Below are 121289 nucleotides of genomic sequence, written 5' to 3'. Positions count from 1 at the left end.
GTGCCCCTAAGTCCTTGCTGGATATTTCCCAAAGACAGGCGATGTTCTCTCTCCTTCCCCATTCCCCCCTCCCCAAGAGAAGCGTACTTGATTGGTGTAGAGCCCGTGCTGACAGAGGCTGCTGTGTGGCTTTACTGCACCCTCTGACTTGGCTGGGCACATCCTTTCCCAGCTAATGGTGCTCCCATTTTAGGGGACATTTGGGGGTCCCGTCCCCATAGGTTGCCTGGGTCCACCTGAATGTGGGAAGAAGCGGGGGGGGAGTGACGGCTTGTAGCTGCTACTGCAAAGTTCCCAGTTAATGAACTTACTCTTTTCTAGCTGATGCTAATATCTGTGTCGGTATGAGTGTGTGGAGACCCTTACTGTAAATTTTAAGGCAGTCTTACATTTTGATTCACCTCTTCAGTTGAGCTTTATATCAATATTTTGAATCCACAACATTAACAACACATTGGTGGTGGGCTCCAAAAGCTCATTTATTACAGAAGGGCTGTGAAAGCCATCACAGTCATTGCTTTGGTTCAGCAAGGACTAGCTACAGAGCTCTGCAAAAATCCTTTTTTTTCAAGGCATTAGAAGCTGCCTTCTGCTTTAGAGGCAGAGGATAAAGACGGGGACTTGGGAGGAAGGAAACAGCAGTGAATGCTTTTCCCAGCCTCTGACAAAAGTGTCAGCTAAGGCTAAGGACTGAGAAAATATTGGTTAATGACAGTCACGCTCCTTTGCTCCTGGGTGATGTTGACACGGCTGTGACAGTCCTGCTGTACAAGAAACGCCTGCTGGAGCTCTGAGAGGGCTGCTGGCAAGGAAGCAGCGCAGGACCTTGCCGCAGCGAGCGCACGGCTAAGCAGAGCTGTAGGGAGGGCATGGGGCAAAGGGAGGTCTGCGGCACCGGCTCCTCTGCCCCTCCGCTGCTGGGCTGCGGTCTCACGGGGGGGTTACGGCACTGGGGACGGAGAGACGCCGGGCACAACTCTCCCGTGTCCTCCTCCTCTTCCCCATCACTGTCCCCCAGATGCCCGTGGCCAGAGGCAGCACGGCTGCGGTGGCAGTGGAAGCAGCGTGCCCAACGGCCGCTTTGGGCAGAAGAGATGGAGCCGGCAGACAGCGGGACGAAGGGAGCGGTTTGACGGACACTGCGGATCTCCTGGCCTCCTCCCGGGCAGCGGCAGGGACCAGTCGAGGTTGGGTAGGGTTGCTCCCTTATGGGAAATCACCCTCCTGAGCAGGGCTCTTTCGTGCAGCCTCCCCCCAACTTGCCTAGCAATAAATCCCCATTGCCGCACGCTGCTCATCGCTGATGAGCTTTCAACAAGGTTGAAATACGCTGTGTTGGGCCAGGAGGCATTAGCTGGGCAAGGCAGCCTTGGGCAATTTGACAGGAAAGGGGACACGGGTTTTCTGGAGCATTATATGCCTGGAGTTATCAAGGAACGAGCCTGGGCTGGTTCCCAGAGATTCAAGAGAAAGAATTTTTAAAAATAATTCTGATGATTTCTTCCAAGCTGGTACGGTAAAGACCACTCCATCAAACAGTGAGCTTGGGAACACACTCTGAAGCACAGCGAGACCTGCAGTCTGTGACCTGTTATTAGGAACTGGAACTCATCTCTTATATTTTCTCATAACCCTGTCTTTCTGCCAAATTTGTTGAATGAGTACATCTACGCTACAAAGAGCCACTCGGGCAATCTGAGCGATCTCCTAGCACTTTAATACATTATTTAGTGAAGAAGCACATTCAAATAGGGTGCCAACTGATTAACTGGCTAATAGGCAGCTGATGCATACAACATATAGAGGAAATAAACAAACATATACATTTGAAGGAAAAAGAAGGAAAACTTCCATAAGGATTCATATTTTTATTGTCTCCCTTGTGCTACGTGACTGTTTCGATCACAAGATGTATGGGTGGTCATGACCATTTATTAGTCCACTGAGGCCACTGCAGCAAATGAAGTTTTATAGCAAATTCTTAAAATCTCATATTAATGAGCAAGGACCTGCAAGCTGTTGCTATAATTCCAGTGCTCTTTATACTACAAGCCACTAATTTTTTTCACCTTCGTATTTAAGAAATGATTTTGCAGATCTTGGAGACCATTTAAAATCTATATGGAGTTTTATTATGGACTATTAATCCAAATGAATCTATCTTTGAGCCATGATAAGTCAGTAATACTTTGTTAAGATATTCACACCTTTGCTATCACATGCAATTATCTTTAACAGGTGTCATATTGCAGATAGCATGCAGAAATTCTGTTTGTATACACTATGTTCCTAAAAGGTTACCAAAAAAGGATGGATTTGTGGAGTGTGTAAAATAGTATTTCACATTTGCAATGAACAGTTTAATTTTATCACTGCTTGTTCTTTTTCTGACCTTTCCTGATGGACATCCTTAGCAAATGTTGTTGCATCATCATGAAATAGGAGCAAAAGAAGTTCTGTTGTTTTACAAGTGTATATAGTAGACAAGAATTTGAGAGGTCTCATCTACAAAAATAGTTTTCAGAAGTTCCTCTGTATATGCAGCTCTACTAATGATCACTGCTAATGGTGTATTTCGCATTCAAGTTCTCTTGATGTGCGTTGGACACATATAAAGCACACAGAGACAAAAACGTTTTAGCACTGTGTAACTAGACAGGTTTCTGCTAATATCATCCATGGATGTTTAACAAGACAGCACAGTGCAACAGATGGTAGAAATCCATCAAATACAAGTAATTTCATTTATTTGTGCTTCCTGCTCCTCTTTCCTCTTGATTTTTGTGCCCGTTTATACTGGAAGATTTCTGGGAGAGACACTAATTCATACTGTGTGTTAGTGAAGCTTCAAGCAAACATGTCAGTATCTGTAACGACAAAGCATAACGCCGATATCCAAAGAAATGCCATAATAACCAGGCTAAAATGTGGTCTGAACAACATGAAAGAATTTTCTTATTGAAAAGATGTGCATAATTAAAGTGTTGGGAAGAGGGCAGTATTGAAGCTGCTGTCAGATTTTCTCAAATGAGAATATATTGGGTTTTACTTTATTTTTCTACTTACTGTCACTTGCTGCTGGAATTCCTATCTTAAACAAATAAGTAAATTAACATAAAATGTCCTCTTCCCATAGAATGAATGTGTAGAGAGCTGCTGTGATATCTTATAGTCTCTTTCATGAGAGAAATTGCAATAATTCAATGTTAATCTAGTGGGAGAGATACCACCGTACTTAGCATCACTCAGTGTGGGTTGTGGAAATATACTTTAAAGGAGGTTCTTTTATCTCTGGAAGTCACATGGTAGAATACTTCAGAGGATTACAAATGAATTTATCTGCAGGATAAAGCCTGCTGCCCCGACAGATTAATTCTCTGAGTACTGTAAAACTGTATTCAGAAACACTTTGCTTTGCAACTTCCTTGTAATGAAATAAACATCATTTGTTATGCGGTACTGCTGAGTTTGGTATTAGATATATTATTATTACTGTGACTGTTATCAACCTCAACAATCCTTTTATTGCCGGAAGGCACAGACACACAAAAGCAAACCGATGTCACGGCACAGGACTTGTCAGATGGAAGATGGGAGCAACAAAGCAACTAGGAATAGGGTGTCCAGGAACTGGGCTCAAAAGCCAGCACCTGGATTGACTGGGGGAGCTTCCTCTTGACTTAAGACCTACTCTCCAAAGTGCTACTTATCTTGTTCGTCTGAAACGGGCTGGGTGGGTTAGTTAATAGATGCTAACGTAGCTTCAGCTTAAGTGAAAGCTAAATGGTCAAAAGGGCAATTGCAGGAGAGGTGCTTGATTTTGCTCTATGGACTGGCTCTTCTGCAGTCGGTGTCATTCTGCTTCGCAAGATGACCAGGGCTTGCACAATGTCAAGCATTCGATATTAAATAATTTCCTTGCCTAAAAATGCAGCTGACTGCACAGCCATTTGCATAATCATTCTTTTGTACATGCAGGATGCTGCAAATCTGTAATTTCTTTTCTTTTTTAATGAAGAAGTTATGTTAACAGAATTTTGTATTTGTGTGAACATTGAAGTATATTGATTGTTGATAAACAGTCCATGCTTCATACTGTATATTAACGTCTCCTGCACTTCTTAGGGAGTTAGATTTGAGAAAGAGGGATCTTTTCTCACATCGGAATGTTTCTTTTATAAGAATGCCAAAAGTGTTTATTTGTATTTGAGTTAATAATGCATCTTTGTTTGTACAACAGGCATGTTTGTGCTTTCAGTCAAGATTTTTGAGGTATCACTGGAAGCATCATAAACTCATGTTCTTTATGGCTTAAGGGGCTAGGTTTTCAGTGAGTGGTGTTACATCTCTGAGAGTAGCAAATGATAACTCTTGTTCCCTGCATGGAAATATAATAATAACAAGAACAATAACAACAATGATAATAACAACAATAACAATAACGCATAACAATGGACAACACACATAACAGTACAACTGAAGCACTCTGTTTCTCCCATTTAATAATTAATGAGGACAGCTTTGCTTATTCTTTGAAGAAATTCTCTGTACGAATGTATTTTGATTTGTGTATAAGAAAAACCACCTGTAAGAATGGTGATCCAGATTAGTGCACGACTTTAAGAGAATAACACTGTGCGGTAATGACTGATGCAAAGCTGTGGTGCAATTTACCTTATGCAACACTCTTAGAGGCGTGATTAAACCATGCTGCAACTGGTGGGAGAAACGATACCCTTCATTATCTGCATTCAAATTAAAGGGGGCCTCAAACCAAAATGTAGAGCCATGTTACCACCAAATGCAACTGGGACTGTAAGGATGAAGGATTTTCTTGAGCTGTGTCTTGGGCAGAGAGATTTGTGGGAGTATCTGCTTGTATGAGAGAGAAAGGGAAAGATGAGACAGAAGAGATTTGAAGAACGAGATGGAGACTAAGAACAGACAGAAAAGCATTTGCAGGGAAAAGTGTTTAGAAAAGGCAAGTTCTTTTGAGTTAGGTATTGTCTGGAAAGGACTAGGAATGGTTGTTGTTGCTGTATTTGTGAGTATAGGATTACTGGTATTCGTGCGTAAAAAAGGGTTACATTGGGATGGCTGACCACCATCAATTTCTTTTTGTAAAGGGAACAACTCACATGAGTTCTTTTTCTTATTTAGCTAGTTTTAGTGCAAAAAACCTTAGTAATACTTACTGCTATTAAAAATGGTATGTGATACACACATGAAAAGGATAAAACTGAGGACTTTACTCCGTGACCCAGGAGTTCCTGCCAGTCCTGTATTAAAGCTAGCTCTGGCTTTCCTCCCTTGCATACTTCAATGCTAAACTTTTCCCTCAGAACTTCATTTGTTCACTTTGCAGATATTGATTAAGAGGGAAAAAAAATGAGTATGAAAAGAGAAAGTAGCATCCGGGAAAAAGAATAGTGAGTTTAGTGAACCAACAGAGAGAAACAACTAGCCTTTCCTTTTTCTATGGACAACAAGCCCAATCATTTCCACCTAAACTGCAACAAACCCTCTCATTCTCTGCTTCCTGCAACTTTTCACTTAGAAAATAATGCCTAAACAGCTTGGGTTTTGCAAAATACACACTACGCTGTGTTTGTTTACCTTGCTTCAAAATCGAAAGTCTCATTGCTCCCCCAGGCACGAGGGTTTAGTCTGTGAGCCAAGAGCAGGTGAAACAAACCCTACGCTCATTGTGTCGCTGCTAAGCCAGTACATGGCCCAGAACACACATGGGCATCGAATGGTGCTAGCCAGGGAATTTATCCTTCACACTCCTCTGGTAAATCCATGCTTTGACTGTTTTAGCAAGGTGACGGAAAACTTTTCCTGCCATAGTGAGTGTGGGCACATTTCCAATCAAGGTAACGCAGATGTAAATGCTAGTGGAGACGAGACTCCTTGGGGGGCTGGCAGTTTTAAGGTCACTTTGGGAGGTGTAACAGAGTAATCCTTCTCTTTTGTGGAACTGGAACTGCTCTGGTTTTGACACTAGTTCAGCATTTTTTACCATCTGTGTAACTGAGTAAAAGATTTGGATTACTTTTTAGAAATGCCTCTCTGCTGAACTTGCAGAGCATTGCCACCATGAGTGTGCCAAGCTGGAGAAGACAGAAGGAGATGAGGAGAATAAAAGGCCACTCTAAACTGGGAGGCATTCCTATGGCCAGTGGAGTGACGTCCATACCAACTAGGTAATGCGGGACAGAAGATGAATAAAACAATATTTCTATCACATAAGAAAATCGTTGGTACCTGCAAAAACATTTCTGTAAGACCAGCTTCACCTTGCAGAGCAGAACGTAGCAATAACTGGTAGCCTTGATTGAAGTCTGGTTTTGAATCTCTGTGTCATTGAGCAAAAATAAAGAAAAATCAGCCCACTAAAGCCACCTCTTCCATTTTTATAGTAACTTCGGTCTGAAAGAATGAAGACTTTTGAAAAATTCATTATTTAAACTTCATCACGTGACCACATGTTATGGGGAAGGAGGAAGAAGTCTCATGAATTTTAGTTTAGAGATGGATAAATTAAGGCACAGGGAGGGTACCCAGGTCCAAAGCAGAATTTTGAATAAAACATAGGATTCCTGAATCCTCACCCTATGCTTTTCACTGTTATTATTTGGAGTATTTGGTGGAGCTATTTTTGAAGTCTCATCAGGTAAAAGGATTCCTGAGTTTTAACTGTAGGTTTGTCAGGGCTACAAAGTTTGCTTGGCTTTTGCGGGGGGTTAATTTTCAGGTAAAAATATATTTTGTATTTTTATTTTCTGATTTCTGAGTTCAGGTTTGGAATCTCTGTCACCTTCCAACTAGGGATGAACGTGTTGTACTATTTTTAATAGCACTCTGGATCCGTCCCTGGCTTGCTTCTAAAGATAAACGAAACCACATGTCAGTCCTTACATAAGTTGGTAAGGATATTTCAGGTTTTTTGTTTCTTCCGCTTAGTATTAAGTTACATTTATAAGCACCTTCAAAAAACCTAGAAGCATTATTTATTTTATATGCAACAGCAGAATCTGCCTAGTGGGGCAGCTTGTTTGCAGAATCAGTCTTACAGTCAAAGTAGACAATTGTAAACTAATGTGCTCGAAGGGGAAATTTCTTTTTAATCCTTGTCACTTAATAGTTGTCATTTAATAGTTAATAGAGAATTTATGTTCTTTATTCTTTGACATCTTCCATGATTAGGCTATGTTCTGTGTAGTCATATAAAGGTTGTTTGGTTTTTTTTTTAACACGGTAAACAATTTGCCATTCTTATTAAGTTGTGTCAATGAGTTCTGCAGGTTGTGTACAGATCTATGCTGTGTATAAAAGGAATTTATTCCCCAAATTTGTATCTTTTGGTATTCAAGACTTGACTTTTAATTAGGGAATACAGGGCTTTAATGAGCATTCACTTTTTAGGCATCATTTTAAGCTCTTACTTCTGACACTGATTTAGTTTGTTGACAAGTCTAACAGAGGCCTATGAAGTGGTTTGTGGTTTTGATGCTGCAACAGATTTGTTGCGTGATTTGAGCACATCATTTGAGTCATTCCGAGACAAATAGGAGAGAATCAATATATGTGATATAGATAGATCTTTGTAAGGCTTTTGAAATTCCCTCCTATGACATCTCATAAAAAAGGAAGGGACACACAGTCTAGCATAAACTACTGCAAAGACAATACAAGACTGATATGAAAACCATGCTCAAACTCTGGTTTTGGATGGCTAATTGTTCAAGAGGATCATTCTGGTTCTGGTAACGTGCAATACTTTAATTAGTGCCTTGGCTGATGGAATGGGGAGTACACTTGTCAAATTTGCAAGATATGAAGTGCCATAAACATTTTTTTCAGAACAAGATTAGAATTCTGTAAGAATCAATGGACATAAAAGAAAGCTCACAAGTGATGAAGTCACAGACAAGTTGGAGAAAGACTGGTTAAGCAGCATTCTGCTGGCATAAGAAAAAAAGCAAGGGATCTTTGCTGGGATGTATAGGCAGGTGTGTGATATATTAAAGCCAGTGCTGTTCAGACCTCAGCTGGAGCGCCGTGCCCAAACTTGAGCACTGGCCTTCTACACAGATGAGGACCCACAGGAAGAAGCCCAGAGGGAATAATAAAAACAACTGGAGGTCTAAAAACCATCACCTATGAGGAAAGATTAAAATAACTGTGTTTATTCTTTGAGAAAATGGAGGGGATAGACGATGCCATCAAATACCCTGAAGACTGTTGCTTCCTGCATCCACTGAGATAAGCTCATTACCTCTTGTCCTACATTGCAGCAAAGGAGATTAGGTTAGACTTTGGAAAATTTTTCTAACTCCAAGGTTAGTTTGGCACTGGAACGCGCTTGTGCTGTCTTCCACCACTGGAAGTTTTGAGACAGAGCTTCAGGAGCAGTTAACATCAATCCTGCTTATTTGCTATTAATTTGGGGTTTTTTTAGTGGGTAGACTTGAAGAAAAACACAGACCTCACTGGTTTTAATGTTATCTCAGTTGAATCAGGGAAAGCAGCAAAAAGATAAGAGCTGTAGTTTTAGGACTCCCACAAGCTGGATGCTTATTTATGCCAATATACCAATTAGATTTGCCTTCCAAATGCTTAGCTAAACATTGAAGAAATATGCCTGACTGGGGAATTCTTGTCTATACCATGGTTCCCAGAACTGCTAGCACTGGTTTAGCTGAGCTAGTAGAAGCGGGGAAAAAAAGAATCTCTAAAATAGATAAGATTTATAGTCTCTGTAAATTTTTTGTACATAGTAGACCTTTCTTTGTTTCTTTTCACTGTGCTATGGGGTTGCAATGCATGGGTGACTTCTATTAATAGATTCATCCTTTGGTTTCCTCGACTTTATTGTTTTATAACATCGTCATTGAAAGGGAGGTAATAATTACAGTTTAGTCAATATTAAAAAAAAAACAATAAAAGAAACAAGTACCACAGGCAAGTAGAAAATAAGATTTCAAAGTTTATCTGCTTTATTTATCCGTGAAATTGTTGAGACATCCTCCCCCACCACACACTTGAACATCTTCTATAAAGAAAACAACCATCTCATTCTTTTATTCTTCCTAACCTGTAGGAGGAAAAATTTGATTAGCTGGCATTCATGTTTGTGCGTATAGATGAGAAACTTCAATTAATTCAGACCAAAGAAAAATGATGCACTTGGTTTCTTTAAAGTCCTGCAGCCATTCTTGCCTTCAACAGAGAAGCCTGCTGTGGGTCTGGGGCTACCTTCTGTGAAACACATTTGTCTCTTGTGCTTTTTCCTCCCTGAAACAGTCTTCTTAGGTCCAGTGGATTGTAACTATTGGTGAAGGAAACAGCCACATTTGAAGACACAGTCTCTCAGATGGATGGTTCAAATGCAACAGAAGACCTGGACAGAGAGAGATGCAGAGGGGGACTCTGTGCAGCGTGGGAACTGTTTTCAATGACATTTTCCACATTTTGCACCAGTGTGACTGGAGAGAAGCTACACAAGTGAGACTGTCAGTTGTTAGTACAGAGATTGCTGTGGCCAAGTCTGTGCCAAGATACCTATCCAGCTTTCTATCTAGCTGGAGAATGGGAATTTCTGATTTGGGGCATTTAACCACACTGAGGAGTTCAAAAGGAACAGATGAACTGATTTAACAAGCCGAGTGAATAGACTTGATGGGAGCAGCAAATACTAGTGTTCATTAGAAACAACGCGGTTTCAGCAAAGATTTTGTACATTGTGCAGTTTTGTTGAAAGGTCCTGTCAGATTACATCTATTTAAGCGGAGACGGCAACCATGGCCTATGTTATTCCACCAAAGCTGCAAACTGTACCTCACTTTCCACTGGCAACAGTGGACTTTGCTCATTTAGAACAATAGCGATGCATGGTTTTGTTTCTAAAAGGATTTCCAGTTTTCCTGATTGCCACGGACCCAAGGGCACTAGAATTCCTTAATAGCCCTGCTCAGCCTCATCTGGGGCCCCTGCTCAGCCACCTTCTTCCCATAGTGGGCAGGGACTCCAGGGTTTCATTTAAGCTCAGGCTCAGGCCACCAGGATTTGTCTGTGCTTTGTCTCGGGTGAGCCTGTCTTGGTTGCTCCCTCCTTGGATGAGCCTCAGACCTACATTATGTGTGTAGGTCTACTTATAGGTCTCTAGTTCTGTCTCTTGTTCTTCCTGATGAGACTTCCTGGATGGATCCTGGACGTGATTTGACATCTCACCTTGTGTGGTGGTCACTGGGTGTATGACAAAGCCTCTTGTCACCGTCGTAGCCCCGCTCTTGACTGTGCCCTCACTGGTGGGGTTACCCTTGGCTCCCAGCTCATGATGCCTTCAGGAATAGCCCTGCTCTGACACTGATGTGCAGCTCAGGAAAGAACCAAGGGCTGGATAAAAGTAATCTTTTAAAATAGATTTTTTTTTTTTAAAAAAAGCTTCCTTCTCTTATTTATGTCTCTGGATTTAATCCAAATTGTTTCAACTTTTAGTTTTAACCATGTAAGTTATATTTTCTGCGGTTTGTTGCTGCCTGACTTTTTAAAGTACTACATACAGCAAAATACAGGAGTACTTTGACAAAATAAATCTGTTGGTGATTAATTTTAGCACGCCTAAATGTCTTTGGGACTGTATTGCTTTTATTTCTTGAAATGCAAGATGTCTAATCTGGTTAAGATAGCAGATTGTCATGCCAAGTACAGTCGTTTTACAGGATTAAGAACTATAGGATTATAGATCCTAATTATAGACTCTTGTCAGTTTACTATGTCTTAATACATTGTTTTCAACTTCTGATTCCACTTGTCATGTCTCTTTTGCAATCATGTTTTTAATGAACTTTCTGATGCATTTTCTAATTTGGCAAACCTGTATTCTGATAGCACTGCCTGGGTTGTATTGCATGTCAATATTAGCAAATTAAATAATTTGAAAGGTCGGAGCTCTTCAAACCGAACATCTCTGCTCTATGAGGCTTTTCACAACAAACTTCAAATTATACTGCTATTTGAATATTCCACTTTTTGCACTGCTTTGTTTCTTGGTTTCCAGATTGCTTCCAGAAAAGCTGTAGATGGTGATTTTCTATAGCCATTTTTGCTGCCTGAGCCCCCTTGTAGTCAGTGTAAATTTACATACTGAAAAGAGATTTAGAAGATATTACTATTTGTTGGTAATATGTTTACTTTATGATGAATGGCATTGATACATCTGTCTTTTGACATCCTCTTTGTCATAGTATTTTGCCCTCAATGAACTTCTTGCTTCGTGGATGCTGCGGTGAATGTGCCACAGAGAACATTATTTGTCTGTGGCTATGTCCTGCAGGACTGGCCAAACATGATTCTTTCACATTCAGTGGAAAGCTGTCAAGCTAATTAACATTTCAATTATTGACTGGAATGTGGCCTAGATTCCTTAACTGATGAATGGGACAAGATCTTGTTTATTTTAGTTTTTTTGCTGCAGTTCCTCACCATTGCAGCACATGGTTCAGTTCAGCCCCACTAACAACAAGGGAAGTACATCGTCCGGCCAATGCTGCTGTCGTTTGAAGCATATTTTTTGGCACTGTAATCAGACCAGTGGTAAAATGGAGTTTTGTTTATAGCAGCTTTCCAACATTTTGCCTACTGCTTTTAAAGATATAGGAAACACAAAACAGTACAGAGCAGGACTTCAAAAGGAAAAAAGTGAAGGCTGCATGTTAACCTCTGAAAAGCTGGAAAATTGCCCTAACTACTGTGCTTGTTTCAGGGTGGCAGTAATGATGGCTTAAGGAGATAGGCAAGCCAAGATGAGAGGTAGTAGTAATATCTCTTTATCGGACAAACTAGTAGAGCTGGAAAAACACATCTTTTTAGCAGGCGAGCCCTATTTTCGCTCTGTATGTGGCCTTATTTCACAAGTCTCGTGCATATAAATTACAGTTCAGTCTTTAATTATTACATACGTTAGGCAGGCTCAGAACCTGATTTGGAGCAGTGCATGCCCCGCAAATGAAAATCACCGGATAATGATCTGGCGTATGTATCATTTTCTCATTTTTAATTGTGTAATCCTATGCCTTTGTTACTGCACACCATTAAATACAGAATTATTAACTTCCTTGTGTTTTTCACGGTAACAAACCATTCGGACTTTAATAGCCCTGTCCTCGCCTGCCCTTGAACAGAACCAATATTTTAACCCTCTCTTCCAGGCGACGAGCGCAGAAACGTCGGCCGATCCCTCCTGAAGAGTTTGCAGCCTCCCTTCTCGTCAAACGTGGCGCCTGACAGCACTCGTGCCCACCGCTGTGTCAGCCCCGAGTCCTGGTCCCTTCCCAGCCAGGCCCTGAGGAAACGCTCTACCAGCATTCCGTGGTGAGAGCGTTCGCCACGGGCCTCCCCGGCACCGCTCGTAGCGGAGGGACGGAGGCTGCTCCCGGCCGGCCGTGCCACTTGTCCAATTTCCCTCAGCCTCAGGTCTCCTCTTGGCCCCCCGAAACCCCGACCGCCCGTTGACAGCGTGGCGGTCGACGAGGAGCGTGAAGGAAAACCCGCCCCGAGCCTGTCCCTCAGAAGTACTTTGGGTCACCGGCGGGTGAAGGGCAGACGGTGAGGCCCAGGCCCCCACCACTGACAGGAAGCCTCTCCGGCCGGCCTTCCACCTCACCTCCTGGGGTGGGACCCTGCCTCCAGAGCCCCACAGCCCGCTCCCCAGCCCGGGGGAACGACACCGGCCTCCGCCCGCCTCCGCCCGCCGCCCCTCACGTCCCGCGGGGCCGGCGCCCCCGGGGCGGTGACGGTTACCCCACACCGCCGCTAGGGGGCGGCAGCGCGGGGGGCCCCACACCTGCCTCCACCCCCCAACCTCCCTGCGGGCGGTGCGACCGCGGGGCGCATGCGCGGCGGCTGCCCGGCGCCCCGCCTCCTTCCCCCCCCCCCCCCCCCCCCCCCCCCCCCGCCCCAGGTTGGCTGAGGGGACGCGGTGCGGCGGTCGGCGGCGGCCGGTCTGGCTGGGCTCGGTAGGTACGTGGCGGTGGAGGTGCGCGGCCCCGGTGGCGGGAGGGAAGACGGGAGGATGAGGGTCCCCGGTAACGCCGTCGTACCTACCCGGCGCCGCGTTCCCGGGAGCCTGTGCCCGCCCGGGCGGGCGGAGCCGGCGCCGCCGGAGAGGGCTGCCCCTTGTCGGGGTGAGGTGACCGGGCGCGGGCGGGATTCTCCGTGGCGGGACTCGCCGGCCCGCTGTGGCCGCCTCGGCTGCGGGGGCTGGGGTTGGGGGTTTGTCCCCCGCCACGGAAGAACGCGGAGGGGGGGGGGGGCAGGTGGCGGCCCGGGCCGTGGCGCGGTGGCCGTCTGCGGCGGGAAGGAGCCGCTGGCCCGGTCGCTGCCGGCTCCGTCGGGGTTTGCGTGGGTGCGGAGAGAGCAGCCGGCGGCAGGGATGCGCTTGGTCCCCAAAATCCAAGGGGCAAAACTGGGCAAAAGTAGTTCTCGGGGATCACCCCGGTAAAGCGCCGGTCGCACCTGCCCCGGGAGAGAGCCGGCGGCGGACAAAGAAGCCGTCGCACGCCCGGAGCCGGCGGCTGGGAGCAGCCGTTCGCCCCTCCGCGTTTGCCGGGGAGGGGAAGGGCGTCCGGGCAGGAATGGCTTAAAATGAGGAGGGGGGAGTTGCGAGGAGAGGCTAAGCCGGCGCTGAAGTCTTCTCCTCCGCTCGCAGACCCCTCGGCCGGGGGCAAAGGGGGGGCCAGGGCCGCTGGGTGGGTTCACAAACTTCGTCCCTCTCCGCCGGAGGCTGGGGCGGCTGGAGACGGGAGGGGAGGTCTGCTCTGTGGGACCGGGGAGCTGCGCTCGCCTCTAGCGTTTCTGGTTGCTTTAAGGTCTTCGAGCGATATCGAGGTTAATACCTGGTCGCCGGTAAGTAGTCTTGTAAGCTCTAGTAGTTAAGCAGCAGGGTTTTCCAGTTAACCTTAATTTCGTAATGCTGTTAGGTTAGAGAGTAGGGCTCAGAAAGGAAATTCTGGTTACAAGTTGATTGTGAGTGATGAGCTGTGCAGAAATTTGTGCTGCCTAAGTGGTGATGCTCCACTAGTTGCCCGAGAGTCGCAGGGTTCTGGAAGCAGGAGAACCCCGAGTCGCCAAAGCCTTGACGCTACCCTCCATGCTCCTCTTGCTGACAAAAAGCAACAGGGTTTTCAGCGGTTTGAGAGTGTTGTCCGTTTTGTTTGCAGACAGCGTGCTAAGCTTTATATTGCTTGATTCGTTCACCGTGTTCATTTGTGAGCATGTTCTTAGGAAGTCTCAAAACCAGTGATCTAGATAGCTAAAATAATTAATCTTCCACAGACTTGCTGTAACTGTGAAATTATCAGCTTCTCTTTTGAAGCAGATGTAAGGTTATTCAGTATAGAAGTGTGTATTGGCAGCTACCATCTGTTCAAATATTTGTATTCCTCAGTAAAATACAGGGCAAAACCTGAGGTCTTGTTGCTTTAATATTTTTATTGTTGTTTTTATTATAGATCTGTTTAATGAGTTCTGGGAAGGGTTAAAGTCAGGCCTTCTGTATTTGTCTTGGCAGTCATTCATCTGCTGTGCTAGGTTAACGTTACCTAGTGAGCAAAGAAGAATAAATAATTTACCATTCTCATTATGCTTTTAATAAATAACAAATGGGAGTGCACCTCACAGCTGCGACTGAAATGTCCGTCTTGTTACACTATATTTAAAAGGGGAATTTTTTTCCTGTAGGAGAACAGTCACAATAAGCCTTTTGATTATAGACTGCAGCTATCTTCATAGCTTCTATTGACTTGATTTAAAATTCATGTAAAATGCCAGATGAGCTGGTCTCTCAGTGTTCCACTTACGTTTATGGATTTTTCCCAGAAAAGAAATGTGTACTTTGGATTTTTATTTTTAAGACCCTTTTTAATATGGCATTTAAAATCTTGTCTTACTGTAACTTGACTAACGCTTGTATTAGACACTTTAATTATGCTCAGTAATATGCTAACCATTTTTTTCAGAAGTTAAGAAAATGTTTCTTTACATGCATTTGCTGATACATTTAGAAAGCTTTACATATCATGAAAATTGTGATCATTTTTACTTAAGTTTACTAATTGAGTATTTTCAGTGTTAACTGAAAATGAGAGGGTCTTTGGGTCCAAGTCTTGGCAAGAAAGACACTGTAGTCACAGTCACTGTGGTCAGACTTAAACCTGAGGTGGAATTGTGAAGTTGTTTCCAAGATAAGGCAGAACAACGCTCTGCCTTAAAAAGAACAGTGTCTGCAAAGAGAATCATATTTGCAGTTAAATTAACTTGGTGTAAAGAGTCTTTGTGAACCGACAGCATTCTTTGAATGTTTGTTTACAATAAAAGTTTGCAGTATTCTATCTTGCAAAGCACTGATTTTTCTCTTTAGTAAGAGGTGTACTATCTACCAGACTCTAAACCATGTTTATTTATAGGTTTCACAAGCACTTCATAAATATAGGTCCTTGAATCTTGTGTGCTGCTTGTTTCTGTAAGAGACGCTTGCTGTCTGCACCTGTATTTTTCTAGTTGAAGATATCCCTATAATAAAGTTTTCAAAAGAGATTTTTTTTAATCATCAGTTCAGCAAAACAAAAATTCTTTTAACTTTATAAAATCTCGCTATCAAATAGACTACATGTCTCTTTTCAAACAGTGTGAAATAGTGTTTTGAATGCCTAACATGAGAGTAAAGAAGATAGAAGTCCCACATCATAGCATTATATGACAACACTAGTGGGAATGCAATAAAAAAATATTCTCACGTTGAACCAAGTGTGGTTTTGCTAGCTCTTGAATTCTGTAGACTTGCCTAACTTACAATTTACCTTCTATTTACCATCTTGGCTAATTTACCATCTGTTGGTAAATATGTAGTGTAAGGTCATTTGCAAATAAAAGTAGAATATGTAAAGACCGGAGTAGTACAATGCTTTCTTTTCTCTTGTATCTTACTGGCTCAAAAAAACCATTTGTTGCGTGTTTGGGCTCCTGAAGCAGAAATTTCTATCGTAATTGCAAAATTGTAAAGGTGGGAATTGTTTTTTGTAAGCCCTAAGGGAATTCCTCTGCCAAATCTTGAATTGTGTTTGTGCAATGAACTGGCATTGATAACAATGTTTGAACTTGCTTGAATTCTGTGGGTAAGCTTAAATACAAAACAGATTAGGAAAAAAAAAAAAAATCCACCAAACCTCTTTGTCCCCTGCCAATATCTGATGAATATCTCACACTGGGTACTTTAAATTGGTGTCTGCGTATGCTGTACAAGAATTTTACTTTTTAAACTGCCTGCTTGCACCTGATAGGTCTAGGTATGGAGTAGCAGTACTTAATTGAACTTCTTTAAAAGCTATTTATTAGTCCAGTACTCTAATTCCCTACATAGTTCTTTAGAGCTTAAAACATATTATATTCCAGACTGTATAATGCCAAATACTTCAAAACTTTTTTTTTTAAGCCCACTCAGAAGAATGCAGGCCTAGTGGTGGGCTAATGCCAGTCCTTTTGAGGAACTGCTGCAAAAAATCCACTTTCCTATCCCCTGCCAAATTAACTGAAGCAGACGTTGGAGTCTAATAAATGAAGTCTTTGAGACTTTATTACATTTTGAAAGGCCTGCTGTGTGAAGATTAAAACGCTATACCTAATAGGCACCTTTTTTGGTAAATGCTAACTACAATTTACTTTTCATCAAAATGTTTAGAAACAGTAACTTGTTTTTCCTTATGTGATTTTTTTCACTTGAGCAGGTAACCGTTCTGTTGTGATGGTGCTCTTTACTATTAAAGCTAAAACTGAGATTTTTGATGTGTGAAATGTTTGGTGCTGGCATTGCTTTTAAATGGGCTATAACAATTAGGAGATTGTTGAAGTTGTCATTTTCAACCTGTATTGTATTTAAAAGCAATCCGTGAAAGACTAACTCCAGAGTTTGTAGTAGGTGGTTTTTGCCAATACTTTTTTTTTTTTTCCAGAAGAAAACAAACCACAATAAATTACTACTTTTCGGGGAGCTTTTTAGTATTTAGTTATTGACTGCTTGATTCAGACAAGTAGCTGAACCCCTCTTAGAGTAATAACAAGAAAATAAGATTAAGCAGTTTGATTTGACTGCTGTTGAAAGTGTTCACAGTTCTTGATTGCTGTTAGAAGCTATAGAAACATGTTAAACTGCTGTTAAACTGATTTCTTCATAGTATGTTTTCATTTAATATTAGATAAAATAGCATCGTTTTGTCATGAAGTTATGTGGGTAGCCAGCAGTGCAAGTGTGGCAGTGGAGAGGTAATAAAAAGCTGCAACATTTTGACAGCTTCCACCAAATTTGCATTATTTCCAGATGAAAGTATAAGGAAACTAATTTATTTTGTTGTTTCATCCTGATTTATTACACTGCTTGAATTTTGTACATCATCCAAATTGCATACTATCAAGACAAAAATAATCATGTATTTGGTAGGCACTAATGCTACTCCAAGCTTTCACCATATATTAATGTGGTAGAAAAAGTATTAAGAAAATTCACGATTTTATTCTAATAAGCGTGCTGCCCTGAAATGTCAGAATATCAGCTTTTGTTCACAGTAGCAGTATTACTACTAAGGAGTGCTGTGTCAACACTGTGGTTTTTTACACACTGTCAGCTTGGCTCCTAGTAAAGCTATCTGCTTACCATGTGCTTCATGTTCCTTCACAGCAAGGCTGTTCATTGCTGCCTTAGTCAATAATACAAACCCCCTCGCAAGCCTTACCCAAGCCTGTAGTCTTTAATGACGCGGAAATTTAATGTGCTTTTTTCCCCTCCTTTTGTTTACCATTACTTTGAAGAGTTCTTTCCCAAAAGAGAGCTTTTATTTTTAGGACTGCCTAGCTTTTTGCATGTATGTTTGGTTTCATTAATGCAAAACGTGTGTTCAGCTGATGTCTTGGTAACAACGTAATGGTGTTGTGAATCTTGAAACGGAGATATTTAATATGAGCTGCTCTGTCTTGTATGGGTGGTGTACCCAGCTTCTGCCTGCTCACTGCTAAGTGAGAAGTAATGCTAGGAAGGAAAAAAGTTGTGAATGGAAAGTGTTTTACACAGATGGTATGCTTACGAGTGCCCATTTGACAGGCTATGGGAAAAGTTTAGCTGAGGGACTTTATTTTCAGCTCTTCCAGGAATAACTTGTATAACTTTTTTACCTACTGTATCAGAAAGAGCTTGTTTTTTGATAACTGAAGTTATGCATGGATTTATTTACTCATAAATCTCTGTTGTTTAGGCTGAGATTGATATTTAAAGTATAAGCAGAGTGATAGTCTTGTAAATAAAATTCCATAATCTTTTGGGATTTGTTTTTTCTTTTTTTCTGACTATTAAAAACACTGCAAGATATAGGCAGGTTAGGTAGAAAAGCTGTGGGAAAGGAGTTAAATGGAACATTTCTCATAGGAGTAGGAACATGTAGGTAGGATAGATTTTTTTTTTTTTTTTTTTTTTTTTTTTACAAACATACCACTTTGCTTGGTGTAGATTGATGTGATGGTCCTGAGCTAGAAATGCATTTGAACATTTGGAAGACATTAAGCAGGCTTCTAATCATTTTTCTCTGTGTGAGTCAGTGTGACTTTCTGCACTTCATAACGTAGCTGAATTTGTGTAAATTATCATAAGGATATGGAGTGGCGCATCTTTGAGCCTATCGCTTACTTGATGTACTTAAAGTTTTTGCTCCAAACAGATAGCCCTGAGATTTGTGCAGAAATAGTAAAATACATTAAAAACTGACAAATAAGTTTTTTCTGAGCCTTTTTTCCCTTGGAAATGGCTAAATAGTGTTTTTAAAAAATCAGTTTGGGGAAAAAAAGAAAACTTTCATAGCAAATTTCAGCCCAATGAGGTATGCAACTGAAAACGACCAGTGGTACTGGTGATGCGAAATACTGTGGTACCACTATTGAACATCCAGTCAGATTGTGAGTTTTCAGTGGAACTAGGAACATGTCTTTCAAACTAGTCGACAGAGAGGAAGATGTGGCAGAAGAGTTGTTCCCGTTTTGCTCTTAGCTAGGTTCTCAATCTTTGCTTCTCTTGGGTGGTTTTTGGTGCACTTTCCTAGGTGCTGTAGGCATAGAAAAGGAAAGGCATCCAGGCAGCCTTTCTACATCCCTGTTCAGAAGCCTGCATCTTCTGTTAATTGTGAAGACTGGAATCCAAAGAATCGGGAATGTAGAGACATCTTCATGGTGTTGCCAGTACAGTAGTATTGGGTATGGCTTGCTTGGTCATCAAAAAAGAGGAGAGTGGTGGGAGCAATGAAAGCGAATGTGTTTGTGTAGATGTGAACCTGAGTTTGAGACTGGCCAGATAGGTGTTTTTCAGCTGGGCTGATGAACCTTAAAGAACTGTTTCTGCAATTTTATTTTTTTCAAGATGGCAGTATTTTGGCTTATTAAATGTAAAACAATGACGTGTAATAGTTGCCCTGTAGAGCTGAAAACATTTTTGAAATTTAACCTTGAAGAAATGTCCTGTAGCTCTGGAAGTCCCTTCATTTTAATTTCTTGACTCAACAGCCTTTATCATCACTTAGAGCATGTAATTATAATGCTTGTAACAGTTAAGAAGAACTATAGGGAAAACAAACAAGAATATTTTTCAAACTTACTTAAACTCAAAAATAAGCTGTTCATCTCTGTGTTATGGCAGAAAAGCTCCAAAGCACAAAACTGTGACAGTGTTTTTCTGTGTAAATCATGTTTGTGCAACTGCTGTTAATAGTTCAAAATAAAACAAATTTCTGTGTAAAATTTTCTGCAGAAACCACCCTGCCTGCACCCCCCCCCCCCCCCGCAAAGTCCTTTTTATTCTTGTGAGGTACTTTTTGTCCCTTAAGTCTGGGTAGTTTCTTAGGGGTGTTTGATTTTGTTTTTTTTGTGGGAGCAATTAACAGAGACAGAGAAAAATTAGTAACATACCCTTTCATACCCTTTCTGTCTGAACAAATGAATTTGACATGCACCTGATAATGTGGAAAAGCAGCTTATTTAACATGGATGTATACACAGTACAATACTTGAGGCAAAACAGTTTTGAACAGTGTTCTCTGAGTTTAAGATGAGCAAAAAGTACTGATGTAAATAAAACATTACTGCATATGCTAATTTGGGGATTCCATTCTTTGTGTTTTCCTGTGTGCTTTATGAAGTAGCTAATGAACTGGACGTACGTGTAAGTAGATGGCATCATCTCTTCGTGGGCCATCATCTTTCTAGATCTTCTCTCTGCCTTGTCTTTTCAGTTGTAAGATCCAAGCAGATTTCTCTGTAAAATGCAATGTATTCTCTCATTTAGATGCTATGGTTCGTTTTTTGCATGTTAAGTACCTTTGTGAAGCCTTAATTTTCTCTATATTTATATAACATGGAAAATGTTTTTTGCAGTGAATAATCACTGCTAAGTAATTCCTTCACAAATTTCTCCATACTACTTTCAATTTTTAGTTTTGAATCATGCAAAGATTTTTGTGATCTCTGATAAGCTGCTGGAAAATAGCTTTCTGTTGGGGCTTGTAAAATTCATGTGTTGTACTTGGTTTGTGTTGATCTTCTGAAAAACATATGGAATTAAAAAAAAAAAAAACGAAACCCAAACTAAAAGATATTGTCAGTTGAATTGCCTGTTCATAGTACTCTTTTACCTGTAATATATTTTTTGTATGATACTTAGTCACAATTGTTGTTATCACTTAATCATGTGATGTATTAAATACACATCATCATACCTCATGAGAAGTCTTATTGGCTAGTTCTGCCATTTCAGTGAAATGTTACAAGATCAGATGTGTAATTTAACCAAAATCACTATGGACTATAATTTATTTAAAGGTTCACTGATTTCTGTCTCTAGATCATTTGCTTCGTTGAGATTAAAAGTCAAAGCTTTAGGTTTTTAAGTACTTGGTTTTTTTACCGGTTCCTAGGGCTCCCCCTCTTTTATGAATGTAATATATTTGTGTTTTGATACAAAACAGCTCTAGGCTATATTAAAGATGACTTTGTTTTATGATATAGAGCATGTTCTTCATTTCATCATCTCATTTAGATGCGAAGTCTGCTATTAGATCTTCTGCACTCAGCAGTCCAATGTGTGGAAAAAATTGGTGGTTGAAGTTCATACTTTTGCAAGATAAGTCCAGAGTTTCCATTATATGATGAAGTATTCTGAACATATTTGTCTGAGTGGTTTTTTTAAGTCAAATAGTTGTCAGGTATAATTAAATATTTCCTGTTTGCGTTCTGATAATGTGATTATTTAATTCAGGGTTTCATATGATGAGGCTTTTATTATGGCCAGTGACCCCTTGGAAGGCTTTCATGAAGTGAACCTCGCTTCGCCTACTACACCAGATCTTCTTGGAGTAAATGAGCCAGGGACTCAGGAACAAACTACCTCACCCGGTGTTATCTACCGACCGCATCCTTCAGTTGTGTCCTCCACACCAATCCAACCCAATGCATTAAATGTTTCTGACCTTCCCACACAACCTGTTTATTCATCTCCCAGACAACTGAATTGTGGTGAAGTATCAGGTGTCAGGTAAGTTCTCTGTGTCTTTTTATTTAAATTGCTGATGTTTGTTGCATATAAACTGTTTGCTTTACTAAAGATAGTATTTTAATATTACTTACAATGTTGTAATATTAAATTGTGTCCATAATGGTACATTCAACACCACTACTGCCATTTCTAAAATATTTCTTCTTAATGTATTATATAAATAAAAAATATATCACTCTCTTTACAGCATCAATGTTACCGACGCAGTACTTTGTTCTACCTCTGGACCCCAGGGTGGGTCATTCAATCACAATAATTCCAGAAAGGAGAGCAATAACGTAGAGAGAGAGTTTTTGCAGGGTGCTACAGTAGCAGATGTTGCTGAAGGAAATGAAGATATTTTTGGGTTGAGTACAGACAGTTTATCTCACTTACGGAGCCCATCTGTACTGGAAGTAAGAGAAAAGGGCTATGAACGATTGAAAGAAGAACTTGCAAAAGCTCAGAGGGTAAGGCTCGTTGTCTTGTCTCCTCCTGCTTTTTCTCTCTTCAAAGTGGTTCTAATATTGCAGAATGATAGATGGGCCAGAAGGTGCAGTCTGAGTCTGCTCATTTCTTATAGAGTTATTAGGATGTAACTGTTTTATGTAAAGTTTTCTGAATGTGTGCAGTGCTAATGTCTTAGAATTATTCCTTGATAATGTTTTTTTCTAGTGCTGCTGCTACTTAACCATGGAAAGCTTTTGCTGCAATATCTGGTTAAAAATGCTTTTTCTTTGAAATGTAGACCATTCCTTCATTCTGACATTTGAGAATAGGAGTAATTTTCTGTCATTCCATTGTTACCGTATAAGTATTTATAGATGCTGATTATATACCTCTTGAGTCTTCTTTCTCCTAGAGTATAAAAGTGTAGCATGTGTCATGGAATATGCTTTAGAACAAGGGTGCTTGTGATGTTTCATAGGGGAATGCCTGCATAGGAAAGAAGCAATAAAGGTGTTGCTGGTCTTTAGAGTACTGTTACACCACACTTCAAATTGAATATGGATACCTTTGAAGACACTGTGGCTCAATTCATTAATATTTGTAAAGCGCTTTGTCTTGTTTGGATGGATGGTGCTATATAAATGCAAAGCCATTATTTATCATTTTAACATCCCTCTGTGCTTAAACTTTCGAGTAGATTTTGTGCTATTTGTATCTGTGTCCTTTCCTCTGCTCTACATGATTCTATTCTTTAGATTTAAGCTCATCTTATCTTCTGTTTGAACTTGTTTTCCTGTTTGTTACCTCATCTTGTTGAACGTAGTCATCGTTTTTGTCATAGTTGCATTTGCCCTTGTTAATGTGAATCTTAAATATGGATTCTGACACCACTTCTTCTGTTGATTGTTTTATTGCTGACTAGTTGCTTCCTTTGCTAATGTGTTCGTTTTACTTGGCATTTGACCACTGAAAGGAAACATTAACCCGGGTTAAGTTTGAGGACCTTGTATGTGAATATATAACCCTAGCAGTTAAACTTGGAACCTTAGAAAGTAAGAACAAATTAAAGTTTAAACTTTAGAAGAGCTCTTCAAGCTCCTGACAGTATACCAAAATACAGCTAACGTACTTGAAAACGACAACTCAGATCTGCTGCTGTTACTTTGGGATTACCTGAAAAATCTTAACTCCAGTGTATACTGCTTTGTCTCTTAACGATTGAAGTGTTTCCTATTTCACTCCGAAATTTGTTAAGGTCATTTTTAAGGAAATGGCATTAAGGCTGCTAGGACATACTAACTGCATGTTCTGTATTTTCACACCCTTTGGGTCTTCTTAACAAAAGCAATTCAGCACTAACTTGAGACTGTTGACGTCAAAGTTCTTGCTAATTCTCAACCCATCAGGTTGATTCTTACCAGTGATGGATAACTTCTTTGCTTGTCTTCCTAAACTTGCACTGTTTCAGAATTGCTCAGTAACACAGGAGTCACAGCAGGAGTCTTTACAGACTGTACAACAATAAACCCTATTCCTTCTGTAATATCTACTTTCTTCTACTTCCTGCATGAGGACTAGTTTTTTCTATCCCTAATTCGTCTCTGATAGCTTTTTTCCAAAGGTCATGGCTGTTCACATAGGGCTGTGCTCACTCTGCAGTATTCAGTATGTCACGCAGTCTTTAAACTTTTGTTTCCAAGTATATTCACTTTTGTCAATGCGTACTTGTTTAAAAATCTGTAGATACAATTAACAGGTAGTGCCTGTGTATAGCTGGTTGTTTTTTGCATAATGTATTTAAATTCTCTGTAAGTCTCTGTGCTGTTTATTAGGAACAGTGAGAAAAATGAGAATTACAATTTGCACTTGAATTTTGTGAGCTCATTGAGCCTGGAAACCTTACAGACTACAGACTTTCCAGGAGTGAATAAAGTAAACACAAATTTGATATCTTGCTTTTTTCATTTGTTTCAAATTTCTTACCCAAACTGTATGCTATTGTAATATGCATTCAAGATTGATTTGAATTTGTTGCAGTTGTGATCAGAAAGAGAACTAGAAAGGAAATAGAAATTTTGAAGCTTGGGGATCCACTATCTGTGTGGGTTTTTTTTGTTTTGTTTTTTTTTTTTTTGATGTCTCTGCTTGGAGTGCAACTTTCTTCTTAGTATGCTCTCATTTTTTTTTTATATTGGAGAATATATGTATGGCATGTAATTGCTAGTCATTTAAGTATGGTTCGTGAAGAAATTATTCAGGAACAGAATAAAGATTTCTTTTTTTTTTTTTTTTTTTTTCTCCTTTATGTATACCTTGTATTTCTTAAGACCTCAGACTTTACTTCTCAAAATGAACAGCATTGCTGGCAAAATTGTTAAAAAAAAGTCTTTCAAAAATTTGTTTCTTGTTAAGAGGAAATATGCTTTCTGCTTCAATCTAGTTTGGTTGCAGCACCAGATCATGTCTTAAGATTGGGAGAAGGGTTGGGTCAGAAGTAACAGCAGGGCAGCATTCTATACTAATGGAGCATGTAAGATTGGACATACTTTTGTCTTAAAATGCCCCCTTAATTAAAATGACATAGATTTTTCACTCTTTGTTGAGACCATTCAGGTAATTTTTGCTTACTTTTTTCACTGAAGATGTAATTTCTGGCTACATTCTGTAAAGTGGAGCTGAAGAGCCCTTGCTTCATATGATCTGAACCTCTCTCCTTGTGTTGCTACCCTTTTAAAGCAGCATCAGGAAAACAGAAGGTGTTAAAACGCTTAGTGATTCAGTGCCTGGGACCTTATCTCCTCATGTCTCTATGCATTTGCATTTTTTCTGCCATGTTTGGATTGAGCTGTGTCACCGTGGTTACTGAAGGTAGATTAACCAGATGTAGATAACATCTTAGAGAATAGTGATGGTATTTTGATATATGGTATTTCTTGATGTGCAAGTTTAGTGAAGTCCTTGCAAAGGAATACCTTCTGTTTTTCATCTTACTTAACCAGCATGTTGCATGTATTTTGGATAGCTTGCTTGTAGTTTCTGAGCTATGGCAGTTCGTAGTCATGTTTTCCTTGAATTTTTGTGTGATTTGGCCCTGAAATTACTTCCTCATCAATCGAACTGTCAATATAATGATGTCATCCATGACTGCAGAAGGAAAATTGGGGGTTTTTGTTGATGTGTTTTCTCTTGAAGCGTTGAAATTATGAGCTGTCACTGATGGTTAGCCCCCTTCTTTGATGAGGAAAGAGCAGTCTACCAGAGATGATGGTTGCAAATACTGTATTCAGTTTGAGAATAAATTCCATACTTCCCACGGGCTTTAGAGTAAGATCTGTAGGCTTGTTGGTAACAAGTAAAACCAGTTTGACTTTTTGTAGTAGAAATCTGAATTACTGATATTTCCCTAGTAGAGTGAAACTGAGGGTTTTTTCCATGCTGATACAGTGATTCTTGGGAAAGAGGTGACAGTACAGGATGTGGTATTGTAAACTTCAACATAGTTTAAGAACCGGATCCTCAGATCTAGATTTTTCTTTCAAAGGCTTCAATTTCTGTATGCATTCTTCATCTCAGAAACAACCTGAGTGTTACAGTTTGTTCTCTTGTCTTCAGATCTTGTGTGTTGATACAGGATTTAAAGTAGATTTTTTTTCCATTATTCTGCCTGTATCGTCAAAGCATCTAATGTAACAGAGGCTATTGCCATTATTATAGTGTTTCTGCGCAGGCTAATGCTGGCAGTTAAATCTATTTTTCCACAGTAAACATAACATTTTAAAACTCTGCATGGATTAATGAATACATTCACAATAACTACCCAGGAATTCCAGTAGTACCATACAGAACACTCAGCATTTTTAAATTTCTGTTGTCATTTGCTTAAAAGTTAACAAACAAAAAAAATGAGGATGCTCCAGAATAATATACTGTCTCACAACTCCACTGAAGAACATGCTTTCAAGCTTTTCTACAACAAAGTTGCAGTTGAATTGTAAGGCCACTGGCTTGTGATTGTTAAAGATGGGTTGGTTCCTGAAGGTGTTTCAGCAGTTCCTTGCTGTGCTTGAGTGATGACAGTTTTCAGTTTCCACACCTCTGACTGATGCTGTTGTATATCGTAGGCATAGAAAGTTTCTCAGGCAAGTGGAAGACTACATGCAAGCAAAATGGAAGTGTCTTCACCCACACCATAAGATGATAATTCAATAGTTTGTGAAATGCTCTTACCTCTGAAAAGACATTCTGGACCTTCTCTCACATTTAAACACCCTTGTAAATGTGGTTGCAATGGACTAATTTTCATGTAGCTTGTTTAACTTGGGTGCTGAGTGAAGACCAGTCATATAGAAATATATACTAATATAAATACAAACTTTTTTGACAACTTCAGAATTCAGCAATATCTCACAGTTCTGATTTTAGGTGATATCTGTAGAAAATCTTTGGTCTTTCTGTGGTCTTCCACATCTAGTTCTGACTGGGTTAAATTGCTGAACTAGATATGGGATGATTTTCTTTCTAGAATTTAAAATATGAATGGTTTTGAAGCAGTAATTTGCATTCCTTATCTCACTGGTTCTTTCTAAAGACCCACCTTGTAGTCTTGTCTGTGAAGATCAAAGTGAAATAAGCAAGAATACAACTCTCTGATACAGGATTTTTTTTTCTCCATTTTTAAGATTTTTTTTTTTTTTTTTTTTTTTTTTCCCCTGCAAGTTAAATTTTTCTTATTATCTACTTCGGTAACTGTGTGTTGTGCTTTACACTAGCTTATCTTCTTCATGTAGTTACTTTTTCAGAACAGTAATGTGGGAAGGACTGCAGCATGGATGGTTAGTCTAGCACACGCAGTTGTCTTTTCTGCCGCTATATTGTGAATGGCTGGGAAGTCTCCAGTAATGCCTTTAAGACACAGGCAGTAGTAATGTTTCTAATAACTGCTAAGCTTTTTGCTTTGGGCACTTTTTATTTCTACCCTGCTTAAAAAATCTGAGCTATTAAACTTGCTTGGCAAAATATTGTGTTATATTATGTTCCTCCTGAATCGTGTCATGGAAGCTTGCCCAGTGTTTGACAAATCTCGCTAAGCAGCCATGCATAGTAGACTGCCTGGTGTTGTCTCCTTTTTGTTTTCATTACGCAGCTTTACTTGTCTACCTGAATTTTAATCTAACCCCCCCCTAATCTTTCCAGTTGCAGGCAAAACTGTAACCATTTTACTTAAAATAGTGTATTGATAGTGGTAGCCCAAAAGTGAACCAAGGGGGTTCACCAAGCCCCAAAAGTGAAGAAGGGGTAGTTCTACCTTCATTGTGAGTTTGATGACTCTTGACCTGAATATTAATATAACATCCTTTTAAGATTTATTGATGTATATGTAGCATTTTCCTTGCAAATCAGTGAAGTAAACCAAAGGAAATGTATTGATGTATTCTCTGCATTTATAGGAACACATGAAACTTGAGCTTTAAGCATTTTGCATCAGAATCTTTCATTTCCTTATTAAGAACCATACTTTATATGGGAAGTACTTTAAACCAATACAAAATTAAAGTTTGTTTCCCTTTTCTTTTTTAACCCCTTATTTTTTCCAGTATTTTTTTTTTCTCTTTGGCTTTTTGTATTACTTTTTCCTTTTCTTTCTTCCATCTGTAGCTATTTTCATGCCTTTTTTTTTTTTTTTTTTTTTTTTTTTGAGAGAGATGCCACTGTGTGCAGAATAGTAGCTAGGAAGTAAGAGTTGAGTACTATTTGAGAAATACCATGTTTGGGGAAAAAACCCATCATTTAAGCAGTAGTTTTAAAAATAGTTAAAAGGTTGCATATGGAAAGCAAAAAAATAAAAAAAAAATCAAACAAACTGGACTAAAAATAAATCAAAATGTCTGAAGTTAAAACCATATAGAAGAAGGGACAAATAATGCCTTTGATACTGAAAGAGTTTAGAACAGCCTTAAACACTTGTGAAATTTAGGAGCTGAAGACAAACAGGACCCTTCACCTTAGAGGAGAATCTATTGCCAGTTTCACTGCAGAAATTGAGAGCAAGACCTAGTATCAGCATGCAGCAAGGCAAGATCATTTCCACGTCGTTGTGTACAACATTACTCAGTCATGTACACTTTGGGAGAAATACTAACCACCTCCCAGAAACACAAGGGAAGCTGCCATTTAGGCCTTTTTATGACTCTCCAGTGACTGGCCTCCCAGAGTTTTCTGAAGGCAGCTGTTTACTGGTTTCTGGAGGTTTTCAAAGCAAATCATTGCTAGATTGTATTTGGAGTCTTTAAATGTCAGTGGCAGGCTTGGGTCCCTCATTTCAGGAGCAATGATAGTGTAATAGCTAGCTTGGCAGGGGGAAAAGGAGAGGAGGAAGAACTAATGGGGGTGGAAGGGGAGTTATGGCCAAAAAAAAAAAAAATGCTTGAAAGGTCAGAACGGGCTGTCTGCTGCTTTCCTTTCCCTTATTTTTTTCTCTCCATCCTGTTTCTTGCAAGAGATTCCAGAGTTTAATGGTTGGGGAAGGGAAGAGGAGCTTTTTCAAATTCCTTGTTGAACTTTTTGTACTTCTCTGTAAATTACCCCACTTTTCCCTCAGACTTGGGACAGTACAGGTGAGATCAGGCATGAGTCAAATCTGTGAAAATCTTACTGTAAAAGTGGTATGGTCAGGCCTTCTTCACTCAAATTTTAGCGCTGTAGACAAATAACATTTTGAATTTCATTAAGTTGCTTTGATTTATATATCTGCATAAACAAGAGCAAGGATATAATTACTGTATGATTTTGGAATTGTGTTAGTTGTAAGGAGATCCGCAGGAGAATATTTGTAGTAAAATATGTTGTAAGATTCTTTTGGAATTGTGGATTGTCTTGAGACAAAGTATTTTTTGTTTGTTTGTTTTTAAAAAAGGATTATTTTCTTTAAATGTCTGTTAAGGAATGGGTAAACAGAACTGGTATTCTGTCTGTCCCAATAATTAATTTGATCTATATTTTAAGTGACTTTAGTCTTCTACACTTTCAGGAGAAAAGTTTTTTTTTCCCTCAGAGTATTTTGGAAATGCTGATGTCTAGCTTAGAGACATTTTAGATTGGCCTGGTATATTTCCGAATAGCAGGAAGAAATAGCTATGTATGTGCAGCATTAATTTAATTGCTTCTAGCGTTAAGGTTAATTTTTTGACAGGCTTTGTTTAGCAAAGGTTTTATGTTCCTCTGATTTTTTTTTTTTTTCTTTTTCTCCCTCCTCTCTGTGGTATTAGCTTAAAAAGGCCAAATTACTACTCTAAGTCAGAATAAATAACTTTCAATTTTCCATAGGAGCTGAAGTTAAAAGATGAAGAATGTGAAAGGCTTTCTAAAGTGCGAGATCAACTTGGACAGGAATTGGAAGAACTTACAGCTAGTCTGTTTGAGGTTTGTTGGAGTCTTCGATGTGATATACTTAAAGGAAGCTGAGCCAGATGTTTTATATAGAATCAGTATATTGTATGCTGAATTTTTCTGCAATAAGCTTATAAAGGGATTTCTGTCCTGAAGATCTGGGTGTGTTGAAGTAGAGGCTTAAGAGCAAGCAGTAGATTTTTCACTTAGATGAAAGAGACCTCGTTTAGTTTGTCAGTCTGCCTAGAGACTGAAAGAAGAAAATAAGGAAAATGTATCAGAAAGCTTAAAACTATTTAGGCTTATTTTTTGGCATAACTATTTTGAGACAGCTTCTCTGTCTGACAACAAGGCTATCTAGATAAGAGCTAAATTTGGGGTTGCCATGGTGACTAAATAAAAAAGTAACGTAGTTCCAGATCAATGGAGGTAGTAAGTACATAACTTAACCATACTTTCAGCTTCTGAATTTTGGGTCTGGCAGCATTCTACTCCCACAAACTTTAAAAGAAACATTGATACCGAGTGGTGCACCAGAGTGGAACCTGGTTAGCAAGTGAGAAGCCTGAACTTTAAGTGGGACCTTTTCATTTGAGAAAAAGGCAGTAGAGCCAGCAAAGATTGTGAGCTTGTATTACACAGAAAAAAATCTTAAATCCATTCTTGAAGCAGGATTAGTTCTCATTTTAATCATAGGAATATATATAGGAAAACCTAGAGGCTAAACTGTGATACCTATAACTGTCAGAAAAAATTTCATAATCCGGAGATGATTTGTATGTTTACCAAATCATAAGTATTGGTTTTCAGTATATGCATAAAGATACAACATTAGGTATGTTTTAGAAGCAGTATTTAAACCTGTGATGTTGTATTGGTATAAAAGTGCTATTAAAACCTTGAAAGTACTGACATTCAAAAATTAAATTACAAACTGCTCTGTGGGTTGGCAACGCATGTTATTTCATCATCCTGGCAGGGCAAAGTTACTTAAAATGTTAAGCAGTTCCTGTGTGTAGAGAATAAATGGGAGATGGGAAAGGTACTTTTTAGCATAAATACTTGTGTATGTTGGGGGCGGGGAGGAAAATGTTGGGCAGATATTTTAACTGTAGAGGAATAAAAATGATCAATGAAATTTTATATTAATGACACTTCATAACTTAGAACAATGTATCAATTTGTTAAAGCTATATTTGAAATACAGTGTATTAGTAATAATTGTTTGAGTTTTAATTTTTCAGAACTGTTGTGGGCATGTCATTTGAATTTTCTGTTGTGATTTGATTTCACTAAGAGGCCCTAACAAAACGGTGTTGAATTTCTTGATTTTTGTAGTGATTTCTACAGCCCTTGAATTCATGTTCTATTCTGAATCCCACTAATCTCAGTGACCATATAAGTGGATATGCTGAAGTTTGTATTAATGCATCCCAGTGGAGGATCGAGACTTGTTTTGCACAGCTGGGTGTATATATTACATTATTACACTGTAATAGCACTGTAACATGCTTTGCTTTCAGAGGTGCATCACTAAGCAGAAACTGCATGGTCAATGTTAAATGTATTTGTACACATTGTATAAATGTGTATGTTCCCATTCCTGCATGTGTCTGTTGTTACTTAAGAGAATTTTATAAACCCATATTATACAGCTGTGTTGTATGCTAGTGGGAGCCAGATCTTTTGGTATGATGATGTATGAACTTTTTTGTTTTATTTATATAGCGTCCAGATATGTGCTAGGCGCTTTACAGATATGAGAAGGATCCTATCCCAAGTAATTTAGTTGGTGGCCCTGATCTTTCAATCTTTGTTACCCTCAGTAAGTATCAAGTGAGAACTGTAATTTGATCACAGGCGCAAATTGCTGGATCAGAGCCTAAACAAATACATTATGCAGACAAAAGGCTTAGAGGTATGAGGTAAAAAGATGTTTAAAAAAATCCCCAGTCCTTTTGTGCTTTCTTCTTTATTGGCTTAGCCTTGTTTCTTTACTTGGATTGATCTTTAGTGCTTTTTCTGTTCTACTTACAAAGTGTTTATTAATCCACACACTATTTTTCAGCTGTTGTTTTGTTTTATTGATGGTAAGAATTTAGTCTTCATAGTTGTTTGACTGGTTCCTTCATGCAGAAATTTACAGTTGACTAAAACTGGTTATTCTGGCTAGAAGAAGGGAGAAGTTCTTTTGAATGTGCTACTGTGCCCATGTTGCTTTTGTTGCTACTGGTTGAGTCTTTCTCTTGGGGGTCAAGGAACTTGACTTGTCAGCAACCGAAGCGTGACTGGAGCCTGGAGTTCATGACAGGTATTGTTCCTGCTGGAGCGGGGTGGGTGGACTTGCTGAATTTCTGAATCTGGGCTCAGGAAAAGGAGAAGAAACTTGGTAGGCCAGTGATGAATCCAAATGATAGATTTGTAGGTATTTTTTGGTATGTAACTATTTAATTTCAGACTTGCATAACTTACTATTCACAAGTAGTTTTTGTGAAGCAAAAGTATGTCCTTAGTTGTTTTTTTTAAACTGGATATTGTAAATTTGTGTGAAGTATTTATACTAGCTAAACATTTTTTATAGGAGGCACACAAAATGGTTAAAGAAGCTAATGTCAAACAAGCTGCAGCAGAAAAACAGTTAAAAGAAGCACAAGGAAAGGTGAGTTTTTTCCAGCTTGCTTTGTCTTTTCACATGGTTATAAATCTAAAGTGTGAATCAAAGATGTAAATAGAGCATTATTTGTATACGTTATTAAAATACATACTAAGTTGTGTCGCCTTGACGTATTCTTAGCTAGCACCTATGGACACGGCTGGCGTTTTGGCATCGTATCAGGTAGCAAGCAAGGTGCGTAGGAAGCCAGTGTTACTACAGTATGCAATTGCACAGGCATCTGTGTGTTAGTACTGTTGGAAGGTGAAGTCTTGATTTGGACCAAGATAACTGGAAATTTTGTTAAATGATTTAACGTATTCATAGCCTAATACAATATTTTGTTTGTTAATGACTTTATTTCTCCCCACCCCCCAAGATTGACGTCCTCCAGGCTGAAGTAGCAGCATTGAAAACACTAGTACTGTCTACTTCACCAACATCTCCAACTAAGGAGTTTCAGTCTGGTGGAAAAACTCCTTTTAAGAAAGGCCATGCAAGAAACAAGAGTACAAGCAGTGCTATGGGCGGCAGTCATCAGGACCTTACCATGATGCAGCCAATTGTAAAAGACTGTAAAGAGGTAACAGTACAAGGATTGTCCTTTTTTTGCTGATAAGTTGGCTTTATTGTTTTGTTTTACTCACAGTAAATCTAGTATATATTAAATCTTCATGTAATACTATTTTACAGATATTTTTCATTAATGAAAGAAAATTTTTCTTACATATGAATAGGTGGTGATTTTTCCAAGTCTTGTTTACCTTTACATCATTAAGGGAAGGTGAGATAAGATTTGAAGATGGGAATTTAAAAAAAAAAAAAAAAAAAAAAAAAATACAGTATAACTGAATAAGTCCTGGTGGCTTTTTACAAGTCCATCACTGAAAGTTCATAAATGTTCATAAACATTTCATAAACTGTCATATAAAAGAGGAAGAGTCATTTTATAGATCAATAATGGGTGAAAGAGACTAGGGAAAAGACAGAATCAATGATGTATTAGAAAACAGGAGGAGAGTTACCACTGGAGTTCCAGAGGAGCCTGTGATTTTTTTTTTTTTTTTTTTTTTTTTTTTTTTTTAATCTACTCATGTAATTGAAAAATGGGGAAATAATGAAGAACAAGTTGGTGCTTGAGTCCTTGGAATGATAGTAGCAAAAAGTTACCAAAGAGTTGAGAAGGGTCTTACGATACTGAGTGGTTAGTAGAACAGCAGATGAAATTAAAAAACAATAAATGGGAAGTAAGGCATCTAGGGAAAAATTGCAACTCTAGCAGACATGCAGTTTTGGACTTAAAAATAGCTACATTGTCCTGGGGAAAAAAAAAGTAGTGTACTTGTGGATAATTCTCTGAAAACAGCATTTCAGTGTTCAGTGATGGTCTAAGACTGACAGAGCCTTAGGAGTTGTTAGGAAAGGAATAAATAGCAAAAGAAAAAGCATTATACTGCTGTGTAAACACATAGTAAATGTGTGTGTGCATGCAGCTATGATATCTTCATCTCAGAAAGGACATAATGAAAATGTCTCATATTTTGAAGTGTGACATTAGATGGTCAAACCTATGGAAGTATTTGTAGAGACAGACACCTGAGGTAGAACAAAAATCTATACAGTCACAGTGACATAGGGAAGATGAATGGTGAACAAATATTAATGATTTCTTGTCGTAAGAAAACTCTGGAAGCTAAAAGGAAAATAATTTTCAGTCAGTACATAATGAAACTTTACAACTCATTGTCACAAGGCAGCAAGATTAAAAATATGAATGTGTTCAAAATGTAGTCACGCAAAGTGACAGAAGAAAAGCCTGTCAAGGTATATAGAAGATAGATACGACATTTGGCTTAGGAAACTTCTTTAACTACAGATTGCTAGAAGTTGGGAGGCTGTAAAATGAAGATATGTCACTGTCTGTCTTCTTATACTGCTTTGCAGCCAGCTCTGTGACTGCTGGCCATTGTCAGAGGGGTAACAGGCTAACTGGATCTTTAATGTGATTCACAGTGGCCATTTTTGTACTTTGTTTTGCCAGTCATTATTAAGTGTATTTATAATATACATCTTTTTGCTATAAATCTAGAAAATAAAGGCATTTTCCAGTTTCTGTTTCATACTTAGGCTTCACAGACAAAAAAAAAAAAAAAAAGCTTTATATCCTGCCTGCCCACTTTCAGTGGCACCCAGGATGTTTTCCTTATAAAAACTGAATCCTTGCTGCCCTTCAGGAAAGGGGAGAGCCGGGATGGAATCCAGTTGCTTTGTAAGCATCACACTGAGGTCATGACTCAATGAAATTTTTCAGTGTCAGGCAAGAGTGAGGGGAAAAATCCATTTTGCCTCAATTTCTTGTGGAGAGGAAGTGGTGAATGTGAAGGACAGGCTGCAGAAGGTCCAGTCTGCCTGACATTTTTCTTTAGTTCATTCTCCTCCTTTTTGTTGGCTGCATAAGGAGACACTTTGAGGCTGATCGAGGCTGCTCAGAAATGGTGACTATTTCTTCCAGTGACAGCCCAGGGAATCAGTAAGAAACACACGGATTTTCTATTCACTGGGACTTGAGTCTTTCTATCTCTCTTCTGAGTAGGAGTATTTATTTAATGGAGGGCAACATGGGGTGAAGGAAGCAAGACTGCCTCTGGCATGGTAGTTAGACCATACTTTTAAGCAGGGGAGACATGCCTTCCCTACTGCTTTTGTTATCCAATGCTTTGTGGTTTTGTTTACTGCTTTTCTTTATTGTTGGTCTAAGGTAAATGTTTTTACATTTCTGGGAGCTGGGTCTGAAAACCTGCTTCTGCCCCCTTCTTAATAATTGTTCTTGCCGCTGAGTTAGGTTACCCTTTGCATGTTGTTCTTCTGATTTTGAGTGACTTGGCTTCAAAAGGGGGGCAGAGAGTACCCTTGCTCAGGGGTATGTAGTGGCCTTGTGGTGTGGGGAGCATAGCTTTGGACTCCTACGGAGAGTCTGCCACCCGGAGCTTTGCATTTTGAGATGTTGGATGGAGCTGGCTGTGAATACATGTCAACTCTCGGGTTTCTTTGTGGAATGTAGACGGAGTTAGAGTATCTGTCTGCCCTAAATGGCAGAAAGGTGCCAACATCCCAGAGAAATATTTCCTACCGTGTGGGAGTAATCTCTAGGATAAGTAGACGTGTCTAATTAATTTAGGTATTAACAGGGTTTAGCTGAATAGCTGCCTGGATCTTAGGCAGGCAGGTAGCATCCACTCAGCGTAAATGCTGATAAATGCATCAGTGTTGCTCAAAGAGCGGAAATGTTTCTCTGATGGTGTATTTTACTGTAAAATGAAAACATTAAAAAATAAACTAGAATTATTAATACAATTGGCTGTATATTTAATTGCAGGTAATCAAAACTTTGATCTAGTGAAAGTGCAAGTAAAGGCAGGGAGGAGATACACATGTAACAGTGTAGATTGGAAAGGAAGAGCATCAGGCTATATTCACTGAGCTGTTTTTTCACGGCAGCTTCTTTATAAATTGCAGATTTGAGGGAAATCGAGTTAAATCTAGAAAATAACCAAGTTAACAAGAAATGCATCTTAATTTTTAGAACAGTATAGTACAAATCAAAAATGGCTTTTTTCCTGCTGATATGTCTTGATTGTATTCGTTTTAAAGCCAGACCTGAGACGGGTTTTAAGGTATGGGAAATGTTTCTTTAGGGAGCAAGTTACACCTATTGAATTTCATTTGTACAATGAGGTTGGTGGCTTAGCAACCAGAACATTTATGGACTAGCTTAATTAAGATGGTTGTTCCTGATTGTACCTGAGTGTAAGGCAAGTAGCTCTAATGGAAAACAAATTTGCTAGTCTAATTTTTGTAGGTTCTTTTTCGCGAAAAACAAACAAACAAAACCAACACAACAAAAATGACAGAAGAACTCCCCAAAATATATATGTAAAAGAATGGCAAATGCTGGGAGCTCAGAGAAGGGGTAATGCATGGGGAAAGAACAAAAGACTGAAAGAGCTTGGTTCAAAGCAGTTGTCCTGGTTTAAGACCAGCTGTCGACAAAGCACCATGTGGCCACTCACTCGCTCACTCCCCCCAGTGGGATGGGGAGGAGAATCAGAAGAAAAAGGTAAAACCTTGTGGGTTGAGATAAGGACAGTTTAATAGGACAGCACAAGGAGAGAAGAAGTAATAATACCAATAATACCAATAAAAGAATGTATAAAGCGAGTGATGCACGATGCAATTGCTCACTACCTGGAACCCGATGCTCAGCCCATTCCTGAGCCGTGATCCATGCCGGCGCCTTCGATTATGTACTGAGCATGATGTCATATGGTATTGAATATCCCTTTGGCTAGTTTGGGTCAGCTATCCTGGCTGTGCCCCCTCCCAGCTTCTTGTGAAAACTAACTCTATCCCAGCCAAACCCAGGACAGCAGTGTACTGATCTTTGTAGTAGGATTAAAAATAAATTATTTTCCATTTTTGGCATACATTATTTTCCCTCTGTCATTATCTCATCTACATTATTTGTTTTTATTATTACAAAATTTTAAAATTACATCCTGGCTTATCTTTGGCCTGCAGTGTACATCCCTTTCTATAGCTTTAGGTTTGGATTTTAGGAGTATAGATCTGCTATAGTACAAGAAAGGGATTTAACCAGTTGGAGGGGAAAGGTGCTGAAGTCTGTGTCAGCAGAATGTCAGAACCAGTCTGAGGATGGTGTTGCATATCCCATTGGGGACTGGCATTAGTCTTTTACATTGGATTAGGAATATGCATCAGAAGCAGTCGTCCCCACTCTGCTTGGTTCACGTCTTGGAGCAGCGTTGGTGCCTGTGATCAGTAACCCTAAACCAAATGATGTGCTCTGGGAGTACCTCAGTGTGCTCCAGCTGTTGGTGGGTTGCCAGCCCATGGGACAGGCTGTCCCATAACGCAAACCTGGATTTTAATAGTGACCTAGTACCAGTCTCCTGAATGCCAGACTGGATAGGTGCCTTCCCACTGCTAACCTAATCTCAACATGGAGATGACAAAACAAGGTGTTTTCAAAGCAGATAAAACCATCTCTTCTTAACCCAGAGCATGCTTACTCTTAGTGTGATTTAATAGCGTGTTTTAGTATTTCTCCATTGATGAGAGGAGCTGTGGGGGAGCAGGCTCATAAATCATGCCCAGGGAGTATTCTTACCTTCCTGTTGTAGCATGGTGTAGGAGAGAGTTTGGGCACAAAGGTGAAAAATGAAGAATAAGAGTATAGTTTTAATTGTTTTGTATATTGAATTCCTGTTTTCCTGTGTTAATATATTAGTGTGTTAAATGTGTATGTTCTTTTAGCGTTTGGATAGCAGTATGTTATGTTCAGATGCAGGGTGAATGTATAAGATGTCTAGGATTGCAGTTGTTTTCTTTAGATTTCTCTGCTTCTCTGTAACTTACAGAAATGGAGATGGATGAAAATACTGTAATGAAGATACAGTAAGAAGAAAATCTATTTTTTGGCTTTTTTCTGTTAATCACTTAAGTTTTTCAAAGCTATCCTGGAAGCTTAGGAAATGGGGGAGAGGTAATTAGCTTGTCCCTGGTGTTGTGGTGACCAGTGAATGCATTACCTCTGTGTCTTGAAAATGATATATTTTGATTTGTTTATATTTACAGTCTTAGGAAAGTGGATTTAATAAGGTGTTCATAGCTGGGGCACAATAGCATTCTTTCATAGTGCAATGGAAAGCATTTAGTTTTAATGCTCATTATTTACTTGTGGATATTTGCAAATGATAGACACTAGTGTGATAATTGCAGTACTAAAATATGTGAATCTTTGTGTGTGTTCTAGGCTGACCTATCTTTGTACAATGAATTCAGATCTTGGAAGGATGAGCCTACTATGGACAGAACATGTCCTTTCTTGGACAAAATTTATCGGGAAGATATTTTTCCATGTTTAACCTTCTCAAAAAGTGAGGTAATGGAAATAGTCTAAATGTGGTCACTGATGCTTTTCCCTTAAATATGTTACATGAAGCCAATAGACTGTATTAAAAATGTTTTCATATGAAGTTTAACCATTTTTTGTTTCATTAGAGTGGGATGGTTTACAGGGAAGTGCTGAAGTTTAGTCTGGAATATTGAAATGACCATTTTTTCTTCACTATTTCATTTACGCTGTTCCAGATGTGGCCTTTTAAAGTCTATTCCTTCAGATGTTACTCCTATCTGGCAGAATCTGATGTTTGTAGGAATGGATGATGGTTTTTTTCCTGTTACTTCAAAGATACTGTTTTGTAGAAATAGTGCCCTGTCACTGTCTTGTGTTTATATAGGGGGCAGCAGAGACCAATATATTTGATTTTGTGGACCAGTTTTCTCTCGTATCAGTCAGAGCAGGCTGCAAGGACAGTCTGGGTGTTTTCTTGAAGAGAGGTTTGAGTTACAAGAATTAGACTTTGCTACTTGATATGATTCAACAGGGGCAGTTTGGGAATGTGGTTTTAGATGAAATGAATTATGACACTTTTTTTCCCTCGTGTTATTCCCACACACTCTCCTATACAGAGGAAAGACTGGAGTTTTACCCATCCTGGGAGTAAAGTGGAACTGATTCCAGCTCCAACTGCTTTACTTAGTTTTTGTTCTTAAGCAGCATTTACAGGCTGTAGTTGTGATATCAGTCTCTAGGGGAAAGTGACCATATTCTTAGATCTTTATTAAGAAAAGAATAACAAATTTTAAGGCCCTCAGACTTGATTTCTCCCCCCCCCCCCCCCCAATAAAATTAAACCCTTGCATGGAAAATGCTGTATTTTTTTCACAATGTTTATCTGTTGTTTTTATGTGGTGTTGTGTTCTTTCCCCATGCTTTTCATCTACTGTTACTTGCTGGCCATAAGCATGCACAGTCTTTTAGTTAATTGTATACCAGTTCATTATCGTTGTTGTACAGCATCGTATGAACCTCTCCCACTAAAAAGTTTACTTGGTTACTATGGGAATTAAATTGCTTCTGCAGTATGTGTAAGTAGGCCATCCTGTTGTCTTTCCCAGCAACTTCATTTTGTTCTTTTCTGCTTCAGTGGTGATATTATTACTGTAGATTTGTATTTCCTCTTAAGGAAAGAATGAGGCTTCTACCACTTGTCAGTTATATCAGTTATTGTTTCCAGATGCAGTGCATAGTGACCAACTTCTGTTTTCACTTGAATATCGATAAACTAATGTGCAGTTAAACCAAACAATAAACTACACATGTATTGTGTTTTTGAATAATTGGAAATGCAGTTATCTGAATGGTTGAAGTATTACATTTACTCTCAGTAGCCTCTCATGTTAAGTGTGTAGTGTTTTGCTTTTGGGAGATGGCAGAGTATTTCATATGAATGATTTTAGTAGTAACATTCTGTTTTTAAAACATTTGAAGTACAATAGAAAAATATCTTTATTACTCAGTAGAAAGGAACCTTGGCACAGCATTACTTCACTAATAACATAAAGTGCACCTTCTTTTAAATCAAGTAATGGGTATTACTTGTCCGTGCTTAAACAGTAGTCTTGGGCAAGTGTTGGGTCCAGTCAAGCAAAATGAGCATATTTCTAGTGTCTTATGATTGTGTGTTTAGAAAGAATTAACACAAAAAGCCTGAGCAAAGTTGCGCTTTGTTTCATGAAGATGATGTTTTAACTAGGCTAGTGTTTGAAAGTTGCAACTGGCTTTTATTTATATTATGTTGGCTTTTCTAGATATTGTTCAGTCTTACTTGTTTGAACACCTTTCTAAAGCTATCTTTGGCTGAAAAACAGTGACATGATATTTACTTGTTTTTTGCAAGATAAGGAAGCATGCTGCATCATTTTGTGTTTCCATAGAACACAATAAAATTGGACCAATTTTTTTAAATAAACAAAGTTTGTGCCATATCCAGTCTCTGACACAACACTGCATGTACAAATGTACGTGCTATTTGGGCTTATGAGGAATGACTGAAAATACAGTTAGCATTTCAAACATGCTTGACTACATTCCCAGCTGTAAAGGCAGTTATCTTGCCTCAGGGAGGGCAGGGTTATTCGGAGGGCAGAATTTAAACCGGAGCCTGCAAATGGGACCTCTTGCTCACGATGAAAGCAAAATCTCATTTGTAATTGAATTTCTGTTTGGTGAGTTGATTTTTTTCGGTGTTCTTAACTTTACAGAAGAAGAAATATGTCACTGCTTTGAGGCAATGGATAACACGGAGCTGTTTTTAAATGCTTTCTAAATTTCTCTTGCAGTTGGCCTCAGCTGTTCTGGAAGCTGTTGAAAACAACACTTTGAGCATTGAACCTGTTGGCTTGCAACCTGTTCGATTTGTGAAAGCTTCTGCAGTTGAATGTGGGGGACCAAAGTATGTTAAGCTAACAGACAGAGGGGGGGAATCTTGACTCATTTGAGATAGTAGTTTTCTAAATCCAAGAGTTATCAACTGATCACTTCAGTCAAATTAGTGTTTCTTAAACTTTATTTCTTAAAATCTAAGACTTCAGGATTGCTAGCTACAAAATTTTATGGGGAAAGTAAGCAACTAATAAAAAACTTTAAAAAAAGACTAATACAGAACAAACCTTTAAGACAAATTCCCTTTTTGGGAGAGCTGTTTACTTCACTTGTTACTTTTGTGGTCAATGCATCATATTTACTTCTTTGGAGAAGACCATCCCGATACTTAAACCAGATGCTTTTGAACTAGGGGCTCTCACCTGGAAAGCGTTGTGAAAGAAATAGGTACTGAAGTAGTACAGGTTGAATATCGGATATCTGGAGTATTTGTGGCATAAGAAATTTAGGACATGCATAGCACACTGACAAAGGTAGCTGAAAGATTTGAGAGGCGATATATAGAGTAAATCCTCTGAATTTGAGCAGGAGGAATGAAATGAAGCGGGAATGAAGGTGAGTTTGAACCTAAAGCAGGAAGTGTGCTTGGATGACAGGGAGGGGCTTGCCTGAGGCACTGGGGCTTTGATGGATGTGAAGGAGAAGGAAGAGATTTGTAGTGTGCTTTAGTGTATGTCAGGGTTAAGCAAAGAAGGTCAGTGTTAATCTGGAGCCTTCCAAGTCTTGAGAAAGCCTTGCCTTTTCTGCTTGAGATCTTTCGGACAAGTTGATGATTCTCCCTGTAATATTTGTTTTGACAGAGCTCAATTTTCTGATGGAAAATTTGCATCAAAATGCTTTCGTCTGGCCCTTGGGATTTTTTTTTTCTTTCTCATTGCTATTGTTTTTTAGTTCTTGTTTTTCCTCTGTTTTTGAGTAGAAGAGATAATAGGTTTAACGTATTTTAAAGTTTTTTTTTTCTCTTTAAAGAAGCTGTATAAAATGAAAATTGTGGTTTATGACTTAGTCTTTGATCCTTTCTAGCCTACAAAATTCAGGCATTCATGTATTCTTCAGCTTACTCCCGTCACTAGAAAGCACGCTCTTTGAGCTGTAACAGTCCCTCATCAGAAGGACCCACCACCAATAATGGAGCTACTCAAGGGGTGGTGATTTCAAGTCCAAGATACACCATTGTGAGCTGCCTTCCATGAGGGCAGTAGAGAATCTGGGCAGCCAGAAGCTATGACAATACACGTCATTAAAGAGCGATTGGCAAATTAGTTTAAAATCATTGTGGTTCAAGCTACTTCCCTATGTCTTGACATGATGAAATATTTACTCAAAAACAGGAGACTCAATTGCATCATTCAGAAGTTTAATGAGATTTTTAACCTATTTTCTCCAGTGTAAGATAAATTTTTAATTAGAACTCATGTAATCCTTAAATAGTTGGCTAGGTATAGATTAACGTTTTGAGATGACAATGCACAAATTGTAATTTAGTACTTTAGGTGTATCAAAAAGCCAGGTGTACTCCTTTCTCCCTTTTCCTGCTGTCAGGTAGCAACAAAAACTTTTGTGGTACTGCTTGTAGATAAGTAATAGGTAAGGAATATGCAGTATTTAAGTGTAATTTGGCAGCAAATGTGCTTTGTCTTTTATATGATTACTGGCACTGAAAGGGAAACAGGTGTTCCAGTTTTCACTGAATCAGAATAGCAGTTTCACATTTTTTATTTTTATGTGGTGTAAAGCACTATTTTTATTGAAACCATGTTCTTATATAGGTAGTGTAATATAGACAAACTGTAAATAAATAATAACAAAAAACTAGACTAATGTTTTTAAAGAAATTATTGTATTGTACAGTTGCCTGGGGGGTGGGGGAACAGATGCATCAAATAGTGGGTAGTAGCCCAACAGCAAAAGAAGGAGCGGAGGGCTGAGAGCTGTGACAACAGTGAAGAAAGGTTCTTGATATACAGAAGTTATTGAATGGTGCCTGTGATGGTGTGTAGTAAGCGCTGCCTTAACGAAAGACAGCTGGGTTTCCCCACAGGATTCAAATAATTGTCCCCATGGGGAACAAAGCGCTAAGCTGCATGTGTGCCGTACAGCGCAGAACTGAGTCATTAGTAGTAACTGTCATGCCAGCATTTAACCTGGTGTGATGGAATATAACATATAGAAGGTAATTCTATAGCCAGAAGGAAAAAAAGGGCTTTATTTTCCTAGCATTGAAAGTCTGTCTGTCTTCTCACAAAAGCTTGACTAAATTGCAATCAGCTTACTTCAGCTACTGTAGGATTTCTTGGATCAATGGACTGCTGTCAGTCCTCATAAACTGCTATGGAAAATCATATACACTCTTCCATTTTGTCCTGTCTTAACATGGTTCTGTGGACCAGCTGCAGGCTATTTAAAAGGGCCTTTGAGCCACTGTTTAGAACCACAGAAGCTTAGTAATTTTTGTTTCACTTTTGAAAGGCTGCTTGTTCTTACACTCCCTAATTTCATGAGGTAGAAATGGAAGGGAGAAGAGCCAGCAGCTTTTAAAATCAGTGAAACCATGGATGCCATGACAACCCAGTTCATCTGAGATGCTGCAATATAGAAATTCCAAGTAAATCAAATTCCCGTTTTATTTACATTTATTATGATTGTATTAATAGCAGTTTCTTCAAGAGATTCAAACCACCTTCTACTAAAGAATGTTGGAGGAAATTTTGAAAATTCTTTGCCTTTTCCTGAATTGTTTTTTGGGAAGAATTCATGGTGACTACTGACCTTTCCTTGGTCTTGAATACAACTTACTTGCAATACTCCAGAATAAGCAAATTTGATTATTTTACCATTGCTTTTTGTAGTAGTAATGGAAAGTATTGCCAAGCAGCCTCTTTTCCTTTGTCCCAAATTATTTTATACTCTGAATATATTGGGCATAAATGCAAAGCTGGTCTTAGAACGCATCTGTGAGGGGCTTCAGAGAATTGACTGCTATTCTGTAGGGCTGATACTTTTTTATGATAAAATGCAACATCAAGCAGAATTTTTAAAAAATCTGTTTAAATGTTGGCATCAACTGATAATTTAAGCAATGTTTATTTCACATGTGAAGAGTTAAAGAAATCCCACTGTTCCAGAGTTGTCAAGCCAACTTGAATTAGTGAATATGGAAGTACACAACCAGAGCTGAAGAAAGTTTTAAAAATCAGAAATGCATCACGATGCACCAGTATTGAAACAGAATTAGTCCTTGTGGAACTAAAATAATTGACAACATAATGTAATAATTGCAACTTGTGAAATGAAGGCAGAGACTTGGGTATCTGTGCCAATATGAAGCAATTACATTAACACCTTAAACACATGCAGGTGTTTAGATGTTAATGTCAGATTTGTTCATTAAATCATGCAAACTTTCTATTTTGTAGGAAATGTGCTCTCAGTGGACAAAGTAAGTCATGCAAGCATAGAATCAAATTAGGAGATTCAAGCAGCTATTACTACATTTCTCCTTTCTGTCGTTACAGGGTAAGTAGATTTACTGTGCTTTTATTTTGAGTAGTAGTTATTCAGTTGTTTTTTCCGTACCATTATACAAAATGATACTAACCACCATTATTTTTATATGGGTTCAGATCACTTCTGTGTGTAACTTCTTTACATATATTCGATACATCCAGCAAGGACTGTTGAAGCAGCAAGATGGTGAGTAGGGAATTGTATTTGGCATATATAAATAGAAATTTACTTAGTGCATGTACCTAAAATGTGCTATCTGTGCACAGTAGCAGTGATGTGACATTACAGAAAGGCTATCTATTGGTAGTCATTGTTGTAATTACGAGAATTTGGTGATATCCCACCCTCCAATAAAATTATTTTTTTTAACAAATTAAAAAGCAGTGATTTTTAGACATTTACGTTATTGAATAAGAAATGTTATGATAAAACTCTGTAATGAGAGGCCTTAGTCACAGTTTTGCCACACAGTATTCAAAAAAATCAAGTCTCTCTCACGGAATAGGGAGATATTTTAGACCAAAAAAACTTCAGTTTGGTTTGATCTGCACCGTTTTTTCTTCTTTCACTTGATGTTTTGGTGTGTCTTCACATTGAGAATTCAGACAGCTGTTCTCGTCAGACTGTCTTGCAGGGAGAAATGGCAAGGATGACAGTATTTGGGGTTAAATTGTAAAAAATAAACATGAAAGCACACTGTAGTCATTCATCTGAGTGCAACTGAGACATGAGGTCTGGGTCGTTGCTGTGGAATGGCAAAGACTCTCGATTAGGGCTCTAGTTATAAATGTAAGGCTTGATTACCTGCCACCCCAAAAGGGAAAATTTTTTTTTTTTTTTTTTTTACTACCATTGCTTCAGGCTGTGGGGTTTTTTTTTTTCCCCATCATTGTTACCTGGTCACTTTGTTCCTGTCAGCATATCCAACAACTGACCATTTAAACTCTGTCTGCACAGTAATTTGGAAGTTCGCTTAACTGTGCTATTCAGTTTCAATATGTCCATATAAAAGAAGATAGTTATGAAAATTTACACGCTGTACACCTAGTTACTTAATTGTGGTATTTAAAAATAGATTGCATGTTGGAGTTTTAGTTATTGGTCTTCATGTGCAGGACTATTTTACCTGTTTATCACTACAAAAGAAAATTATGATGATTTGATTGTGTTTAAACTGTATACAATTGGTTTAATTGTATTTCCTGTCCAGGTCAAAGAATATTGCCCAACAGCCTTCAGTCCAAGGTTTTGTGTTTTTTTTTTTTTTTTTTTTGAAACAGACTGTATCACTTAGGCTTCTGGATTTGCTAAGCACAGATAGTAGGAAAAAGTGTCACTAGCCCTGTGTCAATAGTTAATTAAAAAAATTGCTTTCACTTGTAAATTTTTTTTTTAATTCAGTTGTATTTTTGCAAGTAGAGTAAAACAGCATTGTAATGGTTGTGGATGTCTGTGCTTTTCATTCTTCCAGTCTTCAATTCTGTGGGGATTTGCTTCACCCAGAATTTGGCTAGAATTAACCCCACTTTGATCTACCTCACCTATAGTTATCTCTTCTGATGTTTCCTTATTTCAAGAGCTCAGTATTTTAGCTACACTCAAATCTTTTGTTTCCATTTCTAACCTGAAGTAATCCTGAGGTGATAGAGAGACTGTTCCTTACAAAAAATAATGCTGTTAACTTTCCTTGTCAAAGGGAATTATTTTCATGGAATTCACTTGAAATTCACTATTTTGTATATTAAATTATGCTTACTAAAACCTTGAGGTGTTGGTCACTTTACTCATTTACTAGCATTGCAGAAGATCTTGAAAATGTGTTATTTAAGTTTTAATTTGGTTTATAGTTAAAAGGCTTTTACTTTGACCAAAAGGACCTATATAGTTTCAACTAAAAATTGTTTACTTTGCTACTGAGATGAAGAAATTAAGTAAATATTTTTTCCATCAAATAATGAAATATTTTCAGCATTATTAGAATTGTTCATTCTTCACAAGAAGTTGTGAAAAAACTGGAGTTTGGTGTTCCAGCTCAATTGTCATCTTTACCATTAAAAACATAGAATTTGCATTTGTAACTTTATATAAATATTTCAACAATACCTTTACAAGAATGTAGGCACTCATGATAATTGTCTGCATAATGCGTTGCATGCATTTCTACTCATGCACCATCTAATTTTTGAGAGAGAGGTCACTTTTGCAAAAGTGTTTTTTTGAAATATGATAGGGAAGACCTTGTACTTGTTCCTCAGGTTAATAATCTTTATAGTCATTCTACGTCATGATATTGACTACATGGAAACTATTTTTGTCTTGAATAATTATATACTCAATAATTTTGATTTATATTGCTGTGGCATCTAGAAGCTTAAGGTATGCCCTAGGCTCATCAAGTTTAGCAAAATACAGATGAAATTAAAAAAAAAGGTCTTCTTCCTCCCCAATTTATTGTTGCTGGCAGATTACTGGTAGAAAAAAGAGGGGGGAGGAAAGATTACAAATGGAAAAATTATAACAAAATTACAGAGTCTGTGATGAAACAATTCATATCCAACAAGTTCTGCTTTTTTTCTTTTTGTAGTTCTTTAATTTTGCAGAAAATGAGTCAAGGGGCAGGTCAGTTAAAATGAGAAACTGCAATTAATTGAAACTGACGAGAAGTAGGGATGCATTTTTGTTCCCCAGTTTAAAAAGAAATCATTAAAATTTGGGGAATTTCTTAGAGGACCATCATTTAGAATTTTTAATCTAAATACTTTAACAAATTTTGTCACAAACCAGCACAAATAGCCCTCACATGTTAATTCTGGTTTTACTAGATGTTCCCCTAAACTGATGTACAGTGAAGCAGCCTGTATACATCAGTTGAAATAAAATATGAATTCAGTATGTTTAATGATATTTCTGTCTCTTTTAGTGGATCAGATGTTCTGGGAAGTTATGCAGCTGAGAAGAGAGATGTCACTAGCAAAACTTGGCTATTACAAGGAAGAGCTCTAAATCTTTTTACTCTTGCGCATGCATGAACTTCATTGAATATACATAACTAAAATGGCTGAATCTTTTTTTTTTTTTTTTTTTGGTCACTTGATATTTATTTCCACAAAGTGGGTCCAAGATCTTTCTCCTTTTGCAGATTGCACTAAGAAGTACTGTGATTGTTTTACACTGACCTATGCTGTATATGCGTACATATAATACTTAGTTGTACAAATGTGGTAAGCACTTGCAGGTGTATTAGTGATTGTAATTTACATTTAAAAACAAAACTTCTGATTAAAGTGTTAGTCTGAAGCAGTGTCTGTCTTCTGTTCTTTGTGATGCAGAATAATGTGAACCTCACTGATAGGTCATGCCAAAGCGTAAACCAGATGATTTTATGAAGAGGGAATAAATGCCCAACATTTTCTTCATTGTAGTGTTTAGATACTTGTATGTATCTCTATGCATGTATGCCAATACAGTTAACAGACAACTAGGAGAACTTGCAATTCTTTGAAGTGCTGCTTTTCTATATTCTTCATTTTTAAAATAATGTAAGAAGAGAAACATATATAGTGAAGAGTCAACAGCATAATAAATCTGGGTATTTTCCCTCTAAAGTAGGGTGCTTTTCAGACATCAAGGAACAATAAAATTACCTTGGTCACTCTTTGGTTAGAAATCTGTCCTGACCCCTATCTGACTGCTAAAAACTTTCTCTTCCTCTCTAATTTTCTTTCATGAGAATTTTTTCATTCCTTTAAATGATTTTTTTTTTTTTTCTTCCTGCTCTTTTGGGATTTCCAGTTTCCAGTGTCTTATACATCAATTTCCCCACAGCTGTCCTTGAATCTTGAAAATATCCATTATGTGGTTGCTTTAACATGCTGATGATAATTTCCATATAATGTTACCAGTTTCTTCACACACACTATTTGCTACAAAGAGAACCAAAAAAAGGATCATGGTTTCTTAAGGAAGATGCTTTTTCTGTTGAACTGCTACTTTGGCACTTCAGGTGGTCCTTTCTCCCTGGGACTAGTCTAATCTGAAAGCAGACAGTTGATTAGGTTACAAGGAACATAGTTGTGGGTGTACTAGACTTGGTATATAAAAGCCCTTTTGGAAAAACACTAGGTCTTGATCACAACAGCTGTTTATTAGTTACAGGTAAGATTAAAACATTGGCAGGTAAACTGACAAACAGAAGTAAAGGCAAGTTTATATAGTTGGTTCTTTAACAAGAAGCATCTCCGTGGATACAGACGTCTTTTGTTTGATGCCGAACAAACCCAACACTATTTGTCACTGTCTTACTGGAGTGTTCTCTGTTTTTACAAAAGTAAATAGAATGAGCAGTGAAATTTCATACCATACTTGCGTTCCTTGCATGTATGTGCCTGAAAACACTTAGCAAATGTTGGCTTTGACCGGGCATTTCAATGTTAAGATTAAAACAAACAATTAAACCTGAATATTTTACTAGTAATGAAGTATGTCCAGCCTGGGCTATTTCAGTACTGATGAAATATTTTTATCAATCACTACTTCCTGTTGTAGAAACCTGGAAGAATTCTACCTTAAATTGTTGAAAGTGTTGTTTGTTCTTTCAATAATGCTAAGGAGGTCTGGCTTTATTCACTCTTAGAAAACAAACTGTATTTGTTGGTGTGATGTTTTATGTTAGGCTCATAAATGCTTCCTAAGTGATTGTTAATCCTTAGTTTACATAATGAGATCAAACTGTTTCCAGGATTAGCTAACAGTAGGTAAATGATAGCTGGTAGCTGCTGCTATTCTGACTTAATAATCCTTTACAAGTGTTGCTCATTCAAGCAGAGAGAAGGGTCCTTTGTATACATGATAGTGTCAAGACATAAATGGTATCTAAAGTTTATTATGCTGAGGTGATTTTCTTGTACTAGGGACTACAACGATGTACCCAGTGTATCTCGGTGGTAATGACTGTTTGGCTCGATTACATCAACATCTTGTAAGTACTGATGGGCTTGCTTCTCTCTTCAAGTCCCTTCCCTGAAATTCTTTTCTATATTTTTAATATAAGCTGCCTATCATGAGAAACCTGTGTCACTGTGAGTGCCTGGGGCTTGTAAAAATTGCACAACAGTTACTTGTCTGGTGAATATAACTACTTCAGAAAATGGCCTTATTCCAGACTTCTTGACTTCATTGAGGCTTTTGTTCATAACCAGATGCCTCTGACAGATGCCTGCTCAAAACATCTGAATATTTTTTTCCTGTTTGCTGAGGGGTGACAGAACAGGGGCAATTTTCGTTGTACAAAGATCAAATTAAAGAAAGTGAAATAGGGTTTGTTGCTGGCCTTAAAAGACCTTTCTTCAATGTTCAGCTTTCCCGTATGTTTTTCAGTGTTACCTTAGACAAACAGGTTAATCTGTCATTTAGTTTTGTTAATAATAATGTGGAAGTTCTGCTTCCCTATAATCAAATTGCTGTGAGATACAGTTTTTTTTAGAGCAGTTGGATAGTCTGACGCTCAATTGTTTATGGTGAGACTGGTGATGGCTTTGCTCTTGCATTTTTGATTACTATTGCTTTCATCAGTAGTATTAATTACATCACCTGTCTGAAAGTACAGAGGCAAGATAAGTAATTTTTATTGCTGCATTTTTTGCGCATGTGTAATTATGGTTAGTACTGGGACCAAAGGTCCTTAAAACAAGAACATTAGACGTACTGAACAGAAGAATGCACATCACCTTCATCTTGCCTCAAAAGCCTTGTCAGATTCTCCTTTGTGTGTAGCAGAGTTTAAGTATAGCCCTGGCTCTAGTTATGGAGGAAAGAAATCAGCTGGGACAAAGTCACTGAAACCTCGGACAAAAGCACGGTGTGTTCCTCGGCACGCTCATAATCCTCTGGAAGAGAGAGCGTGCATTTTTCTCAGTGGTACTCTTCAAGCAGTAAGAAAGCAAAACACTTCTGGCTTTCCATGGATGTGGTGGGAGAAAATGAGGCCCTGCAGCAGTTCTTCGAAGGTAAGAGTCTAGTTGTAAGAGAGGGTCTCGGCGATTTTTGGTGGCAGCAAAAAATACAGTCATTGTTTGGGGTTAATTGAAGAAAGGAGGAAGAAAAAGAGCCCTGAAACCCAAAGCTCTATTTACACAAATCTATGGCGTAAGGCCATAGATGGTACAGATGTGCTGCAGTGCCTTTTTCCTTCTGCTTCGGCCGGCAGACCGAAGGGAGGGTGGACCCAGCAGAGCCTGCAGTACCGCCGCGGTAATTCCCGGGAAGAAAAAACGGGAAGTGGCTGAGGTCTCCTTGCAATCGATCGCTTCTGAAATCTTGGCGATTTTCACGAGGTTAGAGAGCTCCCTCCCTGCTCTGCTCTACCATGTCAGGTTAAAGAGGGTTTGCTTTCCACTGATGCCATTCTGAAACGGCCTGATTATAATTGGGAAAATGGTAATTGTGGCAGCATCCTCGGGCTCCTTCTGAGGAGTTAAACTCGGATTTTTGTGATTTTTGGCTGGGATCTGTCCTGCCTTTTTCCCAAAGACATTTTATATTCAAGCAGGTCCCTTTAGTCTCCTGCCTTTCTCTTACCACACAACTTACTTTCTTAAATAGATTGCATGATAAAACTGCATTTCTCAGGCCTTGTCATAACATGATTCAAAATGGCTGTTCAAAGGCTTATGTAGCTTTTTTATTTTTTCTAAGTCTTTTTTTTCCCTTCCTCCAGTTTACACTTGACTTTTTTTTTTTTTTTAATATATTAACCTTTCTATTCCAAGCTTCTCCCTCTGTATTTGTTTTCCTTCCATCACCTGTGCAGGTATTCACGTGATACTGATCTCAAGGTAACTTGGAAAACTACCTTTTCTGTTTTGGATAATGTGGACAACTTTTGTTTCCCTGCATTTAATTTCCATTGTGCTAAAGTGATTGATTTTTTTTTTTTTTTTTTTTTCCTGTTGACCTTGGTGAGAGGTGGCAACTCCCAACTTTTAATTTCAAGCTAGGAAATTAAAGAATCTCCAGCATCGATCAAGAAAATGTATTTAAGCAAAGACATTTAAATCAGTGAACAACAATCTAGGGCTGCTAGCCAGCAAATGTGTTGTTTATAGATGTTAGGAAATTCATACCATGTTTCTTAAGTTCACTTTAAGTCATGGGGATCAAAAGCTAACTTTCTTGGCTTTGCTTTCAGCAACATGTTTGTTTTTATCAAGCTATTTGTTCAAGTACTGCATTGCATAGGTGTTAAATACTCCAAATCGTGTTGGAGATGAATTATATAATAAAATCTCACAATCAGAAATTTTTTTAGGAACTGACTTGGAAAACGGGACTTTCCTAGGGGGCATGGGTTAGGTTCTGTTGGCTTTTGTGACAATGATACTTTGATGGTAGAAGGTATCTTGGAGATTTTACCTGTATGAGCTCTTTAGCTAGAATTAGTAATTGTAGTTCTAGAATTATTAATTTAACTCTTTTTAGAAGGTAGTTTGGCAGAACATCTGTCTGGGCCAGCGTGAGGGGGAGAAGCCCTGTCGATTCCATTTAATTGCAGGACAAATGAATCATCTTGGGAGGTTACGTCCCTTCGGTAACGTCGTGTGGTTCTGCTGCGCAGTGCCTGAATACGACAAAGGTCTGCGAACGCCGTGCAGCGTGCGGGGGTGCTGTGAGATGGCTGAATGTCATTATCTGGACGCTGAACAAGAGCTAATCATTATTTGACTCAGCATGCAGTAGCTAGGCTCCTCTTGCTGTTAAACTGTAGGTAAACCTGAAAAAGTGATTTAAAGGCAGGGTTTGCACTCTTTTCAAGCTGGGGTTAACTTCACTGAATGTAAGGCCAGCTTTAACGGATGGTCTCTCTCCAGCTTAGCGCTGCGGCTTGGGGGTTGGCTTTATAATGCCACCTCGTGAGGCAAGAGCAATAAACTGCTGGTGCTAACTTGGTGGCCTCTGAGATTAGTCATAGCAGCGTTAGAACATTGTCTTTCAAGGCTACAAAAAAAGCTGAGTCCTGCAGTATCAACTGGAGCCACTGAGAAAGTCTCTCCGCTTCCTCGGTGGTTCAGTTTTGGTTTCCAAATGCATCAGCTGGCAGCTGAGCACATTTGTAGATCTGTTTTGTAAGATTATTTGAAATTCATGAGCAAAAAGGATCTCATTTTCCACATTGCTTTAGTTCCTTACAGTGCAGATTTGTTTTGACGCTCATTAGTGAGATAAACTCACATTTGCAATATTGAGAGGGCACAGTCTGAAAAAGGAGGGTTTTTTCAAGGAAAATGAGATAATGTTTGTTTTCCTGCTGATCGCTCCTTTCAATAGTTAATAGACCTCTTAGATTAGATATGACTCTGACTGGGATTTGACCTTGGCTTTTTCTCATTCAAGTAAATGGCTTTATTCTTGTGTTGTGGCCATTCTGGGAAGTTCTTGTCTTTTTTTCTGTCTCATTTCACTCCCACTCTAGAGATTTCATCTCTGATGCAAGTTTTTTTCTATGATTTCTGTTGAAATTAGTATTTTTAATTAAAAGATTTGTATTTTAGGATCAGAAATGTCCTATTTGTCAAGGGAAGGTCAGAGCTCCTGATGTCCGTGTGTAGCAGAGCAGTCTATTCTTGCTGACGTTATCAGTGGGTTGAGAAACTTGAATGAAGGCCAACCTAGTTACAACGTTAAACTGAGTCCTGTCATTTTTCTTGTTGTTGTTGGAAGGTACACTCAGGTGTCTGAAATGTGTGTGTTTGGTCTCAGTGCTCTCTGTGATCTAAAGAAGCAGAATCACCACCTCTCTGTATGGTCATGCTCCTGCATGGATAACACGGGGTATAGTTTAGAGCTCTTGCTAAATAAATTAAGCCACAGAACAAACATGCCATTAAACGCAAAACGCTTAAAACCCAAAGCTGTCTCATACCATTTTAAGGATGAGAGATTGAAACAGGAATAAAAGATGAAATGGGAAATTCAAAATATTAATAGCAAGTTTCTCTGGCAAAAGTTACTTTGGGGAAAAACCATCTATCTTGACACAAGCTCACCCCTTACCGCTTGGAGTTACGGGTCTCCCTGACGTTGAATAACTTAGACTGTGATGTGTCCTGGCTGGGCGCAGTTCTGCCAGCCACAGCTGGTTTGTCCTTAACCCGTTCCTGTTTCTCGCTGCCCTGTGCCCGAGGTCCGTGGCCGTAGCTCTGCCAGCCCGGCAGCTTTTATCAACGACTCCAGGTCTGTTCCAGTCAAACTGAACTGGGCTGTCTTGAACACTTTGAATAGTGACCTGTACTTGGAGTCCTTTAGCATGAAAGAAGTTAAGGAACTCTATAAGCCACATAAGCAATACTTATCTTAGCGTGAGTCGATGAAGTTCAGCGGGACTTTCCACTGAGCCTGTATGGCGGAGCTTGTAAAGCGCTGAGGCCTGTTTTAGTGGTGAAGTATCTTGAGATGAAAATCAGTTAATAATTCTCAAGTAGAAACATTCCCCTGAAGTTGCAAGAGTTTGTAGCAAACATTATGAATTTGTCCTTTCAGCAAGCGGGAATTACCAAGTGCTGACCACGGTCCGTGTGCCATTTTTTTACACCTCAAGCTGTATTTAAGTATTGTTCCCTGTACAGAGCAGCTGATGTTTTAACATGAATCTTACTACAAATAGCTGGACTTGGCTGGGAACTTCCTGGCGTTCTCTTTTAATGTCAGGAAATTACCAGTTTAGCATTGATTTTTAGTCAACACTAGAAGTTTTGACAGAGTATTTTTTTTGATTGTGGACTGAATTTATGTTTGCAGAAAGAGCACCCTGATAGCCTGGTTATTTGGGTACTCCTTTGGAAAGCGATGGCTGTGGTTCAAGCCAAATTCAGAACAGCGTCTGACTCTCTGAAATGGCTGCGCTATTAAAGACATAAAACTTCCTGCAAGGAAATTTCTGGTTCTCTGTCCCCCCTCCTTCACTCTGCATTTAGATACTATTGGAAAGGGGGCAGCTGATTTAAATGCGGTCGTATGTAAGGCACCACATGGAAATGGTGGGAGAATTAACTGAGGCGGGTAAGTCGGGGATGGAGGCTGATGGCTGCGGGCGTACGAAGTGGAGCTGCGGAGGCAGGTGACGAGGCTCATGGCTGGAGGAAAGGCAGGGATGTCTGCCAGGGGGAGATGAAGCGAGCAGCTGTCGGATTAGGAGGCTGGAGTTTGGGCTCATCCCTGGGGACCCGGGGCTGGGAATAGGGACAGGCTGGGTGAGAACGGACAGGGAAACAGGGGCCAGTGGCAGGGCTGACAGGTTTTAGACTTCAGATTGAAGGAGAGAGAGCAACAGAATACCAAGCTTACAGAGAGATGGGAAAAATAACACCATATGCTGCCTGTGATGCAGTCTCCGTTCTGCCAACAGCCCCAGTCAGTCTTGGCCGTTCATCCTCATCGCCCTCCTGGGTAGCCGGCCGTCCTCCGCACAGCGGCCCTGAAGCCGAACGTGTCCCCCGGCGCGGACTCTTCCCGGAGATGTCCGGGCACGTCGCGGTGTGGAGCGTGGGCTGGGAGCGGAGACCCCCCAGCGCCAGCTGGAAATCGGGGCTGCCGACCCCCCCAGCCCCCCCCCGGCAGCTCTTGGCCAGGCGCGGGGCTCCGCGCGGGACGCGATGTGCTCGCGGGGGTCTCTGCTCTTGCAGCCACCCCACGTCCAGGCGAGCGGCTGGTGTGCGTGCTGCCCGTATCTGTTAAGTGCTTGCTGGGATCAAATGCCTGTGAAATGGATGCCACCGTTTTAAATAAATTTGCATGCGATCCAACAGCTCCTCCTCTGCTGACACAGGTGCCAGCGCGAGTGTGTGATGCCACCGGCCTGGAAAGTACATTCAGAAAGACAGAATAAAGTTCTACAGGGCAGCCCAATGCACTGGCTCTTCTCTGCACCTCTATTGCGAACTTTCATTTGTCTACCTTCTTCCCGGTGTGCTTCCTTCCTCTCCCAGCACAGAATCGCTTATTCCTTCCTTCTCCGCCTACCCATTTAACTGCTTATGCAAAGTGGAGAGATTAAGAGGGAATGATACATATTGCTGTTGTCATCACTTGGCAACAGAGCTCATCTCTGGACTGTGGGATGCCCCTATTAAGGCCATGTCCTTGTTTGATTCATAGCTGTACTTCAAAAGGGCTCGTCTCTGAACTTGGTCAAAATAAGGAATTCTTGGGTTTGTGGTACAAGAAAACACTTTGTATCTGACCTCTGGCCTCATGTTAATAACAAAATTACATCATTCTGCATGAGGGCTAGGCAATTTGAACAGGAGGGTAAAAGGAGGAGAAGGCGATGGAATTGTTTTCCTGTGGACTACGTTAGCAAAAGGGGAAGTGTTTGAGATCCAAGGGGGGATATCCTAAATTCAGACCTGAAGAACAGAAAGATGAGAATCCAGCAACCTCGAGAGAGATTGCTAAGGAAAGCCAGGCTCTCTTGTAGTCTCAAGGCGGTTTTACAAATTGTTTTGCTGCTACTTCAAGGCTTTCCATGTTACAATTTTGCTGAGGCAAGTAAATATGCTGCACCTATTGAATCTGTTCTTCTCTGATATGCGGAGGACAGGCTTGTGTACAACGTCAGGATCTTGGGATGCAAGGATGTATCGGTAGCACACCTGCGAGTTGCTGTCTCACGGTGAAAGGCAGCCAAAATTAAGTCAGCAGCAGCGATAAGCAAACGCTGCCTAGATTAACCTGTGATCACAAAGCAATTCGGGAGATGTTTCTTAGCAATGTGAATTTACGTATTGAGACAGACGCGTGGTGGTGGAAATGGATTTTTAGGGGAAACGGCGGGTGTCAGCTGCTCGGGGCTGAGCCACGCAGCTCTGGATGTATAGGCTCGTCCATTTTATCTTGTGTGGCAGTGCGACAGCCACACACGGCTCCTGCGCCTTGCTGGAGGGAGCAGGAACTTCAACGTCCTTATCTTGTTTGCTTTTGCCACACCTGTATTTATGGAAGGTGTGCTGGAGAGGTGGGGAGCCTACAGAGTAGTTCTGTTTGTTTGTGGTTGGGTTTTTTTTCTTTTTTTTTTTTTTTTTTTTTTTGAGAGAGTTCTGGATGACTTTCTACAAAAGTTGTCAGGAATTCTGGAGAATTTATAATCATAAAATCTGTTTATAGCCCTCAGTTACCAAGCAACAAAGGACAAAGTACTGAACCTTTCTATTCATTAATACATTTAACGTGTTAGTGGGCTGTTTTTTCAGGGAGGATAAAAGGAAGCCACCAGTCAAACATTTCTCAAGCTTTGTTTGTGCTTTCTTCAAGCTCAGGATGGTGGATTTTTAAACTGAGTCTTTCACAAACTCACTTGCAGTACTAATGCAGAAAGTGGATCTGTGTGAGACAATGTCTGAGCTTTGACCCAGTTGCCTCTTTTGATCCCAGTGTAAAACGGTGTGAAGTTATCTTCAAAACCCCTTTTTCCAGTTGCAGACTGGGGCCCTTCATCCTCGTGCTGTGGCAATTCAGTGAAGCCTTAATGCCGAGGATGAACTGGTGTTTGCCTGGTGCTGCTGTCGTCTTTGCCTTCCCCTGCACACCCTTGTTTATTCTGCATTTCCCATCATCTTTTCTGCCAGGGTGACTAAACCAGAAGCGTAACCCACCCGTTACACACAAGACAGGATGGATTTGGTTTTCCTTTGTGCAGGAGAGTGGGCAATGTTACTTAGCTGAAGTACTGACGATTCCCTCCCAATTCCACTCATAATTTCTGTCTTTCTGACGTTTTTAATTTTAGGGCAAGACGTCCATGGAGCCTTGGAGAATCCCATGGTGGATACAAGTATGTTGGAAGAATTCATCAGTAGTGACGCAGAGTTTGGAACTTTGTAAGTATCACCGTAACATGTACTTTCCCTCCTTAGCAACCAACATCTCTTACATTGTTTTCAGCAGTGCCATGATAAAATCGGAATGTAACAGTCAGACCTGAAATCTGAGTTTCAAGAGGATTGTGGCTCTCTTGATATTGTTACTTACTTGAAGCTGTATAAGATGATGTGGAAAAATGAATTACAGGCAGTAATGGAAATATAGTCATCTTGTTCAACAGAATGAATGATAATGAAGTCTGGGATAATTCACAACTGTTATGCTAATTGGGGCATTAAATGCAAAGCTGTTATTTTAACATTCCTGTAAGTGCTAGTTTAGTGTTTATGTACAGAATAAGTGATATAAGTGACACTAATGTATAGTAATTTGAGAGAATAACATAAACCTCCCAGTCTGAGGGAAGCAGGGCTACTGTTTTCATTCTAACACTTCATTCGGAACAGAGAGACTATCCATTAATCTCTTCTGAGACTAACTCTAAGAGATACAAAGGATGCATAATGCAAAGGGTCGTGGTCAAGGGTGGAAAGTTATGCAGCATAGATCTATCAAAGACTTCAAACCCAAATCTTTCATCTAGACAACTGTCAGATGACTGTTGTTCAATGCAAAATATTATTAATGGGCTGACACTTGCACTAGCCAAGAAGCAGAGCAAGAGGGGATGTCTTAAAAATAATTAAACATGGGATTTTTTCATTCCAGACACACTCAGCAGCACACATATTTACTTACGGTGGGCTAAATAGGCTTCTACCTGCTCTAAATAATGAATAATGAATTGATTCTCTCTCTGCCCACGCTATAAAAGTAAAGAAGAATGAAGAGGTGGTTATATATAAATATACATAACCTTTATTTTTTGAATAAGTAAACACATATCCGGTAAACAGATTATTGAACTCCTGTATGACAACTTTAAAATATTATTCTTTTGCTTTTATACACAAAACATAGCAGAAATATAAATGTGTATATGTATGGTATTATGTAGCTTAGGTATGTTAGATATTATAGTTGCAGTGCTACTAAGTATTTACATGCAAGGAAATAATACGTAGAACTACTACGGGTTTGCAGGCTCAGCAGGATTTTACACTGATACTACAGTAATACTTCATTAATTATGGGATTAAGAAGAACATTTACTGAATCATTAGATCTCTAAAAGTCAAATTATGAAGTATTTGTCTGTATTGCAGACCATTTGTGCATAAACAGAATAGAACCTCATAAAGGAACTTGCCAAAATGCATTAAAGGAGAAAAATATTAAAAGCCTCCACATATATATAAAATGCAGATCAGCATAATGGCATGTGCAATAGTGAATGCAGAATGCAATGGATAGGGTGCTGTTACCACCAAGGTCTTGGGTGCATCTGGAAGCGTCCATTAAAAGTTGTCTTGCTTCAGGCAGGCCATCGGTATTATATTTATTCTCCTCTTACACAGCACATGAAGCACCATGTGATTTCCTCATCTTTTCCTACAGTGATAGCTTACTCTTGAGCGGTGGAAGGAGAAAAAGGGTTGCATATCCTTTCCTAAGGAGGCATTTAATTGATTGATATGCTATGTCTGTAACACAGGATCACTTAAACTACAGAATATTTTTTCCTTAAAAAGCATAATACCAGTTTCAGTAAAGTTCTGACTTGGAGACATATCCCTACTACCTCTGTACTTCATGAATACTTTATTTGTCCTATAAAGTGTTTGTCTCTGTATTTTACTGAAATACTCTCACTTAAAGCAGAAATTGAGTACCCAAGACAGCATTTGAAACTAGGAACATGAACCAAATGTGTAGAAGGGAAGTTTTAGACTTTTATGGATGTATCTTTTTAAATTTTACAAGGCATATTTAGAATTCAGTAGCTATGGATTAAGTATCCCACAGAAAAAAAAAATATTCAAATGTTTACCTACTCTCTATTCAAAGTTGAAAACAATGTTTAGAGCAGTAGACACGATATTTAAAAGCATCAGAAAATTTGTTTTGAAGGAAATCAAAGATTATTCTGATGTGGAATTTTTAAATTTATTTTTTGAGAGTAATCACGTAGTTGAAGCTAAGCCAAAATGCAGGGTTGTGGATATGGCATATTAGAAAACCAATAGCAATACCATTATGAAATACACAAGAACATGTCAAAAGTAATAGGTCGTGACCAAAAATGAAACGCTTCTCTCTCATGGCATCCAAACTCAGAAATACAAAACCTGAAGGAGAAACAGTAGAATGAAAATCCGGTGATGGAAATTTTCCACTGATGCTTGAAAATATTTGCTGTGTATGTGGGAACACGTGTTTTCGGAGTATGAGGGTGTCCATTTAAGCAATTCTGTAGTATTCAACTTCTGCCAGAACACTGGGCCTTGGTCGAGGAGGTGTGCCCCACTAAATGTCTGTCATCCTTCCTCTGCTCTAGCATTTTTAGCCTGACGTGTCATAGAATCACAGAATTGTTTAGGTTGGAAAAGACCTTCAAGATCATCGAGCCCAACCATCATCCATGCCCACTAAACCATGTTCTGGAGTAAAACCATGTTCAGGTAGTGCTTCAGAGCAGTGTTTGAGGCTACAATTCACAGGAATACCTGAAAGGGTTGAGTCCATTTCTTGAACCTCCCTCTATTCCTAATGTAACAGGGGAACCCTCTGTAGGTCCTTTAAATGGCAGCAAGATGGCATAGGATTTTCTCTCCCTTAAGCTGCTTTGAAAGCGCCGTCACGAAGGACTGAAAAACCTGAAATAAAATAGGAGATGTGACAGACCTGTGCCCTCAGCTGACAGGAGACAGGCACAGCCTCTCCATAGCGGTCTGCCCTTGACTTGGGATGCTCCTGTTTTCAATGCAGAAGGAATGAAGCGGTTTTGCTACGTAGTGTGGGAACATCTGCTCGTTGCTGTGACCTACTCATGAAGGACTTGGCCTAGCTTAAACTATGGGTTAGTTCCAGGTCTCACTCTGAGTAATCCTTTACACGCTCTCTGATAGAAGCACTGTAAAAGCAAAGCACAGTATCACAGGGAGATATAGTACAATATAATGAAGCATAGGTACCAAAGAGTAAATAATCAAGAACCTTCTTTCAAACCTCAGGCATGTGAATGGGCTGAGCTGTTGGAGACAAGCAAAGCTCTTAGTCACCTGCACACAAGGAAATTCAATTCCTGCCTGAAGATTGGGAGAAAGCTGCACGGTAAAATATGGGCTGGCATGTTCTTGTACAGAGCAGCGTGCCTGAAGTTCTTTAGAAAGGAATCATAAGAGGTCGTGTTTTCCAAGATTTACCAGTTTCAGTAACAAAAAAGAGTGAACACTTAAAAATCACAGAGCACGCTTCAGTTATTTGGCTTTCCACCATGACCTCTCCAAGCAGGGGTGTTAAAGCATAAATCTTTCCTGCTTGGCTGTGGGGTTTGCCAAGGAGGTGGCTGTGGAGCACATGGACTATCTTGGTTCCCAGCCAGGATTCCTCTGTCCTGCCTCTAGTCCCTGGCTCTTGTCACGGCTGCGAGAGTGTAACTGCCTTTCCATCTTGTAGTCCCTGTGCCTCTGCACCTGCTCCCTGTGTCGTGGTTTAACCCCAGCCAGCAACTAACCTCCACACAGCCCCCATCACCAGTGGGATGGGGGAGAGAATTGGGAAAAAAAAAAAAGTAAAACTCGTGGGTTGAGGTAAGAACAGTTTAATAGAACAGAAAGGAAGAAACTAATAATAATAATAATAACAATAATAATAAAATGACAATAATAATAATAATAAAAAGGATTGGAATATACAAAACAAGTGATACACAATGCAATTGCTCACCACTCGCCGACCGATGCCCAGTTAGTTCCTGAGCAGCGATCTCCCCCCAGCCCAACTCCCCCAGTTTATATACTGGGCATGATGTCACATGGTATGGAATACCCCGTTGGCCAGTTGGGGTCAGCTGTCCTGGCTGTGTCCCCTCCCAACTCCTTGTGCCCCTCCAGCCTCCTTGCTGGCTGGGCATGAGAAGCTGAAAAACCCTTGACTTGGTATAAACACTACTGAGCAACAACTGAAAACATCAGTGTGTTATCGACATTCTTCTCATCCTAAACCCAAAACATAGCACTATACGAGCTACTAGAAAGAAAATTAACTCTATCCCAGCCAAAACCAGGACACCTGTGATGCTCCCGTGGGGGGGTTTGAAGGTGCTGTGCCGTGCTGGGACCTCCCCTCGCCCCAGGGTGCCGAGGGTGTTCCTCCTGTGCCCTGCTGATTGCCGACAGCCCCGAGCTGCTCTGGAGGTGGCTTTCCAATCCGTAGGATGTGAACTGGATGAGCCTCTTGCTTATGTATCTCCGCAGAGAGGAAAGCAGCCCAGCTCTGCCTGAATCTGGCGCGGCGCGGTGTTACTGGGCAGGCGTGTTGATGGCGGGTGACGTGGAAGGTGCTGGACGGCCGTACTGCGTGGGTCTGCGCTTCGTGAGCACCCCTTGTCGTGGGCAAGAGAGCCTAGACCCAAGAAATTTGTACTTTAATTTGTTACCAATTAACACAGACTTTTGATCACTGACTCGCGTATTGAGAAAAAGAGAACATAAACAATGAAATGCTTAGGGAAACATCCTTCTTCCCCCCCTGCCTTTTCAAGGCTCAGTTTAAACGGAGCGCTCAGGTGCTATAAATAATCAGTCAGCAATGGTGTTTGGGTTAAAACACGACTGAACGGCTTGTCTTCTGTGAGGAATGAGTGGTTGTTTTCTTTTTGAAGCTTTTCTTGGAGGAGGCTGTTGGGATGCACCTGTTGGTACTCTTTATTTTCAATTCTGTTGTGATTTAGATATAGAAGATACTAATTCTTGGTCCTCCACTGTGTTATTCCAAACGGAACTGTAAGATTGTGTAGGACAGAAAAGAGGGAAGGTAGCTCGCCACCCGTGGAAACCCCACGTTAAGCTTCTGGATCTTTTTGGTGAGCTTGTAAAAGCTCTTGTTTCAAACGGGGCAAACGCGCTTCCCAGCTGTGCGGCAGCGCCCGGTTCCCCCGCACTGGGGCTGCCTCTCGCGGTGGGCGAGGCGCTAACACGGGACCTGCTAGCATCTGCGGGAGACCGCGAGCGCCTTGGACACGCTCAGGTCTTGAGAAATCGGCCGGTGGAGGAAGACGCTACAGGTCTTTGACCCGCAGCCTCGAGGGAAGGGGTTTAGAGCCCTCGCGGGCTCCGTGCGCTCAGGGTCGCTGGGGTGCCCGGGGGCGATGGAAGAACGAACGGCTCGTGGGAAGGAAGGAGGACTGGAGTCAGCGGGTTGTGGGGGGACGTTTGGGCACGAGCTGGTAGGGATGGGGCCTCCCTGCACGGGGGGGAGGCGGAGAGCTGTAGGAGATGGGCTGGTGAAGCCTAAGTGACGTTGCTCCTGTGAGAAGGGGCAGCAACCGTGGTGGGCGATGTTTCCTGAAGACCCGTGTCGGTAGCCTGATGGTGCCCCTCCGGCTGCTTTCAACGTTGCCTTGTGGTGGTCCTCCATGCTTCCTCCCAGTAGAAATGAAAATTTCTTTTTCATCCCTAGGCAAAGCCAGTTGCCAGACTCCCCACCGGACTCTGGATCGGAACCGTGTTCTCCGCCACAGCTCCAGAGTAAGTCGCGTGAATTCGGCCTTTCCCAGGCCCGTAGGAAGGTCTCCAGCTCCTTTTCCTCGTCCTTACTTTCTTGCCTGGTTACTTCTTGCAGCCCTGTGGTGTGACGCTACGTGGCCCGGTGGACTGCAGCCTCCGCTCCCCTGCCCATCTGCTGGGGTACCCAGCAAGCTTCCCTGCAGGTTCATGGAGACTTATCCCGACCCCGGTGCCGGTGGGCATCCCTGCACCATCCCCCCGGGCTGCTGCCTGAAGACAGAAAGTGCTGTGACTCCTTGGAATAATTCTGCAGCCTCCAGCTGTTTGGGGTTTAATTATTCATCCTTTCAGCCAAATGCATCTCAGATTTCTGGGTAAATGATGAAGCGTTTACGCAAAGGGCAAGACAGCTACGAAAAAAAAGTTGAGCTGTTAGAAGACAGGGTTTAGGACCTGTGTCGAATCCGCGTGGCTGTAGGGTTTTCCACAGGATGGCAGTGTTTAGACATTTTTGAGACGCTTGTGGTTGAGGGTTCTTTAAACTTCTTGACTGAAGTTCAGATGGGAAGTAGGAATGGATTTCAATTTTGAAAATGTTACAAGGCTAAAGAGAGACCAACATAACTGCTCCATAACTGGATTATAAAAGCATTCAGGCGTTTTGCAAAACCTCTTGCAGGGATTTGTCCATAATGATCTTGTAAGTGTTCTGACAGGTGGCACGAGAGAAAAAAAAAAATTGTCATATCTATGTAAGGAACTGAAATGGTGTTCATACACCACCTGCCATATTCACCCACCAGCGTGTTGTGGATGCTTAATTATTTAAAATACACTGGGTAGTGCAAGTATCCAACCATGATACCTGGTAAGACTGAATTGACTGATGCATGCCAGAGGGGGAACTCTGGATTTCGGGAGAGAAACGTGAATTTGTCAGTGTGAGTCCTGGGCTTGCAGATGCTCCGTCCCCGTCTCCTCTTCTCTACAGAGCTCAATGGCGTGTTGGACGTGGGTGAAGGACGCTGGGCCTGGGTTTCTCAGTGGAGCTATTTGCGTTCTTTGTTTGTTTTCCAGTAGAAGGTGCCCCTTAGTCAAAGTCATACTGTTTTTTGAGTGAATGCTTTGTTATTGGAACTTAAGATACAAAATACTTCTTGACCAAATGTGGAACTTTTGAACAAACACAGGAAAAGAGTAACAGTTAATGTGATGAGCAGGCTTTTCTGCTACTCCTGCCTGCACCTTAGTTTGAGTGCCGACTGAACCTGACTGAGACCTGGAGTTTGGCTTGGGTTTTTTTCCCCCGTCCAGAAGGAGTGACCATCTGTCAGGATATTCTAGTTTACATTTTATAATATCAAAACTTTGGAATGAAGTTTTTTTCCCTTTGCACAAAGGAGCATTTTTTGAAATCTCACTTTCTGGGAAAGGGGGAAAATGTTACCCAACAGTTGCCCCTTGAGATCTCTTCATTAACACATTGGTTTAACTGCTACTGGTGTTTTCTATATAAGAAGGAAAGTGAGTTCACGCTTGGTGCAGCACACTTATTCAAGATAAAGCTGTGATTTTAATGCAAATGTCAGGAAACAATAAAACCCTGCCCCTTATGCACCATGTACGTTTTTAAGAAGAGATCAACTTCTCTATTCATATGAAATAAAAAAATAAACTGATCGATGTTTTGGAAGGAAAAATTGCATAATTCAGTTTTAAAAAGCCAACAACAATCACCTCCCCCTGGCAGATCAGAGTTTGGGTGACAGTGCAGGTAGAATGAGATACCTGGGTGTTCTCTTGTTATGATTCTGTAACACCTGTATTTAAACTTATTTATAAGTAATGCAGCGTGTGTTTTTAAAAAAGTATTTCTGCAGCATCAGGCAAAAAAAGGAAGCTCTCACAATTACTGGGTGATGCCCCTGATTCTCCATTCCAGTCTCAGGACTCCAGGCAAGGTAAGCAACTGTGTGAAAATGAAATTTAATGTTTCGTGCCATAGTCAAGTAAATTTTAAGAGCACAGCTCCTGCTGGCTCTGAAAATGCAGCAGTATTAACAGTCTGGGCTCCGCTACCAGGTTTGGAGGAATTTACCTTTTCAGTGTTTTTGAAAACTGGAATGTATTTGTATTTGGCGAAGAGAGAAGTGTTAGAAGCTCGTGTTTCCTGAGGACTCTCTGGACAAAATATTCTGCCCTTCTCCGTGTGTGAGCCTGCAGTACACAGATGATACCATACTCTGCTGACTTTGCTTGGCACTAGATTGACTGGGCAAAGAAACCTTCTTGGGTCAGCTTAACAGGGAATTAATGGGGTGGATGAGCAAACAGATTGCAGTTTCCCTTTATCATCTCAACTCCGTATTTTTTCTACGAAGTGTGTCCATGCGCAAGCTTGGTAAAAGCTGTGTGTTCTTCCCCACCCCTTCCCCAAATTAATTTGGTTCATTGTTTTATCAAGATAAAAATGCTAAGCTTATACCAATTGAATCAAAAAAGCTTATCAGGCTTGTACAGAAATGGATCAGCTTCTGTGAAGTGTGAGGCTCTCCATGAATGAACAGTTTGTAATGAACAGTTTATCTGAGGAGTTTCACCCTTGTCTGTTAGCAGAAAAATCTGAGAGTTGCTTGTTGTTTCTTCAGAATAAGTTATTTTTCAGCATTAAATGAATCTTTTAGAACACTTTTAATGAGTAGCAACTGGATTTAGTAGGTTACTTTTCCTTTGGTATCTTCTATTTGATCAGTGTTGCTTGATTGTGACTAGTCCTCTAAGTCTGCCACTGCTGGAAAGAGAGGATGCGTCTAAAATTGCTATTGCTGTTTTTAATACGTAAAGACACAGCTTTGAAATATGTTTTCCTTGGGGGTTGCTGTTAATAAAATTGCACTGACACACGTGCTATTGGAAAAAGAACACAGCCCTTGGTTAAAATGGTGTGGGGATCGTTTAGAAATGAGGTGTGAATTTCTTTACTGTGGGTTTTTTCTTATATTTTCGCTCTGCTGTATGTCACAAGTGGGGAACTGCAAATGAAGCTGGGGCCTGAAATGATTCTGTAGGCTCTGTCTTACTGTGCTGCCACTGGCTGTGGATGGATCTTAGCTGATATGCTCAACGACATATTTTCTCCTGTCCTTACTGTACTCCATTTATCTGTCTCTTATCACATTCTCCTCTGTCTTCATAAAATGTATAATATCTCAGAAAGCATTAACCAGTCAACCAGATGTAGCGATGAATGCGTTTGCTATTGGAAAACTGTGCCTCCTGCTCTGGAACAAAGTACCTGTTGCAGTGAGTTAGAGTATATTCAGTTTAAACCTGTAGTAGAGAGACTGGGAAACTTATGTAGATATTTTGCTTAATTGTTTCTTGGAGTGTTACAGATTTACAGTAAAATGGTTGGCTCAGCTTTCCTTTCCCCTGCCTGCCCTCAAAGGAAACTATCCATCCTTTTGGAGAGAATAAAAATAGGAAGTGCTACTTGTGTAATAATTTGCAAATAAGGAAAGCTGAAAAATTTATTTTCTAGGGCAAGGGAATATAACACCATCTTTTGGAATAACTGCAAAGGACAATCGGATTTAAATATATATGCAATGTGTTTGTGCTTTATATGTATGTATGTAGATATATTTATAAAAATGTTTATGCAGGATTTTTGGCTAGTCACAAAGGTAATAACTGAATTGTCACTATCTCTCTACAGCAACTGTTAAGGACTTTGCAGCTGAAGTGCAAGAATATGACAGTGATGGACAGAATGTAGCTTTGGAAAAATGCTGTCAAGCTCTAACATGGCAACCGTATCAAATTTCTCAGTGGAACAGCTTATTTAACTCTAATTATGAAAAACTGTAAGTACTGATGTTTGCACTTGGGAAAAGTGGTTTCCTGGGTCCTTTTTTTTTTTTTTTTTTTTTCTGGTACTGTAGTTCTATAGGAATAAATGATACATTTGGCACCCCTTGTTCTTACTGAAAATAAGACTGGAGAAGGAGGTATAGCAGGCATGATGGAATATGAATCTGCGGATGTATCAGAAGCAGAACTTTAAACACTGGTTGAAATTCATGCCAGGTTTTCTGATTTCCCTTCAGGGATTTAGGGGCAAAAGGAAAATGAGTTTAACTTAAAATACCTGTTCATTTTTGTTTCTTTTGTCAAGCACGTTGGGGCAAGTAATTACTGAGCATATGGCACCTTTCCCTCTAATGGCGTAAAACATTAAAGAAAAACGGAAATAGAAGATACCTGTATTACTTCTGGGCTCATATAACCGAAGTCTTAATAACTATAGACGTATATATATGACGTGCAACTGTTTAGTCAAAGGTTTGGAGTTCTCCTGTATGAATCAGAACTCTAAATAATTTTTTTGCCACTGGCAAAGGTCATTCCAAGTTCACTTTACATCCCTGATTTTCTCCATTCTAGTATTCAGTGAAAGATCCCTTTTAACAAAAGCCCTTCTACAGTGGCCGGTTTATTCCCCAGGACTGCTGCAAACATTTTGTCCCTGTCTCCACAGGACTTCAATAGCATAGTAAATTTTAATTTTCCTCGAGCCCAAACCCACTAAAAGCGCTCGTGGGAGTTTGGAGCGTATCAGTGTCGTTGCTGGACACTGAGGTTCCCTGTTGATGCCCAGCGTGATGGGTCAGCACGGACCGTGCCGTGTCCCACGCAGCCCTTCTCCCAAGGTACGGACGTGACGGGAGAGCAGACAGCTCGGTGTCCGCACCTTTCTGCTCCCCGGGAGCTGCGTGGGACGAGAAACCTCCTCCTGCGTTCGTCATGCGAACTGTCACTCTAGATGGAAGCGGCTTCCAACTCCTGCCGCGCTTTCAGCCAACGACTACGTGAGAGCTGCTGGTGGGAGATTGCTTTCCCACCGCTACCCAACTACTTGGTGGTTCCCATACGCTTAAAGTTGAAGTTCCAGGCTCACATTTCTTGGTGGCTTGTGTCAACAAAGACGATGTGATGCTGAGCATTAAAGCATCCAGATACACGTGCCGCTGCCGTTACCGTGGAAGGGGATTGAGATGTTATTTGCAGAGGAAGTCAGTGTTAATTTTAAGTGAGGTCAATGGCAGCGCCTTTTCTTCAAGGTGCACTGTAATTACAGCACGGATTTTCTGAGCAGTGATCCTGTATTCTGTTAGCCTCAAGAGTCATGTACTTGTCACTGCTCAGTGTAGGTGGATTGGTCCTGTACCTCGAAATTGCTGTGCCCGCTTTAGGGGCATTTCTCAGGTTAATGATTATTTTCCGTTTTATTCATCCAGTATTTTAACCTTTTGATTATTTCATTTTCACAACAAAATGCTGTTAACTGAGGTAGGCTAATTAGAAAAGGTTACTCTACCATTAATTATGCCCTGCATTGTGTCTGCTTGGCACTTTCTTAGCTGCTTGCCCCATTACTATTGTGATTGGTGGGACTCTGTTCCAAAGATGTTGTCTGAAGACTCAAATTCTGAATAGAAAGAAGAATTGGAAGTGTGTTTCTAGGAGGGATGCTTGTGTGACAGGGATATCCCTTGCTACCTGAAAGTTCTTCCGAGTTTTACTGTACTGCTTGGTGAGGCTGACCATTCTTTGTGAGATCAGATCAAAATATGTATTTGCTCTTAATTACTGTAAATGGCATACTCGGAAAATGTTAAACATGAAATTCCTCTTTGGGAGTCATTGTTCCAAACAATTCAACTTGGAGAAATGGAAATTTGTATTTCTCAATCTGCTTGCCTGCGTGTAAGCAAGAACTTTGAAATTGCTTTAAGAATATCAGCTAATGAACTTGCTTCACACTTGAATCTGAAAAATTACTCTTCTCCCTACTATGAAGTACACACATAAAAAGAATTACCTTTGTAGGAAGAAACTGAAGAAGTTTTGCTTCTTTAATAATGATGGTTTGAGGAGATGGTAGATACTTCATTATAATTTTTAATATTAATTAACATATGACTTAGTAGTTTTGGAGTAGTTACAAAGTAGTTTTCTCTTTATTCTCTGTCCTAGATAATCAGTGATTGTCTGAAAGGGGCCTTTTGTTCATAATTGATAAAAAGATAATAAAGTCTGTACATTTCCTGTGAAGTCTGTACATTTTGATTTTTTCCAACTAATAATGTGCAAACAAATGGATGAGTTCTGAAAAGCCATCTTCAGTAATTGTGTTAATGAGAGGTTCTCGGTAGCATCAGACGAGATCATCATTATCAAACTTTCATTAGCAAGAAAAGCCAACACCCATATAAGAGAACCTGTTATTTCAGAATTATGTAGCACTTAAATCAAAGGACTGGAAACATTGTTGGGATGGTGAGTTCACTGGCTCTTTTCGAAAGATCTTTTGATACCTTTCCTTGTTTGCTATGAATCATAAGGACAGAATACTCTTTGGGTGACAAATTAGCCCTCTGAATAGACAGAATAGGGTTTCCTTAGTTGGGGTAGGATGGACAACATTATAAAGGAGAGTTTTGTAGTCATCTGGCCAGAGGGTCGGTGTTGATAGCTTTTCTTCTAGCTTGAGGAAAGCCGTGTTTGAATCCCAGCAGCTTCTGCAGAAGCACTTGGTGTGGGAATTCAGGAGCAAACCAGGGAGTCTTGCTGGCTCATTAGCACGTTGTTGTCTGCAGCACTCATTCAGCTCTGTTTTTTTATAGCAACGTTATAATGAACGCTTGAACACACTAAAAGGTTTTATTGTGCTTTTAGGTGCACAGAGTCCCTTTGTACCAGATTTGTAAGTGAGGATTATGTAAGCTTCTCCACCTCTGGTTTCCAAACATTTCAAGTGTCAGACTAGAATTAGAGTGCATTTTATATGCATTTTCATTTTTACACCTCTGAGAGGCTGAGAAGAAAATACTGGTAGAACCGGTGATTGTAAAGATGTATTTCAGCTCTCATTTTGTCATTAAAAATCAGATGGATTTTCAGACCATGTAAAAAAATAGGAACTCAAGATGTCACTCAAATATGCCTCAAAGTTGCTATTCTTTCTTCTTGTTTTTGTAGACCTGCTGTAGGATATCACATTGTCACAGATAAAGGATTTAATTTTTCAACAACAGATGATGCCTTTGTGTGCCAGAAGAAGAATCACTTCCAAATCACAGTCCATATTAGAATCACTGGACATCCAAAATATGTCAAAACTCAGCTGGGGGGGAAACCAATAGAAAAGTTTTACTTGAAAGCTTTTGGAATAAAGGCAAGCATTTCTCCTCTTTGTGATTATTACTTTTAATAGGTTAGTATGTGATTATCCATAGAATAAGGTAAATAATTGAAATGAACTCTTTTCTTAGTCATTTTTGACCCAGACAAAAGAGAACACTTTTAAGTTACTAGTGACTTCTGTGTGGAACTCTTTTGCAAAAAAGTGATGTTTTGTGGATGCTTGGGCTGATACATGCCGAAAGATGACATGTATGCCTGTTTGCTGTCGTTTCACTGAATTCCCTCTCTTTGACTGAAATTTTGTTCCCTCTGTGGGCAGTGCAGGGGCGTCAGCTGGTGTGTAGGTGGCCAGTCTACCCATTGGTCAAAAAGAGTTCTCAAAAAAAACCAATTCACAAAGCAAAGAAAAAAATCAAATCTGGTTTTCCTGAACAGTTCACATGTAGAAAACCAACAAAATTTCCCCATTTCTTCTTGCCAGGGTTTCCATTTTCATTTTAAGAACCAAATTCTTCCCAGCCAATATGGGTCCACAAGCTTGCATATACAGAAGTAGTAAGAAATTTTAATCTTTCTGAAAGATTTTACCACATTTTTTTACTTACTACCAAAATTCAGTCATTTAAAAAAATCCATGTAGCTGTTTTACAAGGCAGCTACTACCAGATTTGCTTAATGCATTCTAATGCAGAAGAAATTAGTGAATATTACTGTCATCTGTTCCCATCTGAAGCAAAGTGCTGCTTGGTACCATTCCAGAAAGGTACAGAAGTTTAGATTAAAATAACTTACGGAACTACCTTGCACAGGTTCAGTTCTCACATTAAATATCTGCATTTATGCTTTGGGATAAAATGAGCCAAGAACAGTCTAGATTCAGAAAGCAATTTTTCTTTTGCAAATTAATGCATGACTTTTCTTTTTTTTTTTTTTTTTTTCCTTTTTTTTCTTTTTTTCTCTTTCAAATTATGTCCTCAGAATGATTTGGGGCTTCAGACTAGCTGTCAGGTGTCAATTGATCTGAAGTCAATTCCTGTGTTACTTTCTGTGTAGTTCCATGAGAAATGAGAGACATTTCACTCTTTCAGACAATTTGCCTGTTAACTTCTCTTTCAGTTTTTATGTGTTTGAAAATTTAATATTCCTGTCAGTTTTGAATTTTTTTTTTTCTTCATAGGTGGAAGCTCCAAATCAAACAATTGCTATTGAACAGTCTCAGTCGGATCGAAGCAAAAAAACTTTCCATCCTGTTAAGTAAGAATTTTGAGAAAATGATTCCATTTGATTTCAATATGTGATTGGTTTGAAATGTGAAGTAGTAGTTTCTTGGAAACTTACAGTAGTTCTAAGCCAGTTTTCTGATCTGTATCCAAATTCCATTCTGGGTGCGCACATAGAATCACCATAGTAATAAGTGCCTGGTCTCCCTTCATTAAGGAAAATTTTCAGCAGCTTTACAAGTGTGTGAAGAATGCCTGTCCAAAATACTTATATTCAGCTAGCAGCACTGCTGTGTGGTGTTCAGAGCTGTATGGCAGATGCATTTCCCATCGTAAAAAATGGCAGTAATGTTCCTGTTCTACACCGGCATGAGATGTATTTGCAGTGCTTTTCAGGGGAGTGCCTCTGCTGGAAACATCTGTGCGGCTTCTCCCCACAGCTCTCTGCCATTCTTCTGCGTCTTAAGTCACTGGCAGAATCAATGTTTGTTCTTCTGGCATGAGCGTCTTCTGTTGGAGCTGTTCTATTCTCTATAAATAATTAAATAAGCCTTAAAACAGAAAAAGATAAGACAGCATCAACTTCGAGAGGACAGTGCTGGGATAAAGGCTGCATGCAATATATAATTGCAAAAATGAACTTTGAGCTTGGGAGAAGAGCTCATTTTCACTAAATTATCTCTATCATGTCATTTTTCTTCCTTTTGGATACCAACAAATAGATTCTGGGTGTGTGTAAATTGTTTCATGGGTGACCGTTTGGTGGACTGGATTTTTTTCCATGCAAACCCTTTATTCGTGGTGTTTATCACTTACAGGAGCAATGCCACTATGTATTTGAGACACAGCTGTATATCTTATACTTTTAGACATACAAATCAGGTGCAGGTGATAAAAAGGACAAGCAGGAACATTTATTTATTTTAATGTGGAAATTCAGATCCAATAATAAGCAATGTCAACCTTGGCAAGCAACAAATACCCATCCCATAGGACACATGCGGTTTTATTATGTTCAAGACTGTACAAACAGACCAAGAAACACAAGACTCCTATTACTAAGAACAGTTTCTCACTGCTGGTGCTTTATCCTGTTTATCTCCTTGACGTAGTCACTGTCTTTTTAACGCATTTTTATAAACCAGGGTTACTGTGTTTTTGCTGGGGTCCCTCTGGTTTTTTTCATTTGTCAGTTTTTCTCAGAACTGCTTTAATGAGTTTGAGGAAATCTGGCTTGAGCTGGGTAGATCTCCAAATGCTTATTTCCCTGATCTTGTTTCCTTTTCTATTTTAGAGTTGATCTGCCAGGGGACCAGATAACTAAAGTAACACTGGGAAGGTTGCATTTCAGTGAAACAACAGCAAATAATATGAGAAAAAAGGGGAAACCTAATCCTGACCAGAGGTATTGCTGTAGCTAGTTGGCCTGCATGTATGAAGTAGAAAAGAGAAAGTCTACTTTAGAATGGAGCTGATGTTTGTGAAAAATCTCAGTGTTGCCAAATCTGTGATTTTATTTCAAATTCTGTGTTAGTTGGTATCTCCTTAAAGGCCTCTCTTCTAGAGTCACAGAATGATACGAGAATAAAAGAAAAGACCTCATCCTCATGGGTAGAGATAACTTCAGGAAATCATAGCCAGAATGATGGCTGATGAAATCAGGAAGCCAAAAACCCAAATCATGATAATTTCCTTCTGAGGAAGGAATGCTCTTCATCTTTGAGTCTTTCTTACTTAAATTTCTCAAAATTACTGTAATCTTTATTCATTTTCAGTGATTGTGGGGATTGAAAGAGCATGTTGCTTGAGAATGAAGGAAGTACTTTTTCTTTCATATTGTAACATAAATACATCTAAAATAATGTTCTGGCTATCTTTTGATGTATCATTAATAGCAGCTGTACTTAAAACATTTTATTTTTTTCTGTGAGAAGACATTAATTCAATTATTGTCTTGATTAAATCGATTTCAAATCAGATACTTCATGCTGGTAGTCGGACTGTATGCTGTCTCTCAGGACCAATTCTACTTGCTGTCTGCAAATATCTCTGAAAAGATCATTGTGAGGGTAGGTCGAAATTTATATTGCTTTCATGTTAAAAGTATTTACTGTTTTGATATTCACAGGAGACTGTGGGGAGGGTGATTCTTGGGCACACAAATTACCATTGACTCAAAAAGATTGCGAAAAAAATTACAGTTGCATATTGTATGAGTATGTTGTTATCTTTTAATTATCAGGATTTTAAAACATTAAAAGCAGAGCTATAGCAGAATTTAAAAAGAAAGCTTGTTGTGAATTCCAATACAAAATACGCTGATTTTTCCAGATTGTTTTTTCTTTGAGGTGAAACAATTTCCTGCACTTGCCAGGAATTTGGTAAATGCTTTCATTGGCTAGATGCTTCATTTTCAAAGGAGGATGAGAAGGCAAAAAAAATTCAAGGAAAGAAGGCCAAGCAGCTCTAGGAGGATTTAAGACCCATAGCTGCCCCTTTCCAGTGTGTTTCCAGAGTGTCCCAGCTCTTAATTTGGTGGATGTAATATAGGTTTCAAAAGAGAAAAAGGAAGAATTGGTGTCTCTTCCTCACGACCATTACTTTTCAGCCCCCTGATCGACATAAATTTTTCCTTTTAGTCCTCAGCTTTACCCTGCAGTGAGAGTTAGACTCGGAAGAGAGCTCTATCGGAAGAGGAGCTCGGGGGGCGAGGGTTAGGAGAGAGGGAAGGCGCAGAGCCCCAGCGTCAGCGGGGTTGCAGGGGGGCTGCCGAGAGTTTTCCTTCGGTCCTGGCCCCTTCTTCGTGTGACCGATAGCCGTTGGGTAACGTTTGAGCTGGGCATAGTCTCGGGTTATGGTTATTTCTAGGGTGAGGGTTATGGTTAGGGCTTAGGGAGATAGGGAATGGCTAGGTGCCGTGCGGTGGGGCTGCCGAGGATGGGGAGGGCCTCCGGGAGACGCGGTCGAGCGAACTTTCTCGCGTGGGACAATCGAGGAATTGCTTCTTGTTTGCCTGGGGTCTTTCTAGTCCTTGGCTTATGGTGAGGAGTAGGCTTCCGGCCAAAACGAAGTTAATTTTCTTTCTAGTAGCTGGCACAGTGTTATGTTTTGGGTTCAGTATGAGAAGAATGTTGATAACACTGATGTTTTAGTTGTTGCTCAGTAGTGTTTATACCAAGTCAAGGGTTTTTCAGCTTCTCATGCCCAGCCAGCAAGACGGCTGGAGGGGCACAAGGAGTTGGGAGGGGATACAGCCAGGACAGCTGACCCAAACTGGCCACAGGGGTATTCCATACCATGTGACGTCATGCCCAGTATATAAACTGAGGGGGAGTGGGTCTGGGGGGGGGATCGCTGCTCGGGAACTAACTGGGCATCGGTCGGCGAGTGGTGAGCAATTGCATTGTGCATCACTTGTTTTGTATATTTTTTTTTATTATTATTATTACTATTTTTCTTTTTTTTTCCTTCCTTTTCTGTCCTGTTAAACTGTCTTTATCTCAACCCACAAGTTTTACTTTTTTTTTTTTTTTTTTCCCCGAATTCTCTCCCCCATCCCACCAGGTGTGGGGGAGCAAGCGAGCATCTGCGTGGTCCTTAGTTGCCAGCTGGGGTTAAACCACGACAGTAGGCGATTGCTTGGGTCCTTTTCGGCAGCACGTCATCTGCCTAGGCTTATGATTACAGCCTGGCTTAGCATTTGGGTTTGGAGAGAGCAAAAGTGCAAGTCCCCAGTATGTGTGGTGTTGCACAGGGGTTTCCCAAGGAAGATGAGGACTTTCAGATGGTTTCAGCCCTGGCTCCTTTTTCATCCGGGCCATAACTTTGTGTCCTCTCGTGCCATAAGCCCTCTGCCCGCGGTTACGGTTAGGTTTTTGGAGGGCAGCGTGGCCGAGAGCTCCGTGCTGGGTGGAGCTGCGAAAGGGCTTTGAAAGCAATGTTTGGAGTTCAGTAGTTTTCTGCCCTGCTGAGAAGTTTTATCATCCTGGCTGTTGCTGTGGGTTCTTTTATTTCAGGACACTGAAGCATTATGTTTGTATCGTTCCTGCGTATTTAGTTCTTTTCCTTTTTTTGTCTGTTAATTTCCACAATACTGCTTTCATCTGAATTTCTCTTTCTGCGTCTAGCAGTGTTACAAATATCATGTCTTTACTAATTTGGGAAAGCTGTTGAATTTTCACATTTGACTCATCCTTGGGATCATTGTTACCTTATAAGATATGTATTTTTATGTATGATTTAGAGATTTACATTTTTCTACCATTTTTAAAGTTAGATTCTTTTGAAATTTCAACGTGGAGAGCTCCTTCAATGTGTCTGAGACAGTTTTTTAATAGGAATCCAAGGAATGAGATTTTGCAAACCTGGCCACTCTTCCAGACAAAGAAAAAAGAAGGCAGAAAAGCAGAAGGATCAAGAGGCTGTGATTTGAAGTGGTGAAAACATCAACAGGAAAGCTGAAAAGAAAAAAAAAAAAAAGTCATTTTCCAGATGTCTGAGAGGGCTTCAGTGGCAGGGTGTACAGTGAGCCAGCCACTGGTTACCTTAAAGTGGCAAAGCTTTCCAAATGTACTGTGAGAGAAAGCAGCTCATGTTCTGGCCCTTTATATGCTCAAACATAACCTAACCACTGCTCGGCTGGTAGTTTTGTTATCAGGCATATCAGATCATGCTCTAATTGTGACAAACAGTGGTAAGTGCAGAGCACCATGCCTTGTAGATGGCAAGGCCCTGTGAAAGCCTGGCTTCTTTAAATGCATGCGAACTTTTTATTGTCATCATACTTTTCATTCAGACTCAAATTTTAAAGCCTGAATTCAAAGTTTAAAAAAAAAAAATTAACAAAATTTATTATTGAAATCAAATGCCTTTTCTAACTATACACACTCCCTTGTTTTATTGGTGTTCTTTGAAAGATCCTGTTTCCTTGACATGAAATTTCTGATCTGAGTTAATTTAAAATATTACAGAGGATTTGGTGAACCACATGTGTTTAATCTCTACCTTGTTTGGTCTTTTCCAATTTCCAGCCTCAGCTAAAATTTGCTGGTAAATAAAGAATGGTTGTGTGGCATAACATTGAAGTTAGAATTTGGAAAGCTTTGGACATTGACAATTTAGCTTAAGGTGATAATAAAGTAGAATTCAAGTGAAAAAGCAATGAGGCCAATGCTGTGTAAGCAGAAACACTTGGAAGTGACTCCACTCTTTTTTTTTTTTCTTTTTTTTTTTCTTCTGTTGGTGTGTTAGAAAAGCTTTTGAATACAATTTAAAGATTAAGCCTTCCATTTTCCCTGGATTTCTAATGGAATAAGCAATAGTACATCTATGCTATGCTATACCTTTAAACGTAATTTTTTCTTCCAGGCATCTAACCCAGGGCAGTTTGAGAATGACAGTGATGTACTGTGGCAGCGAGGACATGTTCCAGAGACAATAGTCTATCATGGTCGAGTAGGAATTAACACAGATGCACCAGATGAAGCACTGGTTGTCTGCGGAAATGCAAAAGTTATGGGCAGAGTCATGCATCCATCTGACAGCCGAGCAAAACAGAATATCCGGGAGGTGAGGGCTGTGGAGTATTTAGGGCATTTATGTTTGCACCACAGCACACGTGTGGATCATTGTTCTGACACATGAAGCAGCTGCTTTATCCTGGGTGTGCGGAAAGGCTGGCCGAAAGAAACCAGATGCAGCACTGTGCTCTGCAAATCTCAAATATGGATTTTGGAAGAGGCTGGCCGTAGAAGCTGGGATATCTGTGTAAATGGGAGTTGTCAGACCGAAGGGTCGCTGGCAACGCAAATACAAATAGTGCTCTGCTGATGGGGAGCGGGAGGATCGTCCATATTTTTGGATGCGCGGATTGCCCCGGTGGCCGCGCCAGGCTTGTCGCTATCTCGGCGATGTCCTAGATGCCGTGACGTTCTTAGTGTTGCAACATGTGAATCTTGGTGTTTGTCCAACTAGGTTGATACGAATGAGCAGTTGAGAAGAATAACACAAATGAGGCTGGTGGAGTATGACTACAAGCCTGAATTTGCATCTGTTATGGGAATAAAAAATACCCATGAAACAGGTATTCGGTCAGCTCTGTTCCCATTTTTCATTAACTTCCACTGTTGTTCATTGTGCCATAGTGCCTTTTAACACCCTGCTGTTTCATCCTCGTTTCTTGGGATACTACAATTGCACGCTTTGCTGTCTATCTCCTGTGACAGAAAAATGCCAAAATTAAGTATTTCTGGTATTTTTCCAACTTCTGTTTCAATTTTTAAAGATAGGAGGTAGTTTTTCCAGAGGTTTAATGAGAATGAAGTACGTGATCACAAATAATTTTGTTTTTATTGCAGAGAAATGGGAATTCTAAACGTTTCTGTTTGTTTTCTGTGGGATGGAAAAAAAAAAAAAGTGAAATCCTGGATTTTCTTACCACAGAGAAATTCTAGATCATGTTTGGCCCTACCTGTAGCTTTTAGGATGATCAGCTCAATGCACACAACTATGACCAACGGTATGCCACTGTGTTTCCTGACTTCAGTTTGTTATTTTGTGAACAGGAATAATAGCCCAGGAAGTGAAGGAGCTTTTACCTCAAGCTGTTAGAGAAGTTGGAGATGTTGCCTGTAATGACGGAGAAAAAATAGAAAACTTCCTCATGGTTGACAAGGTATGGTCTTGAGAGAGAAAGGGCAAGTGTGTATCTAGATTGTTCCTTTTGTATGTGGAGCTGTAAGCACACGCTATGCTTTATAGAAAGGTGTAGACCTCCACGTGTATTTACAAAAACAGTGTTTGGCAAATCATTGAGGAAAAACTGAACCGCCAGATGTTGGTAAACGGCTGAATCCTTTAATGACAAAAAGTATTTACATTAAAATCTCATTATAATAACAAAGAAACATACAATAAAAGAGAGAAGGAAAAAACCTAACTTTGCTGAATGAAGGTGGGTAGCAATTTCACAGCATTGGTCCAACAAGTGGGACTCCAAAATATTCTTTTGGGTTTAAGTGTTTAAGTTAATTGTTCCAGAAGTGAATTAAGCACTGATGGCATTCTATTTGCTAAATAAAAACTTTCTTACTCTAATTCTTCATGCCAAATACAAGTGCTAGCTCCGTGTGCTCTGTGGGAAGGTTTCTTTGGCCATCTGAAATCCTTATTATAACTTTAAAATCACATACTACAAAATGTTTATGGCACACAAAGTAATTACCGTGCTCGCAGGTTGGAAACGATGCCTCAGTCTATTGTCCTGTGCTCTCTCCCGCTCCTGTCCCTGTAGGACCAGGACGGGAAGGGACTGTGGGTCACGCCTGACGGCAGGCAGCGCTCGGCCGGAGCATTGCTCGGAGCAGCCCCTCTGTTGTGCGCTGGTTCGCTGCAGGTCGAGGACCACTTCCCAGCTTCTTCCCACTTACAGCTGAGAGTGGGAAGAGGGAGGTCTTACAGATGGGTAACCTTGTCCTGTCTGGATGATGCCATGAACACGATCCTGTATTTGTTGTAACCATGCATTCTTTCATTATTCTATAGAAAACACAAAGTTTATACCACCAAACTCGGAGAAAATATCTATAAAAAATAATGCGTTTCACTTGTCATCTTTTGATAGGCTACAAATAAGTTAAATTCGTAGGTTAAATCTGCGAGGCTGTATTCCATATAAAGGAAGCACAAATGAGACACCTTGAATAAAGCTGCGGAAAGAGCCCTTTCTAGAGATACTGTTGAAAAGGAGACTTAGAAAATTTGCTGTATTTGGTCAGGGTTCCAGCCTGTAGCTGATCTCTAGGTGCTCACAGAAGAGCAGTGGTGTTAGATAGTGACACGAGGTTCGTTTTGTCCGCCAGCCCTTCCCGTTACGCTGTGTGACAGCTGCAGCATCCTTTGCATTTCTGAGCCCCCCCCCCCAAACTGCTTTGGGGTAACCAGTTTTTTTCTGACAAAACTTTTAGGTAGGACAATTGAACTTTTGACTTACCTCTTCCTTTGCTGAAATATCACACAAATTTGGGCCCGTAGTGTTCCCTTTCTCCTCTGTAGCTCGGGTCTCCGGTCAGCATTGCCAGGATGTTTTCCAGGGATGTGACCCGGCAAACGGAGAAAGCCTACAGCACCCGGTGGGGCCTGATTCTGCCGCCGACGTGGCCCGAGCAGGACTGAGTTGTTACAGCAATGGCTTTTTTGCTGCTTAGCGTTTTCTTGACTACTTGGCTAGGTCTGGCTTCGCAAACACTTTGACATCGTTTTAATGCGGTTAGGTAAATCCGCGCTTTCTCCTAACACCTGTGGCAGAGGATGTGCATGTCAGTTCTGTGACCTTTGGGGTGACAGGGGCAGGGGAGATCTGTGTCTAACAGTTTAAGATGTATATTGAATTCAGAGATTTGGAACATCTGATGTCCAGGTGGAACATCTGCTTTCAATGTCTGGAGCTCCCGAATCCAGAGCAGCCCTGCACCTTGAGCAGTAACCGGACAGTGCTTCATATCTTTGCGTTCAGTAGGGCAGGTGATGGGGCCCTGAACTTTGTTATCTCGCGTTCCACGTTTAGTTCCAGATCGGCAGGATATTGGCTGGTTTGGTTGTGTCTCTTTGTCAGTTACCTTTTTGGAGCTGTTGAACCCTGTAAAATTAATTGTTTGCATTACACGTTTGAACCAGGCTCTGCTACTTTCTAGAGAAATGTCTCAACTGTGTGGAAATTTGCTATTTTGGAACAAGAATCTTTCTGCTGTTCTCAGTCACACTGTGGTCAGTACTTTGTCATCAGTGGGGCAGTAAAACTCTAATCAGTCCTTTTTTTCTCAAAGAAAGCATTCCTTCATTTTGCCAGATGAGCCATTTTCTCAGCTAGTTGAAGTCACCTAGAAGAGATTCATGCATGATTTGAGGAGAATGGAAAGGGCAGCTGCTACATATCATTGATATGAGGAGAAGTGACCGTAGAAATGATTTCACAGTTCTAGACGCAGGAGGTTATTTTGAAGTCACTTTTTAGTTAAACAGGCTGTTGGTCTTCTGGCAGTAGAGAAGTTTGCAACTTGCCACCGATACCTGTGCTCAGGTTCTGTTTATACAAAATACTGTCTGTTTTTGTGGAATGCAGTCACCTTTAAAAGAAAGGTGTGCATGGCTTTTACAACGTGAAAGGCGAAACTCTGCTTTTGCCTTACTTCTGCATGACTTGCCTAGACTGGAACACTTAGCAACAATAACTGCAGTAATAGCTTCATCCAAGGTTTAATGGCATCAGTCTGGTTGTACCTTAGGATGAGAAAGCCGTTCTTTCAAACAGAGCGGAGAAAGTACGCTGTTACCATGCTCCTGCAGTGGATCAGTAACCATTTTTGGCTCAGAAATGGATAAAATACTACTTGGATGCTTGGCCTTCTCCGGCAGCAGATTGATACCTAGACGATAAGCAGGGGGTAGAAGAATAAAAGGCTTTTCCTGGGTAAAATAATCAGAAGGAGTAAATAGAGGGTGTCTGAACTGTGGTAGCTGCAGAGCTGATCACGGTATTGGAACTTATAGGACTCCCGTAAGAGGCTGGAGGGGTTGAAGGGGAGAACAAAATATTACACCGTCACAGCTTGACCTCTGGTTTGGATCTTTCCCTGTCTCAGGGACTCCTGTGTGATTCATGTTATGTGTACAACATGGATGGAAGCTCTAGCTTGTCTGAGCCAGGTTAGTCAATCCTGTAGGCAGATGGTTGGATGTACATTTTTGCTAAGGGATTCTGAAATCTATGTTCAGCTGCAGCACTACAAATCAAATAGTAGATGCCTGTTGTGACACTGTTAAGGTTTAAAATTCAATGCAATACGAAGGTAAAATATAGTTTAAATTCTTGGTCTACAAAGCCCTTTAGCTTCTTCAAATTTTTCTGCAAGTCCTCATTTTCAATTTACTGCAAATTAAACAAAAGCAATTTTTACAATCTAGCAAAAGGGTTTTAGAGTTGTAAGTGCGTCCCATTTACAGTGAGATAACTTGTGTTTGCATTTTAAATATTCAGTGTATCCTTATATAGGTGAATTCTGTACTCATTACTGCTTGTTACATCTGATTGATGAATATACTGTATCTCCTTTTGTCATTGTTTTGCTTCTCAGGATCAGATCTTTATGGAGAACGTTGGTGCTGTAAAGCAGCTTTGTAAACTGACCAACAATCTCGAAGTCAGAATAGAAGAATTGGAACAGTGGAACAGGAAACTGGCCAGGCTGAAACGGATGAGCAGTTTAAAGTCAACAGTCAGTGAAGAGAGCAAAGTCAGGTACCTCTGTCTGGGATGTTCTCTGATAGTTGTCACAGAAACTGGTAAAGCGGTCTCTGCGGTAGAAGTGAAAACCAATTTTGCTCGACAGTGGAGTTCAGCTCATTTCCAGCATTTAAGTTGTGCAAAAATTTCAAATTTCTCATAATTTTTAACTCACTGACAAAATTAATATTTGAAATGGCTGTTAAATTGCAGTCATTTTTGTAATTGCTTCAGTTGCATAAAGCAAGGGTAGATTATGTCCAGTTACAGCCCTGGAGCTTGGAAATTGCTGCTAAGAGAAATCTGCAGAGCTGCTTCTGCAAGAAAGAATCTTCATTAGTGCTTCAGTGGAAGCGATGAGTGTTTCCTATTTCTAAACCCTTTCCCCAAGTTTTCTTTGAAATCAAATGTAGCATTTAATAGCATTCACCTGAATGAGTAAATGGGAGGCCTTTGTTCTTGAAAATGAATCTGATGACACTTCTGCCTTTCTCTTTTTAAATGTTAAAATTGCAAAAGCAAGTGACATTAACACCCTATTGAAAATGTCTCTTTTTCATTTGTTAGTTGCCGAAGCATTTGAATGTTAAAGAGATCTTGTCTCTTACAGCAGGTATAGTCGAGCTACTAGTCTTTTGCCATCAAAAAAATCAGTCCCGCTGAAATCCAGCAAGGTGAGTGAAATTAAATATATGAAATGTGCCTATGAAGGGGTTTTTGTAAGTGCTGAGATATTGGTGAAAGCTTTCATGTTTCTAAATATAGAATCAAATTCCTTAGCCAGAATTATTTAGTGTCATGCTAGAAGCTTAAAAACTAACTGCACTGAGATAGAAAATATGTATGAGGCACTTCTACTTCTTGCCTATACATTGTGGGTGTGTGAGTAGATCCACGCTGTCTAATGGTGTGAAGGAGGAGACCAACAGGACAGAGTTGTTGAGCCCGTAGGTGTGCTCACGTGGTGCAGTGCAGCCTTACACAGAAATGCTCACTGCGGTTTGGAAGTCTGCACAGTGATAATTCTTCCTTGGCTTTCTTCCTTGGATGAGTCTTTCCACCGTGGTTTGCAGTTGGCATCTCCTGTTTTGTACTGGGTAGTGCTGTCTTTCAGGTGGTTAAGACCTGGGTAGGACATCGTTGCTATTGCTGAATGACTTCCTCTTGCCCATACCCTGGTATAGAAAGAGGAGACCCCTTTTCACAGGGATTGAATGAGTTAGGGAAATATATGTTGACCTTGTTCAAGACAGTCTTTCTAGGCTGCTAAGTCCTGTTCTTCAAGACGAACCAATGCTCATTTGCCTACCTTGCTTTTGCCAGTGCCAAAGAGCAAGAGAAAATAATAGGTCAGATGTTCTTATTCCATGATGACAATCAAATGCTCCATCATCTAAGACCATCCTGCTTGTTTGAAAAGTGCCTTTCTTCTGTATTTCCACCAGCCCTGGTTTAACATGGCCTGAGCATATACTGAAAGCGGCTCCTCTTTTAGTTCTGGCCACTGCTTACTGAGTTCTTAATTTGATTTTTACATACTTCAAGAGTATGAAAAATGGCAGGAAGAAAAGAGAAGGAGCTTTCTTCCTGTGTGATGTTTGTGTCCCCAGACTATCAACAGTGTGCAGTGCGCTCACAGTTTTAGGGAACCTTTCATTACTTAAGTTTTTCTCTTTAGATGTTGACCCCTATATAAGGATGACTTGTATGGTTCCTCTGAAAGAAACAAGGTTAACTTAAAGTCAGACTAGTATAGTATTTCTTAATCTACTAGTAGTAGCTTAGTTATGTGCCACTTAAATTAACCAAACATGTATTTTTTTTCTAGGTTTGTTTGTCAAAGACGAAAGAGTCTTGCTCCGTGAAGATGTTCCGGGTGACCATAATAACTTTGATTGCTATTATGGCACTATGGTAACAGTTAATTATCAACAAGTTGACTTGTTTCTCCCTTCCCCTTTCTACTCACCAGAAAGAAGATTGCAATTTTTTTCTCCTTCTCAACCTTCCTACTCAAAGAACACAATGTATTTAAATTAACAGTGAATATGCCTGGTAATATTGTAAAGTTGAAATCATTTTAGAAAAGTGAGATGCTGATGTGGTGCACGCACAGCTAATCTCTGTCCATGTCACAGTGTATGGTGCACCTTGAATGTATCTTGGTGGCTCGTGCTACAGGCGCAAAGCTGGACTCGTGAGACCCTGCATGTTTTGTGCAATCATTCTGTGCCGAAGTACAATTTCTGATGTGCAGAGTGATTCTGTTGGGTGAAATGAAGCTGGACTTGTTCCCAGTGTGGTGGGCAGTCCTGTGACTCTGAAAGTTTTACTTGTGACATTGGACTTGTGGAAAGGAAAGTATGCTCTGGACTTCTGAGATTGCCATTTTCTGTTTCCAGTCCAAAAACCCACGGATTACAATCTCTCTGTGAACTGAGTACTTTGAACTGGTGTTGTGATTCTATTTACAATGGAAAACTGACCATATTTTGTGTTGAATACAAGTATATGTGTATATACATATATACAAGTATACGAATACAATACTGTATACAAGTATCTGATCTAAACCCCATTAAATTCAGTTGGAATTTTTCCCACTAAAGGGAAAGTGATCAGATAATTAACTCTTACATTACTACATTTGGACAAGGTGCTGTCAAGGTGTTATTCATATTATGTTACATAAGAAGATGGATGTAAATCTACAGAATAATTCTCTTTCTACAGTGCTTTGACAATATCAACCCTATATTTACTTAGCATTCATGACAGACGTTTTGAAAATCATCCGATTTACAGGCAAGTAGTTAAATTTGTGTTAGTGAATTAGAATTAGTACTAGATTGTGGACCAAGCTGTTTTGGTCCTCAACTCTGATGTCCATTTCTTAATGAATTGTTTTTCTTCATCAGCAGTACCTCAAGTTCTGTTCTACTCTCTCCCTCTGCCACTACAGCAGGTACTGTATCTCTGTTGGTCTGCATACACGTAAGAGGCTTTCAATTTCTGTGCTATTATAAAATGCCAATAGACACATAGCACTAGTGAGAATTGTGTCTTTTGTTTTTTTTGCCTTTAGCATTGCAGGGGGAAAGCACAATTTCTCAGAGCACGCAACCCATCAGCAGGATCCCTGAAGTGAATTTCTGTGACATTTTGCCTTGTGACAAGGTCTATTGTTGTCCAATTCATCAACCAAAAGTCAGATCTCTAAGTTACGAGAAAACCAATGCAAAGGAGAAACGTAAGTTGAAGCATTAATTTCTATTATTTACCATTTAAGTAAAGACTATATGAAGAGTGTGGGGGAAGGGGCAAGAATCTTGAAAGGTAGTTAGCTTCCTACAAAAAAGCCTAGTCCAGAGGACTTAAAAAATCCTGATATAACTAATCATCGCTGCAGTCAATATGTTTTTGGAAAATCTGGCCTGGTTACCTTTAAGAATTTTGGGTCCTAAGATGTTTTGTCAGGTGTCACTGTTCTGCCTGGCCATTCATGGTAAATGATTTCATGTGAACCAGAAAGTCACTAATCCCTTTAATTAACCTTTGTCTGTAGTTGGACAGGAGTTGATTGTGGGAAGTGGAGGGTGAATTAACAGATGTAAAAAAAAAAAAAAAAAAAAAAGCCAAAGCACTTAATGGTGTCACAGGTGGTGATACTACATCTTTTCTGTGGGCAGAGACAGAAATTCAACTGCCACAAAACATAAAACTGAGAATTAAAACTCTGCTCACTCAGGCAGGGTTTTTGAGTAATGTTATTTGAAGGCAGAGCTCTGTGAAATAAATTACTTTTACTGGAATGAATTCTCTTTCAGCTATTGTCTGCCAGATGTTATGTGTGTAATATATGAGTAGGTGTATTGTTTACAACTTTTATAATATTTATAAGAAAGAGTTTAAATATAAAGGTATGCACAAGTTGTTGGAATCTGTATTCCTCTTTCCCAGACCTTAACATTGGCAATGTCGGGAAGCAAGCGTTAATATTACTAAACCCAGCAGTCGTACTCTTCCTTTCTTGGCCTTGGGAACAATTCTTGCACCAACCACAGTTAACAAGTTGAGGTGAAATTGGGGACGGATGCAGTTCAGCCTCTGAAACACAAATGTCTGCCAGGGCCGGCATTGCCGATCGCTGTGACACTCTTATCTATCACATCAGCTGTTCCAGTGGGATTCACCCACTGGCCATTCTTTATACTGGAAAGTGCTGTTGTCCCCAGACAAGCTGCGGGTAAGTGGTCCTTGCGATTCTTGTGATTAGTGCTGCAGTAAGCCCTGTGGCAGATACAGCTCAATACAGCGCTTTCAAGAGGTCGTACCTAAGTGATTTGTATTGCTCTGAAGCCTGAAAGAGTGTTGATTAATTAAAAAGATGTTAATCTCATTTACAAATGAGGGAGCTGTAGACGAATGAAAATGAAATATGAAAACCTTCTATCCCCAGCTGACTGCTTTTGATATTAGGTGGAAAGAGAAGATAAGAATAAACACAAAGCATTACCTTCTCAAGGTCTTATGCTCCAAATAGCATTAAATGTGGATCCAAGAGTGAAAAATCAGCACAGTACACAAGCTACTGAAAGATTTCAGATCTGCACAAGTTTAATGAAGCTGAATGTATCCCCAGATGGAAGGTAACAATGTCAATATGAAATCCAAACAGAAGGAAAACCAACAAGCTGCTTAATGTAGCTGTAGCCAAGATAAATGAGAAGGAAAATGTTTTCAGAACAAAAAGCTAAGAGTTAAATATGGGGAATAATTAAGATAAACAGTGAATATTTTAGAATCAGCTGACTAGCCTGATTCACAGAAAGATAAAACTATTTGAAATCACAGTTGAATTAAATGCTAATTTAGGAGTTCATCTTTAACAGACCTTTTACTGTTCCACTATGTGGTACCTGAATTCTGTGGGTGCAGGCTACTGCTGAGTGCATCCATTGTAACTCCTAATCCCTTGCACCTCAGATTTGTTGAGGAGATGGCTGTTAGGAGTGTTCAAGTAGAAAAAAAAACATTCATAAACAAGACAAAGTTTATTAAACAAAAGTTCAGCATGTCTTTATGTAGTCTAGTTTGATGTGGCCTTTTTTCCTCATACTTCATTTGTCTTAAGAACTCGTTTCTCTGAAGGATTTAGACTTTTAACTGAGCAGCGTGAATACCCTTCAGCATCTGGGCTTTTTCTTCTCTCTGCTTCCATGCCATTAGTGCTCATCGCTCGCCCCTTTGCGTTAAGCATCACTGATAACCAGGGACTGGTCTTACTTTCTCTGAGTGTTGTTTCTCACTGCTGGCTCTCCCCTCACAATAAAAGCTTGGTGAGGATTTTGGTCAAAGCTGCTGGATATTGGTCAACTTAATGCATTTGCGTTTATTGCCTTTGGATGGTAATTAACGGATTTGTAGCAAGGTACCACCACCACAAGAAATCATCAGCAGGTTTTTTCCACGCTGCTTATAGAATATTACGACTCATGTGAGTTAAAACCAGAAAGTGCTTGAGGGAAAAAAAAAAAAAGGATACCACATTTATTGGATGAGTTTATCTGAATCTTATCTGGAGATAATGGTTGTCCTCATTATATTCTGGTCATGCTCGTACTTTTATATTTGTTATTGCATTGGATCTTCACACCCCACACGGGCCTTTGAGAAAGCCCTCCGAGGTACTCTATGTGACTGAGTGGAAGTTTACCACAACGTATTGAAGGCTTCTACGGTGGTTTTGGGGGGTTCTTGGTGTTCCCAGTTGGCAACTTGAGCTCCAAATAAAAAAAACCATCAGGGTTCAGTTTTCTACATTTTGTTTGGATTGCATCACCTTAAAGGACAATGAAATAGTAATTTTATGACAAGTAAAAAAAAACAAGTAAAAATGAATTTCTGTACTGGTTACTGACTTAGTTTAAATAGTTGAAATCTTAGTGAAGTAAATCTGTCTTCATCCTAGTTTTTATACAAAATTCTGATAACCACTTAGTGCTTTCTTCCATCATCTGCAAAAGAATCACAGTATTGAATGTTTAGTAATTCAGAGTGTTTAATAAATATTCCTGCCAACACTTGCACGGCTGAACTATTTTATCTACAGGGAGAACATTTTTCTTTCAGTGAGCAATCTTTTACCTTTACCAGGGGATACAGATTTTCTTACAGAATAGTTCTCTGTTAATGAAAATGCAAAATGGCAGGGAACGTTTAATGCATTGCTAACATATCTAGACCATTAAGGGAAAACAGAAGAAAGTGGAAGGAAGATGTGACAACTAGTTTGTAAATTAAAAGGGAGTATGAGAGAACAAATAGGCTTTTTTTAGATCTGCCTCAAGACCTACTGTACATGTATAACCGATCGCATGGTTCAGTGGCCATTTGTCTAGGTGTGTGGAACAGTATAAAGAAATGGGACAGCAGATGACTACTAAGTGCAAGAGTTACTACCTGAGTTGGCAGAACTGGTAGATCTGTATGTTGAGCAATTAAATAGAAAATGGATTCAAGGAATAACTGGCAGCAGTATCACAAATTCGTAACAAAACACAAAAATGATGGAAGTCCCGAGGATGATTTTGCATTGCATTGCTTCTGGGCCCTTGGATTCTAGTTGTTCATGTTGTTCCATGCTCTCGATCACCTACTAGCGTGAGAAGAGTCTGGATTTTCTTATTTCCCAATACTGAAATGAAAACCAAAATCTGGAATGAATAAGGAAACAGTAAGGTCAATGCAGCTGTCTTGTTTCAATCTCAGCGAAATAATGCATTTTGATCCTTTCTTTTGTAAAATAAATTTTTATATAATGAAACAGTGACTTCTGTTCTAAACAGTCATTTTGAAATCAGAATGTTTCCTTTGGAAAACGCAGGAATGGAGCACCTTGGTATTCTAGAAATACGTGATTCTGGTGTTTTTTTTTTTTTTTTTTTTTTTTTTTCTTTCTCCACAGATTAAATGGTATTTGATGAAGCATGTTAGTTTAGGCAAGATCAACATTTCTCAGTGCCAGCTTATTGGTACCATGTCTCTGGACAGAGTCTTGGCTGGCAATTAGTGTAAAAGCACAGGAATAGCTTTAAACCATTTCCCCTGGGCTTGAAGGGCTTTCTGCCTCCCCCCAGGTTGTACTATGTGATGATTATTCAAAAGATCTTTTAAAGTTCATTTTTCTAGAGAAGTGCTATGAAAATTAATAGGATTAAAAAAATAAAAAAATCAGCTTATATTTCCCAGCCTAGTTCAATGTCTGACATTACAGAGGTGACAATCAGTGAACATGGCGATCATGTTGTTAGACCTGTGTATTACCCTCTTTAATTTGGTGACTCACCCTTCTCCCTGTGAAGTACCGCGTCTCACTTGGGGCCGTCCTCAGTGTCTTGCATCTCACATTCAAACAGCGAGGTTACTCCCCGGCCTAGGTTTGCGTGGCAGATGCTTATTCTTACTAAGACTATTTTCTCACTGATAAGAGAGATGTGGCTTTATGATCAGATTTGTGCTGAAGTGCCTGACTGGATCTTGACGTTCACTTTGGCTCTCTATTATAACAATTGGTGATATTCTGTGTGTGGGATGAAATCTTCTCTCTTAGGCTATTTTTTGATATGTTTTAGATATCCTGTAGAATTTCAAAAGCTTGTTTCTTGTTACCTACAAATTTCTTTTGACTGTATATATCTGCTTCTGAAAAGAGGTGCTTTGTATTTTAAAGGTTTCTCTTGTGGTTACGCATGCCTTTATCCAAGAGAGAATTAAGAAAACATCTTCTGGTATTGTATTCATATTTTGCTGTTACAAGTTTGCAAGGCTAACTTGGGGACCTTTGTACATACATCCTTTCACAGGAAACAGAAGTGACATGTTACCTGAACGAGATCCAGTCAAAAAATCTAATGGAAGACCTGATCTTGGAAATGACTGTAAGTCCCATATTTTTTTAAAATACTATTGGAATGTATACTTGTATAACTTCAAAGAGTTACTTTTAGGCTTGGAATTCTGCTGCTGGAATTTAGAGAAGTTTCATTTATAACTGGTCGTTATAGAGAATTAGCACTTAGGAATCTATTAAATACCTGTGATTTGCTATAATTTTCTTGTCATTCCAATTTATTCTTATGTCTTCATTAGGTTTTTATAGACATTCTGGCTGCCCTCTCTAGAGAGTTCTTAGACTTGGCTTCAGATGCAATAAAACGACAAGTGATATTTTTCTTGACAGGGACTAAAATCTTGTGAGGTGCTCAACACGGCAAACCCTTATACAGCAAAATACGTAAGGATATGAGTGTAGTATGAGTGTAGTATTTGTGTGCAGGCAATGCACGATACAGTGTTAAGGAAGAGTTTGGGGTTTGGCTCCGTTGACCTAGTGGATTAAAAACATCAGCTGCTGATGGGGGCCATCTCTACCTTAGGATGCTGACACTGCCTGCATCAGTGGAGATGAAATGAAGTTCTTCAACACAAGAGTTTTGGCTTGATTTCAGGCTGCCCTTTTAGTGACTGCGCACTGCTGTCAGAGCCAGTCTGGGCTGAAAATATTGATTCTTTCCCGTGAAGATGAGTATCTGCTGATTACATATGTTATAATGGCATGCTCTGGCATACGTTCAGTATGAGCAGGATTATGCCTTCTATTTTCTGTTTAAGCGGATGCTCTGTTTTAAGGTTTGGTTTTTTTATAAATATTTGATTAAAGATTAGGCAATATTTGGATGATAAAACACCTGTATGCTGGCACGCGCTTAGAGTAGTTTGCTACCCAGGGCCACGTGAGGAGTAGAACACAGGCTCTGCTTGTTGCCTGGGTATGCCCCAGTGGGATGATCTGGGAAAAATCATTCCCCTTTGGATTTTTTTTTTTTTTCCACATGGCTACACACCTCAGAAAAGGGCCTCTGTGGCATTACTATGACGCACGTTTTAACGAGATGCTGTGTCACAGGGAAATGTTCTTCTGTGCTAGTTCTTTGAGATGAGCATGCTCAATTTCCCTCTGCCACTTGAGCATATGTGTGGATATTTGCACGCTGAAAGTTAAGTATATCCTGCCAGACAGATGTTTTCTAATCAGAGCGCAGGTCAGCCTACAATCACGCAGTTTCTCTGCAAAGCAGGGAACTGCTGCTGTAGACCAGAAACACAAAACCAGCGTTCACAGCGCGATGCGAAGAGCAGGCTCAGGTCTCGGAACCGGGTCCTCCCGGTGCTTTCTGCACCGCGCTGCAACGCTTAAAATGTCGATGCTGTAGGCAACAGCCGGAGTCTGTCCATCTGCCGGTGGCCCACGCATCCCCTCCATGACCTGGGCCTTCCCCAAACCCTCGGCGGGTGAGCCGAGGTCCACTCCTGGGGATTAAACCTGTCCAGCCCCCTCTGTTTGCGGGTCCTCCACAGTTCAGACTGAAGTGGGCTGGTTTAGGGGTCCGAGGTGCTGCAGGTCCCAACTACGGACCTGCCGCTGATGGGATGCCCTAGAGGTATCCAGGAGAAATAAGCTTTTTGGCATGCGGTGGTTCCTAGGCCAGCTGTGAAAGCAGAAGCTGTGCTGCTGTGTTGGCACACCGGTTCTTGCCGCCTAACTCTCCGCGGGGTTAATCTGCCTCTGGGAAGAGCCACGCCATCGTGGCTATACTCTTCATCCTCTGTGTAGAATACTACAGAACTCTCGAGTTCCTGCAAGTTCAAGGCAACATTTTATGAAGAAATTGTAATATTCCTTAGAGTTAGGTAGTTCTCCCGCACACAGGATTAGAAACAATTTTTGCTGCATTCCAAATTATTTCTCTCAGCAAAGATAATGTTTTTCAAATTAACGTTTACTCGCATGAGCATGGCTTCTAGTATATTAAAATGAACATTGGCACATTTGTATTCTACCTGGACTGCCGTCAAAATAGCCTTCAATGTCTGCCCAAAAGAAAATGTTACAACGTTAGGTGCCCAGGATATTTGTCCTTGTAAATCAAACAAGGATCTTATTTCCCCTGTAATGGCAGAATGAAGGTAATCAACCAGAGGCTTTTTACTGAGCGCTAATTTAGACCTGCAGCAGCTCCTGTGATGGCAAGCAAGGGAGTAGATGCCACTGTATTAACTGCAATTTTATTATGCTCTTCTCTAAGATTTCTGACATAATCAAGAATAAAACAGTATTCTTCATATTTTTAGGGATTGATACAACAATCAGTTCTATACAGATTTTGGAAACTCAGCAAAGCATTGACAATCGCTATTGCAGTAAAAATCTACAGTGCAGGTAGGTAAATTGTTTCATTATGCTTTGTTATGGTGGAATAAAATACCATTGATTTGGCTGGCTCCTTCTCACAATCGTTTACTCTAGCTTGCAGAAGCTTTTTTCTACATTTTCGTAATTTTTTTCTTTTAAAATTTAAATGCAATTTCCATGTGTTTGCAAAGATACCGTCTATCTCGAAATCCTGTGTGTGTTAATGCTGCCTTTTTCAGGTCCGGAAATTACAGCTATATTATTCCTGTTAACAAATACACACCCATGGATGTAGAAATCTCACTGGAAATAAAGTAAGTACAATTAAAGATAATACATACATAATAACAGTGGTTCGTTTTTTGGATCATAATTTTTGCCTGATTTCTATTGTGACACAAATTTGTCCCTATTCAGAGGAGTGGGACAAATCTATGCACAACTAAGTTCTTAATGTAGACCTTTGGGTAGATCCTTTGCTGTAGTGTAGGCCCAATACTGCTTTCCGCCCAATAACGATTTCACCCATTGATTCAGATATTAAAATTCAGTAGTCTTAAGGTTCAGTCTAATAATCATTTGAGCAGACATTAGCAGGATTGTGGCCTTTGGCCTAGGGATTTGATTCTTTTTTTCTGTTTTTTGGTGTAGAGAAATATTGTTAGGAACATACATAAATAACTCCAGAGAACACCTTTTTTTGGTCTCTTGCGCCAAGCCCTGTAAAAGGATATTCTTGTACAGGAACCTCTGGTAGCGCATAAAATTGTGACTTGCAGCAGACTTACTCCTCTCAGCAGGTATTTTCTCCTCAAATAAAAGCCTAGCTCCACCGTGTTCTCCCAGAAATAACAACTCCTTTGTTTTGGGGTTCTTCCCGGAGAAAGTCCAATGATAGCCAGGAGAGCTGCCAAACACTCCGCTTGATGACACTTCATGACCCCAGTCTCTCCAAGAAAGGGCTTGGTGAAGTCTTTGGTCTTTGGGTCCAGTCTTTTGATCTTGAATGTTATCCTTGTAAACATCTGCCTTTTTCAGATAAGAGGAAATGTAACACTACTCCTGAAGTGCCTGCTTGTTTTCTACAGCCACTGCAAATTTGTCTTTTAGGTGTATGCCATTATAATCTAATAATACAGCCCCCCCATGTAGGGATTAATATATCATACTCAGAGTTTCACTGAAGCAGTTACTGAATTTATTTTGGATATTGGTTTGTGGTTTGGGGGGAGGGGGATTTTCAATATATCCCTTTTCTATATACTTTCACTAAACAAACCACAAAATTAAAAAAATCAAAATACTTAACAAAGCCCAAACAAATTTGTTTTACTGCTGTGTCCAAATACTGCAAGATACTGTAAATACTTCAAAAATTTGGAAAACCTTTATGCCTGCTGAATAAAATCAAATGAAACCAACACACATCACTAATAGCCTGTCTAGGACAGAGAATCTGCCACATATGAATTACATGCATTAAAATTGCTGTTTCTTAGAACACCTTGTTAATGTTGTGAAAACACATTTTGTTGGGGGGTGTTTCATTGTTCCCCACAGCATAAACTAGAAATGTTCGTGTCACCTTTTCCCCACCTTCTGCTTTCATTTTTTCTGCTAGCCATTGCCATATCCGAGTTCCTTTGGATCTCCAAGGCATTTTTGTTTGTTTATGCTCTTCTCAAAAAAGCCATCTGGTAGGCTGGGAAGTGCTGGAAACTCTCTCTAGGGATAGTTTGGAGAAGATATGACCACAATGTCCTTGCTGTTGAAGAGTTCTGAATGAAATTCTGTTTACCACTGCTTTCCAAGACACAGTCTGGGATATTTGTACTTCTTTTTAATGATATATTTGCACTTCTTTTTAATGATATATTTGCATGTGTACAGTGGCAAATGGGAGTTACTTATATAGGTCCCTGTTTTAAGGATTATTATGGGGTGGTATTCCATAAAACTGAGGTTGTGTTAGATGCCCCGGTACCCTCTGGCACAGGTATATTATGCCTAGGCTTGATGTAAGCCATGCAACTCAAGCATGTCGTGACCATCACTTCTTATACAAAGTCATATACAATAGCTTCTAATAAGAACATTCTTAAGGTTTGAGGAAGTATAGTGTACATTTCTAGATTTATCTTAACAACTGTAAAGATCACCCATATTTCCCAGTGCAAAACATCCTCCATTCATGGGAGAGAATGGGACCAGATCAGAGGTTGGTGGCTTAGGTTTATCTCCTTCGTATCAGCCAGTGAAGTAAGCTCCTCTGCTTTATTTCTCCACAATTCAATTCTTTGGATTTTTTCCCCCTATATGTATATTGTATTTATATATATGATTATTCTATTTAAGAGCAATGGGATAGATCCTTATTTTTCTCTGTTTCTTGAAGCACCACAGAACCAGTAATTATATTTCTCTGCAAAGTCACATTTGGAAATTATTGCTCCTATTATTCTTCAAGCCAAAACAGTAGGAAGGATTTCCTAGAAACCACACAGGTAAGATTTTTGCAGCAATACTCTGGCTTGTGGGGATCATTTTTATAAAATTAATGGCTGCAAAATTCTGATCTTGGTTATGGTAGTAGAAATCCAAACAGTACTTTGAGTCTGCCGGTCGTAGCTGGCTTTGGCATGACCATAATGAGATGCAACCCTTTTGTAGGAGTCAATTTTCTGCTGACTTTTATAAAAATCTAGTGACACTCCGCAAGGACAGTTTTTAGTCTGCTTCAGCCTAACTCACCACTGTAACTTGTATCTCCAGAGATACTTAAGAAATGGGGGTACTTCTCACCCAGGGCCTTAGGAGACAGAGTCCTCCAAACTCTCATCTACTCTACTGTTTCCATTATTGTCTTATGGGTAATGAATTCCAGTTTTTAAGTCTTGAATTCACTGGAAACAATGGTAGTATTCCCCTTTATTTCTGTGTGAACAGGAGTTTACCAATAAATCTCTCTCAGGAAAATTCTTCATTGTAAAAGCAAGAGGTGTTTACGTGTCATTCTCTGGATTGCCTCAGCGGGAATAAATGCTGCTAAAACATGTTAGCTTTTCCCAGTAAAAAAATATTTGGAGACTGGATCTTGCAAACTTTTGATTATCTCCAGTAAATTGATGAAGGCCTTAAACTCCCTTCAGATTCTCTGGAAATATAAGACTCTTTCAGGGCCTTGATTTGTCCACATTGCTTGAAAATGCTTATTCTGGCTGAAACGGTAGGAAAGGCAGAAGCAAGGATAGTAGCGATTTTAAACACATTGTAGGAGAAACCTCCCTGAATTTGGAAGTAATTTCAGAGTTGTCTTTAGATTTCTGATGTATGTTGCCATATGTGATATGTTCTTAATTGACTTGAAATTACTTTTTTTGGTGCTTTGTCAAATTCGAGCTGCCCCCACCCTTAAGCTGACTTTCTGATCAACTTTTCAAATGTCTTTGCAAAAAGTTACGGGCTTCTCTGCTACTGCTGTAAAACCATCAGAAAGCCAAAATTGTCCAAGTTTTGACCTGTCTACCATAATCCAACAGAATTGAAATTAAGAGAGTTTCACAATGCAGAAGTATCCTTGAAGCTTACTGCCAAAACTGGTCAAAGAGATTTCCTGCGTCAACCTGAAATCCACATCAAAAGGCTAAAGCTAACTAGCCTCCAGCAGCAGGGAGCATTCAGGTTTGATGTGACTTGGAATAGAAATGCTGCCTCGTTGAAGAGGGTTTTTTTCCCAAGAGGATTTTCCCAGGGACTGGAAGGCTTATTGCCTACCAAAGGGCAGGACAGCAATCATTTGGACTCAGCGGTCTCACATAAGTTGTATCACGTGAACGTATCATCTCCAATAGAGAGAATGTGTCAGAAAGCGAAGGGGGGAGGGAAAGATGGAGTTGAGACACTAGAAACTGATGAAATAAAAGTTACCATGGATCATCAGGCTAAAAAGAGGTGAAGATTGAATTTTATTTTATTCAATGTAGCATAAACATTTCAGATACAAAATATGTTAATTTTCTTTGTACATGGCGGGACACCGCAATCAAAAATAGCGTGAAATCTTGCCTGCATCTGTTTTTGAAATACTGAGTGGAGACGCTACCTCTATCTTTGGAATACAGAGAGGACCTTTCACTGCCTTCTGAGGACTACTGAAGTTGCTGTTTCAAAATCAGCAGAATTGCCATTTGCTACTATTTCACCTTAAAGCTCTTTGGCCACCTGGCACATCAGGAACAATCCCTCTTTGTTGTGGGATTTGCTTGGAAAACGAGAGAGGGAGTTCGGTTATCCAGAGCCAGCCGAGTGTCGGTGGGAGGCAGCTGTCTGTCAGTGCCCGAGCAGAGCTGATCAGAGCAAACCCGCGCTCGCAGGGTTTCAAGTCAGCACTTTGTCTTTAAATACCCTGACTATAGCTATCAAGTCTTGTTACCGTAATTACTTCGCACTGCATTTGCCAATGAAATGTTTCCAGAGCCTATCCTTCTCTCCAATTTAATGGGAAATAAGGTTATCTAATCTCTCCCTCTCATTTATCATCTAGGGACGTCAGCATATTTGGACTCTCCCCGTAGCTAACCTGTATGACAGCGCATACTATTTCCGTGTAGCTGCACCGGTAAGCCTCTTCAAATGGCAACACAGCAAAAGACAAATAGCGTTTGAACTGAGAGGAGATCCTATATGAATGTCCTTTATTTTTCTTCTGCAGGGTTTTGCAGGCTGCTCGACAGATCCTTATTTTGCTGGAATGTTTTTTACTGATTACTACTTCTATTTTTATCGGCAGTGTAACTAAAATGTCGCTGATCATTCTATTCTTTGGGGAAAAGACAAGGAAGCTCTTGATATGAAAAAGAGACTTGTGAATGGCCCTGGATATTTTTTTAAACCTCTTGCTGAGTTGTATGGCACCTTCTTTTTTGTTTCACTTTTAAATTAAAAAGAAAAGGAGAAAAATGAAGTGTTTGACAACAACCATAGCTCTGCATTTCCAGGAACTGTTTCTAAAAGGATGTGAGGCAATGGAGTATATGACGTGTAAATAAATAATCCCATTGATCATAGTGAAGTTATATGATATTGTACATATAGCAGACAAGAACAAACGGGTAGGAGCTCTGCTGAGCTGGGATACACTCCAGTCCTCAGAAGATGGTAAGATAATAAAATGTTATTTGCAGTCAGGAGACCTGCTTCTGTCCTACAGGCATATACCTCCTTTTAGTATCTGCTGCCCTTTATTTATATATAAATCTACTTTTTTTCCCCCTAACAAAACCAAAAGCAAACAAAACTTTGAGAGAGAAATGTGGCACTGTGCAAACGCCCTCTAAAATAAGTGCTGTAAATTAGGGAACAACAGGTCAATTCTACGGTGTGTGTAAGTATTTCCATTTCAGAAAGCAGTACCATCATTACCATTACAATTGTGTGATTTAACGTCACTGCTGCTGTTTGAATGAGATATGTTTCAGCTACCCTTTTTATTTTTTTTTAACTGTACAGCAGGAATGAACTATTTACTCCTAAGTTCAGGTTATTTTTTTCTTGGTGTCTGTGATTTGTGCTAGTGTGATGAAAAAACAGAAATATTTGAGAAGACTAATGTCTTGCCTGCACAGCTTTCTAAGATGGATGTGGGTACACACTTGCATGGGAGAAATCTTTCTGTTTACATTTAGGAAATACATTTTTAAGGTAAAGCTATTTGAATGAAATTTCACATTAGTTGCTCAGACAGAAGGAAAACAGATGTGAAAACCAAGTACAGTATCAATAGTGTTGTGGGGTATGTTTAGAGCAATCATTCATTTTGTGTAGAGAAGAGAAAGTAAATATAATGGAGAGACTGTAGGCTTTTAAAGATTTATAATGTAAAAGTTACATTTGAATAACCTTACTCTGAATGAAATTCTGTATTTAGCAGTGAAAGGGAAACATTAGGAGGAAAAATTAATCTCTACAAAAGAGCTGACTACAGTCTTTGTAAACACCGATGTGTCATGATTGTATATTTATTGCCTGACAATATGATGGGAGAGTTTAATTTGTTTCTATGCTTTCATTTGGCATTTCTTTTGTCACTATTTTTGGATTTCCTTTAAGGATGACCTTCTCACTGTGGTTTTTTTTTTTTTTTTTTTTTAAGATATGCATGTTTCAGTTGGGGTTAACTGCAACATCCGTGGATTTTTTTGCCTTAAATGACTCACTGCTTTGACCTTAAACATATAAGGGTTTGGTTTGGGGGTTTTGTTTGTTTGTTTGTTTTTTGTTTGGTGGTGGTTTTTTTTTTTTTTTCGCCCTGGGAAGTATTTATGGTGTAGACCGCATGTTCTGTAATATCCCAGAGACTAACTGGACTTGGAACTCTGGATCCAAAAGCATCAGAAGTTTGTGCCTTTTTTTTTTTTTTTATGGTCCATACTTAAGGGTGAGTCCTAAGAAGTGTCACCAGGCCACAGATGATAACGCATATGCATTTTGAACAAAAATTGTGCCTTTCTAGACCCACGTGGTTTTCATCACACTGTTTGGGGTTGAAATACTCTTCCCAGTGGCACAGAGCACTGCAGTAGGAGAATGTAAGCTCCCGGTGTTTCCTGTCATCAAAAACTGCCTGTGATTAGTGTCTGGGATGAGATGCATGCGGGATAGGAACTATTTTCTTTGTGAAAAAGCTTGTGGTGCTTCTATTACACATTACTTCACCCATTCAAGAATTTTCAACTAGTTCTTTACTCCTGTCATCCATTTTCCGTAAGGTACTCTTGAAGATTTTAGTCAGATTTAAGATGACAAGTTGCTGTACAGAGGCCGTGTTCTAACATGTCCGTGGAAACAAAAATCCACCTTGGCAAAAGCTAAGGAGGAACTGGCAGAAATGAAATACTTTGCATTGAAAAAACTGTGATAAATAGTGTTCAGCCTCCTGAGAGAATCTGTGAATGACAATGAGCTGTGAAAGACTTTTTTAGATGGGATGACATATTAACAGTAGTGTTTTGATCATTTTAAATGGGGACCAGATGACTTCTTCCTGTTTGTGACACTAATTATATTGGGGTTACCACTGAATGAGTTAGTGGGTCAGGAGGGCAGGAGAAAATACTGGTAATGTAACAGAACCCTGAGCATCCGTGAACATGCCCTGGTTTTTCCATCTAGAAGTTTAGTCCAGTTAAAAAAGTAAAACTTTGCTATTTGCCTGGGATTTCACATACGCCGGGTCCAAAAGTGCAAGAGAAGAAGATACCTGATGTAACGATTCAACCTATACTTGCATTATGGCTCATTTTTCTGAGAGTCAGCCAGGTGCTTGGTCACCTGGGAATCCCAGAAGAAGTTTTAATTCTCCTTCCCCCTGGCTAATGTTTTCAGAATACATGGAATTGCTAGGCATGTGCTGGCTGGCTGCACAGTGCGTGTACAGCGGGTTCAACAAGCCCAAAGAGTATCAGCCTGTACGGATTTTGGCTGGGATAGAGTTAACTTTCTTCAGAGTAGCTTGTATGGGGCTATATTTTGGATTTGTGCTGAAAACAGCATTGATAACACAGAGATATTTCAGTTACTTCTGAGCAGTGCTTACACGGCGTCAAGGCTTTTCTGCTTCTCAGACTGCCCTGCCAGCCAGCAGGCTGGGGGGGCACGAGAAGTTGGGAGGGGACACAGCTGGGACAAGGGATATTCCAGTCCATAGGACGTCATGCTCAGTATATAAAGCTGAGGGAAGAAGAGGGAACGGGGGACGTTCAGAGTGATGGCGTTCATCTTCCCAAGTCACCGTTACGTGTGATGGAGCCCTGCTGTCCTGGGGATGGCTGAACACCTCTCTGCCCATGGGAAGTGGGGAATGGATTCCTTGGTTTGCTTTGCTTGCGTGCACGGCTTTTGCTTTACCTATTAAACTGTTTTTATCCCAGCGCACGAGTTTTCTCACTTTTGATTCTCTCCCCCACCCCAGCGGGAGGAGTGGGCGAGCGGCTGGGTGGGGGTTGGCTGCCTGCAGGGGTTAAACCACGACACGGCCCCACCAGATGTACGGCGGGTGATGTGCACGCCCAGATTTTGGTCCATGTTGGTGTGGAAATATGGAAGCTCTAGGAATGATTCCCACTCCCGTATCTGCTGAGCCTTCGCTTTCCTGTGTTTGGGGAGGTGGAACTCAGCTTGACACCACTGGACTGGTGACATTCTCCACCTCGTGCAGTCCTTCTCCCTTGTACCACACTGAACTAGCACTGCTGTAGAATACCATGGGGAAAACATGGCCGGCAGCATTTTCTGTCCTGAACAACTAAAGGAAGTATGGATTGACTTTTCCAAATGAAAAACATGGTTCTAGAAAGTTCAAGGGTCTCCGTTGTTTTTTTGCCATTTCTGTGTGCTCAGTGATACAGTTGCAATGATTTTTAATGGGGGTAATTAGATTGTAATTTGAAACAACTTTTATGGTACTGAATAATGAATTGTTGATGTTTTATGTACATTCTACCTGGAACAGGAAATTCCCTTTCCCTTACCTGTTCTTAACACAATGTGGATGAATTGTAGAGGCCTCCAGACATCCATCACCGGAATAATTCCCCCTATCTTGAGAGGGAGCTGAGGCAAAGCAAACTTCCAGTCTGGGTGACAGACACAGCCATAAATTGCAGAAGGGAAAACTAGAGCTAGGATAGGATGATCTGGTACTGTTTGATCTGGTTTTCAAACCATGCTGTTCATATCAAGAACATGATAAGGCAATTCACGTTTTTACTTGACTGTAATGCAAATTACCTAGCCTTGCTTTCAGTAAGTTTGATCTAGCGGTGGCGGTGGCATTTTAAGTGAGGACCTGAGATCACCTGAAAGCCCAGCGCACTAAGTAGAGAGGCTATAAAGGGAAAAAACCTTCATGGTCACCCCATGGATACCAAGTACGAGGCAGAAGAGCAGAACGAGCGGTTCTGGGGTGTGAGCCCGCAGCTGGAATAGCCGATAGCCTTCAGGCACAACCCCAGCTGAAGCTGTAGACAGCTTCAGACATTTTTCTGGGATCATAGCTTGCTTTCTAGAATCAGAAAAATACTTGCATTGAGAACCGTTAGCGGGTTAAATTCTGCTCACAGTGCAAGAAGTTGCTCACTCAGGAGTCATTGACTTCTTAAATTACAAATCCATTGCGTAGAACCTGAGTCAATCCAGCTGCAAAACGAAAACCTGATTTACATCAGGCTTACTCTTTCCGTTGATCTGAGTGCTAGAGTATGTTTAAAATAAATCAGTTCATTGTAGGTATAGAAACTACTTTCAAGACACACAGAAAATTAATTGTAGTTTATAAACTAGTTGCAGTGCCTTAGGACTTTTATATGATACCTTGTTTATATGAAGACATGGCTTTTATATATGACATTATAGTATGCTTAAAAGCATTGAACACAACTGATGGAAACTCATTATAGGAATAGTTTACTGATCTTAGCTTCATCTTGGAATAATTCTACTTAATGTCCCAGCTAAACTGCGCTACAGAGAAACAATTTCCTGCAGATTTGTGTCCTGTATCGCTGACAGTCTGCTGCTGCAAAAATCCCAGCCACTCTGCTGGCTTCCATGGATCGCTCTTCCGCATGATGTTTGCTTCCTCCTGCATTCCCTACCTGTTGGATGAGGCAAAAGGCAGGACCAGCTCCGATCTGAGCTGTTCTCATATTGATGGGGAAAAGCTGGCTGCTCCTTCACGCAGGGAATTCCTACCTGCCTTTGGAAATATTAAATTGTTCCTGTCTGTTTCTTTGTTTGGGCACCAGTTTGGATCTTTTTCTCTTCTTGGCTTCAGACTTTCTCAGATCTTGTAGAAACATAATATGGCTGAGCCTCTATCGAATTTGATTCTAATTGGTCAACACATTAAAAATTACTAGTAAGCAGAACAGGGAGGTTGATCATATCAGCTTGGAAATTTGATGTTCTGTTTAAAGCCAGGATTTAGTTCATTCCAGACAAAAGAATCTTGAGTGATGGCTCTCAGGTTCCTTAGGAGAGATGGTGCTTTTTGAAACAGGATGTTTGGGAAGTTTTAATTTGTAGATCCAGAGCTTTGGATAATGTCTTTGACACAAGGAGGCTGGGAATCAGTCTCGCCCCTCTGTAGACCTGGGGCCACTGATGAAGCCTTCATGCCTCCATTGCTCACTAATAAGACTTTTCTAATAGTATTTTCCCTCCTTGAAGGGAAAAGGAACTGGAAGTGGGGCAGTGTTGTAAGGGTAAATGCATTAAACGCACTGAGATGCTTGTATGTGTCAAGTTTATATATGTCTGGGACTAATCAAACAGACCCTGTTTTAGTAAAACAACCTACTCAGCACTTTTGAAAAATCAGGTGCAGTGAGGACTGTATAGGTCTAACTTTAGCTTTCCAGTCTGAATGCTTTGATCTTGGCATGTTAACTCAAAATCCTCATTAGGCTTTAGAAATGTTCCTCTGGAAAAAGCATGAACATCTTTTTTTCTGGACAATGGTGATCAAGTATTTGTAAGAAGCAGTTTTCCACAGCCCCTCCCTTGCTCTTATGCATGCATAGTATTTGTTAAATTTTTCTCGTATGATATAGGTGTGTTTGCTCACTGTGGAGTGAGTAATTTTAATTAACAACTGCAAACCACCAAATAATACCTGGAGCGGCAGCTGCTGGCTATGTCCCATGCTGTTGTTTCAGCCAAATAATTTTAGGAGCGCTTCCTAAGGCGACGCCAAGGCGTAAGCGTGTCCCAGTCTTAGATTATGTATATTTTGTCCACTGACTTGCTTCCCCTCCTGCTAAGCTTTGGAGAGTGCCGAGCGGTGGTCGCATCCCAGTGGCAGGCACCAGCAGCCTGGCCGATGTGCCGTGGGTGCTGCTGGGAGGGACTGGGCTCACGTACCCGCCTGGCCCAGCCTCAGCGGTCCCCAGCGAGTCTCCAGGACATGGGACTTGTTGAGCACAACCGGAGCGGCCGCGAGGTTCGAGACACGTTAAGGCGCTTTAGTTAGTCCTAGCGCGTCTTGCCCAGGTCCGGCGTAGGTTAAAAAAAGAAAAATTCACGCGCTCGCAGCACTTCGGGCTTCCTCATAAATACAGCCTCCTCTCCCCGCCTCCGGCTTCCCAAATAGCACGTCTTCTGTCAAAACAGCACACGAGTGAACGTTTTCAGCGCGAGCCCAAGGCCCACGTTCAAAATAGCAGGTTTCGCATTGGCGATCCTGACCCAATTTTAACCCCGGTTGCTATGGCAGTCCGCGGGCCGGGCGGCCGGCGCGGCGGGGCGATGCGGCGATGGCACACAAGCCTTTTGTCGCTCCTTGGCCTGGCTCCAGCCAGCTCGGTTTCCCCCCCTTCTCCCTCCACCGCGCAGCAGCCGGCGGCAGCAGCCTACATCTGCCGGCCGGGTCGGTCTCGCGGTGGAGTCACCTTCTCCCGGGCACCCAGAGCGGTTCCCCTGCAGAGCACAGCTCCCGTCCTTTGGCTGCGTGCCCCTCCGTTGGAAAAACCTTCATCGTCCTGCTCCCGGGCTTTGAGCAGCCTCCCTCTCCTCTTCCCTTACTAGTTGCTTTCCGGCTGTCCCGTGTCCTGCTTTGCTCCCTCCCAAAAAGGAACTCGTTACAATACTTTTAAAGGATGAGATTTAAAATAGGTCATCTTCTTAGTAATGGGTGGAAAGGGAAGTGACTTTTATGAACAGGATTTAAAACAAAACTCATTATTTTAGAGGCGGATGTTTTAATTTCTAGTTGATGTTAAATATATCGCAATTGCCTACAAGCAGTGATATAAGCACAGGATTTGCAAATCTGAGTTTAATGTTAATTTAGCTGGTAGAGATGCTCTGCGGGGTAATCAGTGCTTTGCATTTTTCATTCAATCTTAATGTTACACTTTCCCTTCCACAACATAATCTCAACCACAGACCAGCTGGCTGTGTTGATTAAAATCCTCTTTCTGCTTTTTATTAATCTTCATGGTTTTGCCCTAGAATTATGAAGTGGTCATGGTCTATCAGGAAGGAAATCTGCTGGGCCAGAACGCAGTATTTACAAATCAAGATTTCTGCCTAAAGCATATTGCTGAGTCCTAAAATAAGTGGTGTCCCGAATCCTTTGTTACATCCACAGAGCCTTACATGAGTTTGGAACAAAGCTCTTCAGATTAAATTACTTACAAATAATTCATTATGCATTTGGCTGACAGGTTTTCTCACCGAAAACCTAGATTAAGAGAATGTCATTAGGGGATGGGGCTGACAGTGGACTTTTGTTGTCAATAGGCCTAATTCTGCATTTCGGAGGCGTAGAGTCATGCAGGCCCTTCTTGTGGACCCTCGTTGCATTTACCTTGATGGCAGAGAGGGAATGGACGGGGTCAGGGTGTTGCTGGAAGGGGGAGCACTGATCCAGGAATCAGAGGTTCCTCGGGATGCACAGCAAAGGGGTGGGAAACCTTCTCGAATGGAAGGCGATGGAGCAGCAGGAAGGATGCTCTGATTCCCAAGATTAGTCCAAAGGCTGCTGGGGCACATTCTCGATCTTCCTTGCTCTGCAAAGCTCCTTGCACAAAGGCTGTTTGTCCAGACTGGATGAGATTCACCCCAAACAAGTAATGTGCTCTGTGTGTTGTTGCTTTTTGGTAAATAACTATTTGATCACGATGAATTGATTTTTTTTTTTAACTAATTTGATGTGATGATTAGGCAATCGCTTTAGCACGTGTTTTTTCAATTATCTCTCATTAACAAAATGAGGCAGTAACTAAGCATAATCTGCCTTTTCCTGATTTCTCACAAGGTTAATTAAGACTGCGGATATTCTTGCTGAGGGGTTTGGATATCTTTGCATCTAGGATGGTTAAAGTGGTTATATCCTGTAGTTATGCCACCTATACTTTGGCCAAAATCCTACGCTTAAGGAGGGTACTCTGAAAATGTTACACAGGTAGAGAGATCTGCCCACAAGGTCTTTGCCGCACCCTTCCCTACTGTATGTTGCTCTTGGGGACTGTGTCAGTGCATACATTTGGGGCAGAGAGAGCACAAAATGATGATGGATGCTTATAAATAATGCATACTAATACCTCAGAATTTTGCTACAGGGAGTCTGGTTTGGTCTTAGAAGAAGGAAATTTCCTGTGAGCCAGCTCTGCTGTGGCTTGAGCTGTTGAACACAAGCTCTGGCTGTTTGGGAATTAGTCTTCTGTGAACGGAGCTGTTCTTTCTCTGTCTTCTTGTGGGAGTCTTAAACCTTCGTAGGGTCCCCTTTCCTCGAAGTTTCTCAGTTTCTAGGCTTGTTTGGAATCTGCTGCAACCTTATGATTTTGCATTTTTAATCTTCAAAAAGCAATTCCTTTTTCTTACTCTGGAGGGCCTTGGCTGCAAAAAAAGTTGGTTCTGACTTCCCCTCTTCCCAATTTACTTTTATCTGTTTTCCAGGCATTGATAAGAGTTTTTGAAGCTCTGATTTCTTCAGGCATAGCAACTTGCACTAGCAGCTTGCTGGGGTAACCTCAGTGCTGATAGGATGCTGGTGAGCATCGCTTGGCTGACTGCTGACAGCTCATGGGCACTGCTCAAAAAAACCAAAGCCCAAAAGGCTACTGGGTGGCGCAGGTTAATCGCCTTGTTTTTCTCCTCATGACTGCACAGCTCTTACTTGCATTGGACTTTTGCCATCTCAGGCATTTTTTTAAATATAGCGCACATAGCAGCTGTGAAGCGACTGGTAGTGGCATTCAGTTGATGCTCTTCCCTTGTAGCCTCCGGCATTCCCATGCAGCTTCCCCCAACAGCATCGTGACCGAAGCAGCTCAGATTACCCCTTTGGCAGTAGTCTTACCACTTTCCTTTGTGATCTGCTTGCTTTAAGGATCTGTCTGTTGCCTCGTCCGTTGGTAAATACCATCCCAAATTCAAAATTCTTGCCCTTATCTTCCAGAAATATTCAGCAGCTTGGGATCTCTCTGCTGGCTTCTGTGTTTCTCCCTCCTTTTGGGCCATCGCTTTTGTCCCTGTGCTTTCTCACGTAAAGCCCTCTTCCAGGTCACTATTTCCTACCAATACTAACCTAAATCATCAGAGGCTCAGCCACGCCACCGAATACGTATTTCATGAAGAATCAACGCTACAGTATGAAACCTCAATACCTTCTGTGCTTGTGGATGGTCTTACTGACTTCAGCTGGTGCTCCACGGAGCACCGGTGGTCCTCTGGGTACACGCGGCAAGCCTCCGGTCCGTGGGGGACAAGCTGAACACTTCACAAGCAGAAAATACAAAAATGAATAGAACTGCTTAACAAAAAGAATGCAAACTCTGCATTTCTGGTTCACTTTACTGTCCCTTAAGGATTTCTTTTTGCATTAAGTTACATGGTTAAGTGTATTTTTCAAGACAACAGAGTGACCTGAAGCATCTTGCTCAATGCGTCTGTCTTGGCAAGGTTTAGTTTCCTTGCTTCTGTTCAGACAGCTACCAAGAACCGTACTCCCTGTGTTTACTTACTTAAACTGAATTAGGTATCATGGTTACACGAATCAAAACAAAAATAGTCTGCGTATCCAAGAAGCAGCTGATGTTCTGTTTCTGGAGTAAAATATATGTAGAGAAATTTTTCTTCATTGCAGAAAGGAGAAAAAAAAATCCGAACCTGTCAAAGTCAAGCATATTAAAGGAGATGGTTGCAAGAAGACGACCCATATGCTGTACATAATATATGACTTTCTTCCTCTTCTATATCTGCCCTCCAAAAGATGAAAAATTACAAGGGCTGAAACTGAAAGCATCATTAAATGTTAATCTGCTGGGTCTTCCTTAGTGCTAGCGAGGTCAGGCTGAGCCGCAGAACACGGTGACAGATGGAGCATCCTCTGTGAAGTCGTTCCGCGTTGCCAAACGCCGCCGGTAGACGAGCTGTCTGTCGCCGTGCCCGTGCTCTGGCCGCGCGCCCCGTGAGCTGCCTGCCCAGCGGTGGGAGCGCTCCGAGGGACCCGGACCCCCGGGCAGGACAACGCCGGCGTGGGCAACGCCGTGTGTGGACACCGAGTCGGGAAGGACGGGCTTTAGGTTAGGGCCAGTAACGAGTTTTCTGCCTCTGTGAGCGTTAGCGTAACCTGCGGGCAGGAAAATGTGTTTTTTGCAAATAGTTTGTCCTGGCGTAGCGCTGAGCCGGGGATCTCTAAATCGCTCTGAAGGGCACTCTCCCTGCTGAGCCTGGTTCCTGTGTTTTTCATCACCTTGTATGAAAAAGAGTCAAGTCTCGGAGGCTTACCATCTTTGCAAAATTAAGTTGAAAGCTCCTGACTGACAGCCCTAAGGGCTTTTCCCATAAACAAGTGAAGCTATATACGGCAGCTGCGACAGAAGGGTAGGTTTTGCTTGGTGTCTAGATATGCCCGCTTTTGACCAGGCTCCCTACGCTGCTGCGCTTTTGGCATCGCCACTTCGTAACTCGCCAGCTAATTTAGTGATGAAGCTGCTGACAGGAAAACAAACCAGTCGAGTTCCTCCCTAAAGCTTCGGCACAGCAAAAATGGGAACGATCCCCAAATCAACGCCTGCCCCAGGTCCTTTTTGCCAAAGTCCTTTGCGGCGGAGGAGCCGAGGCTGTTCCCCAGGGCTGCCAGAGCCAGCGTTGCAGACGCTGTGGCCTTAGGATCTGTCTTCTCTCGTTCAGGAGGGAGATAACACGAGCGTTATTCAATGTCACCTACCCCAGGGACGTGACACAGAGGTGGTCTGCAAGCCTCATCCTCTGCCTCGTGTATGGAAGAGAGCTGTTCCCGCTGCACGAGCCGAGGGGGCGAAGAAGACCTAAAGCTCCGATGTCCTGTCTCTGGTGTCCTAAAGCTCTGGTGAAGCGGTGGTGTCACCGCCTCGGTGCTACCCGATGCGTTTTGGTGATGACCTGGGTTACACGTGTGGTTCAAGCAACTTTTGAGAGGCGGTGTCACCACCGATACGTTATATAATGTTTAGGGGTTTAGCGAAATCCTTAGAAAACAGCGGAGCTTTGCTCAGTTGCTGCTGGTTATGAGTCCACTCGTTTTAACTGTGTCTAACCTGGGTTGCACATTTTCTCAGCACGGGCGGTTTCCAGAAATTATTTGCTGGGCTTGATTGCCTTGTGAAGGCCAAGAATGTTTGCGGAACATTAAAATGAAGCTTTTAAACTTAAGCGTTAGATCAATAATTGAGTTTTTGTATTCGAGCTTTTTCCTCAGATGAACTGAACAGCATCAAACCTGAAACAAATGGGTTGTGCACCTTCACCTATGCATTGCAGCAAAGAGGAGAGCAATGTAATGTTTGCTCAACAGAAAAACATTATACTTGCCAACAAAGGTTGTAGTTACTTACACTTTTGAGGCAATTGCAGGCTTTCACTCACGGTGGTTGTAAAGAGGTAAATACCCAGAATATGAAGGTGGCTCAGCCCTGGACAGAATAATGTCTAGGGCAAACCAGTAGTGGTGGTGGTGTACCTTAAAATATCAATATATCAGTGGCAGGTAGACTGACAGGCAGCTCAGATGTCCATGAAGGGGGGACAAGTTGATAAATTGTCAAGCTGAGCTAGGGACAGCAGAGGCTGAGACTACTATACCTGAGGTTACCCAAGAAGACCCTGGCAGAGCAAGGAGCAGAAACTTGCATCTTCCAAATTGCAAAATGGCCTCCAAGCCAAGGGCTCGCCTTTGCTTTCTCACGGACATCTCCTAACCCCTCTTCCTAAGCTCTGCTCTGTGCCTGCCTTTCCGTAGGTGGCAAAGAGCCAGCTCACGTGGGCTCACAAGGAGTTTTGTAGTCCGATAATGTTTCTCAAAGCAGCAGGCATCACACTGATGGTGTGACTGTTTCACGTTGGGTGAAATCTCACTGACTGTGGGATTAAATTTATGTTTCTCCAAAAAGGCTAATACAAAAATGTGCTTATCTCAGGAGAAGTGAAGTTCTCCCTTGGCTGTGTGGAGTCATTGCCTTATCTTCTGGGGAGGGAGGAAGAGTGGCCGCTGTTGCATGGGGTATCTGGGAGCGCACGCTCTACCCAGGATGGGAAGAGAGAGCCAAGGTCGCTTCCCTTACGATTCATCTTGGATTTGCAGCATTTCTGTGGGTTGTGGAGTTATAAAATCCTGGCACCTGTGTGTCTTGTCTTTGCTTCCTCGTCCTACGGGTTTTATTCAGACTTGTGTCAATCTTCTTCTCCAGGTATATGCCCAGCTGGGTTTTGATAATGCTTCCAGAGGCCCCTGTGCAGTTTTCTCTTCAATTACTGCCTCCCCTCTGGGAAGATTTTACATTTCCAAATGTGCTGAAAAGCACATTTCCCACATCTACTTTAACAGTGCTAACAGAGCTCCCTCCCCAGGCTCTGGAGACTCCCAGGACACACAGGGTCAGTGCATTGCTCTGCTTCAGCGTAGTCATGTCAAGTTTTGTTTTTAAAACATCTCATTCAACATACCGTAGAACATTAATCCTTTCCTTTCAATAGATAAGCCTGCGTTTTTGGCAACAAATGCAGGAAGATAGCCAGTATGGAGCAAGAACTGTGTGAATTTGCTTCTACTGAATGCTGCATCGTGCTAAGGTACTCTGGTGCAGATGGGGCTCCAGATGGGGGTCAGACATCCACCTTTTTATGTCTCTGGAGCAAACGTTCCCCTCTTTCCTTGCTTGCATTTGCAGGGAGCGTGCCGCATGTCTGAGCAGGGAGATGGCCATTTGTGTAACAGAGCTGGTGAAATGTGTTGCAAACAAAACATGCGCTGTGCTTCATCCTGGAGGCCTTGCTCTTTTGCTTTCTTCTTTAATTGTTTCAGTGGACACAACTAAGCCACTCAAACAGAAAGTCTGTGGCTGTTCCACGTGCAAGAAACATGCAGTAGCCATCGCGAGCGGCTGATGCGGTTCCTGGAGCTCTGCAGTGGGCACCCCGAGACCGAGGTGCTGTCATTCACTTGCGTCTGTTTGTGACCCGGAGAAAGAGAATTTGACTTATTAACTTGGCTTCCTCCGCTGCTTGGTGCTGCAGCGTCAGCCGGTGCCTTCTGAGCGAGGGTACATCTACGTGGTGCTTTTCAGGGAGAAGTGGGCAAGCCAGCTAGAAACCCACCCCAAAATGTAAGGGAGGTCTCCACAAGTATTGCTGATGAGCTCTGCAGGGGCACGACTAGAGAGCCCTCACAACTTGCAAAAGCTCTCCTGGCATTTATGTGAAGTATCAGGGAAAGAGGAACAGCCCTCTTGACTCCTCAGGAGATGTCTTCTGACATCTGCCGCAGGGTAGTGGTGGTTTTTATCACGGTTTGCATAACTGCAGATATTCGTCCTGACTATGAATTTCACTTTCGGGAATCTGGGCAGGAAGGTTTATGTCAACTGAAGTATTGAATGGATTCGTGTTGTATAATGTGCTGGGTGATCCAGATGGTTAAACATCAGCTCCCACATGGCTGAGTGGTTCACTGGAGGTTTTTCTTCTCACCTGCCTTGCCTCTATCTGAGCCCGGGCTTCTGGTTGCAGCTGCGAGACGGAGAGCCAGAGGGTGCAGCAAGGTGGCTGCTGTGGGGCACGAAGGCCACTGGCTGCCACCTCAATCCTCCATGAGCAAACCCATTCCTGATACTGACCATTAGCCTCACCTGCAACGAGCAGCAGCTCTTCTCTGGCTTTCATATCGTTTGGTGCTTTTCCCTTTGGAACAAGAACTGGTATTCTGCTGTTTTGTCCCGTTATTTGTTGTTTTTCTTAATGAGTTCCTCTAAGGAACCTTATTTAAGCAAACAAAATTTGGAATGTAAACTTTAGAAATATTTCACACACATATGTATCTTTGGCAGGATTCAAGCCCAGAAAAGAGGGAACAGAGAAACCGACAGATGGAGAAGGATGCAGCCGAAGGAATTGCTCCGTGAAGGAGCCTCTTTAACCTGTGAGGCTGCTTTGTACTCGCTATTTTTACTTCCATTTGAATTATAATGTCAAAGTAACTAAAATAACCAAAGTACAGACAGTCATACTTAAAGGAAAGGACACAATTAAGGATTTGCCTGCTTGAGGAGAAAGTAAGGGCGCTTCGTTACCTTAGGCACAAGCTAGATGGTGCTAGAGCATGTGAGTAGGATGATGTTCATCTATCAGCTGTGTGAAATTAAAATGTGATGGTCAAAAGAGACTGTACTAAGGGAAACTCTTCAGCGTTACAGGCTTTTTAACACCTGGTGTTGCCTGCTACTTTTGTTCTGACTGTGTAAAAGTAGTTTCTACTTCCCCTGAGCCTCTCAAAACTCCCTGTCAAATACATTAACTTACAGAAACCTCTCTTTGATATTTTTGTATTGAACCCATTAATACAGATGACCCTGCTCGGTGATTTGAAGTAAAGTCAGTTTTGTCTCTCTCCTTCACTCCTCTGTTTGCATCACATTGGGAGAGTGGTCAGACATTCCCCAACACCAAAGGGCAGCGCTGCTCGGCATGGAGCTAGCAAAGACAGACGTGTGTTGATGGAGTAAATGTTCAAAAGCATTTATGGGACCGAAGGGCATAATTCCCATTGAAAACCAGTGGGAGCTGTACTTTAGAGTTTCCTATGCTGCAGAGCTTCCCCTGGTGTGCTTACGTCGGTACTTCCCCTGTTCAGACTCAGGAAAAAACCACCCTTGGTTGCGATTTAAATGATTAAGTGATTTGTGGATATTTTGACTTGCTTAAAAATGAATTGTCTTGACCTGAGGAATGAAAGAATGTCACTCTTTCAGCTTTAACCCCAGACAAAAATTTGTGACCATAAATGTAGTCAGAGGATCCAATCCCTCTGGGGCCTGGCCAGCTGCAGATCCTGTGCTGCTCCTGCACGTTTTGACGGGTCCTTCAGGGCAATGTACCCCACTCGACAGAGCCCGGAGTGCCGTTGGGTGGAAGCGTGCATTTGCATCAGAGCAGAGAGGAAGGGGAAATGGTACCATGCAAGTTGAAGAATTCTTTTTATTTTTTATTTTTGTACTTACAGGTTTTGGAATGCAAGATCTTTACACTTATAAAAGCATGGCCTACAAAGACTTTAAGGTGCATATAACTTCATCCATGTAAGAAGTTGAACTGGAAGCAAAGAGACTACTCACTTGGGTAAAAATCCCATGTGTTTTAGCCCGCACACTTAGCACCTTTCTTTGAACTTGTACAGCTTTATCAGCATGTGGCAGATACAGTAATGTCACTGCACTGAAATGTGATGTGATGGATAGAGCGCTAGATGGTGAACCAGGAGCTGTATCTTCTGGCTCTTCCCATGCTGTATGATCTTCTGCAGGACTTCATCTCTACTTTTCTGCACTTACAAAATGATACAAAGATGTTTTCCTAGCCACATAAAGCACCTTGCTCTTTAGAAATGAATAGCGCTGTGACAGATATGTATTACTGAGTGTAGCAAAAGGAGTAAAACTGGAAAAGCTGAATATGTTCAATGCATTTAAATATGCCTGGAGGTTAATAATTTCATTGGCAGAGCACCCTAGTATTCTGGCTAATGAGCCTGTTTAGTGAGCTCCTGCCACGTCTGACATACTGGCCCGCTGCTGTTCAGACACAGTCGTACATCTGGTGATCTGAGCTGTGCCGCTCCATCTCTTGCACCCCTTCGGTGAGCGTGTCGGGGCCGGGGTGACACCAAAGTACTCAGCCAAAGATCCGTGCTTTCATCCGAGCCTTGAGGACGTGCTGGAAGTGGTCCTTTTTGCAGCGTGCAACGTGATCGGCGGGCACGGTGGAAAACTGCTGCGATGAGCAGAAGAAATGGTGCTTGCACAGCACCGGTGCTGCTCTGCGAGGTGTACACGTGGGAATATAGGTCAGTGAAACATCCAGAGGGGTTGCACAGCTGCAGAGGGCATATTTACGTGCGCAGGGTGCAGCCGGCAGGCTTGAGCTAGCCAAGCTGCTGCTGAGCAGCCTGGCGTGTGCCTGGGGAATGGTGTGCCAACACGCCGTTCCAGCCTGGTCCTCAAAAATAGCTACAGCACTTTTGTCCAGAGCTGCCCTCAGGCTGGCGTGGCTATTTTGGCTCTGGACTGGGGTACCTGTGGCACAGGGCTGCGGGGTGCGTGGATTGCCCGGGGCAGTCCTGGCAGGCGTACGTGCCTGGTTCTTGGAGCTGTGTTGGGCTTGGTCACTGCGAGCGTGAGCAAGGTGAGGGCTGGAGGCTAGAGCAGGTATCATCTGTGCTTTTCAGGTGTATCAACAGACGTGGTTTTGGACCCACAAGTCTTTTTTCAGGCCTGAAGCAGTAGCAGCTGGTTTTGCTCTTAAGCAACCCAAAACTGTGCAGCTTCACTTGCATCAGCTGGTGGAATGTTTATAACTTTGTACTATGAGGTGTCCCCAGTTTCTTGGTCCCCTCCTGCTTATGTCTGTGCGTGCAGCATCTTGAAAAATTTCTCCATTCTTTGCTGCTTGCATTTATTTGACTGCCGTGATTACCCTGGTATGAATACAGGCTGGGGGATGCCAGGATTGAGAGCAGCCCTGCAGAGAAGGACTTGGGGGTACTGGTGGATGAAAAGCTGGACATGACCCAGCAATGTGCACTCACAGCCCAGAAAGCCAACCGTATCTTGGGCTGCATAAGCAGCAGCGTGGCCAGTGGTTGAGGGAGGGGATTCTGCCCCTCTGCTCCCCTCTCCTGAGACCCCACCTGCAGTACTGGGTCCAGTGATGGGGTCCTCAGTGCAAGACATGGACCTGTTGGAGCAGGTCCAGAAGGAGGGTCACAAAAATGATCAGAGGGATGGAGCACCTCTCCGGTGAGGTTCTTCAGCCTAGAGAAGAGAAGGCTCCAGGGAGACCGTATTGCAGCCTTTCAATACTTAAAGGGGGCTTATGAGAAAGATGGGGACAGACTTTTTAGTAGGGCCTGTAGCGATGGGACAAGGGGCAATGGTTTTAAACTAAAAGAGGGGAGATTTAGACTAGATATAAGGAAGAAATTTTTTATGATGAGGGTAGTGAGACACTGGCACAGGCTGCCCAGAGAGGTGGTAGATGCCCCATCCCTGGAAACATTCAAGGTCAGGTTGGACGGGGCTCTGAGGAACCTGATCCAGTTGAAGATGTCCCTGCTCATTGCAGGGGCGTTGGACTAGATGACCTTTAAAGGTCCCTTCCAACCCAAACCATTCTTTGATTATTTCCAGACTGTTTTTAAGGTCTTAGGAGAACAAAAAGACTCAGTCTTTGGGGTTTTTTATTTTATGAATTTTATCACAGACTCACTAGGAAATTTGTTTTCAACCAACAGCAGACAGAGCCTGTGGAAAGGTCCTACTGAAATGTCAAGCCACTGGACATTTGTCCCCATTTGCCTGAGTTTGGAAGGCACACACAGCTCAACTGGGAGTCTGTCTGCCTTTTTTAAGAACATTGGAGGTTTTTGGTTTGAACCAGCTGCTGTTACCATCGGCTGAGGACAGCGGCTTGATGGGTGGAAGCCTTTCCTGTCCTTCCTTCTAATACGCACTACTTTATTTGTTATGCCATGAAAGATGTGCTGCAGGGTCCTGACTGGGAGTTCTCATTAATGAGGAACTGAGATCTCTGAACACCTCAAGCTGCTGCCTACAGCTTTCTTCATGATCCTCTTCTGAGACCAAAAAGAAGCACCCAATTCCCAAACTTCCAGTGAATGCTTTATTTCCCTTGATCTTCCCTACCACCTGGCTCACCCTTAAAATTTGCCTGCAGGGACGCACTAGAGGCTTGCTTGTGAATTAAAGAAAAAAAAAAAAAAAGGCTTAAGATTTCATGAGACATTTGCTGCCAACGTGAAGACTACCAAGGCTTATTGTGCTATTAGTGAAGAAAACATTTTTCAGAGGAGTTATTTTGACTAGCTCTGATTTCCTAGACTTTCAGAGTTCCCAAGCACCCTCTTCCCTAACTGAATAATGGAAATTTGCTGTAATCAGTTTCCCAACCCATAACCAGATATTAGTTTCTTTGGATCCTTCGCACATTGGTTTTCACCAAAGTGATGAGCTTGCTACTCTTATACTGACTTCAGTTTCTCTTGATAAAGGAAAGAAAGGCATTAAAGACCAGCCCTCCACCCCACATGTTGAGAAAGTATGCTAGCATTGACAACAGGCTGGCTGATATTCATAATAATATTTTAACTGGACTGCAGTGAAAGTTTCTACTAGTCTTTTGGCTGTTCATAAGTATTGTATGAAAGCATCCATATTTCTCAAAATCAGCCTGTAAGCTGGCAATAATTTCTGGTTTTGCAGTAGAAGAGTGGAGGTTGAGGAAAAAACCCACGGGTTTAAAGGAAGTTGGGAATGTCTTCCTGCCACTTAGCCTACCGTGTTTGATATGCTCAGCTATGTGCTGCTTGGAAATCAACCAAGGATGTTACAACAGATGTCTGACTAGTCATTCAGCTCAGTATTGAAGATTCAAGCAGTGCTGAGCTTGAAGTCAGCTGGTGGTAGCACTTGACCCAAATTCGGTGATAGCACCCCAGGGTTTATTGAGCGTGCAGTGATTGTTGGGTGATGTTATCCAAGCAGATGTTCAGCTGGCAAACTTGCTTTACTCTGTTGTTCTGTCCTCTGTGAAAACATGGGAAACATACTTTGTTGGGTCTTCCTGGAGGAGAAATTGAGGCTGTGGAGAGAAGAGGTTGCTGATTGTGGCAGCCAAATGTTCCCACGTGGAATTCAACGTGTCCCCCTGTCCATCTCAGTGAAGCTGCACAGCTGGGTTCACTGGCAGCTCTTCTGAGTTTGCTGCCTCGTCTGGTTTATGAAACGAGCTCTGTAAAACCTATCCCATATGTTTATTTTACCAGAAATCCTATTGGTTTTTGATACCACAACTGAGCATGTTCATGGATATTTGATCCCTGTCAGGATAAGACAAAGATTTGCTCTACAAGGAATTTTAAGTCAAATGTTAGTTCTGCCTCAGCCCGGATTATATACGTCCTGGCAAAAATTAATTTGGTGTTTTATTCCTGCTGTGAACAACGCAAGATTTTCCTTTGGGGATTCTAAGATTGTTCTTACCTAGTAATTAAATCTTAATCATGTTTTTGCCAAAAGCGGTATCTTTGTCTCGCAAGGAGGGAGGTGTCTCAGTGTCCGTCTGTCTCTTCTCCTCCTCCCAGTTGCATTTGCCTTGTCAGCTGTTCAATCTCTGACTCTGCAAACCGATACTTGGATCTGCTGTGTGTGAAAAATCCCTGCTCTGCATCTTGCCAGGAGTTATTTCCTTTTGTTCCCCTGCATGCTGGTTTTGGCTGGGATAGAGTTAATTTTCTTTGGAATAACTTGTACGGGGCTATGTTTTGAATTTGTGCTGAAAACAGTGTTGATAATATGAGGATGTTTTCGTTACTGCTGAGCAATTCTTCCACTGAGTCAAGGTCTTTTCTGCTCCTCACCCCACCCCACCAGCGAGCAGGCTGGGGTTAAACCACGACACCCTGGTATCCAGAGGAGGTTTTTCTTCCTGGGAATTACACGCTTTCTCTCCCAGGAGCCACGGACACACAGCACGGCTGGCACAGGGCCATCACGTGCTGTACCTGCCCACTGCCAACCGGGGATGTGCGGCTGCGAGAAAAGGGCTCCGGGCAGGAGGTCCCGGAAAGCTCCCGCTTCTCATCCATCCCGAGGCGTTGCTGGCGGGGTCACCTTCGTAGATGGCTTCTGTCCTCCCAGCAGCCAGCCTGCAAGACCGTACGTGCATGTGTCGTGGTTTAACCCCAGGCAGCAGCTGAGCCCCATGCAGCCGCATACTCACTGCCCCCCATCCAGTGGGATGGGGGAGAGAATCAGGGAAAAAAAAAAAAAGAGTAAAACTCATGGGTTGAGATAAGAACAGTTTAATAGAACAGAAAGGAAGAAACTAATAATGATAATAATAACAATAATAAAATGTCAATAATAATAATAAAAGGATTGGAATATACACGTGAGGCACAGTGCAATTGTTCACCACTCACCGACCGATGCCCAGTTAGTTCCCGAGCAGTGATCCCCCCCTGAGCCAACTCCCCCCAGTTTATATACTGGGCATGACGTCACATGGTATGGAATACCCCTGTGGCCAGTTGGGGTCAGCTGTCCTGGCTGTGTCCCCTCCCAACTCCTTGTGCCCCTCCAGCCTTCTTGCTGGCTGGGCACGAGAAGCTGAAAAACCCTTGACTTGGTATAAACACTACTGAGCAACAACTGAAAACATCAGTGTGTTATCGACATTCTTCTCGTACTGAACCCAAGACATAACACTGCACCGGCTACTAGGAAGACAGTTAACTCTATCCCAGCCGAAACCAGGACATATATAATGCAGTGTGCAGATGTTTTATGTATATTTGTATATATAGTATTTTATCAACATCAATGATTGTAGACGTTTGTCCTGTTGTGAAATCAGTCCCATATGCATCGTGTCCTGGATTCTGACATCATGTTTGTCTTGTCAGGAGTTGAGTCATTTCTTTGTTCTCCTGAAACCCAAATCCTTTAGTAAGAAAGTTTTCTGTAAGAAAATGCAAAATAGCTCTTTCTTTGTATTAAAGGATAGTCTTCAAAAACATAAAGTCACTAAGTTCTACAAAGCCTTTTGTACAAGTAGTTAAGTTTACAGATGAATTAGCTACCACGAAAAAAACAAACAGAACAAGTAACAAAATCCAACTGCCTTTCCTGTCTCTTGCTCGGACTACTACATATATCTGTCCCAATGACAAATCTTTAAAATTAATCATGGATTCACTTCCAGCTAAGGACAAACTATGACAATACAATCTATCGGAATGGAGTTTTCTTTTCTTTTTTGTTTTCATTCTGGAACCATATTCTGTGCTATAGGGCTTTCCAATTTAATGTACAAACCTCTTTCTTTTCCAGCCAAGAGCCAAACATACATTAATGTATGTATGAATGCTTATTTCTGTAAGTATTCATTATTTTTACCTTTTAAAATGCACATAAACATTGCTAGATATGAAATGTTTAGAGCTTGTAGGGCTGAAAAATGTGACACTACTTTAGCTTTATCACAGCTTTGTCCTTTGCATGACTCAAGGACTTATTCTGCTATGAAAATTATATGCATATCCTTGGAGAAACCTTTTCTTTTTCCTTTCTTTTTTGTTTTCTTTTGCAGACATAATCTACATGATGGTAATAAAAATTAAGCCTCAGTAGAGTTTTGCCAGGAAGAATATTAGGATGCTTTCCCATTCTTCTCTCATTCATCTTGGAGGACTCGGGAGGGATTTGGTTTGGTTCTGGTTGCCACCGACGTGTGCATCGCAGATGCCAGAAAGACCTTTGGGAGACTCAAATGCTGTCATGCAGGAGCCACTGGTAGTGACGACTGCATGCTATTTAGAGAAGGCATTCACTAATTCCTTTTGTGCTTCTGACGTGAGTTTGTGAAAACAGACCAAAATGGTGGTTTCCACTGCTCAATCCAATGACCGGTGTGAAGGAATAAAGCTTTTTTCTGAGTCAAATTGTCTGTAGCATGTGCCAGTGTTCAGAGTCATGACACCATAGCCAGATCATTTCAGTATGAAGCGTGTTGCGAGGAGAAGCTTCTGTCACCCATTCTGAAAGATCAAAGACCTCCAAGATGTGCATATGTTTCACAGTCAGCGGTAATTGGTTTTATGTCGAGCTTTGCTACAAGATTGGTTTTGGATTTTGTCCATCTGAAGTAACATAGCAGTTAAGATTTACCTAGCTTACAGTGTTAAGAATTGTATTAGAAGTAATTTGCCTAATGACTGGTGTCTGAACTGTTTCCTTCAGCCGCTCTTCTTGGGCAAGTTCTCTGAAAACGGAGATGCTGCCTTCACTTTCCCAATGGTAGGATCCATACCCTATTCTCTAGCTTGGATAAACCTCCTTGTACAATGCAGGAAATTCAACTTCTTTCTGTGCCTTTAAAAATGGAAGTAATGTGAACAATATTGGGACTTCCCTGGCTGTGTTGGGTGTTCACTCTGGATATCTAAGTGGCCTGCTCTCTTCCTCTCCCACCCACAGACCATCACAGCCTTCTTCAGTCCTCCTCCTCCCACATCTCCCTGGCTTCCTCTGGCTCCCAAGAGCTATCTATCTCCAGTGCCCCCCTCCCAGTACCTTGCCGGGCAGTAGTAGAAGTCAAGTAAGCTGCAGCTAGTTTGACTCAGTGCATTTGCTCCCATTTTGTGCCTTCCAGGTTGTGCTTGGGTCAGCCACCTCCCTTGCTTTGCCCCTAACACAGCACCGCTGGTCTTCCCAGTATTTACACACTGGCTTTCATTTAAATGCATAAGCACAAAGTGCTCGTAGGAGTGGAGCCTGGGGCTGACTTGCACTTGGTCCAGCTGGAGAATTAGTGCCATTTAAGAGAGTATGGTCATTTTTCTGGTGGTTGAAGAGACAGAAGTTGAAGGGTAGTGGGTAAGATCCCCACCGGTCAGTGCCAATACCCTGGCAGGCATCCTGGCAGCACAGTATAACTACGTACTTAGAGGATTCCCTTTGATTGTTCCATGGATGTGTAAGGATAAAGCCAGGACTCAGTGTACCAGTAAGTCCAGCTCCAGAAATCTAGCTGAAGATTTTTTTTTGGGGGGTGGGTGGGTGGGTGTTGGATTCAAGCATTACCAGCTCTTGAGACCACAAAAGGCGCTCAGCCTTGCGGGTGCCTCCTGTGCACTTACGAAAGGCGAGCTCCTCCGGCTGAACGTGGAAGGTGTTTCGAGGGATAACGTAAGGAGTATGTGAGCTCCCGGTGAGGAGGCTACGTGGCAAAGCATCAGCTCTTTCTGTGGAAAGACACCTGCCTACTCCAGAGGTGAGCATCGCAGAAAGCTGTCTGCCTGCTTCTACATGTGCACGTGGACTGTTTCCACTGCCTCTAGTTTTCATCTGTATTGTACCTAGGTAAGGATGAGGAGAAGGAAAGTCAAGGCTCTTTGTGTGGATTATGTTTTGGCAGTGGGTTGCTCCAGTGAGAGAGCATTACTGATGCGATGGTGCAGGGGGAGCGGGAGGGATGGGAGCTCCCTGCTCCTGGCTGGTTTCCTGCCTCTTAGGATAAATCTACAGCTTACATTTTTCTCTGCAGCCTTCATCATGCTGACATTGATGTCAGTCTGTGCCGACTTGTTTTCTCACAGTGAACACAAGCAGCGCTTGATGTGCATATTGTCATTTTCACAGCCCATATGGTCTTCTCAGGTTCCTCAGGTGCTTGGCAGAAAGGGGTTATTCATCACCAGCTTAATTCATGGCTCCTTGGGGAGCCAGGGATGCTCCTCAAGGAGGGCGAGCAGCTAATCCCAAGCCTAACACTAGCCTCCATCTAGGATGGTCTGATAATTGGCAATGTGGAGCATGGGAGTAATTTAAAAAAAAAAAATGAACCACCCTGACGAAGGCAAGATTCCTGAAGTTACTGTAGTCATATGTCAAACACCTGCGTGCCCGTGAGGAGCCCAGCTGGATCTTCTACAGTAGCTGGGGCTGTAGACGTTTGCCCCCTTCAACATGAAGTTGGAGCTGGTTGTCCAGAGGAAAGGGCAATGAAGTGCAAAAGCTTCAAAAGCTTCAGCTACTGTTTCCTTCTGCCTGGGGTCAACCGCCTTAAAAGTGAGACTCTGGCTAAACGAGCCTAGGAGGCGCGGGAATTTCTGCCAGAACAGAGGGGCTGGGTAATCAGTCACATTAATTTGGGCTAAGCGAAGCATGAATGAGGCCTTTACCATTCATTCCATGTTAATCATATTGTTAGCTAGAATAACAAAACTGACTCTGTAGAAATCCAGTCTAATTTCCTTTTGTTGTAAAGTTAATCCAACCATGTTGTTATTGCGTAGAAGTTCTGTCTTCCTAAAAGATCTTTGACATTGGCTTAACATCTCTTTCATAAGCTTAATTCTTCTGATTGAATAGTGTTTTGGTATTTAGCAGAGATAACTACTCCATATATTTTATGAAAATAAACTTGGAATCATCTGTATACCCTTGAAAAGGGAGACTACCAAACATGTGTCCAGGCAGAGTATGATAACTCTGAAATAATAAGGAAGAATCAGATGAGGAAATAATAATATAAATAGTGACCTAGACATTGTCCAAAAGGTAAAATTGCATGAGAACTATTAAGGTGCACCTTCCCTAGAGATGAGACGGACAGATATGTGTTTATACTCATTTTGTGGGTGAGAGAAAACAAGGCTTGGAAAGGACATCTTAATCACTGTTATTTAAGGTGTATTCCGGCTCAGTAAAGAATTAGATCATATGTATTGCCTAAACCTTGACCAACAATGGTTCTTCCTTAAGATGTCTTTAAAATACAGAACCACACCGAAGAAAAGGTTTAGGTCAGTTAATCCAAACTTACCCCAATCTCAACCTCTGATGCTGAGATAATCAAATGAGTTGAAAAATACAATTAAATCCTATTTTCAGGTCTGGCTTTTGAGCATGCCTTGTGCCTTCCACTTAAGATATTCCCTCCAGGTACGCTCACATACTTTATACACAAAAGCATGAAAATATGTATACACAGACACAGAGTAAAGTCGCTGGCAGCCAATGCATTTAACTCTCAGCCAACTGCACTTGTGTGGTGCTTGTCCTTAGTGAACCTTCCTCTGGTATTTCTTTTGTGTTTCAAGCTCATGTAATATTGAGTTTTCATTGCGAAAGTAATGGGGTTCTATTTGATCGGTTGCCTGGTTCAGGGTGGAGAATGGTACGGGTTTTCCTTTACATCCAAGTCTCAGTATAACCGTCTCCGATATTGCCTGAGTCTACCTT

At 40.9% G+C, this 121289-nt stretch overlaps 2 protein-coding genes across 5 annotated transcripts; both read left to right on the top strand.

Annotated features, from left to right (window-relative positions):
- Positions 1-12891: 12891 nt before the first annotated feature.
- LOC115336162 (RAB3A interacting protein) lies at positions 12892-47283 on the top strand. 4 transcript variants are annotated; one of them, XM_030002789.2, is made up of 11 exons: positions 12892-13026; positions 21347-21622; positions 21831-22092; positions 29396-29491; positions 32040-32117; positions 32491-32694; positions 37945-38073; positions 40377-40489; positions 43896-43995; positions 44103-44172; positions 46907-47283. In XM_030002789.2, the coding sequence occupies exons 2-11, from the start codon at positions 21372-21374 to the stop codon at positions 46987-46989; spliced, it is 1386 nt and encodes a 461-aa protein (XP_029858649.1). In that variant the 5' UTR covers positions 12892-13026; positions 21347-21371; the 3' UTR covers positions 46990-47283. The 4 variants fall into 4 exon arrangements, with proteins under 4 accessions (XP_029858649.1, XP_029858650.1, XP_029858651.1 ...); XM_030002790.2 differs by having other exon boundaries at positions 12976-13022; XM_030002791.2 differs by lacking the exons at positions 12892-13026; positions 29396-29491.
- A 9129-nt stretch (positions 47284-56412) lies between these two features.
- MYRFL (myelin regulatory factor like) lies at positions 56413-110741 on the top strand. The gene is made up of 28 exons (XM_030003184.1): positions 56413-56855; positions 62422-62489; positions 62584-62842; positions 64338-64429; positions 65682-65771; positions 66187-66334; positions 69513-69708; positions 70855-70931; positions 72192-72302; positions 72876-72966; positions 76265-76465; positions 76871-76979; positions 77461-77570; positions 81028-81191; positions 81787-81850; positions 83005-83090; positions 83910-83981; positions 84095-84141; positions 84262-84426; positions 89042-89116; positions 91371-91458; positions 91671-91745; positions 93827-93935; positions 95975-96049; positions 96143-97131; positions 108663-108849; positions 108949-109044; positions 110298-110741. The coding sequence occupies exons 1-25, from the start codon at positions 56797-56799 to the stop codon at positions 96227-96229; spliced, it is 2718 nt and encodes a 905-aa protein (XP_029859044.1). The 5' UTR covers positions 56413-56796; the 3' UTR covers positions 96230-97131; positions 108663-108849; positions 108949-109044; positions 110298-110741.
- Positions 110742-121289: the final 10548 nt, after the last annotated feature.

Source organism: Aquila chrysaetos, chromosome 26 (assembly GCF_900496995.4).
Source record: "Aquila chrysaetos chrysaetos chromosome 26, bAquChr1.4, whole genome shotgun sequence".
NCBI classification, from domain to species: domain Eukaryota; kingdom Metazoa; phylum Chordata; class Aves; order Accipitriformes; family Accipitridae; genus Aquila; species Aquila chrysaetos.
The sequence above is the reverse complement of the archived record's forward strand: the minus strand, read 5'-3'. Positions and strand labels throughout refer to the sequence as shown.

Coding starts and splice junctions, on each gene's coding strand:
- LOC115336162 (XM_030002789.2), top strand. CDS start 21,372: ATGGCCAGTGACCCCTTGGAAGGCTTTCATGAAGTGAACCTCGCTTCG. Junction 32,118..32,490: donor TAAAAGAAGCACAAGGAAAG/GTGAGTTTTTTC, acceptor CCACCCCCCAAG/ATTGACGTCCTCCAGGCTGA. Junction 40,490..43,895: donor GTTGAATGTGGGGGACCAAA/GTATGTTAAGCT, acceptor TCTATTTTGTAG/GAAATGTGCTCTCAGTGGAC.
- MYRFL (XM_030003184.1), top strand. CDS start 56,797: ATGGTGGATACAAGTATGTTGGAAGAATTCATCAGTAGTGACGCAGAG. Junction 64,430..65,681: donor GTCTCAGGACTCCAGGCAAG/GTAAGCAACTGT, acceptor ATAATATCTCAG/AAAGCATTAACCAGTCAACC. Junction 65,772..66,186: donor GGAACAAAGTACCTGTTGCA/GTGAGTTAGAGT, acceptor ATCTCTCTACAG/CAACTGTTAAGGACTTTGCA.